Source organism: Strongylocentrotus purpuratus, unplaced genomic scaffold (assembly GCF_000002235.5).
Source record: "Strongylocentrotus purpuratus isolate Spur 01 unplaced genomic scaffold, Spur_5.0 spur5_scaffold_4, whole genome shotgun sequence".
Taxonomy (NCBI): domain Eukaryota; kingdom Metazoa; phylum Echinodermata; class Echinoidea; order Camarodonta; family Strongylocentrotidae; genus Strongylocentrotus; species Strongylocentrotus purpuratus.
Window position 1 is genome coordinate 712,446 of NW_022145610.1, and position 144,179 is coordinate 856,624.

At 35.9% G+C, this 144,179-nt stretch overlaps 4 protein-coding genes and 1 long non-coding RNA gene across 7 annotated transcripts; 2 read left to right on the forward strand and 3 right to left on the reverse strand.

The window, feature by feature from the left end:
* Positions 1 to 12,107: 12,107 nt before the first annotated feature.
* LOC115929166 lies at positions 12,108 to 15,555 on the forward strand. Of its 2 annotated transcripts, XM_030997573.1 has the most exons (3): positions 12,108 to 12,314; positions 14,700 to 14,989; positions 15,238 to 15,555. In XM_030997573.1, the coding sequence occupies exons 2-3, from the start codon at positions 14,753 to 14,755 to the stop codon at positions 15,427 to 15,429; spliced, it is 429 nt and encodes a 142-aa protein (XP_030853433.1). In that variant the 5' UTR covers positions 12,108 to 12,314; positions 14,700 to 14,752; the 3' UTR covers positions 15,430 to 15,555. The 2 variants fall into 2 exon arrangements, with proteins under 2 accessions (XP_030853433.1, XP_030853434.1); XM_030997574.1 differs by lacking the exon at positions 12,108 to 12,314 and having other exon boundaries at positions 14,580 to 14,989.
* Positions 15,556 to 22,071: 6,516 nt separating this feature from the next.
* LOC115929260 (OTU domain-containing protein 3-like) lies at positions 22,072 to 100,948 on the reverse strand. The gene is made up of 2 exons (XM_030997935.1): positions 99,791 to 100,948; positions 22,072 to 22,173 (listed from the first exon to the last, which is right to left on the reverse strand). Exons 1-2 carry the CDS (start codon positions 100,946 to 100,948, stop codon positions 22,072 to 22,074), a joined length of 1,260 nt encoding a protein of 419 aa, XP_030853795.1.
* Positions 100,949 to 104,028: 3,080 nt separating this feature from the next.
* Positions 104,029 to 114,714, reverse strand: LOC105443394. 2 transcript variants are annotated; one of them, XR_004066404.1, is made up of 5 exons: positions 114,618 to 114,714; positions 107,990 to 108,152; positions 106,929 to 107,091; positions 105,934 to 106,038; positions 104,029 to 104,289 (listed from the first exon to the last, which is right to left on the reverse strand). It is a non-coding gene; the product is annotated as an uncharacterized LOC105443394 (long non-coding RNA). The 2 variants fall into 2 exon arrangements; XR_004066405.1 differs by having other exon boundaries at positions 105,929 to 106,038.
* Positions 114,715 to 128,891: 14,177 nt separating this feature from the next.
* Positions 128,892 to 133,952, forward strand: LOC105447097 (probable GPI-anchored adhesin-like protein PGA18). The gene is made up of 4 exons (XM_030998263.1): positions 128,892 to 129,255; positions 130,354 to 130,626; positions 132,525 to 132,680; positions 133,681 to 133,952. Exons 1-4 carry the CDS (start codon positions 128,910 to 128,912, stop codon positions 133,839 to 133,841), a joined length of 936 nt encoding a protein of 311 aa, XP_030854123.1. The 5' UTR covers positions 128,892 to 128,909; the 3' UTR covers positions 133,842 to 133,952.
* Positions 133,953 to 137,625: 3,673 nt separating this feature from the next.
* LOC115929261 lies at positions 137,626 to 138,516 on the reverse strand. The gene has a single exon (XM_030997937.1). It carries the CDS (start codon positions 138,514 to 138,516, stop codon positions 137,626 to 137,628), a length of 891 nt encoding a protein of 296 aa, XP_030853797.1.
* Between the last annotated feature and the right edge of the window lie 5,663 nt (positions 138,517 to 144,179).

Here is a 144,179-nt window from a genome sequence, read left to right on the forward strand (position 1 = left end):
ATCTACCAAAAGTATCAGAAAAGATCAGGGAAAGAAGACTACGTTTTGCAGGCCACAGCTGTAGGAACATCAATGAACCAATATATCAGCTTTTACTCTGGAAGCCTAAACACGGGAAGAAGAAACCTGGAAGACCTCATCTTACTTACACAGACCTACTCAAGAAGGATACGGGACTTGAACTGTCAGAGATAAAAGCAGCCATGCTGGACAGGCATGTGTGGATGGCCATCACAGCTCGGGCAGTTGACCCGACTTAAGCAAGTAAGCATATGACGTTGGGCCAACGTACCAGATACGACCTAGTACCTACATCTCTTTCAACATTATTTTGTGAGCATGTCGCGTTAAACTGATAAATTGTATATTGTGAGTACATCTCCGCCACAATGCGAGGGAAAGAGCATGAGAAATTGTTAAAGTATGGACCTATTAGACTAATTAAAGTAATCATTGATAATCCCCTGTCTGAATGAAAGTGAAAGTGAGTACGAGTGCACCGCTCGGCGTAGGCTTAGCATGCTCAACCGCTGCGTTCAATTGAAAGTGTGAGTGATGGCTATGATCAGCCTGCACACGTGCACACAGGGCAGTTAGCGCTCGCCTCCTTTAGTCTTTTTGAGAGGGGGCCGAAGTGTCGGCATCAAATGCATTGAGTGTTTACCGTGATGAAATAGATGTTAATATGTTCCTGACCTAGAGTTAGACCTAGATGATGCACTGATGCACCATGTTGACAGCGTCCGTGACAGTGATGATGTTCTTCACAATATGCAATATCGACCATGAATCAAATGATTGTGAATCTGTTGGTGTTACAAGTGTTGAAGGTGCTGATGCATTGTTCGAAAGACCAATTGAATTAAATACTGATCTTGATATATAGTGCTGAATGGGAACACGCATCAGTTTTGTTTATTCAGATCTAAATGGTATTATAGTCTCTATACTATAGTCTCTGATACTTTCAGATTTGGAAGTAGGCCTCCTATACTGTAGTTGATCAATACAGATGATGCTGAAGATGATTTAGTTTGAAAAGGAATAAATTACGAGATTGTGCTGTGAGTTCCAATATCCCGCTAGTACATGCATGTCCCTCTTGAAATCTTACAAGGGAGTGTGCCAAGTCTCCCAAAAGATGCAAGAACTTTGTATCAACAAATTTGGTGGATTCTGAGTGTGATGTGAAAGAGGTAGCTGGTGGGAATTACAATCATTTTGGCATTTGCAATCATTTAAAGTCGCAATTGGCCAAAAAACAAAATTTGATCAAATAATAAATAGGAAAAAACTATTGGGGGCGGGGGTAACACTGATTCCATAATTCTGGTATTTTCATTCACACATTTGATTATTGCTGCATTTGTATTCTCATTTTCAAATCAGTTGTTATTATCTATGCACAAGCATGTTAAATTGCTATGGTTTGAAAGAAAGGTAAATATTCTAATGATTTATATTTCAATTCTGACGTTCTTTATTAATACATTCAAATCTATATAGCTCTCCAAAATCCCAATACTTTTTTTCCTTATAATCCCTACAATTCTGAAATTAAATCCTGCATTTCATATCGTCAACTTCCAGGTTCCTCTACCCGTCCAGATCCAGCTACCCCTACCTACTCCAGAACAGCAATAAGCAGCACCTAGGACCCCTTCGATCTCGACCCCATCAACCTCCAGAACACTGTCGACCCCAACGACCCCATTGACCTCAACATTCAGAAATATGGGTATGTCGTTTTGCATATTATTCACTTTGTCTGTAGTTATATACATGTAGACAGGATAGCTAATGCATTTTTTGTATTCGTTATATTTGTGCCCTGCACAGAAAGTACATATGTACTGGATTGATGTATGTTTGTGTATGACATAGCTGCTAATAACGGATGCAAGTATCTTTTCCCTCATTATATTGAGAAACTGCATTGTGATCACTTACAAAACTATTCAACAACAACAAATCATGAAATACTGCTTAAAGCTGTATTTTTGGAAACAATTCTGAATGCAGGGTGACACAAGAAACAAAACACAGTCAATTGATTTAATTTTTGTATAAGCAACTAACGATATAGCTTTGTGTTTTTGTTTTAATTTGAAGCCTCTCTCAAGTATTGGGAGCTTCACATTTCACTTCAATTTTATAATGATATGAAAGAGGATGCCATTAAACACTGCACTCTTCTGCAAACATTTGCCCTAAAAAAAGAACGAATACAAACTTACTAACTTAGGGTTTTGTGATGTAAGCAGAAAACCCAAATTTGGAATTCTTTCATCCATATTCTACTTCAAACACATTTGTTAGGGAAATATTATATTTGCAGAAGTGCCCGGGTGTTAATGACATCCTCTTTCACCTCATACCATTTAGGTGAGATTGTGCCTTCTATTATTTGGCTAATTTGGGGATCCAACACTTAAGAGGGTCTTTAAAGTGTTATCATGAGCGTCCCTGGACGGTGTGCGCGCTCTATTATTGCAATGACGAATATCGTCATTGCCTTGTTTTCGTTCACGTTCTTCCAAATTAATTTCTTCTTCTTCTTCTTCTTCCCAGGAAATCACATTCGTTTTGCACGTAGTGTTTGTTATTCCTAGTTAGGTGCTTTCCTCATGTCCATTTCCGTTTAAATTTCATAGGCATAGTCTCTAGCATCTCATCAAGATCACCTATTTTTTCGATTTTCAAAATCACTCATGCATAACCATCAAGGCGCTATTTTGTCCGTTTCTGGTCCATTTTTAGGCCTTTCTTTCTTCCTTCCTATCTCCACTATCCTAGATCCTACAATCTTCTAATAAAGTCCTCTAGATAGTCTAAGAGATGTTCTTTCATCTGCGACAAATAGCCTGCCCTTCAAAATGCCATCTTTGTACTCAAAATTCAAATCCGAAACCGACTCCATCAAATATCTCTCAAATTCATGAAAAATTGACCCGTATAACTCTAAAACTGCATAACTTTATCATATAAATTCCGTTTTGTTTTTAAATCTCACCGTATCCTTATCTTACGATTGCGCATAGTCATGCTTAATTTCACGCTCCAATGAATATGCAAAACATAAATAACACCCTCTAAAGTTCTGGGACTTGGCTTTCTTTCTGTGGCCGTATCTCTATTGTGTCTTGGCAATCCCGTACCCTTTTTTGCATTTAGATACTTGAACATATGCCCTTTCCAGCCATATACAAAATTATATACCCTTATATTGACCAAGTTTGAGAAAATTGCCCTCCAAATTCGCCATTTTCAAGAAAATTGCGAAAAAAACTTCAACTTGCTCTAAAATTGCGATCATTATACCTACAACAAGAAACTTGTCAGACACATGTATCAATATACATGACAACTGTCCGCTAAGTTTGGTAAATTTTAATGACGTCAGCGCAAAGTTATCGCTAAAAATGATCAATTTACTATGCATTACGTAATAGCGTGTTAAATGCGTGCAGTACATTGCGCGCAGATGACAATGGTGTCAAACTGACCGCAATGAAGTGCCCTTTCGGATGATACCAAGTATGATATATGTTCACACACAAATTGTGAGTTAATTCCATTTTAGACACATATATTATACTGTGATAATTATGTTAGTATAGACGACCGTTAGTGCCAGATCGCCCGTCATTGCACGCATATCGTTGTGCCACGATTGCAGGTCTAGTTATTATTATTATTATTATTATTATTATTTAATTATATTATTATTATTATTATTATTATCAATCAAACATCTCTACACTGAGCAAGCAGAAACTATAATTTGGTTCTTTCTATTGAAGAATACTGCCATTTTACTTAAAGTGTATATTTCCTTTGTTAAGAACAGTGTTTGATGCTATTCGAATTAAACAATACTAAAATAAAAGAAATCCATTCCTTTCTAATTTCCATACTACTAGGTCGTTCGCCCTAAAATTTAAATGAAGTTATTTTTCATGACAAAGTACGTCTATCCATGAAATTTCATCAAAATTAGGGATGATGTGCCACTCAGAACTACTTTCCTTGAATGCCGTACTATTTGATTAATATCCGTACTATTTCAAGGTGATGTTTCCATGATCTGCTTTTAAATTTTGTTTGGTTTCTTTCTTCTTCTTTTTTGCCGCAGATGCCGAAGATGTACCACCACAAGCTAGTCAAGATTTTGAGTCCGACTAACCAATTCTTTAAAGGTCCACTGACTTAGGAAATTTAAAGCTAATATTTTTTGTATCGAGACCCATTTTTAAGCAACATAAACAATTGAGTCATAAATAAACGCCTCCTCATATTTTTTTACACATTTTTGAAAACATCTCCAAGTTGCTCGTTTAATGGGGAACCCCGCCCCTTAAAATTCTCAGAGTTTCTCGGAATGATTGACCAAAGGATTTGTGATGTTATATCAAGAACGATCTCGGCTTAGGCGAGCTACAGTGCTTGCTAGCCAGCTCTGCAAGCATATGTTTTGTACACAAACATAAACAATTTTTTTTTTTGAAATTAGATATTAAATAAGAGAGCCATACCATCTAAGTGACTGAATCTGTTTTTGTACAACCTTCTTCTCAATTTTAAAGAAATATTGAAAGTGGTATATACAGTGAAGAAACTTGTGTTTTTCCCTTTACAAGCTCTGCTCTTTCTTATTTTCTCTTTCAAATTATCTCTCTTGTTATATAAACATTTAGCGATTGCTTTATTTCACACATTCAAGCAATGTAGCCTATCCCTCCTGACATAAAAAAGTTGGTAGATGTGTTTATAACAATAGATATGGCGACGAAATTTATCAGCATCTCTAAAATGCTTAAGCAACAAAATGTTGGCAATTTCTCTGAATTTTATTTTTTTATGGAAACGCAAATGGTGGACACTTTATTCATTTCTTTATATTTTTGTGCTGTACAATTATGTAGAGGAACCCTCCTGAAACAAGGACATTAGAACGACCCAGCAGTGTAGAATCTTGTCATAAGCAATCGTGTTCGTCTGCCAGAAAGCTTGTTTTGTTTTAGTCGGGAAGTTGTGAGGATTGTTTATTATATTCGTACAATGAATGTCAGCATGTTATGTTGTGTTAAGTGTAAGCGAGACTTCATTTTATAACAGCTCCTATCGTCCTAGCATTCATTGACAGTATATTGTGACACAGTGAAATTCCTTGAACTTGAAACTATGTTTACATCTTTTTTTAATTCAAACGAAAGTACCAAAGAAAATGTACAAGAATTGTACTTACATTTACAACAGTTTGTTTATACACATAAAATAAAGCATGTGTTATTACAAAATCAGTTTATTTCCTTGTTCTTTTTTGTGGAGAAATTGATGTATTCAGAGCAAATTCTAAGAAGCAAGATGGTGAACTTGTCATTAAAATTGGACACAAAAGTTGTTATTAAGTTTAGATAGTGATTAAAATGTACCAGAAAATAGACATGACGAAATTAAAATAACATGACCCTCTTGCTGCAATATTTTTTATTATACATATGTTCCAGAGGGATGTAAATCGAGTTCTATAATAAACTTTTCTGAATTACAGTCTGATTTTGATGAAATTGTTACTATTTCATTTTGTTGATTTTGCTCTGTTAATTTATGTAATCCAATCTTAAATTTCCTGGCTCTTCATTGGCACGTTGTGATGCATGTGTTTGAATGATTGTACATGTCCAATGTAGTATGATCTTGACGATGTTATTATGAACGGACGACTGATGTTGGTGTGAATGTGTTATCGAGTTGGTGTTGGTAATGTCAGAATGATGTTGGCGTGAACTGGAAAGGGGAGGTACGACGTCGGCACATGGTGGGATAGGGGTTGGCATTATGTTAGGACAATGTCGGGGAGACGTCGGCACATGGTGGAAAAGGGGTTGTCATTACGTTTGTCCTACGTCGGCACATGGTGGGATAGGGGTTGGCATTATGTTAGGACAACGTCGGGGAGATGTCGGCACATGGTGGAAAAGGGGTTGACGTGACGTTGGTCATCCATCGGGGAGGGGACGTTGGCATTACGTTGGTCCGCTGTTAGCTTAATGATATTTCGTCGCTGTCTAGCCAACGTTGGTCCGCCGGCAAGAAAGCCGTTGAAGCAATTTAAAATAAACTGTCGGAAGTAGTTGGTATTTTATACAAATTAAAACATTTCCCTTATAAGATTTTATTAATGATATACAATGCATTGTTTTTATCACAAATAAATTATTGCAATATTGTTTGGGCAAATTCAAATGATTATTTTATGAATAGATTATATAAATTAGAAAAGAATGCAATACGTATTATCTCAGGATCCCATTATCTTGCCCATACAAAACCTATTTTTGTCCGTTTTAAATTTCCTAATGTATTTGAATTGAATGACTATAACATTGTTATATTTATGTTTTTATGTCATAAAGGTATTATTCCTCCTAGTCTATCAAACAAATTTATTTTGAATTCTGAAATACTTTCATATACAACTAGAAAATCATCTTATTTTCATACACCACCTCCTAATGTTAAAGCAAGCCCAACTATGAATACATTTAAACAGAGATACAAACAATTACGTTTTTGTGAATAGTATTTTATTGGTTTTTATATATATGCAATCAGGTGTTAGATATTAGGTGTTAGTTGTTAGGTGTCAGGTGTTAAATGTTGTAGGTTAAAATTATTTATTATGTCGCAAGGGACCAGCACCACACAACGACTTAATCGTTCTTTCTTGCTGGTTCCTCATTCGTATATATATTTGTATTTTATGTTTATCTTTTTTTATGTTATTTGTATGTTCATTACTTATCTGTAAATATCAACGTTATAATCATGTTTGTTTTTATATGACGAATGAAATAAAAGGAAATTAAATGAAATAAAGACGACTTTGAAAGGTCAGTCAAGGGTGAAGTTAGCAGACAATACAGGTCTGGAGTTAACATGACTGTTCACGACAATAAATCAGTTGTTGGTTGTCTTGAGAAGAGATCATGGTCGTTTGAACGTATAATTTGTAGAGTTGATAACTAAATAAGCGTACAATACTGGTCTGTTTGTTGATGTTAAGGTAATGTTTCTCAAGAACGAAATGTGTATGAGATAATTGATATAAGTTACAGATAAGTTATATATTTAGACAAATCAAGTCTGCTTATATTGAACATTATTGGTGTAGATTTCATATATAACACATTATAGAAAGATATGATACATGTTACAAAGGTGTTGATCATTTATATTTGATTAGACAAGGTTGATTTTATTTGGCTGGGACCGAGTGTTTTTGGAAAGATATTGTAAGAGTGTATTTATATCGTTCGTACCATTCTCTTTTTTCAGAGACTGGTACTCTTCTTTGCTTTACAATAAAGCTTGATTATAATTACGAGTATCGTAAATGGCACGTGTTTATGTTTCTTTATTTCAGTGTACCATGTGGCGATGGCAATAACGCACTGGGGTTTTATAACCATTGAGCCTGAACGTGATTGTACATGCTTTAGGAGCACGTTTGAACGCACTAAGAACGAAATGAGGACGAGCTGAACTGTCTCTGAACTAGTAAGAATGGGTTTAGTCGTATTCGGAATGAGGTAGAACTAGTTTTTTTTAAGGGTTTAGATTGACTACGGACTGCCCTTGGGCTTCCTGGAAATGGTAAATTTACTGGATCTGATGTTGCTATAAACTGACTGTGGACGGGGTACAGACGAGATGAACGTATCGAGGACTGTTAATGAACGAACTAGTATCGTATTATTGAAATTATTTACACATTGTACCCCGACCATTTCCTGTTTTGCAATTTTCTAGAACAGTTCCAGATCTTAGTGAGAACTAGTTTGGTGTGATGTGGGCTTTATATGACAAACATGGGAGAACACGGTCATAATAAAAAAGAGTAGTCCATGCCAAAAAAGACGTGAGAGATCGGGGGTACAGAAAACAATACAAAATGATGAGCTGAATGTGGGTTTGAGAAGAAGATGAGGAAAGAGAAATGCGCATTATCAAGGACATAAGCAAGAGAAGGCACAAAATGAGGATGAGGTATAATCTCGGTGGTGTTAATACGCGCCCGAAATTGAGGGGTTGATAGAAGGGCCGGTATGAACACCACCTTGGGAATGATGATTACCACCATCATCCTCATGACCGGTCATTAGTAAAATCATGTTATAAAAAATCATGTTATAAACAAAATAATACACAGAATTTTGTTAGAGCATAATTAGTGAAATTACCCACACTAAATACCTTCGAAACCGTCCAAACACCCTCGGCTGTCGCCTTGAGCGTGTAAAACTGTTCCAAAGGTACCTTTGTGCGGGTAATTGTTATGAATGCCCCACTGCTGTGTATTATGTGTATAATGTTGCCCCTCGAAATGGATTGAATTGAAATGGACTCTTGTCATGAACTGATTTTGACAATATGATTTAGTCTTGACAAATAAAGTTTTTCTTTTTAGAGCTTTAATATTCCAAAATGAAGGGTCATACATCAGTTTGTCAAAATCATTTCCTTCTGAAAAGAGAAAAGTTACTCCAACTTAAGGTGCAACAGTTTACAGTAATTGTACGGGCTTTGCTAAAGAGTAATATGTCCCATTTGCAAGCCAAACAAATTTAAAGGTTAAATCCCAACGGCATTTGAAGGACAATACTAATTTAGACTCTTCTCTCAATATGAAAGGGCTTGAAAGTAGCTTTTAGTGGGAAGATAACATCAATTGGTTGTCGAATCGACTTAAGTGATTGCAATCTACTAAGTAATAGTCTGATTTTCAGACCCTTCTACCGAATGATCGTATGTTTTGTGCTGCACAAAGATTCAATCAATTTAATTTTGGCCATTACAAGAAGTGGGTTATTGATGTAGACAAATGTTCATATACCTGTTACAGCTCATCTTATGTATGCAATTACCAAAGAAAAAATACGTCAGTCACTCACTCATTAGTGTCTGACAGTGAAATCTAGACGGTAAACGGGTTTTCTTGCATAATTTGTATACTAGGACACTGTTAATGTTTACATTTCACAGATAGGACATACATTACATATTCATAATTCCTCCAAAGTTCTACAGAATTTGATGTTGGCTGCAAAAGGGACATAGTATCTTTAAATGAGATCATATCGCCATTTTTTGAGTATTTGTTCCTTTATAGTGAAGTCGTGTGTTATCTTACCAAGGTGGCCTCTTTTTTAAGGTACAAGCACCTTGTCAAATCCGATGTCATTTTGAGTCTAAACGTGTTAAAAGTACATGTTGAAAGATTTGATATAAGGCATGTATGCAAAGGTGATTGGAAAAAATGGTCTTTAACCACCCAAAAAGTATAGCTTACATAAAAAAAACGTGCAGTTGATAGCAGAAGTTTAGTTCAATGTAAATAATGGTGATATTGAACTATCAAAATGGCGTGTGACGTCAAATGTGGGTCAACATGTTTGCGTTAGCGAATGAAAGCCTTTTGACATTTTTTTAGCATTTATTTTTCTTCCTTTCAACGGGAACAAAATGTGGTTGCCCTTACAAAAAAAATCTATGATATTCCTATGTTACGGCTCTATGGTGAATGGTATTTCTATGATATATTATATGGTAGAATATATTTATATGGTATACCACACAATTGCTGAATGGTGGAGTTCTATGGTCAATGGTATATGATTGATGCCGTCCTATGGTGTATGGTATTTCTATGATATATTATATGGTAGACTATATTTCTATGGTATTTCTGTTGAATGGTTTCCCTATGGTGGAGGATATTTCAGTGGTAGCTCTATGGTGGATGATGACTTTATGGTATATCAATGGTGGTTATGTGACTCTATGGTGGCTCTAAAGTGAATGGTAGATCTATGGTAGCTCTATGGTGGCTGTATGGTGTATGGTATTTCTACGGTATGTTATATGGTAGAATATATTTCTATGGTATTTCTATTGAATGGTATCCCTATGGTGGAGGATATTTCAGTGGTAGCTCTATGGTGGATGATGACTTTATGGTATATTTATGGTGGTTATGTGACTCTATGGTGGCTCTAAAGTGAATGGTAGATCTATGGTAGCTCTATGGAGGCTGTATGGTGTATGGTATTTCTACGGTATGTTATATGGTAGAATATATTTCTATGGTATTTCTGTTGAATGGTATCCCTATGGTGGAGGATATTTCAGTGGTAGTTCTATGGTGGATGATGACTTTATGGTATATTAATGGTGGTTAGTGACTCTATGGTGGCTCTAAAGTGAATGGTAGATCTATGGTGGCTCTATGGTGTATGGTATTTCTACGGTATGATGTATGGTAGAGTATATTATATGGTATTTCCGTTGAATGGTATATCCCTGTGGTGTAAGATATTTTAGCAGTAGCTCTATGGTGGATGATGACTTTATGATATATTACTAGTGGTTAGTGACTCTATGGTGGCTCTAACGTGGCACTTTTTTACATAAAAAGGGCCCCTTTACTTTAAAAAGTGCCCCAATTATTTTTTTAAAGTGCCCCTTCCCCTTTCCATCTCTGATAAGTGCCCTTTTTTTATACGTACCCCTTTTCCTTCGATAAGTTCCGGTTTTCCTTTGCAATAAGTGTCCATTTTCCATTCTCATAAGTGCCCTTTTTTCATCTCTAGTAAGTGCCCCTTTTCAGATACGAGTGCCCCTTTTCACTTTTGATAAGTGCCCCATTCACCTGATAATTTCCCTATTCAAATCTGAGAGGGGCCTTTCCCCTTTTAATAACTACCCCTTGTTTAACTTGGATAAGCGCACCTTATATTTTCACATGTGCCCCCTTTCCTTTCTAACAAGTGCCCCCATTTAAAAGAGAGCCCCTTCCTTTCATCATAAATGCCCCCTTTTCATCTATGAAAACAGTTACTTTTCATTCTCATAGTCCTTCTTCATTCTCATAGTCCCGTTCCATCTCTAGTAAATGACCCTATTAAATTCCGAGAGGTACTCGTTTTATTTTGACAAGTATCCCTTTTCCTCCTGATAAGTGCTCTTTTCATCTTCAATAACTGCCCCTTTTAGTTTGATACGTCCCCCCTTCCTAATAAATGCTCTTTTTCCTTCTTTTAAGTGCCCCATCCCCTTCCTATAATTACCCCTTTTCATCTCTCATAAGTGCCCCGTTTATCTTGACATGTGCCTCTTTTCTTTTTAATAATAGCCACTTCCCCCTTCTCATAAATCCCCCCTTCCACCTTGTATTAAATGCACCTATTAAAAACTGATCGGTGCCCCTTTTCGTACAACAAATGAACATTTCCTCTTATTATTAGTGCCCCTTTTTCATTCTCATAAGTGCCCCTTTTCTTTTCAGATAATTACCCTTTAACAATGATACGTGCCCCATTTTCACCTTCTGATAATTACCCGTTGTAATTTGACATGTGCTCCTTTTCTTTTCTAATAAGTGTCACCCTTTTCGATAAGTGTCCCCTTTTCCTCTCATCACGTGCTCCTAATTTCCAGCTACTAAGAGTAATATCACCCAAAGCACACTCGCATTTATAGATGTTATAATTATAGTACTTATCAAAGGTCTTTTCAGTCTTCTGTTATGATAATTTAATAAACCCATAAAGATTGGGTTTTTCTTCTTTATAATTGATGTAATTTTTCGCACTGCGACCTCACAAATCTTATTTATAAAGATTTAAAAAAAATTGAAATCATCCCTGATAATGTAATTACAATATAGGGGGTATATACAAATGCTTTTTTTTTTTTTTTATATATATTTTCGCTTTGAGATTTCCCTTTGTAGGTGCCCTATTTTTTTTCTCCAGAAAGTGCCCTTTTTTGTTGGTGCCCCCCCCCCCCCCACTTTGGAAGTCGCTGCCTCTGTTTGCACTCAATTAGTCTCAATCTATTAAAGAAATCATTAAATAAAAAATTCTAAACCAAATTGTAACAAGTAATGTATATGAGCAGAAAGTAGATAACAAGGGCTGTTTGCTGCCACCTTGTGCCCACGATTTGAACAACTCTTCTAGCCGTTGGTTTCCAATTTCTACTCACTAAAAATGCTTCGCAAAATTCCAAAATATGTGAGGAAGAGGAAGGTTTTCAAAGGAGATCGATACCAGGTATTACAAAAGAGTAACATGAATGCTGGAGAGGTGCCAGAAGAACTAACAGCTAATTCAGAGATCGAGGAAGCTTTCCATGAATAAGTGTTTGGACAGCCCTATTTTTGGCGCTGGTCCCACATGTGAAGATCCGCGTCATTAGTGGCCCACAACTTGCAGCTGCTTTGCAAAAGGCTCACGTGTGTCTGGAAGGTATGTACTTACTATCAAACAATATTTTTAGTTTGCAAACTGTAACTTTGAGATTGTATTGCATGCTCAAGGGGTGAATGGCTCAAAAAGCCAAATCAAATGATTAAGAATAGAGTAAAGGAGGGGGTAACCGACCATCACCAGTTTTCGGCCGATCCGTTGGATGCATGGTAAAATCCCTTTAAAATACATTGCATGACAGCATATCATATATCCCACACATACCATACCATGCCAGAGTCACTGAAGAACCACATTTGCAATGGAAAATATATCTTAAAATATCACATTTTAGCGATGTAATCGGCGGTCCCGCTCCCCGAATCTGACAAATTAAGTATCTTACGCGTGTAAGGTATATGGGTACCATAAAATGAGCTTTAATTCAAGTATTTTTCAGATTTAGAGTCCGATTTTGTGTGAGTCGCAAGCTCAAAAGTATCTCATCGCATGTTTTTAATCAATGCAGCCGGATACCGCAGCGCACACACGATATCTCTGTTCAGTTCAGTTCAGTTCATTTATTTCAATCATAAAACCATAACATAATATATATACAAAAGTAACATGAAACAATCATAATCTTATAATATTGGAATTAAGAAATTGGAGACTAAAAAGGAAGTTTGAAAAACTTGTAAGTAAAATAGTCCCCTGACATAAATAATAAATAACGAGATTACATGGTTGTATACGTTACGACAATAATAACAATATATAAATAATATACTACACATTATAGATACACACACACACACACACGCGCACACATGCATGGTACATTGCAAGAAAAAGAAAGAGTTAAGGGAAATAAGAAGAGACCAACTGTCTCTTCAATAGAACTTTAAAGGATGATATAGTTGTGCATAATGTTAGCTTATCAGTTAAATCATTCCAAATCCGGGGACCATTATGTCTAAAAGAGTAAAGCATTAACTGGGTAGAGACCTTTGGATAATGATATTTGATACAGGAACGAGTATTATACGAATGAACAGATTTATTAAGGATAAACATTTGACAAACTCTTTTAGGTACATAATTATTATAAACATTATACATCATAATAGCACTTTGAATTTTATGTATATCATAAATATTGAGTGTTCTAGACTCTATGTCTAATTCAGATTCCAATTTCTGATCACCGCGGAGGTAGTTTTCGGCACGGGAAGCTCTGGCTTGGGATACCTGCTACGGCCGCTAGGGCTATAGATCAGTGGGGAAACGCATGGCGCGCTTGCTTGCTTCCTATTGACTTTGTACATGCGGCCGAAAACTGCCTCGCTAGGCCGAAAACTACCTCCGAAACAGTGAAAATGGAAATGAATGTTGTCATGGCATTTCATGATTTTTTTTCAGGGATTCTTTCTTTGTTTAAATAATAAAAGTATTTGCTTAATGATTTGAACAAGAAATGATAATAAATAGGAAGTAAAGAGTCCAAAAAATAGGATTTTGTCTTAAGTGGCCGAAAAACCCCTCCTTTACTCTAGACTCTATGGTGAATTGAAGTGGGGGCATCGGAATGTATAAACATAAGGATGGGGTCTAAAGACTACTCCAGCAAAGCATAGAGAATAAGAGAGTCAATGCTATTGCGTATTGACCTTAAGCACTGCACTACGCGTTAATAGGTAGCATTTGCTCACATAAAGAGTCAATACACTCTCAATACACAAATGCACGCAATCATGCCGATGTGACTAATCGGCATGATTGTGTGACTTTTGTGTATTGACTATTTATGTCGATGTGGCTGATCGGCAAGTTTGACAGTAGACTTACAATTTGAATTTTTAAATTATTCTTTCTCATATTGGTACGTTAAAAAATTGTATTTTACTGCTATTTAGGTGTCATCAATTGTCCCTAAAGTACTGATTTTGAGTGAAATTAGTTGAGTTTTGGGCGCTAGTTCAGAAGCCTACCCAAAATTTGACCCGTAACTCCGGCGTGGATACCCAAAGTCAAATAAATGTTCAATAAATGTCCAAATAAAGATCATGAATTACACGATGTTATGTTCATTACCCGTTTCGTGTCAATTTTCTTGTTATTTTTGGAGAATTTTGTGGAAAAACATTGATATTAGTACACTTTTTCACAGGTTTCACGTCAAACTGCTGCACAATACAAGTGCATACCGATGGTGGGTTGCGGGCGGGCGCACGCCTGTGTGAAGTTATCTACCGTAATGAGGATCCGAGACCCACCATCGGTATGCACTTGTATTGTGCAGCGGTTTGTCGTGAAATCTGTGAAAATGTGTATTTGTGTAATATACTACATGTATGTCATAACTAGCACTTTGTTATTATTTGGGGATTGTGCTTTTCAAAATATTTTCCCTGTTCCATAAAGTGTTTTGGATATCTTTTACAGGGCATCTCATTCCTCTGGAGAATTTGTCAAAGAGGAATGGATTGAACTGCGCCATGGTCCTTGGTTGCTTCATTTGCAAGAAGGAGAGGACATTCTCTTCATCAGAAAAAGAATGCGAAGGACGTGGAAAGTCTGCAGAAATAAACCGCAGAGCTACTCTGGCAGCAACGGAGGTTGGTTTGGCACGGGATAGCTTTTGCGACTTGCTGACCATCCTCGGAACAGCCCCACTAGTCGAAGCCCCTAGCTACAACAGGCACATAGCCACTTTATCTTCCTTATCCCAAGAGGTTAGTCACCAGCCTTGTGTTTTCTTCATTACATTATCTAAGCTGTACGTACATTTAATCAAAACATATTTTTATTTCTTAGTTATTGTCGATAGACAGTATAATACATGTACATCAATATCCCTTCTTGTCAAATCAAGGGATGCAAATTAATCAAATCTAAATATTTGTAATAGGGTCTAATAAGTAAGGGGCCTGAGGGAACTTGAAATTTACTTGTTATTTATTACAAACTCTTTTTTTTGCAGACCAGTAAGGATCAGAAGAAGAAGGTGGCAGCATGCCTACGTCAAAGGGCCATGGACAAGGATCTGACCATCGGGGAAAATGATTATGTGGACGTGGCAGTGCCCTACCATGGAACATGGCATAGACGAGGTTACACATCGAATCATGGGGTGGGGGTAGTGATACCGATCGATACAGGGGAGATTGTTTGACACAGACGGTCTATCAAAATCATGTAAACAGTTTGAGTATAGAAAGAGTTGGGTCTTCAGTGTTCTCAGCCAGAGGGACCTTGATCGCCTTCAGAGACTCCAAAACTGAGTAGCAAGGCTTGTCTTTTCTGCTCCTCTCCGAACTCACATGCAACCTCTTTGACTTGAACTTCAGTGTACTTGTTTATACAATGTTTTAGAACATTTCTGTGCTGCAACTCAGTTCCTTAGTTTTTATTGTACATGTTTATATATTTTTAACTTGCCTTTCATTTTAGTCATGTTTACATACACACTATATATGACATTTTAGTTATTTAGAGGAACTAGGGTGATATATATGTGGATATTTATTACACCTTAAGTAGTAGAATAAGTCCAAGTAATATGTGTTGCAATTATGAACTTGCCTTTCATTTGAGTTTTTATTGTACATGTTTATACAATGGTTTAGAACAATCCTGTTCTGCAACTCAGTGCCTTAGTTTTTATTGTACATGTTTATATATTTTTAACTTGCCTTTCATTTTAGTCATGTTTACGTACACTGTATATGACATTTTAGTTATTTCTTTTTAACTTGCCGATTATTTAGAGGAACTAGGGTGATATATATGTGGGTATTTATTACATCTTAGTAGAATAAGTCCAAGTAATATGTGTTGCAATTACGAACTTGCCTTTCATTTTAGTTTGTAGTGTACATGTTTATGTGATATATTTTTTACTTGCCTTTTATTTTAGTTTTTAGCATATGTACATGCATACAACTTTTGATATAAACCAAATACATCCTGCCACTTTCATTCAATTAATTTTTTTAATAAGCGTCATGTTTGTATTGTAAGTTAACATTTAAGTTTAGATTTCTTAAAAATTCAATATATTATAGTCACCATTCTGTGTACTATAGAACACACTACAGCAACCATTCTGCTAACCATAGATCAAGACCCAAACTACCATTCTGAATATAATGCTATCAAAATGCTACAATTAAGCGTAACATTTTGTTGCATATTTTGAATGGTAGTGAATGGTAGATGAATGGTGGCTCTATGGTAAATGAATGGTGGCTCTATGGTAGATGAATGGTGGCTCTATGGTAGATGAATGGTGGCTCTATGGTATATGAATGGTGGCTCTATGGTAGATGAATGGTGGTTATATGGTAGATGAATGGTGGCTCTATGGTAGATGAATGGTGGCTCTATGGTAGATGAATGGTGGCTCTACGGTAGATGAATGGTGGCTCTATGGTAGATGAATGGTGGCTCTATGGTAGATGAATGGTGGCACTATGGTAGATGAATGGTGGCTCTATGGTAGATGAATGGTGGCTCTATGGTAGATGAATGGTGGCTCTATGGTAGATGAATGGTGGTTCTATGGTAGATGAATGGTGGCTCTATGGTAGATGAATGATGGCTCTATGGTAGATGAACGATGACTCTATGGTGGCTCTATGGTATATGAATGGTGGCTCTATGGTAGAATATGTAGGTGTGGCCTAATTTGAATAAATGAATAAATTTGTCCCAATTATTTTAATTAGTTCTATGGTAAATGAATGGTAGACCTGTGGTAGATTTGCTATGGTGTTTGTATGGTAATCTATGGTAGATTTGCTATGGTGTTTGTATGGTGTACCATAGAGATTTTTTTTTGTAAGGGTGGTCGTTGTGCGTTTGGGGTTTACAGTTCATGAAAATAAAGGTTTATTTTTAGGGTTTTGGTATTTTTTTTGTATTATCCTCTATTCATCTAATCTCCGGAATGCTTCGTGCAGGCCAAATAATTCACATCTGAAACATAACAACCTTGAACATGTTTACACAAGACGGAGCTATTCATTCCGAATCCAATCCGACTAATTCATGGCCATGCGGGGGTAATGTAATTAATTTTCAATGCTTGTTGTTGGTTTAGTGTCAGTCAAGTATAGAAGCATTACTCTTTGTATCGCATCTCTGCTATTCAATCATCTACCCGAGTTCACCTGAAAAAAATCTCAGCTTCCAAACTTTATTAAGGTGATCGATGGTATCTCGCCCCCAAGTTTTGATTGTTATTGTCTTTCTTTGTCTCTTTATCTTTTTTTTCTCTCTCTCTCCTTCTCTCTCTCTTTATCTTTCATTCAATCTACCTATCATGATTCGTTATATTATAAGATGCTGCTTGAGATTTGACATAATTGTATTTGTTTCTTTCTTTTTCCTAATCTTTGATGTTTAAGTGTCATTGCTATTAAAAGTTATTTACAAATTTGTATTATGAACTGTTTTTTGATTTCTTGTATATACATTGTCTAAATGCTTTAACAGACCTGCTGAAAAATAGCCTTATGGCTGATAGCGGGTGTTTTAACCGTGTTTAAAAAAATAAAACAAACACACAAAACAAGTCTCGGATCTGTCTCTTTGATGGGACTGGACTGTTAGAACTATTTACCTATGTCAGTCGTTAGACGTACGTACCAAATGCCAAAATTAATTCCACATCGCGTAGTACGTGTAATAGTGTACTGTATGGTTCAAAACCAAGTCAATGCGCTATTGTCCTTTTTAAGAAATTCATCCTCATTACCAAGTCCTTCGGAGAGGACTTAAAGCCGTAGGTTACCTTTGCACTTACTTACAAGAATACACAAGCTTTCTTAACAGTCGGGTTAAACAAGTAAACCAAACAACCTTCTACATCGTACTTTTTACAACAAAATGTTTTCTGATGTTATATTGAATTAATAAAGTATGTGATGAAAATATACAGTATTTCCTTTTCGTCCAGATTACTGGTCTTAAATAACACAGCCTGCGCATAAGTTTATTACCCACTTTCGGGTTGATTGGTCGGTAGCTTCGCCAAATCAACGTTCATCAAATCAACGTTCGTCTGATGTGGAAGCCCCGCCCAACGATGAGTGTTCGTTGAGTAAAGGTAGACTGCATAGGTTTTCATTATCAGTTTCAAGGCTGCATTCGTCGGGCTTGGACTTATGTTTTTTGCATCTCTTCCTTATTCTCAATTTTGTGACGAACTGGAAATTTTCATCAGCTTTACTAATATACAAGGTAAGACACCTAACCTGCTTGATAAACGTCGCCGTACGTTTAGAGTACAGCGGCCCTTTTTTATTTCAGTAAGTAAAGAGTATATCTGTCTATTGTGATATATGTTTTCCATAAGTCTTATCTAGTCAGGTTAGCCTTCTGGTGCAAGACAATTCTCCTTCAACAACCTCATCATATAAATACAAAAAGTGCAAGGTATACTATGTTTATGTAATAATATATAATAGTAAACCAACTCTTAAACAATCAGTTCATAATTCGATACTAAATTACCTTTATTTGATTTCATGACACAAGGTTTTGATGAATCTCGTTTATATACGTCCATTACCATATTCTGAACTCTAAAATAAACCACTGTTTGAGTGTAACCCCCCAATTAGCCCTTCAAACCTGCCTTTTATGAATCAGTCACCAGTGCAGTCTGGTTTAACATCGACTCTTAGTCAAAGTCGGGTTTTAACTTTCTACACCATTTAGACTGCACCTAGTTAAAGTTTAAGCCTGGTCTGACTTTTGTTCAAAAATTGTTGGCGATGGCGATAGTGAAAATCTGCTGGCACCAGATTTAGAGAGACCTAAATTAGCCTCATGAAGAGGAAAATTCGGCAGTGAATGAAGGGGGAGGGACATTTTTCTACATATAGTTTCAATTCAAATAACAGTGAAGTTTCACAAACTTCACATGTTCTTAAAGAGAGTTCGGAAATTAGATTTCATTTAAATGAAAATAATTCCTGATTTGTATGTGTCTTTTGGAATAAACAACGTTACACTGACTATTTCTTGTAATGCTAATGAAAAGGACTTTTGACGCACTAGAAACAAAAATTGGTTATCCAATGATTTACATGATTGATGAATACGCCTTTTCCACTGAAGTCTGCTCTTCCCGACATGTGTCCTTGGGAATGAGTAATCGATAAATCGTGCAATAATATCTGTTAAAATCTTTGCCAATCAGTATTACCATTTTCAAATAAATGTTGCATTAGAGTGAAACATACCAGAATCCTTGACTTCAAATTCATGTATTTAAATCAAACTCTTTCCCTAAACTATAAGTATGCATTTTTTTTTTGTATCTAGTAAAATCGAAGATGAGAGATTACTTGTTAAAAACCCATTTTTAGATATTACACTGATATATTTCTTGGTATTTTAAAATGTGTATTTCTGTATCCTAAGTTCTTGAACCGAACAAAAAGAAATGTTTCCCGTTTTACCTTGATGTAAAGAGAAGTGACTATCAAACTTGCAACTCTTAAGTCATTGAAACAAAAGCATTGAAATATTAGCATGTAAAGTGACTCACACACTCTGCCGTGTAGGCCTACCGTGTGCCACCGTGCGCAAAAATGTCTGCGGACGGTGGAGAACGGCAAGGGCACACAGTGGTTCGTTATCAAAGCGGGCAACACGTTAATAGGGCGTTGGCGCTTATTTACACCCGGTGGGACCCGGCGAAAGTTTTGGGCATGTTCAAAACTTTGGCCGGCTGGCACCGGCCGCAAGTAAGCGGCAAGAGGACGGTGTTGAACGGTATGAGGACGGTATGAATACGTTATGAAAACGGTCACACTGTATGAACACGTTCACAACACGCTCATAACCCGTTACATAACGGTGATGAAAAATGGAGAGCGGACTGACCGTTGCCGTTCAAATCGGGGTATTTATGGCAGTCGTGTCATGACGTCAGCAGTCCGGGGACTCGCTCACAGGACGCTCCGAGCGGTGAGGGGACGCTAAGTGACCGGTAGGTGGCTGCTACAAACCCGGTGCACACGTTCGAGACCCGGTATGGGCCCGGTATGGAAACGGCCAAAATTTTCAACAAAAGTCAATCTGGGCGGTGAAGATGGTAGAAGCACGTTCAACACCCGGTATGCGCCCGGTGAGAACGGTCAGAAGATGGCAACGAAACGGTGAAAATAATAATTTTATGAATTTTTTTTTGCGGCCGGGGACAAGTTCGCTCAAAACCCAACGTTCTGGACTCTGTTGTTTTTTTAATAGCGCGGCAGGTGGACGGTAGGCCTACACGGCAGAGTGTAAGAGCTCCATAAGAGACATGTTGATAATTGTTCACTGGAAGCCTTTCTTCAATCAATTTTGAAAGACACTATCGTCCGCATAGAGAAGTAAATTTGATGTAGAATCACACAAATAGGCATGTCCGTGATGTAGCTCATGCCACGAGTGTGGTGTAAAACAATCCACTAAGCATAAGTTAGAAGGCAGATGCTTATCACGCTTTCAAGTTGAATAAGCAATTAACATAGAATATCAACTCCGCTGTGTTTACTACACATCTGATCAGTTTGATTTATTTTGAGATTCAAGCTTCTTATTGACGTATCTTACACGATTAAGTTTTGTTAAGTAGTATGTTATTATATTCTATATGCATGTGTTGATGCATTTTTGTATTCAATTTTATATTTATTCTTGCATTAACTGTTTAAATTGTATTTAATTAGTTTTGTGTTTGCTTTAGTTATTATCAAGTTATTTGAATTATTTCAATAGGTTAATGGTAAACCTGTTCTATTGTGTTAGTTGCTTTTAAACTGTAACAAAATAACCAAAGGGCATTACCATGTACAAATTGCAACAAATGTGTCCACATAAGTTGTACTGATATCGGTATTAAATCGTATGATGATCCAGCCCAACATTTCTTTAATTGACAATGTTCAAAATGTATTTTAAGATACTTACTCTTTTCCTGATCTTAACTATGATTTCATAATTGATGTTCAAGGTGATACAAATGGCTGTAATCTCATACGTTTCATGGAAACAACAAATATGTCATGTATTGATTGTTTGAAAAGCAAAGGTCTTAAATTTGCACACTAAATATTCGTAGCCTTCTCCGTAATATAGATGAAATCAATCATTTTTTACAGAGTAATAAAAATCATATTCTAGCATTAAATGAAACTCTTTTGGATGAATCGGTTTTCGACAGTGAACTTGATATCGATCATTTTAAGCTTGTTCGTATAGATAGACACAGACACGGTGGTGGAGTGGCCGTGTATATTCATAGTTCGTTGTCTTTTGAAGTTATCAAACATGACATATCAAATTCCTTAAAAATTATAGCACTTCTGATTTTACCGAAATATTCAAATCCAATGATATATTTATTTGGTATAGACCGCAAAATAGCAATGTTCAATTATTTCAACAGTATGCACATTCATTATCAATCCTTGATAGTTTTAATTACTCTATTTATTGTTATCTGGGACACAAATTGTGATTTATAAAAATAACAGGGTCCTCTGATTTAAAAGGTCTGGATGAAACACATAACTTTTATCCACTGCAAGATATTAACAAAACATATTATACTAGGATTACAGCCAACTCAATGACACTCATCGATCATATGTTAACATACTCAACTGAGAAAATAAAAACAAACGGTGTTATACATGTTGGAATGAGTGATCATTCTTTAAGTTATTTAATATGAAAGTCGAAAAATAAAAACTCCTCCCGAGTAATTAATTATCAAAAATTATCTGGTATTAATACAGAATCTTATTAAGAAGATTTAGGTCATCAGCCATGGCATGAAATCCTTGATTGTACCTGTGTCAGTGAAGCAGTCAAAAAGTGATAAAGTTTTCTTATGGATGTTGTTATCACCATATGCCTATCAGAAGCAAGACAATTAGGAAAAAGAAATCCCCATGGATGAATTCAGATATTTTTAAATTGATCAGAGAAAGGGATAAATTAAAATAAAAAACTTGGAAAAATAAAGATGAGAAAAAGATGAAAGATTACAGAAAAATTAAGAAACAAAGTTATTTTTGAGATTAGGAAAGGAAAGAAGAAATATTACTCTAAACAATTATTAAAATTGAAAGTAAATGCTGAATGCACCTGGAAGGTGTTAAAATCTTTATCACCTTAAAATAATAGTGACACAAATATTTTCAAATCGATACCAAAAAAATTGTTCGAACAAAGTGAACATTTTAATGAATACTTTCCGAACGTTGGAATACTTTCAGCATCTAAAATTACAATCACACATAGATCTGTTTTTGATCAAGAGTGTCATAGAGTATTTGCATTTAATTTTGGAGTAATATCAGAACAAAATTTTTGAAAGAATTTAAACCATTGAAAATAAATCTTCATGTGGAATTGACGGAATCTCTGCACAGCTTTTAAAGTTGTCGACTCCTGTTATAATTCCATCTTTTACATATTAAAGAAAGCGAGTGGTGGAGATGACTGGAAAAGAGATAAAAAACAGTAGTTATGTACGAAAGAGTCATGAACTGCACAGGCTGACAGCAAGAAGTAAGACATTAAAGAGACTTTATTTTTAAAGGAAATAAACACTTAACTTGTATAATTATTAGGCTCTCATGCTTATAGAAAAGTGATCCATCATGGGAGGGGTACCATGATGCATTTTGACCTGGAATCGAAGTTGTATTGTTTGTTTTGTGTAAGCAAACAAAATCCCTCCAAAATATTTATGTACTTCATTTTTCTCTGCAGTGTTATCATCTTCGGAAGTATGAATAATTTTGTAACGAACAATGTTTTCATTTGTTATGAATAGTAAAGATATTACAATATTATCATTAAACTGCCGTGGACTTGGAGAACGTTGTAAAAGAAAGGATCTATTTAATTTTTTGAAAAAGAAAGATGCAAATATATATTGTCTACAAGACACTCATTTTGTTTTTGAATGGGAAGAAAAAATATTAAAAGAGTGGGATGGAAGAGTTTCTTTCCATATAAAGCATCTAATGCAAAAGGAGTTGCAATATTATTTGACAAAAACACAAATTTTGTTATAAAAAGAGTAAAGAGTGATATTGATGAAAACTATGTAGCCCTTAGTATCCAGTTTGGTTTTCTAGAATTTTCACTGATTGTATTATATGGGCCAAATAGTGACTTCCCAGAATTGTTTAGTTGTATAGAAAACATACTAGAGTATGATGGTCCTCACAAAATTATTTGTGGTGATTGGAACCTGGTACAGAGTATGGAGTTAGACACTTTTAATTACCTTCGACTTAGTAACAAAAAAGCAAGGGAAAAGGTACTTGAGATAAAAAAAAAAAAAAAAATGACTTTAATTTGGTTGATCCATGGCGTCAACTTCATCCTGATACAAAATCCTATACCTGGCGACAGCTTACACCATTGAAGCAAAGTAGGTTGGATTACTTTTTAATGTCTTCAGATATATTTTCCTTGGTTAGAAAATGTGAAATTGGTTTTGGCCATCGCACTGGTCATTCAGTGATCAGTTTAGACATTGTGTTAGATAAATGTCATAAGAGATTTACCTATTGGAAGTTTAATAACTCATTTTTAAAAAAAGTCTGAATTTGTTAATCTTATTAAGGCGAAGGTAAATAAAGTTTCCCTACAGTACCTTAATGTTGACTGTCTTGATGGTAAACAATTTGAACATGTTAGTAAAGAAGATCTGAAATGTAGAATTAATGACCAATTGTTTTTTGAAACTTTGTTCATGGAGTTGCGGGCAGTTACAATTATGTATGCAATTCGACAGAAAAAGATGGAAGAAAGTGTAGGAAAGGACCTTGAGACTGGGATAGTTAATTTAGAAAGATTGTTGAAACATAATACAAATACCAGAGCAAACTAGGAAAACAATAAACTATTAAGAGATGAATAGAAGCAATTCAGACATCAGAAGCTTGACATGGCAGCCAAAAGACTACGGCTTCAAACAATGCAATATGGGGAAAAAAACATCAAAATATTTGTTTAGATCTAGAAAAACAAAGGATAGTGAAAAAAACGTTTGTAAAATTGATTGACGACAATGGTACAGTGTTGCAACAAGAAGAGGATATCTTGAAAGAGGTTGGGTTATATTATGAACGTGTGTATAAATATCACAGTCTCACAGAAGAAGAGAGTATTTCCTTAGAGAGAGAAATTTCTCATAGTGAAATTGAATATGCATTAAAGAATATGAAAAATAATAAAGCTCCTGGTAAGGATGGATTTACTGTGGAATTTTTCAAAGTTTTCTTTGAAGAATTAGGCATTTATATGATGCGTAGTATGAATTGTGCTTACACTTCTGGAAAATTATTTATCTCGCAAAATATTGGTTTAATAACATTACTTCCTAAAGGTGACAAAGTGAGACACATCAAAAATTGGAGACCAATTTCTTTGTTGAATGTTGTTTATAAAATACTATCTAGCTGTATGGCTAATAGACTAAAAAAAAAGGGTATTACCTCGCATTATACATGCTAATCAAACACGTTTTATGTCTGGACGATTTATTGGTGAAAATATTAGAATTTTATATAACATTATTGCTTATACTGAGAGAGAAAATGTTCCTGGAATGATCTTGTTAGTTGATTTTTGAAAAAGCATTCGATACTGTTTCTCACCACTTTTTGTATAAAACACTTTCCCTTTTTAAGTTTGGTGGTTCTTTTATAAAGTGGATAAAGATAATGCATAGTGATGCATACTCTAGTGTTATGGTTAATGGGCAAATAACATCGAAATTTCTTGTAGGAAGGGGATGTAGGCAAGGGGATCCGAATTCTCCATACTTGTTTTTGTTGTACGCCGAAATTCTAGGGATGTTAATTCGAAATTAACACTCTGTGAAATGAATTTCTGTCGGTTCAAAGGAATTTAAGATCCTTCAGTTTGCAGATGACACAATATTGTTTCTTGATGGCACAGCTGCTAGTTTCTGTAATGCACTACATATTTTGGACCTATTTGGAAATTGTAGTGGGCTGAAGATCAATATCCAAAAAACAAACGCAATTTGGATTGGGGCTTCAAAATGTAATGAAGATATAGAATTAGAAGGAATACAAGTGAATTTTGTATATAATGATTTTTTTTTTCGTTATCTTGGTGCTGACTCTCATGTTGTTATTGACAAAATACCAGATTATAACTATGATAGAATTTTTGACAAAGTAAAACGCCAGATGATTTCTTGGATTAAAAGGAACATTAAGGTTCTTGGAAGAGTTACAGTTGCTAAATCATTACTGTTACCACAGTTTAATCATCTTTTTATGGCAATCCCAGATCCTTCAGCTAAGTTAATGAAAACCATAAAAGTTAAGTTCTTTAACTTTATATGGAACAATAAGCCAGATAAAATTAGTAGGAAACAGGTTGTTGGTACATATGAAGAAGGGGGACTTAAAATGACAGATATTGAGTTTTTTAACATGTCACTAAAGTTAACATGGCTTCGAAGAATGGTTTTAGGAACATCTAATGATGTTAGTCATTTAATGCAATCGTTTTTAACAAAACCATTTATAGTAGGGTTTGGTGATGAATATTTTTCGGCATTGTCTCATGAAGTTAAATCTTGGTATGAAAAAGGCATCAGATGTATAAATAATTTGATTGATGATAAGGGAAAACTTCTGACTCGTGAGCAATGTGAACAAAAATTCTGCTTGAAACTAAATTATTTGTCTTATTATTCGGTAACTCAAGCTATAAAGTGTCGATATCAAATGCATATTGAAAAATGTGAAAAAAAATGTAGTAGATCCTCTAATGCCGTCTCATATCAAAATATTAGTACATGACATAAAAGGTTGTCAATATATTTACAAAACTTTTCTCGGAAAAACAAACTGTGTTAACTCAATATGTCTGAAATGGGAACGACATTTAGATTATACCCCTGAATGTATAAGAATGCAGAAATATCATAGAATGATATTTCGTTTTACTCCAGATATTGGTTTAAGATATTTTCAGTTTAAGATAGTAAATAGGATTCTGTATTTGAACAAGTAACTGTATAAGATGAAAATAGTGAGTAACGATAAATGTTCGTTTTGTAAAAAAAGAGCTGGAAGATATTGTACATTTCTTTTACAATTGTAAAATCAGTAAATCAATCTGGAATGAAACGGTGAAATGGATAAATGAAGGTTCTCGATTACAGATAGAGTTTAATTTAGAAAATGTAATTTTTGGTTTTGAAGACAAAAGAAACGATGCTTTACATTGCATGGTGACTTTGATTAGGCATAAACTATTTGTTCAAAAGCTTAATAACAAAATTCCAAATTTTAGTTCCTTGAAGAAGAAAATTATTCAATATTATGAAGACGAGAGATATATCCATTCTATATCTGGTATGTATAACAATTTTTTTTACTAAATGGCAGGCACTTCAACATTTGTTTGTATGAACAACAAGGAGAACCACTACTAGATTGTGTTTATACTAACCAATTTAACACGGATAAAGTGATACCATTATTTAAATTAGGAAACGAAGACGATCCTTCTAATTTTAGACCCATATTCATTTTGCCATCCGTCTCAAAAATTCTGGAAAGACTAGTATGCAATCAACTGAAATTATATATGAAAGAAAACAATATACTACGCGCCGAGCAACCAGGTTTTCAGGCAAAAGCATTCGACTCTAACATCTTTATTGAAAGTCACCGATGATTGGTTGCAAGCATTGGATGAAGGCCTTTATATATTGGTGCTTTGTATTTCGATCTGAAAAAGGAGTTTGACACTGTGGACGTTCAACTACTTGTTAACAAACTGCAGTGGTTTCGCTGATTTTGGGCAACTAATTTGATCTAAAGGGGGCGCTAGAGCCCTAGAAGGGCCGGACTGGGTTGATTAATTGGACGATTAATAGTTTGACTTGGTATACACCAAAGTTAAATAGCATTAATTATGTGTCCAATAGTATGCCGGGAACGGGTAAACAACCCCTAGTTTTGAATTCTTGCATTAGATTAAAGTGTTCATTTCGATAAGTACTCTGGATATGAATTCCTGCATCAAGATGTACAGGTGTTCATTTCCGATACCACGTTAGACAATAGACTGTTTTTTTTCCGGGGACGCTACATTCTCGCGAAGAGATAGACTCCTCCAATTTTTGTCGGTGACTAGTTCAAATCACTCTTATCTATTATGCTTTGTCATTGGTTATAATTAATTAAAGGTATAACTCCTGTCTTAATTGGTCGGATGACCTAAGGGTAATTTTATATATCCCTTCTTGTAATTGGTTGGCTTCGTAAGGGTCCTCCTGGTTGGCTGGGTATATCGTGTGATATCTAAGCCTCTTCGGGTGCCGGAGTATTTAAATGCCATGTGCGGGATTTGTGGTAAATTTATTTCATTCCGTTAGCATGTTTAGGATGTGCTGCTAGTTTACTGTCGATAGGGCCGCCCAGCCTGTGAGAGAAGCAGCTTATAATTAAAATGTTTCTAAACAAATTACTCTTCGTTTGTAACGATTGGAGCTTCGGCTGAGTTATATAATTAATAAAGTGGACTTCAACTGTATATCCAAGCTTCTTTTGTTTTCATTTATATTTGAACTTGTCGTCTCCAACCCATTAACTGTCCAGCATTGATGTTTCGAGGGAGACATTACCTTGGTTCGAAAGTTACTTGTATAACCGTAAAATGTGTACCTGTATTGATACTGATACATCAAATATTTTATATATAGATTATGGAATTCCTCAAGGGTACATACTTGGCCTTATTTGATTTACTTTTTATATATAGGATTTGGTGAAACAAGTACAAATTTGTAAATTGCATCTATATGCAGATAATACTGTGCTATATTTTTCTCATAAAAGTGTTGATATTGCTGAAAAATATTAACTTGGATTTACGTAAAATACATAGCTGGCTTTGTCGTAATAAGCTCAGTCTTAACGTTGACACAACCTTTTGTATGTTATTTTGAACTGGTGCAATGTTATCGAAATATAATATCGTAAATGTAAATATATGTGGTTAACGTATTTTTCAAAGTAATACTGTGAAATATCTTGGAATGCATCTTGATACCAAGTTTACCCAAAAAAAAAATACAAACATTTGTAATTTTTCAGCTCATCTTCGACATTTTATATCGGAATCCAATCTTAAGATGATATATATTTAAATTATTCTTCCACTTTTTCATTATGCAGATATTGCTTATGATTCAGCAAGCAAGAAACACACTGACCGCCTCAAAAACTTACCAAACAGGGCCGGTCGTATCATTTTGAAAATTAGTCCTCCAACCATGTTTCAAATAACGATATTCGTGTTTAATTACGGTGGGAAATCTTTCCATTTAAGACGACAATTGCATTTAAATATAATGGTCTATAACTTCCTGAACAATTTGGCTCCTCCTCATTTAGAGGAGTCTTTCAAAAACTGTAACTATCCATATTCTCTACGATCACAAGGAAATATTAAAATCCCAAAACCAAAGAGTAGATGCCGCCATAAAAATGTTGTGCATAAAGGCTCACGTGAGTACAATGACCTACCGTTAACTATTGAGCTATTCAACCGCATAAAAAGGGCAAAAATCTAAATTTAGGTAATCAGTTTTGCTCTGATCTGTAATGTCTTCTTATGAATGTTTATACTTTTGTCTGCCTTTAACCTGGTGGACCATGCGACTCTCTCACGCTGTTTAATCGCCTTTTCTACTAGATAACCTCTTCTCCTGGTTACAGTCGGACCTGAGCAATAGGTCGTCGATCGAGTAAGGTCCGCGTTGAGGGATTATTTTTACCAGACTTCCCGCATTTATGGGATTGTCCCGTATCTCGACCATTTGTCCACTTCCCGTATTGAACCTCCACGGGACTCAGTTCGTACCGAATTTGCTTAATAATTCTTGAACATGGAGTTATAAGCTGCAGACCTACAACACTGCACGAACAAGCAGAAAAGATTCTAATTTTGTGCTCTCTCACTTCGCTCGTTTGCTATTGTTTCAGAAAATGGAAATGAATATGGAATCATTTAACAGAGAATATTATTCTTAATCATGAAATAGATTAGAAGGTTACATTGATCATGACATTTTTATCGTCAGCTACCAAATTAAGGTACCCTTTTTTACACTATCAAGAGTAGGGTCGTTTTTGTTAACCCATGACTGATTACTGCAACGCTTTACAACTATTAAACTGGTGTCAACTTTAATGCTGATGCCTAATCTTAAGTTTAATATACAATTATTGCAGTTTCTCAAATCTGATGATGAATAAAATGTGAGAAACCTAAAAAAAAATCAGTTCATAGATGCTGTAATCATATATGCCAGTCTCTCCTTACCCCCATAAAGCTATGACACCTTGTAACTTACATCGATTACACCATTTTCTGTTCATGTAGGATCTGTGGAATTGCCTCTGGTGAAGGAAAGACGCCCTCAAGCATGGGGCCCATACGAAAGCTAGTTGCAGCAATCGCTGTGATAGTGATTAGTGTTCGAACAGTCAGAGCAGGTAAGACCACCAAACCGTTTCCCCCTACTTACTGATAGCCACAATTAGCAAGACTTGGAATCATGGATCACGCCATCTTCGGCCTGCAGTACGTAGGAAATTTAGATCACGATATTTGATTAACAAAAAAGGCCGTTTTGTGGGCGGGTTGGGGGCATAAGTTACGCACTTAGCCTTTTTTAAAGGCTGACATTTCTACAGTTTACATACATAATATATAAATACCTATAGGGGGCAAAACCCCAATTTTGGGGGGTTTTGAGACATGGCGTGTTGTAAAAGGTTGGTTGGTCTCAACCTGTTCGGGGGACATCCGTGCACAATCTCTAAGTGGAAAACCTTTGCAATATGCTACTGGAAAAAATGGCCGCCATGTATAACTACTGTTGTACATTCTGGGGATTACCTTTTAACAGTACCTCATTTCCCCAGGTTTAAGGAGTCATATGAAAGACTGTTACATTTCCTACAAGATGATACCCCATTCAATAGGTTACGGAATGGTTTGCATAAAAAAATTGAGCCCAAAATATATATTTCTCCATATTTATTTGATTATGATGCGAACTCTCTTGAAACCTGCTGTGAAACTGTTCAACATCCTGGTTAATATCATATCCAAATTTCAAGTCTATTACTTTTCTAACTAAAAAGTAATAGCGCCCTAAAGTTGACACTTTGTTATGAGCCAAAATGGCAAATTTGGTTGCTAAGGACTATCTTCTCCTTAGCTACGATAACATAGTGACATGAAAACTAGAATATATCACGAAAAATCGCTATCACCAAGCAGATGACTACTTTGATAGGAAGTATGATGTCAAATGATGCATTTTCATCATATTTTAATGATAAATATCGCTTAGTTCCCGTTGCTATAGTAATATTATTCCTAGCAACCAATATATAATGTGTTTTCAGAGTCAAAATAGGATATGGGTCAAATAATACGTAAAATTAGACCTGTTCCAAGTGACAGACATAATTTGCCGTCTTAAACATGTTCACAGTGCATGGTGTAGTTTAGAACTTGCACCCTACCCCTCTCTCCACTGAAATGCTCCCCCTATCAACAATAATGTTGGGGTGGGGGCAGAATGTTTTTAAGGATATGATATGTGTTCAGAAATGATGCAGGCTATCTGTCAAGTAAAAGTGAGTACTAGGTCTGAATCATAAAGACAACGGATGGAGGGGTTCAGAATTTTCACCCTTTCCCCTTCTGTGACCTCTCCCCTCTCCTAGATCAAAAGTAGAGCAATTAGTGCGAAGATATATTAATAAAGTAAGTTGTAAACAAAAAAAGATTTTAAATAATCTTCACACAGCATTTTTAATCTCGTGGTAGACTAAAATGAAATTATCGGTAAGTGGTTTATACTTCTTGCCGCCCCGCCCCCCTCCATATTTTTCATCTCAAAACTTTGGCACAATCCAACAGCTACGAAGCTATTAGTAAAAAAAGAAAGACAGAAAATTGTGATACTGGAAAGTTTAGTTCAAAACTTGTACGCCTGTTATATTTGTTTTGCTAGCTTGAAAGTCATTAGAACCCGCAATTCAAATGCCACTTCCGTTTCTGTGACACGCCAATCCCCCTCATGATCCCATCCGATACGTTTACACACTCTCAAAATTAATGGGAGATACTGATGCAAAGCATCATTTATTCCAAAAGTACACTTAATTCAAAAATAGATCATGAAGAATCAAATGATACAGGGAGAATTTTGACATCACCCGCTCTTCCCCTCTAAATGTCGAAATCAATCCAGATAATTTAGTCATAAATCAAGATCTATAATTTACAGTTTTGTGACAGAAACCGATTATCAAGACAGAATAATGAGAATTATATTAAAATAATAGACAGGATTTACACTGTGAAACATTTCAATGTACACACTTGGTAATGGGGTCATAACGTGCCCCCCTTCAGTGTGGCATGCCCATCCACCCTCCCCTAGTTGAAAATAATATGTAGATAAACTAGATATTAGTGCCAAGTACAAAGTAATTTTGAGAAATCAGTGTTAATCAATTTTGCCTAGATTGTTATGGGCAAGTATAATAATAAACTAGACTTTAATTCGTCACTTTGACGAATTAGGTGATACGTATGCTAATGGTTTACATAATAAAGAATGCATTACACGATATCATATTATTTCATGAAATGCTTCATCCATTAAGATCTATCCATATGTCAAGTTTAAATTGTGTCCCCTTGATCATTATGGATCTAGGGAAGATAGATTGAAAAAATATGACCATTGACCCTGCGCAGTAACCAGTTACACCTTTGACTCTAATTTACATCATGAAGATAACATTTTGACGATTTTATCTTATTCAAAGAAATGAAAATGTAATTGATAAATGATTATCATCATTATGATAATGATGATCATGATGATCATGATGAAGATCATAATCATGAGCGGGATCCTGACATCTTATTGACAAAATGAGGGGTGATTTAGATAGCACATAGTCTTAGCTACAGCATACTCATAAATCAACAAAATCCAAACAGAAATAACGGCGATATTGCTCGCAAAAGACAGGAATGTAGAATCCAGATTTGAGAAAAAATTATCTCCCACAGGGATTACACGCAAAAAGTAATGGATTAAGTGAAAATAGGGAAACAATAAAGTAAATAGGGTTGTTTATTACATTATTTGCGATTCTACGTGTTCGAATAATTAAAGGAGATGGTACAGTGAAAGGTCAACAAGAAAAAAGGTCAGAATTTTTTTTTGGGAGACACCCGGACTCGAACCCGGGATCTCAAGGTCGGAAGTCAAGTGCGTTACCGATATACCAAAGCATTTCCCATAGCGATTACACGTAAACGAAAATGGAATTCTAAAATCCCACTTTGCAAGTAAAATATGAGCATGATCCCGGCATATGATAGAAAAATGAAGTACACATTGGAGATAGCTCATTGTCTGAGCTACAACATACTCGAAGCTCACCGAAAAAAAAGTCAAAACAACGGAGATGTTGCCGCGAAAGACGGAAATGTAGAATGCAGTTTTGAGAAATAGTCATGTCCCTTAGACAATACACGCAAAATGTGAAAAATTGACATGCCTCCTTTAATTGCAAAAATACGCCATGATACCTTTGTCAACAGGAAAATTGTGTACACTATATTTGTAGGAAATTATCTCAGCTACAACATATCAAAATTTTTAAGAAAAACAATCGATATTTTCAGAGATACAATTTTCCAAAAATATGCAAACGTCATAATATGCAAATTTAAATTTTGAGTTCGGAGGCCATTATGATGACATCATGAGTTAATTGAGGATCAAATGAGACATGAAATCATATCTCCAACTCATGATATATCAACATATGAAAACATATTGGGAGTTCATATCTATTCTGAAGAGTTACAATGAATTTTGTATATGTATGTTTTTGCCCATATATTGTGGATAAAGATAACGCAGATCCGCGCGCGCTGTCAACTTTGACGGACGCTCATTGCGTTATTAAAAGGTGAACAAATTATCAAAATGCTTGTAAAAATGTGCCAAATACGCTGAAATAGAAAATTTGGCAATTCTATGTTACAAAATGCTAGTGCGCACAAAAAAACGCGCGCGCATGCGCGTGTGCATGATTGTTTTGTCAAATGCTCCATATGGCCTGAAACGTATGCAAAAAAAAATTGAGATGATTTAGAGTATTTTTAATTTTTGCGCGCGCGTAAACGCGCGGACGAACGCGCCCGCGCGCATTTGCGCACGTTTATTGACCTGAAATTGACTGGACGAATATTGATCTTATTCATGATAAATATGAATGAAAAATTACTTTCCGTTATGAAGATATGATCATAAGTTGATTTTCACAAAATGGCGCCTAGATGACGTCATAATGACTTTGAGTCTTTGAAAAGTCACGCAGTTCTAAGTTAGACTAAGATCTATCATCATGGCAAGTTTCATGATAATGGCTTTATTCAGTCTTGAGATATCCTGCGAACAAATTCGAGGAAGAATAATAATAAATAACTAGACTTTAATTCGTCACTTAGACGAATTAGGTGATACGTATGATAGTGGTTTACATAGCGAATAATGCATTACACGATATATTATTTTGTAAAATGCTTCTCCCATTTATATGCTTCTCCCATTATGATCTATTCATATCTCAAGATTAAATTGTGTCTCCATGATCATCATGGATCTAGGGAAGATAGATTGAAACAATATATGACCTTTGACCCTGTGCAGTAACCAGTTACACATTTGACTCTAATTTACATCATGAAGAACACCTTTTGACGATTTTTATCTTATTCAAAGAAATGAAAATGTAATTGATAAATGATTATCATCATTATGATAATGATGATCATGATGATCATGATCATGATCATAAGCGCGATTTTGACATTTTATTGAAAAAAAAGAGGGTTGATTTAGATAGCATATAGTCTCAGCTACAACATACTCAAAAATCAACAAAATCCCAGCCGAAATAACGGCGATATTGCTCGCAAAAGACAGGAATGTAGAATCCAGATTTGAAAAAAAAAGTCATCTCCCATAGGGATTACACGCAAAAAGTAATGGATTAAGTGAAAATAGGGTAATAATAAAGTAAAAAGGGTTATTTATGACATTATTTGCGAATCTACGTGTTTAAATAATCAAAGGAGATGGTACAGTGAAGGTCAAAAGGAAAAAAAAAGTGAAAAAAAAAGTGTTGGAGACACCCGGAATCGAACCAGGGATCTCGAGGTTGGAAGTCAAGTGCGTTACCGATATAACAAAACATCTCCCATAGCGATTAATTACACGTAAACGGGAAATGGAATTCAGAAATCCTACTTTGCAAGTGAAATATGAGCATAATCCCGGCATCTGATCGAAATATAAAAGGCACACGTGTGATAGCTTATTGTCTCAGCTACAACATATTCGAAGCTCAGCGAAAACAAAGCTAAAATATGGGAGATTTCGCTCGCAAAAGACAGGAGTGTAGAATCCAGTTTTGAGAAAAAGTCATGTCCCATAGAGAATACACGCAAAATGTGAAAAATTGACATGCCTCCTTTAATCACAAAAGTACGCCTTGATGCCTTAGTCAAAATGAAAAATTGTGGCAACTATACTTGTAGCAATTGTCTCAGCTAGAACATATCAAAATTTAAAAGAAAATTGATCCATATTTACAGAGATACAATTAATTTTCCAAAAATATGCTGACGTCATAATATGCAAATTGAAATTTTGAGTTTGGAGGCCATTATGATGACATCATGAGTTAATTGAGGGTCAAATGAGACATGAAATCATATCTCCAACTCATAATCTATCTAAATATGAAAACATATTGGGAGTTCCCATCCATTCTGAACAGTTACAATGAATTTTGTATAGGCATGTTTTTGCCAATGTATGGTGGATAAAGATAACGCAGATCTGCGCGTGCTGTCAACTTTGACGGACGCTCATTGCGTTATTAAAAGGTGAACAAGTTATCAAAATGCTTGGAAAAATGTATCAAATATAATGACAGAAAAAATTCGGCGATTCTATATTGCAAAATGCCAGTACGCGCGAAAATGCGCGCGCATGCGCGTGTGCGTAATTTTTTTTATCAAATGCTCCATATGGCCTGAAACGGATGTAAAAAAAAATTGGGATGATTTGGAGCATTTTAATTTTTTTCGCGCGCGTAAACGCGCGGACATAAGCGTACGCGCATTTTTGCGCGCATTTATTGACTTGAAATTGACCGGACGGATATTGAGTTTAATCATGATAAATATGAATGAAAAATGGCTTTCCTTTATGAAGATATGATCATAAGTTGATTTTCACAAAATGGCGCCTGGATGACGTCACGATAACCTTGACTGTCTGAAAAGTCACACAGCTCTAAGTTAGACTAAGATCTATCATCATTGAAAGTTTCATGATAATGGCTTTATTCAGTCTTGAGATATCCTGCGAACAAATTCGAGGAAGAATAATAAAAATAAATAATAATAATAATAATAAAGAAAAATCTTGACGAAATCAAAAGGTGATACGTTGACTTCGTTACGTATCACCTAACTAGACTTTAATTCGTCACTTAGACGAATTAGGTGATACGTATGATAATTAATGGTCTACATAACGAATAATGCATTACACGATATATTATTTTGTAAAATGCTTCTCCAATTCATATGCTTCTCCCATTATGATCTAGTCATATGTCAAGATTAAATTGTGTCTCCTTGATCATCATGGATCTAGGGAAGATAGACTGAAACAATATATGACCTTTGACCCTGTGCAGTAACCAGTTACACATTTGACTCTAATTTACATCATGAAGAACACCTTTTGACGATTTTTATCTTATTCAAAGAAATGAAAATGTAACTGATAAATGATTATCACCATTATGATAATGATGATCATGATGATCATGATCATGAGCGCGATCATGACATCTTATTTAAAAAATGAGGGTTGATTTAGATAGCATATAGTCTCAGCTACAACATACTCAAAAATCAACAAAATCCCAGCCGAAATAACGGCGATATTGCTCGCAAAAGACAGGAATGTAGACTCCAGATTTTAGAAAAAGTCATCTCCCATAGGGATTACACGCAAAAAGTAATGGATTAAGTAAAAATAGGGTAATAATAAAGTAAAAAGCGTTATTTATGACATTATTTGCGAATCTACGTGTTTAAATAATCAAAGGAGATGGTACAGTGAAGGTCAAAAGGAAAAAAAAGTGAGAAAAAAAAGTGTGGGAGACACCCGGACTCGAACCAGGGATCTCGAGGTTGGAAGTCAAGTGCGTTACCGATATACCAAAACATCTCCCATAGCGATTACACGTAAACGGGAAATGGAATTCAGAAATCCTACTTTGCAAGTGAAATATGAGCATAATTCTGGCATCTAATCGAAAAATAAAGGACACACTTTTGATAGCTCATTGTCTCAGCTACAACATATCCAAAGCTCAGCGAAAACAAAGCTAAAACAACGGAGATTTTGCTCGCGAAAGACAGGAGTGTAGAATCCAGTTTTGAGAAAAAGTCATGTCCCTTAGAGAATACACGCAAAATGCGAAAAATTGACATGCCTCATTTAATCGCAAAAATACACCATGATACTTTTGTCAAAAATAAAAATTGTGAATACTACATTTGTAGAAAATTGTCTCAGCTAGAACATATCAAAATTAAAAAGAAAATTGATCCATATTTACAGAGATACAATCAATTTTCCAAAAATATGCTGACGTCATAATATGCAAATTAAAATTTTGAGTTTGGAGGCCATTATGATGACGTCATGAGTTAATTGAGGATAAAATGAGACATGAAATCATATCTCCGACTCATAATCTATATAAATATGAAAAAATATTAGGAGTTTCTATCTATTCTAAAGAGTTACAATGAATTTTATCTAGGCATGTTTTTGCCCATGTATTGTGGATAAAGATAACGCAAATCCGCGCGTGCTGTCAACTTTGACGGACGCTCATTGCGTTAATAAAAGGTGAACAAATTATCAAAATGCTTGGAAAAATGTACCGAATATGATGACAGAAAAAAATCGGCGATTCTATGTTGCAAAATGCCAGTACGCGCGAAAACGCGCGCGCATGCGCGTGTGCGTAATTTTTTTATCAAATGCTCCATATGGCCTGAAACGTATGCAAAAAAAATTTGGGATGATTTGGAGCATTTTAATTTTTTGCGCGCGCGTAAACGCGCGGACGAACGCGCACGCGCGCATTTGCGCACTTTTATTGGCCTCAACTTGACCGGACGGATATTTATCTTAATCGTGATAATTATGAATGAGAAATACTTTTCCGTTATGAAGATATGATCATTAGTTGATTTTCACAAAATGGCGTCTGGATGACGTCACGATAATTTTGACTCTCTAAAAAGTCACGCAGTTCTAAGTTAGACTAAGATCTATCATCATGGCAAGTTTCATGATAATGGCTTTATTCAGTCTTGAGATATCCTGCGAACAAATTCGAGGAAGAATAATAATAAATAATAAATAAATAAATAAATAATAAAAATCTTGACGAAATCAAAAGGTGATACGTCTACGTACGTATCACCTAACTAAATAAATAATAACTAGACTTTAATTCGTCACTTTGACGAATTAGGTGATACGTGCTATTTTGTTATCATGAAAGTGTGCCGATGACGATCTAATGATAATGATCATAAATACGATAAAGATCATGATTAAGAGTGGTATAGCGCCCCCTTCAGGTATTCGATAGAGATTTGTAGAATCAGGATTTCAGAAAAAGTCGCCTAACACGCTAACTAAGAAAATTCTGACATGTCGCCTTTAATTGAATTTTTCACTAAGATGATGTCATCGAAATGATTTTGATATTGAATTGATATTGATATTAATACACGGTTAAAGAAGCCCAAACAGTTACAAGACTGATTTCCATTAGAGCCGTGTGAAACAATGTAAATACATCGAATTAACATAAAAATGATAATGGTACATCAAATGACATATTTAAAACAAACAATAAATAATCAAGATAAATATCTAAAAATATAACGATAGAATAGTACTGCCGAAAAAGTATATTTATATGAATAACAATAATCATGAGTGTCCAAACAAGAGTACTGTAAATATACTTCAAATTAAAATAGGTAACACAAATTGTAACTAGTGCATATAAACTGCCAGAAATGATATATTAACGTAAATGATGTACGTCAATATTGTAGATAATTTATTAGCTACACCGAATCAAAATTTGGGAGAACATAGAGTACTCATAAGCTAGATAGTGCTCAAAGATCAATGTCATGAAGATTCATGATGTGAACGAAATTCACCTTCCTTAGGCATAACACGCAAATTAAGAAAATTCTGAAATGTGGCCTTTGATTGAATTTTGTACTATGATGACGTCAATGAAATAAAAAGTAGTGTGTATTTATCTTAAAGGCAATTGCCTTAACTACAAGATACCGAAATTTGGAAGAAAATCAGTCAATATTATGAGAAATACACTAAATTTTCCATAAATATAATGACGTCATAATATGCAAATTTTTATTTGGCTTTCAAGCCATTATGATGACGTCAAGATGCATTTATGGCAGTCCTTATTCATCCCGATGTACTTTTTATAGGCATGTTTTTGCCCATATATGCTATGTAATACATGACCTCGCGCGCGCGGATATTTATCTTGGACGGACGCTCATTCCGTTATTTATAGTGATAAAGAGATGAACATGGTATCAATTTGTTCGGAAAAATATGAGGAACATTCTGTCAATGATTATTGCAGAGGAATTATTTTTCGTTCGGCCGTGACGAACGAAAACGCGCAAAAATGCGTGTTTTGCGTGATTTTTTATGAAATGCTTATAATGGCCTAAAACGTATGCAAACAAAATTTGGAATGATTTTGAGCATTTTAAAAAAATTCGCGCGCGTTAACGCGCGCACGTAAGCGTACGCGCATTTTTGCGCGCATTTATTGACCTGAAATTGACCGGACGGATATTGATCTTAATCCTGATAATTATACATGAGAATTGTCTTTTCGTTATGAAGATATGATCATAAGTTGATTTTCACAAAATGGCGCCTAGATGACGTCATGATGACTTTGAGTTTTTGAAAAGTCACGCAGGTCTAAGTTAGACTAAGATCTATCATCAGTAAAAGATTCATGTCAATGGCTTTATTCAGTCTTGAGATATCCTGCGAACAAATTCGAGGAAGAATAATAATAAAAACTAGACTTTAATTCGTCACTTAGACGAATTAGGTGATACGTATAATAATGGTTTACATAACGAATAATGCATTACACGATATATTATTTTGTAAAATGCTTCTCCCATCCATATGCTTCTCCCATTATGATCTATTCATATGTCAAGATTAAATTGTGTCTCCTTGATCATCATGGATCTAGGGAAGATAGATTGAAACAATATATGACCTTTGAACCTGTGCAGTAACCAGTTACACATTTGACTCTAATTTACATCATGAAGAACACCTTTTGACGATTTTATCTTATTCAAAGAAATGAAAATGTAATTGATAAATGATTATCATCATTATGATAATGATGATCATGATGATCATGATCATGATCATAAGCGCGATTTTGACATCTTATTGAAAAAAAAGAGGGTTGATTTAGATAGCATATAGTCTCAGCTACAACATACTCAAAAATCAACAAAATCCAAGCCGAAATAACGGCGATATTGCCAGCAAAAGACAGGAATGTAGACTCCAGATTTTAGAAAAAGTCATCTCCCATAGGGATTACACGCAAAAAGTAATGGATTAAGTGAAAAAAAGGGTAATAATAATAAAGTAAAAAGGGTTACTTATGACATTATTTGCGAATCTACGTGTTTAAATAATCAAAGGAGATGGTACAGTGAAGGTCAAAAGGAAAAAAAAGTGGGGAAAAAAAGTGTTGGAGACACCCGGACTCGAACCAGGGATCTCGAGGTTGGAAGTCAAGTGCGTTACCGATATACCAAAACATCTCCCATAGCGATTACACGTAAACGGGAAATGGAATTCAGAAATCCTACTTTGCAAGTGAAATATGAGCATGATCCCGGCATCTAATCGAAAAATAAAAGGCACACTTTTGATAGCTCATTGTCTCAGCTACAACATATCCGAAGCTCAGCGAAAACGAAGCTAAAACAACGGAGATTTTGCTCGCGAAAGACAGGAGTGTAGAATCCAGTTTTGAGAAAAAGTCATGTCCCATTAGAGAATACACGCAAAATGCGAAAAATTGACATGCCTCCTTTAATCGCAAAAATACACCATGATACTTTTGTCAAAAATAAAAATTGTGAATACTACATTTGTAGAAAATTGTCTCAGCTAGAACATATCAAAATTAAAAAGAAAATTGATCCATATTTACAGAGATACAATCAATTTTCCAAAAATATGCTGACGTCATAATATGCAAATTGAAATTTTGAGTTTGGAGGCCATTATGATGACGTCATGAGTTAATTGAGGATAAAATGAGACATGAAATCATATTTCCAACTCATAATCTATCCAAATATGAACAAATATTAGGAGTTTCTATCTATTCTAAAGAGTTACAATGAATTTTATATAGGCATGTTTTTGCCCATGTATTGTGGATAAAGATAACGCAAATCCGCGCGTGCTGTCAACTTTGACGGACGCTCATTGCGTTAATAAAAGGTGAACAAATTATCAAAATGCTTGGAAAAATGTACCGAATATGATGACAGAAAAAAAATCGGCGATTCTATGTTGCAAAATGCCAGTACGCGCGAAAACGCGCGCGCATGCGCGTGTGCGTAATTTTTTTATCAAATGCTCCATATGGCCTGAAACGTATGCAAAAAAAATTTGGGATGATTTGGAGCATTTTAAATTTTTGCGCGCGCGTAAACGCGCGGACGAACGCGCACGCGCGCATTTACGCACTTTTATTGACCTCAACTTGACCGGACCAATATTTATCTTAATCGTGATAATTATGAATGAGAAATACTTTTCCGTTATGAAGATATGATCATTAGTTGATTTTCACAAAATGGCGCCTGGATGACGTCACGATAATTTTGACTCTCTAAAAAGTCACGCAGTTCTAAGTTAGACTAAGATCTATCATCATGGCAAGTTTCATGATAATGGCTTTATTCAGTCTTGAGATATCCTGCGAACAAATTCGAGGAAGAATAATAATAAATAAACTAGAATTTAATTCGTCACGAAGACGAATAAGGTGGTCTGTCTAAGTCTTATGATAGATTTGAGAATGGGACAAGTTATATAGACATGTAAACAATGATGATCATGATGAACATGTTGATGATCATGATAGTAAAGGTGATGATGATGATAATGATAATGTTATATGACGATAAAAACGTTAAAGTTAATGATGATGAGCAAAAGCATGATTCTGACAACTGATTAAAAAAATTGAGGAAATATTTAGATAGCAAATAGTCTCAGCTACAACATACTAAAATTTGGAAGAAAACTATTGAATAACAATCGAGATCCTGGTCAAAACACCTTGTCATGCAGATTCATGTTTTGAAAAAAGTGACCTCCCGTAGACATAACACGTAAATATGACAAATTATGCATAGTCACCTTTAATCGAATATTTAACTATGATGACGTCATCTAAATGAAAAATAAATGATATATTTTGATAGAGAAATATCTCAGCTACAACATTTAGAAATCTGGGAGAAGATCAATCACCGATAAGTGAGATAATCTTAAATAAACAAAGACAAAAATGACGTCATCAACAAAATACATTTGTTTGAGTTTGGATGCCAATATGATGACTTTATTTCACTTTGTACGAGTCAGGGTGGTATGAAATCATATCTCCAACTCATGCTTTCTCCAACCATGATATAAAAATTGGGGGTCAATGGACTATCTGAAGAGCTATTTCGATTTATAAAGTAGCATGTTTTTGATCAAATTTACATTATATTGCCCATAGCAGCACGCGCGGAATTTGAACTTTGACGCGTGCTCACGGTTTTATGAAAGGTCAAGAGTGACTGAAATTAATGTACATTGTCATTTACGGTAAGAGGAATCTAAATCATGTACACAAATTAAATTTGACCTTTTCCGCGCGTTGTGAGCGCGCGCACCGCGCGCGGGGACAAGTACGGACGGAGAATTTTGAAATGCTTAAAATGACCTAATTCGTACTCTCGTTTAATAGTTAAGTGATTTTGAGCATTTTAAAATTTTGACGCGCGCGTACGTGCGCGTCATGACCTTTATGTGACCTTTGATGACATGACTTGTTGACCCTTGACCTGAAGTATATGTGATATGAATATGAATGACCTTTGCTTATGCATCATGAAGATATGATGGATAACGTGATTTCACAAAATGGCGCCTGGATGACGTCACGATGACCTGATGACCTTGAAAAGGTTACTGTCACGTCTCATGACAATGACCTATGACTGTGTCAAAATTGAAAGAAATTAACACAACCGATCTTGAGTTAACCGATGAACAAAAAACGGGGAGAAATAAAAATAAATAATAATAATAATAATAATAAACTAGAAATTTAATTCGTCATGGGGACGAATTAGGTGGTCTGTCTTCAAGTCTTATGAGAGATTATAATATTTACTATATTGAGAAAGGGAGAAGTTATATAGACATGTAAACAATGATGATCATCATGATGATCATGATGATGATGATCTTGATAGTAATGGGGATGACGATGATGATGATCATGATGATCATGATGATGTTGATGATTATCATCAACAGACCACGATGACATCAGACTGAACAAAATTAGAGAACATTTAGATAGCGTATAGTCTCAGCTACAACATACTCAAAAATCAACAAAAACCAAGCAGCAATAACAGCGATATTGCTCGCAAAAGACAAGAATGTAGAATCCAGATTTGAGAAAAAGTCATCTCCCATAAGGATTACACGCCAAAAGTAATGGATCTAGTGATAATAGGGTAATAATAAAGTAAATATGGTTGTTTATTACATTATTTGCAATTGTACGTGTTTTAATATTCAAAGGAGATGGTAGAGTGAAAGGTCAAAAAGAAAAAAAAGTGAAGAAAAAAAATTGTTGGAGACGCCCGGACTCGAACCAGGGACCTCGAGGTCGGAAGTCAAGTGCGTTACCGATATACCAAAACATTTCCCATAGAGATTACACGTAAACGGAAAATGGAATTATCAAATCCCACTTTGTATGTGAGATATGAGCATGATCCCGGCATCTGATCGAGAAATAAAGGGCACACTTGTGATAGCTTATTGTCTCAGCTACAACATACTCAAAGCTCAGCGTAAACAAAGATAAAACGACGGAGATATGGCTCGCGAAAGACGAGAATGTAGAATCCAGTTTTGAGAAAAAGTCATGTCCCATAGAGAATACACGCAAAATGTGAAAAATTGACATGCCTCCTTTAATCGCAAAAATACGCCATGATACCATTGTCAAAATGAAATATCGTGGTGACTGCTTTTGTAGAGAATATTCTCAGGTAGAACATATCAAAATTTGAAAGAAAATTGATCAATATTTACAGAGATACAATCAATTTTCCAAAAATCTGCTGACGTCATAATATGCAAATTAAAATTTTGAGTTCGGAGGCCATTATGATGACGTCATGAGTTAATTGAGGGTCAAATTACACATGAAATCATATCTCCAACTCATGCTTTTTCCAACCATGATATAAAAGTTGGGATCAATTGATTATCTGAAGAGCTATTTTGATTCTTAAAATGTCATGTTTTTGATCAAATTTGCATTATATTTCCCATAGCAGCACGCGCGGATTTTGATTTTTGACGCGCGCTCACGGCCTTATGAAAGGTCAAGGGTGACTGAAATTAATGTCAATTGTCATTTACGGTAAGAGGAATCTAAATCATGTAAAAAAAATGAATTTGACCTTTTCCGCGCGTCGTGAGCGCGCGCAACGCGCGCGGGGACACTTACGGACGGAAAATTTTGAAATGCTTAAAATGACCTGATTCGTACTCTCCTTTAATAGTAAAGTGATTTTGAGCATTTTTAATTTTTGACGCGCGCGTACGTGCGCGTCATGACCTTTTTGTGACCTTTGATGACATGACTTGTTGACCCTTGACCTGAAGTATATGTGATATGAATATGAATGACCTTTGCTTATGCATCATGAAGATATGATGGATAACGTGATTTCACAAAATGGCGCCTGGATGACGTCACGATGACCTGATGACCTTGAAAAGGTTACTGTCACGTCTCATGACAATGACCTATGACTGTGTCAAAATTGAAAGAAATTAACACAACCGATCTTGAGTTAACCGATGAACAAAAAACGGGGAGAAATAAAAATAAACTAGAAATTTAATTCGTCGTGGGGACGAATTAGGTGGTCTGTTTTCAATTTTATGATCATTGAAAAGTCAAAAAAGAAAAAAAAAAAAAAAAATTGTTGGAGACTCCCGGACTCGAACCAGGGACCTCCAGGTCGGAAGTCAAGTGCGTTACCGATATGCCAAAACATTTCCCATAGAGATTACACGTAAACGGAAAATAGAATTCACAAATCCCACTTTATAAGTGAAATATGAGCATGATCCCGGCATCTGATCGAAAAATAAAAGGCACACTTGTGATAGCTTATTCTCTCAGCTACATCATACTCAAAGCTCAGCATAAACAAAGATAAAACGATGGAGATATTGCTCCCGAAAGACGAGAATGTAGAATCCAGTTTTGAGAAAAAGTCATGTCCCATAGAGAATACACGCAAAATGTGAAAAATTGACATGCCTCCTTTAATCGCAAAAATACGCCATGATGCCCTTGTCAAAATGAAATATCGTGAAAACTGCATTTGTAGACAATATTCTCAGGTAGAACATATCAAAATTTGGAAGAAAATTAATTAATATTTACAGAGATACAATCAATTTTTCAAAAATCTTCTGACGTCATAATATGCAAATTGAAATTATGAGTTCGGTGGCCATTATGATGACGTCATGAGTTAATTGAGGGTCAAATGACACATGAAATCATATCTCCAACTCATGTTTTTTCCGACCATGATATAAAAGTTGGGGTCAATTGACTATCTGAAGAGCTATTTTGATTTTTAAAATGGGATGTTTTTGATCAAATTTGCATTATATTGCCCATAGCAGCACGCGCAGATTTTTAACTTTGACGCGCGCTCACGGCCTTATGAAAGGTCAAGAGTGACTGAAATTAATGTAAATTGTCATTTACGGTAAGAGGAATCTAAATCATGTAAACAATTTGAATTTGACCTTTTCCGCGCATTATGAGCGCGCGCAACGCGCGCGGTGACACTTACGGACGGAAAATTTTGAAATGCTTAAAATGACCTGATTCGTACTCTCGTTTAATAGTTAAGTGATTTTGAGCATTTTTAAATTTTGACGCGCGCGTACGTGCGCGTCATGACCTTTATGTGACCTTTGATGACATGACTTGTTGACCCTTGACCTGAAGTATATGTGATATGAATATGAATGACCTTTGCTTATGCATCATGAAGATATGATGGATAACGTGATTTCACAAAATGGCGCCTGGATGACGTCACGATGACCTGATGACCTTGAAAATGTTCCTGTCACGTCTCATGACAATGACCTATGACTGTGCCAAAATTAAAAGAAATTGATTTAACTGATCTTCAGTTATCCTCTGAACAAAAAAGGGGGAGAAATAAAAATAAAGAATAAATAAATAATAATAAAGAAGAAAGAAAATTCTGACGAAAACAATAGGTGATCTGTTTTCAACAGACCACCTAATAATAATAATAATAATAATAAACTAGAAATTTAATTCGTCATGGGGACGAATTAGGTGGTCTGTCTTTAATTCCTATGTTCATGCTCATCTTTAATTCAATATTTACTATATTGAAAAAGGGAGAAGTTATATAGACATGTAAAGAATGATGATCATGATGATGATCTTGATAGTAATGGTGATGACGATGATGATGATGATGGTGATGTTGATGATCATCAACAGACCATGATGACATCTGATTAAAAAATGAGGGAACGTTGAGATAGCGTATAGTCTCAGCTACAACATACTCAAAAATCAACAAAAATCAAGCCGAAATAATGGCGATATTGCTATCAAAAGACAAGAATGTAGACTCCAGATTTGAGAAAAAGTCATCTCCCCTAAGGATTACATGCAAAAAGTAATGGATCAAGTGATAATAGGGTAATAATAAAGTAAATATGGTTGTCTATTACATTATTTGCGATTGTACGTGTTTTAATATTTAAAGGAGATGGTACAGTAAAAGGTCAAAAAGAAAAAAAAGTGAAAAAAAAATTTGTTGGAGACCCCCGGACTCGAACCAGGGACCTCGAGGTCGGAAGTCAAGTGCGTTACCGATATACCAAAACATTTCCAATAGAGATTACACGTAAACGGAAAATGGAATGATCAAATCCCACTTTGCAAGTGAGATATGAGCATGATCCCGGCATCTGATCGAAAAATAAAGGGCACACTTGTGATAGCTTATTGTCTCAGCTACATCATACTCGAAGCTCAGCGAAAACAAAGCTAAAACGACGGAGATATTGCTCGCAAAAGACAGGATGTAGAATCCAGTTTTGAGAAAAAGTCATGTCCTATAGAGAATACACGCAAAACGTGAAAAATTGACATGCCACCTTTAATCACAAAAATACGCCATGATACCTTTGTCAAAATGAAAACGTGGGGCAACTGCATTTGTAGAGAATTGTCTCAGCTAGATCATATCGAAATTTAAAAGAAAATCGATCAATATTTACAGAGATACAATCAATTTTCCAGAAATCTGCTGACGTCATAATATGCAAATTGAAATTTTGAGTTGGGAGGCCATTAGGATGACGTCATGAATTAATTGAGGGTCAAATGAGACATGAAATCATATCTCCAACTCATGTTTTTTCTAACCATGATATAAAAGTTGGGGTCATTGGACTATCTGAAGAGCTATTTTGATTTTTAAAATGGCATGTTTTTGATCAAATTTGCATTATATTGCCCATAGCAGCACGCGCGGATTTTGAACTTTGACGCGCGCTCACGGCCTTATTAAAGGTCAAGGGTGACTGAAATTAATGTAAATTGTCATTTACGGTAAGAGGAATCTAAATCATGTAAACATTTTGAATTTGACCTTTTTCCGCGCGTTGTGAGCGCGCGCAACGCGCGCGGGGACACGTACGGACGGAAAATTTTGAAATGCTTAAAATTGCCTGATTCGTACTCTCGTTTAATAGTTAGGTGATTTTGAGCATTTTAAAATTTTGACGCACGCGTACGCGCGCGTCATGACCTTTATGTGACCTTTGATGACATGACCTGTTGACCCTTGACCTGAAGTATATGTGATATAAATATGAATGACCTTTGCTTATGCATCATGAAGATATGATGGATAACGTGATTTCACAAAATGGCGTCTGGATGACGTCACGATAACCTAATGACCTTGAAAATGTTCCCGTCACGTCTCATGACAATGACCTATAACTGTGCTAAAATTAAAAGAAATTGATTAAACTGATCTTCAGTTATCCTCTGAACAAAAAAGGGGGAGAAATAAAAATAAAGAATAAATAAATAATAATAAAGAAGAAAGAAAATTCTGACGAAAACAATAGGTGATCTGTTTTCAACAGACCACCTAATAAATAAATAAATAAAGAAAGAAAATTCTGACGAAAACAATAGGTGATCTGTCGAACGACAGACCACCTAATAAATAAATAAATAAAGAAAGAAAATTCTGACGAAAACAATAGGTGATCTGTTTTCAACAGACCACCTAACTAGACTTTAAATCGTCAGACGAATTAGGTGATACGTATGATAATGGTTTACATAACGAATAATGCATTACACGATATATTATTTTGCTTCTCCCATTCATATGCTTCTCCCATTATGATCTATTCATATGTCAAGATTAAATTGTGTCTCCTTGATCATCATGGATCTAGGGAAGATAGATTGAAACAATATATGACCTTTGACCCTGTGCAGTAACCAGTTACACATTTGACTCTAATTTACATCATGAAGAACACCTTTTGACGATTTTATCTTATTCAAAGAAATGAAAATGTAATTGATAAATGATTAGCATCATTATGATAATGATGATCTTGATGATAATGATCATGAGCGCGATCATGACATCTTATTGAAAAAATGAGGGTTGATTTAGATAGCATATAGTCTCAGCTACAACATACTCAAAAATCAACAAAATCCAAGCCGAAATAACGGCGATATTGCTCGCAAAAGACAGGAATGTAGACTCCAGATTTGAGAAAAAGTCATCTCCCATAGGGATTACACGCAAAAAGTAATGGATTAAGTGAAAATAGGGTAATAATAAAGTAAAAAGGGTTATTTATGACATTATTTGCGAATCTACGTGTTTAAATAATCAAAGGAGATGGTACAGTGAAGGTCAAAATGAAAAAAAAAGTGAAAAAAAAGTGTTGGAGACACCCGGACTCGAACCAGGGATCTCGAGGTTAGAAGTAAAGTGCGTTACCGATATACCAAAACATCTCCCATAGCGATTACACGTAAACGGGAAATGGAATTCAGAAATCCTACTTTGCAAGTGAAATATGAGCATGATCCCGGCATCTAATCGAAAAATAAAGGGGGCACTTTTGATAGCTCATTGTCTCAGCTACAACATATCCAAAGCTCAGCGAAAACAAAGCTAAAATATGGGAGATTTTGCTCGCGAAAGACAGGAGTGTAGAATCCACTTTTGAGAAAAAGTCATGTCCCATAGAGAATACACGCAAAATGCGAAAAATTGACATGCCTCCTTAAATCGCAAAAATACACCATGATACTTTTGTCAAAAATAAAAATTGTGAATATTACATTTGTAGAAAATTGTCTCAGCTAGAACATATCAAAATTAAAAAGAAAATTGATCCATATTTACAGAGATACAATCAATTTTCCAAAAATATGCTGACGTCATAATATGCAAATTAAAATTTTGAGTTTGGAGGCCATTATGATGACGTCATGAGTTAATTGAGGATCAAATGAGACATGAAATCATATCTCCGACTCATAATCTATCCAAATATGACAAAATATTAGGAGTTTCTATCTATTCTAAAGAGTTACAATGAATTTTATATAGGCATGTTTTTGCCCATGTATTGTGGATAAAGATAACACAAATCCGCGCGTGCTGTCAACTTTGACGGACGCTCATTGCGTTAATAAAAGGTGAACAAATTATCAAAATGCTTGGAAAAATGTACCGAATATGATGACAGAAAAAAATCGGCGATTCTATGTTGCAAAATGCCAGTACGCGCGAAAACTCGCGCGCATGCGCGTGTGCGTAATTTTTTTATCAAATGCTTTATATGGCCTGAAACGTATGCAAAAAAAATTTGGGATGATTTAGAGTATTTTTAATTTTTGCGCGCGCGTAAACGCGCGGACGAGCGCGCACGCGCGCATTTACGCACGTTTATTGACCTCAACTTGACTGGACGTATATTGATCTTAATCATGATAAATATGAATGAACAATTACTATTCGTTATAAAGATATGATCATTAGTTGATTTTCACAAAATGGCGCCTGGATGACGTCACGATGACTTTGAGTCTTTGAAAATTCACGCAGTTCTAAGTTAGACTAAGATATATCATCATTGAAAGATTCAGAACAATGGCTTCATTCAGTCTTGAGATATCCTGCGAACAAATTCGAGGAAGAATAATAATAAATAAATAAATAATAAAAATCTTGACGAAATCAAAAGGTGATACGTCTACGTACGTATCACCTAATAAACTAGATTTGTAATACTTGTTTGGAACAAGTATAGGTGGGCTGGTTCAACTAAAATTTGAGACAAAATGAAGGGCGCATTTGAGATAGCTAATCGTCTCAGCTACAACATACTCATGGTTCATTTTTAACGAAGCTAAAACGACGGAGATATTGCTCGCGAAAGACGGGAATGTAGAATCCAGTTTTGAGAAAAAGTCATGTCCCGTAGAGAATACACACAAAAAGTGAAAAATTGACATGCCTCCTTTAATCGCAACAATACGCCATGATTCCTTTGTCGAATTGAATGTTTTTGTAGTAAATTGTCTCAGCTAGAACCTATTATAATTTGAAAGAAAATTGATCAATATTTACAGAGATACAATCAATTTTCCAAATATATGATGACGTCATAATATGCAAATTGAAATTTTGAGTTCGGAGGCCATTATGATGAGGTCATGAGTTAATTGAGGGTCAAATGAGACATGAAATCATATCTCCGACTCATACTTTATCAAGATATGAAAACAAATTGAGGTCATCTTGCATCCTAAAGAGCTACAATGGATTTTGTATAGGCATATTTTTGCCCATATATGCTATGTATTACAAGAGCTCGCGCGCACGGAAATTTATGTTTAACGGTCGATCATACCGTCATTAATAGTCATAAAGAGATAAACATGGTATCAATTTGTTTGTAAAAATATGTGGAATATTATGAAAGAAAAAAATGGCGATTCTATGTTGCGTAAAAGTTTTACGCGCGAAAACGCACGCGCATGTGCGTGTGCGCGATTTTTTATAAAATGCTTAGAATGGCCTAAAACGTATGCAAAATGATTTTGAGACGATTTTGAGCATTTTAAAATTTTGCGCGCGCATTGACGCGCGGACGTACGCGCACGCGCGCGTTTTTTGACCTGAAATTGACCGGACGGATATTGACCTCGATCATGATAAATATGAACGAGAAATAGCTTTTGGTTATGAAGATATGATCATGAGTTGATTTTTACAAAATGGCGCCTAGATGACGTCATCAGTGAAGGTCAATGTTAAAAACGTTATTGTGCTTTGTACATATGCCTATACATATGTGTGCCAAATTTCAAGGCATTTAATCGAACCATTTTCAAGTTATCTTGCTAACAAAAAAGTGGTTAGAAATAAGAAAAATATTTAATAACTAGACATTTAATTCGTCATGGGGACGAATTAGGTGGTCTGTCTTCAAGTCTTATGATAGATTATAATATTTACTATATTGAGAAAGGGAGAAGTTATATAGACATGTAAACAATGATGATCATGATGATGATGATGATCTTGATAGTAATGGTGATGACGATGATGATGATGATGATCATGATGATGTTGATGATTATCATCAACAGACCACGATGACATCAGACTGAAAAAAATGAGAGAACATTTAGATAGTATATAGTCTCAGCTACAACATACTAAAAAATCAACAAAAATCAAGCCGAAATAACGGCGATATTGCTCGCAAAAGACAAGAATGTAGAATCCAGATTTGAGAAAAAGTCATCTCCAATAAGGATTACACGCAAAAAGTAATGGATCTATTGATAATAGGGTAATAATAAAGTAAATATGGTTGTTTATTACATTATTTGCGATGGTACGTGTTTTAATATTCAAAGGAGATGGTAGAGTGAATGGTCAAAAAGAAAAAAAAGTGAAGAAAAAAAATTGTTGGAGACGCCCGGACTCGAACCAGGGACCTCGAGGTCGGAAGTCAAGTGCGTTACCGATATACCAAAACATTTCCCATAGAGATTACACGTAAACGGAAAATGGAATGCACAAATCCCACTTTGTAATTGAAATATGAGGATGATCCCGGCATCTGATCGAAAAATAAAGGGCACACTTGTGATAGCTTATTGTCTCAGCTACAACATACTCAAAGTTCAGCGTAAACAAAGCTAAAACGACGGAGATATTGCTCGCAAAAGACAGGATGTAGAATCCAGTTTTGAGAAAAAGTCATGTCCCATAGAGAATACACGCAAAATGTAAACAATTGACATGCCTCCTTTAATCGCAAAAATACGCCATGATGCTTTCGTCAAAATGAAAATTCGTGTCTACTGCATCTGTAGGGAATTGTCTCAGCTAAAACATATAAAAATTTGGATGAAAATTGATCAATATTTACAGAGATGCAATCAATTTTCAAGAAATCTGCTGACGTCATAATATGCAAATTGAAATTTTGAGTTGGGAGGCCATTATGATGACGTCATGAGTTAATTGAGGGTCAAATGAGACATGAAATCATATCTCCAATTCATACTCTATCAAAATATGAAAACAAAATTGGGTTCATCTTCCATCCTAAAGCGCTACAATGGATTTTGTATAGGCATGTTTTTGCCCATGTATGCTATGTATTACAAGAGCTCGCACGCACGGAAATTATCTTAAACGGACGCTCATTCCGTTATTAATGGTCAGAAAAAGGTGAACAAGGTATCAAAATGCTTGAAAAAATGTGCCAAATATGATGACATAAAAAATTTGGCGATTTTTTGTTGCAAAATGCCATTACGCGCGAAAACGCGCGCGCATGTGCGTGCGCGCGTTTTTTGCAAAATGCTTAAAATGGCCTGAAACGTATGCAAAAAAAATTTGAGACGATTTGGAGCATTTTTATTTTTTGCGCGCGCGATGACGCGCGGACGTACGCATGCGCGCACGTTTTCTGACCTGAAATTGACCGGACGGATATTGACCTTAATCGTGATAAATATGAATGAGAAATGCCTTTCCGTTATGAAGATATGATCATGAGTAAAAAGTACCAAAAAAAACACAAAATGGCGCCTGGATGACGTCATGAAAACTTGATGACCTTGAAAATGTTACTCTAACGTCTCATGACAATGACCTATGACTGTGCCAAAATTGAACGAAATTGACTAAACTGATCTTGAGTTATCCTGTTAACAAAAAAGTGTGAAAATAAATAAAAATAAATAATAATAATAATAATAATAACTAGAAATTTAATTCGTCATATAGACGAATTAGGTGGTCTGTCTTCAAGTCTTATGAGAGATTATAATATTTACTATATTGAGAAAGGGAGAAGTTATATATACATGTAAACAATGATGATCATCATGATGATCATGATGATGATGATCTTGATAGTAATGGTGATGACGATGATGATGATGATGATGATGTTGATGATTATCATCAACAGACCACGATGACATCAGACTGAACAAAATTAGAGAATATTTAGATAGCGTATAGTCTCAGCTACAACATACTCAAAAATCAACAAAAACCAAGCCGAAATAACGGCGATATTGCTCGCAAAAGACAAGAATGTAGAATCCAGATTTGAGAAAAAGTCATCTCCCATAAGGATTACACGCCAAAAGTAATGGATCTAGTGATAATAGGGTAATAATAAAGTAAATATGGTTGTTTATTACATTATTTGCGATTGTACGTGTTTTAATATTCAAAGGAGATGGTACAGTGAAAGGTCAAAAAGAAAAAAAAGTGAAGAAAAAAAATTGTTGGAGACGCCCGGACTCGAACCAGGGACCTTGAGGTCGGAAGTCAAGTGCGTTACCGATATACCAAAACATTTCCCATAGAGATTACACGTAAACGGAAAATGGAATTATCAAATCCCACTTTGTAAGTGAAATATGAGCATGATCCCGGCATCTGATCGAAAAATAAAGGACACACTTACGATAGCTTATTTTCTCAGCTACAACATACTCAAAGCTCAGCGTAAACAAAGATAAAACGACGGAGATATTGCTCGCGAAAGACGAGAATGTAGAATCAAGTTTTGAGAAAAAGTCATGTCCCATAGAGAATACACGCAAAATGTGAAAAATTGACATGCCTCCTTTAATCGCAAAAAACGCCATGATACCTTTGTCAAAATGAAATCTTGTGACAACTGTATTTGTAGAGAATATTCTCAGGTAGAACATATCAAAATTTGAAAGAAAATTGATCAATATTTACAGAGATACAATCAATTTTCCAAAAATCTGCTGACGTCATAATATGAAAATTGAAATTTTGAGTTCGGAGGCCATTATGATGACGTCATGAGTCAATTGAGGGTCAAATGAGACATGAAATCATATCTCCAATTCATACTCTATCAACATATGAAAACAAAATTTGGTTCATCTTCCATCCTAAAGCGCTACAATGGATTTTGTATAGGCATGTTTTTGCCCATGTATGCTATGTATTACAAGAGCTCGCACGCACGGACATTATCTTAAACGGACGCTCATTCCGTTATTAATGGGCAGAAAAAGGTGAACAAGGTATCAAAATGCTTGGAAAAATGTGCTAAATATGATGACAGAGAAAATTTTGCGATTTTATGTTGGCAAATACCAATACGCGCGAAAACGCGCGCGCACGCGCGTGCGAGCTTTTTTTGCAAAACGCTTAAAATGGCCTGAAACGTATGCAAAATTAATTTTTAACGATTTGAAGCATTTTTTTTTTTGCGCGCGCGCTGACGCGCGGACGTACGCGTGCGCGCGCGTTTTTTGACCTGAAGTTGACCGGACGGATATTGACCTTAATCATGATAAATATGAATTAGAAATGTTTCTCCGTTAAGAAGATATGATCATGAGTAAAAAGTACCAAAAAAACACAAAATGGCGCCTGGATGACGTCATGAAAACTTGATGACCTCGAAAATGTTACTCTAACGTCTCATGACAATGACCTATGACTGTGCCAAAATTGAACGAAATTGACTAAACTGATCTTGAGTTATCCTGTTAACAAAAAAGTGTGAAAATAAATAAAAACTAGACATTTAATTCGTCATGGGGACGAATTAGGTGGTCTGTCTTCAAGTCTTATGATAGATTATAATATTTACTATATTGAGAAAGGGAGAAGTTATATAGACATGTAAACAATGATGATCATCATGATGATCATGATGATGATGATCTTGATAGTAATGGTGATGACGATGATGATGATGATGATGATGTTGATGATTATCATCAACAGACCACGATGACATCAGACTGAACAAAATTAGAGAATATTTAGATAGCGTATAGTCTCAGCTACAACATACTCAAAAATCAACAAAAACCAAGCCGAAATAACGGCGATATTGCTCGCAAAAGACAAGAATGTAGAATCCAGATTTGAGAAAAAGTCATCTCCCATAAGGATTACACGCCAAAAGTAATGGATCTAGTGATAATAGGGTAATAATAAAGTAAATATGGTTGTTTATTACATTATTTGCGATTGTACGTGTTTTAATATTCAAAGGAGATGGTACAGTGAAAGGTCAAAAAGAAAAAAAAGTGAAGAAAAAAAATTGTTGGAGACGCCCGGACTCGAACCAGGGACCTTGAGGTCGGAAGTCAAGTGCGTTACCGATATACCAAAACATTTCCCATAGAGATTACACGTAAACGGAAAATGGAATTATCAAATCCCACTTTGTAAGTGAAATATGAGCATGATCCCGGCATCTGATCGAAAAATAAAGGACACACTTACGATAGCTTATTTTCTCAGCTACAACATACTCAAAGCTCAGCGTAAACAAAGATAAAACGACGGAGATATTGCTCGCGAAAGACGAGAATGTAGAATCAAGTTTTGAGAAAAAGTCATGTCCCATAGAGAATACACGCAAAATGTGAAAAATTGACATGCCTCCTTTAATCGCAAAAAACGCCATGATACCTTTGTCAAAATGAAATCTTGTGACAACTGTATTTGTAGAGAATATTCTCAGGTAGAACATATCAAAATTTGAAAGAAAATTGATCAATATTTACAGAGATACAATCAATTTTCCAAAAATCTGCTGACGTCATAATATGAAAATTGAAATTTTGAGTTCGGAGGCCATTATGATGACGTCATGAGTCAATTGAGGGTCAAATGAGACATGAAATCATATCTCCAATTCATACTCTATCAACATATGAAAACAAAATTTGGTTCATCTTCCATCCTAAAGCGCTACAATGGATTTTGTATAGGCATGTTTTTGCCCATGTATGCTATGTATTACAAGAGCTCGCACGCACGGACATTATCTTAAACGGACGCTCATTCCGTTATTAATGGGCAGAAAAAGGTGAACAAGGTATCAAAATGCTTGGAAAAATGTGCTAAATATGATGACAGAGAAAATTTTGCGATTTTATGTTGGCAAATACCAATACGCGCGAAAACGCGCGCGCACGCGCGTGCGAGCTTTTTTTGCAAAACGCTTAAAATGGCCTGAAACGTATGCAAAATTAATTTTTAACGATTTGAAGCATTTTTTTTTTTGCGCGCGCGCTGACGCGCGGACGTACGCGTGCGCGCGCGTTTTTTGACCTGAAGTTGACCGGACGGATATTGACCTTAATCATGATAAATATGAATTAGAAATGTTTCTCCGTTAAGAAGATATGATCATGAGTAAAAAGTACCAAAAAAACACAAAATGGCGCCTGGATGACGTCATGAAAACTTGATGACCTCGAAAATGTTACTCTAACGTCTCATGACAATGACCTATGACTGTGCCAAAATTGAACGAAATTGACTAAACTGATCTTGAGTTATCCTGTTAACAAAAAAGTGTGAAAATAAATAAAAACTAGACATTTAATTCGTCATGGGGACGAATTAGGTGGTCTGTCTTCAAGTCTTATGATAGATTATAATATTTACTATATTGAGAAAGGGAGAAGTTATATAGACATGTAAACAATGATGATCATCATGATGATGATGATGATCTTGATAGTAATGGTGATGACGATGATGATGATGATGATGATCATGATGATGTTGATGATTATCATCAACAGACCACGATGACATCAGACTGAAAAAAATGAGAGAACATTAAGATAGTATATAGTCTCAGCTACAACATACTCAAAAATCAACAAAAATCAAGCCGAAATAACGGCGATATTGCTCGCAAAAGACAAGAATGTAGAATCCAGATTTGAGAAAAAGTCATCTCCCATAAGGATTACACGCAAAAAGTAATGGATCTATTGATAATAGGGTAATAATAAAGTAAATATGGTTGTTTATTACATTATTTGCGATTGTACGTGTTTTAATATTCAAAGGAGATGGTAGAGTGAATGGTCAAAAAGAAAAAAAAGTGAAGAAAAAAAATTGTTGGAGACGCCCGGACTCGAACCAGGGACCTCGAGGTCGGAAGTCAAGTGCGTTACCGATATACCAAAACATTTCCATTAGAGTTACACGTAAACGGAAAATGGAATGCACAAATCCCACTTTGTAATTGAAATATGAGCATGATCCCAGCATCTGATCGAAAAATAAAGGACACACTTGTGATAGCTTATTGTCTCAGCTACAACATACTCAAAGTTCAGCGTAAACAAAGCTAAAACGACGGAGATATTGCTCGCAAAAGACAGGATGTAGAATCCAGTTTTGAGAAAAAGTCATGTCCCATAGAGAATACACGCAAAATGTAAAAAATTGACATGCCTCCTTTAATCGCAAAAATACGCCGTGATGCTTTCGTCAAAATGAAAATTTGTGTCAACTGCATCTGTAGGGAATTGTCTTAGCTAAAACATATCAAAATTTGGATGAAAATTGATCAATATTTACAGAGATACAATCAATTTTCAAGAAATCTGCTGACGTCATAATATGCAAATTGAAATTTTGAGTTGGGAGGCCATTATGATGACGTCATGAGTTAATTGAGGGTCAAATGAGACATGAAATCATATTTCCAATTCATACTCTATCAAAATATGAAAACAAAATTGGGTTCATCTTGCATCCGAAAGCGCTACAATGGATTTTGTATAGGCATGTTTTTGCCCATGTATGCTATGTATTACAAGAGCTCGCACGCACGGAAATTATCTTAAACGGACGCTCATTCCGTTATTAATGGTCAGAAAAAGGTGAACAAGGTATCAAAATGCTTGAAAAAATGTGCAAAATATGATGACAGAAAAAAATTGGCGATTCTATTTAGGAAAAAGCAATTACGCGCGAAAACGCGCGCGCATGTGCGTGCGCGCGTTTTTTGCAAAATGCCTAAAATGGCCTGAAACGTATGCAAAAAAAATTTGAGACGATTTGGAGCATTTTTATTTTTTGCACGCGCGGTGACGCGCGGACGTACGCATGCTCGCGCGTTTTCTGACCTGAAATTGACCGGACGGATATTGACCTTAATCGTGATAAATATGAATGAGAAATGCCTTTCCGTTATGAAGATATGATCATGAGTAAAAAGTACCAAAAAAAACACAAAATGGCGCCTGGATGACGTCATGAAAATTTGATGACCTTGAAAATGTTACTCTAACGTCTCATGACAATGACCTATGACTGTGCCAAAATTGAACGAAATTGACTAAACTGATCTTGAGTTATCCTGTTAACAAAAAAGTGTGAAAATAAATAAAAATAAATAATAATAATAATAATAATAATAATAATAAAGAAAGAAAATTCTGACGAAAACAATAGGTGATCTGTCGTTGACAGACCACCTAATAAAGAAAGAAAATTCTGACGAAAACAATAGGTGATCTGTCGTTGACAGACCACCTAATAACTAGACATTTAATTCGTCATGGGGACGAATTAGGTGGTCTGTCTTCAAGTCTTATGATAGATTATAATATTTACTATATTGAGAAAGGGAGAAGTTATATAGACATGTAAACAATGATGATCATCATGATGATGATGATGATGATCTTGATAGTAATGGTGATGACGATGATGATGATGATCATGATCATGATGATGTTGATGATTATCATCAACAGACCACGATGACATCAGACTGAAAAAAATGAGAGAACATTTAGATAGTATATAGTCTCAGCTACAACATACTCAAAAATCAACAAAAATCAAGCCGAAATAACGGCGATATTGCTCGCAAAAGACAAGAATGTAGAATCCAGATTTGAGAAAAAGTCATCTCCCATAAGGATTACACGCAAAAAGTAATGGATCTATTGATAATAGGGTAATAATAAAGATATGGTTGTTTATTACATTATTTGCGATTGTACGTGTTTTAATATTCAAAGGAGATGGTAGAGTGAATGGTCAAAAAGAAAAAAAAGTGAAGAAAAAAAATTGTTGGAGACGCCCGGACTCGAACCAGGGACCTCGAGGTCGGAAGTCAAGTGCGTTACCGATATACCAAAACATTTCCATTAGAGTTACACGTAAACGGAAAATGGAATGCACAAATCCCACTTTGTAATTGAAATATGAGCATGATCCCGGCATCTGATCGAAAAATAAAGGACACACTTGTGATAGCTTATTGTCTCAGCTACAACATACTCAAAGTTCAGCGTAAACAAAGCTAAAACGACGGAGATATTGCTCGCAAAAGACAGGATGTAGAATCCAGTTTTGAGAAAAAGTCATGTCCCATAGAGAATACACGCAAAATGTAAAAAATTGACATGCCTCCTTTAATCGCAAAAATACGCCGTGATGCTTTCGTCAAAATGAAAATTTGTGTTAACTGCATCTGTAGGGAATTGTCTCAGCTAAAACATATCAAAATTTGGATGAAAATTGATCAATATTTACAGAGATACAATCAATTTTCAAGAAATCTGCTGACGTCATAATATGCAAATTGAAATTTTGAGTTGGGAGGCCATTATGATGACGTCATGAGTTAATTGAGGGTCAAATGAGACATGAAATCATATTTCCAATTCATACTCTATCAAAATATGAAAAAAAAATTGGGTTCATCTTGCATCCGAAAGCGCTACAATGGATTTTGTATAGGCATGTTTTTGCCCATGTATGCTATGTATTACAAGAGCTCGCACGCACGGAAATTATCTTAAACGGACGCTCATTCCGTTATTAATGGTCAGAAAAAGGTGAACAAGGTATCAAAATGCTTGAAAAAATGTGCAAAATATGATGACAGAAAAAAATTGGCGATTCTATGTAGGAAAAAGCAATTACGCGCGAAAACGCGCGCGCATGTGCGTGCGCGCGTTTTTTGCAAAATGCCTAAAATGGCCTGAAACGTATGCAAAAAAAATTTGAGACGATTTGGAGCATTTTTATTTTTTGCACGCGCGGTGACGCGCGGACGTACGCATGCGCGCGCGTTTTCTGACCTGAAATTGACCGGACGGATATTGACCTTAATCGTGATAAATATGAATGAGAAATGCCTTTCCGTTATGAAGATATGATCATGAGTAAAAAGTACCAAAAAAAACACAAAATGGCGCCTGGATGACGTCATGAAAACTTGATGACCTTGAAAATGTTACTCTAACGTCTCATGACAATGACCTATGACTGTGCCAAAATTGAACGAAATTGACTAAACTGATCTTGAGTTATCCTGTTAACAAAAAAGTGTGAAAATAAATAAAAATAAATAATAATAATAATAATAATAATAACTAGAAATTTAATTCGTCACGAAGACGAATAAGGTGGTCTGTCTTCAAGTCTTATGATAGATTAAAATAGTTACTGTATTGAGAAAGGGAGAAGTTATAAAGACATGTAAACAATGATCATGATGATGATGATGATCTTGATAGTAATGGTGATGACGATAATGATGATGATGATGATCATGATGATGTTGATGATTATCATCAACAGACCATGATGACATCAGACTGAACAAAATGAGAGAACATTTAGATAGTATAAAGTCTCAGCTACAACACACTCAAAAATCAACAAAAATCAAGCTGAAATAACGGCGATATTGCTCGCAAAAGACAAGAATGTAGAATCCAGATTTGAGAAAAAGTCATCTCCCATAAGGATTACACGCAAAAAGTAATGGATCAAGTGATAATAGGGTAATAATAAAGTAAATATGGTTGTTTATTACATTATTTGCGATTGTACGTGTTTTAATATTCAAAGGAGATGGTACAGTGAAAGGTCAAAAAGAAAAAAAAGTTTAAAAAAAAAATTGTTGGAGACGCCCGGACTCGAACCAGGGACCTCGAGGTCGGAAGTCAAGTGCGTTACCGATATACCAAAACATTTCCCATAGAGATTACACGTAAACGGAAAATGGAATTATCAAATCCCACTTTGTAAGTGAAATATGAGCATGATCCCGGCATCTGATCGAAAAATAAAGGGCACACTTGTGATAGCTTATTGTCTCAGCTACAACATACTCAAAGCTCAGCGTAAACAAAGATAAAACAACGGAGATATGGCTCGCGAAAGACCAGAATGTAGAATCCAGTTTTGAGAAAAAGTCATGTCCCATAGAGAATACACGCAAAATGTGAAAAATTGACATGCCTCCTTTAATCGCAAAAATACGCCATGATACCATTGTCAAAATGAAATAGCGTGTTGACTGCATTTGTAGAAAATATTCTCAGGTAGAACATATCCAAATTTGAAAGAAAATTGATCAATATTTACAGAGATACAATCAATTTTCCAAAAATCTGCTGACGTCATAATATGCAAATTGAAATTTTGAGTTTGGAGGCCATTATGATGACGTCATGAGTTAATTGAGGGTCAAATGACACATGAAATCATATCTCCAACTCATGCTTCTTCCAACCATGATATAAAAAATGGGAACAATTGATTATCTGAAGAGCTATTTTGATTTTTAAAATGTCATGTTTTTGATCAAATTTGCATTATATTGCCCATAGCAGCACGCGCGGATTTTGAACTTTGACGCGCGATCACGGCCTTTTGAAAGGTCAAGGGTGACTGAAATTAATGTAAATTGTCATTTACGGTAAGAGGAATCTAAATCATGTAAACAATTTGAATTTGACCTTTTCCGCGCGTTGTGAGCGCGCGCAACGCGCGCGGTGACACTTACGGACGGAAAATTTTGAAATGCTTAAAATGACCTGATTCGTACTCTCCTTTAATAGTTAAGTGATTTTGAGCATTTTAAAATTTTGACGCGCACGTACGCGCGCGTCATGACCTTTATGTGACCTTTGATGACATGACCTTTTGACCCTTGACCTGAAATATATGTGATATGGATATGAATGACCTTTGCTTATGCATTATGAAGATATGATGGATAACGTGATTTCACAAAATGGCGCCTGGATGACGTCACGATGACGTGATGACCTTGAAAAGGTTCCTGTCACGTCTCATGACAATGACCTATGACTGTGCCAAAATTGAATGAAATTGACGAAACCGAACTTGAGTTATCCTAGGCACAAAAAAGTGTAGGAAATAAATAAAAATAAAGAATAATAATAATAATAAAGAAAATTCTGACGAAAACAATAGGTGATCTGTCGTTGACAGACCACCTAATAATAAAGAAAGAAAATTCTGACGAAAACAATAGGTGATCTGTCGTTGACAGACCACCTAATAAATAAATAAAGGCAATTCTAACGAAATTATAAGGTGGTCTGTACGTTATACAGCCCACCTGAAAATAATAAAGAAAAATCTTGACGAAATCAAAAGGTGATACGTATATTTCATACGTATCACCTAATAATATTTAATAATATTCTATTTTTATATAGCGCTTAATACAAATGTCTCTAAGCGCTTTACAAATATCCTTCTTGCTTAATTCCTTTCCCTCTTTCTCCATAAAGTTTGACAACATTCAATTTATATATATATATATTTATCTTTCCTTGTCATGATTGATTGATTGCTTGATTTGTTGAGGGACAAGAAACAAGTTAAAGTCATTAGTGAAATAACATGAGATTTGGATTCATGAGACAGATAGGGTCTAAACGATTTAAGAGATTTGTTATAATCAGGGGCTCAATCGTATGAAACCTAATATAAATGACGATGAAGTTGAAGATTTATATTTCACCGAAGACCCTATAAAATGTCTTGGTATTTATGTAGGTAAAACTTCTTTTGACGTTCAAAATATGGGAAAGTAAAGTAGAGAAAATAAAGAATACCTTGGATTTATAAATCGATAAACTGGCTTACACATTTGTATGGAATTCTAAAACAGAAAAGGTGAAATGAAACATCTGTCACAATCCTGATATAGAAGGGGGTTGGGAATGATTGACTTAGAGTCAAAATGCAGGTCACTGAGATGAACAAAGTGCTTGGAAAACTTTGTGTAAATATTGGATCAAGAAAGTTGCGGATTTGCCAATTTGTTTGCATTTTAATTGCAAAAAGAGTGATAAGTATCGTATTTGTAGAAAAAAACAGTTGCCTAACTTTTATGTTGAGATGTTTTGTTCTTGGGCTGAATTATAATATATTGATATGTTTAAAGTAACAGATATTGAAAATGAAATGATTTGGTATGATAGCAATATTAAAGATTTGAATGAGTTATTGTATTTTCTAAATTGGATGAGAAACAATATTCTTAAAGTGAAACAAGTTTTAATAAACGGTATCTGGAAAGAAGTTGATTATACTTGTATTAATTTTCAAGAAAATTAATTACTTTCCGCCCTCAAATTGGCAAATTGAAAAAGTGCATTTCCGAATTTTTGGTTGCAGAAGTTACGTAATAAGTTACAATATGTAAATAGTCCACCGTCTGCAGTGGAATCCAGTACAATAAAAATAGTAACAGGTGACTCCATTGATGTAGCGGTCATGAAAGCCAAACACTATTATAATTTGATGTCAGAACAAAATAGACAGGATCTGCCGTTCATTTATTTTTGAAACGCCTATTTTGATTTACCTAATGAGTTTAACTGGAAGACGGTGCTCCATTATAAATTTTACTTTTATGAATGACAACAGAATTAAGGAGTTTAATTTTAAATAATATATTCATAGAATATTGCCCAGTAAAGACAATTTATGTAAATGGAAGATTAAAAATAATAATCTATGTGATATATGTAAAAAGCCAGATACAACAAACCACCTTCTTCTGGCTTGCAAGAAGGTTTCGCTTTTTGGAAGATTGTATCCAAATTAATCCATACTTTGTTTAATTTTAACATCTTTTTGAACGAACAAATTATTTGATAGGTCATAAAATAGAGAGAAGAGAAATGAATCTTGTCAATCTTATTTTAAACTTTGCTCAGTTTATTATCTATAAAAAACTATATAAGATAATGTTTAGGAAGTGAAAAGCACAGGATACATGCTGTATATTCGATAAAAGAATTGAAGGTATAAATTGAAATGTAATCAAAAGAATACAAACGAAGTTACAAAAATGTTTTCATTATTTTACTTAGTGATTATATCACATTAGTTTCATGTTCTGTACTATGTATGATATGTTACAACTGCATGAATTCTGTATTTAAACACTGTTGTAAATAGTTGTTATTTTATGATATGAACAAATATAGTCCCTCCAAAGAGGATAAATAGAGAAAAAAATAATCAGGGTGGCAAATTTAGTACTAAAATCAAGAGCAGAAATTGCTAAACACTCACCAAACAATTCTGCAAACGGGAAGAGCTCTCGGGTGACGTTACAATGCAATTCTTTTCACGTTTGCAATATCTCGTTGAAAATCTCGCAGTTCACGTGAGCCTAATTTGGGGGAGTTAAGATCAACGAAAATCTGAATGAAACTAACCGATGTGCCTTATTATCGCGCGCGCTGCGGTCTTACTGATTAAGATTTGCGATTAAATTATCCTTTTTCCAAAAAATAATTTTTTCAAAGACCATGTTTTGGAAAAGATTTGAACTTTGAAAGTGATATTCAGTCCATTTACTCGGTTGGATTTATTGACTTATAGTTTCACAAATGAGGTAACTCTTTCTCTCACTGTCGTTAATCGAATTGAAGATTTTTCCAGATACAGTTCGAGGATGTTTCGCATTCTTGTTAGGAATTGACAGAAACTACCCTCCTTTTGATTTCGTGTAGACACTTGAAGCATGGAAGTGCATGGTCATCTAAAAAACAACAGATTTGATCTAGTGATTTCAACAACGATCTCCATTGATAAAGATTCTGTTTAACGATACGTTGAAACTAACATAATTATGTCATTGTGATCATAACGATTCCACTTTGGGCGATAACATGTCTTGCAACGCATCCAATGTATAAGTAATTTTTGCGTCAATTTTCACATTAATTTCAACCCAAAATGAAGAAATCACTTGCGGCCTGTTATTTTTGATCAATCAGGAGCACATTCATTAAGATTTACGATTAAATTATCATTTTTTCCAAAATTTCAAAGGCCATATTTTGGACAAGAATTGAACTCTGAAAGAGATATTCATTCCATTTTCTTTTATTCACAAATGAGGTAACTCTTTCTCTGACTGTCGTTTAATAATCGAGTCGCATCATATGACGCACATAAACCTAGGTTTGTCGACAAACCTCCTTTATGAATTCAGGCCATAATGTTTGTAATTCCGAAAATGAAATAGGGTTCGTAATTCCAAAAATGGAATAGGGTTTGTAAATCCGAAAATAAAATAGTGTTCATAATTCCGCTCATGAAATAGGGTTCATCTTTCCGAAAGTAAAAAAAAAAGGATTTATAATTCCTAAAATGAAATAGGGTTCATAATTCCTAAAATTCGTATTTCCGAAAATGAAAAAGGGTTCATAATTGTAGACGTGTCGTGGACGAGTGGATATGTCACAGGAGTGTAAATCACAAAGTCGGCGGTTCCATGTGTACCATGATTGATTAATAAGGTGATAAGAGGAGGTCATTTCACCAAGTTCGTTTTATTTTCTGATTTATTTATTTATATGTTCGGGTGTTTGGTTGTTGCTTTATATACAGTGCGTCCCAGAGAAAACGAAACCGAGAAGTATCGATGTTCTATCATAACTTAATCACAACTATAAATAATGAATGATACATATGTGGAAAGCTTAGAGACTCCTCTTTCATGTGATGCTACTCATATAGTGCATATTTTACGCATGAGTGATTAAAAGCAATTTGAAGGAAGGAAACCAAAAAGACATTTGGCGGGCGGTATCTGAATTTCGAAGAAAAGTTCACATTTCTAAAATGTTGAGTTTCTGCCCTTTCATATGACACCTCAATCAGGAAAAATGAGCGAGGAATGACAAAGTTCTGTTTGTTTAAAGTAGTGCTTGCATTTCCATAATTTTATTAAACGAATAAAGGGTTCATAATTCCGAAGATTCGTAATTCCGAAAATGAAAAAGGGTTCATAATTGTAGACGTGTCGTGGACGAGTGGATATGTCACAGGAGTGTAAATCACAAGGTCCGCGGTTCAAGTCCCACCGCGGCACTAATGTCCTTTGACAAGACATTAATCTACATTTCTCACTCTCCACCCATGTATTAAATGGGTACCCGGTACGATGCAGAAGCTAATGTGCTTCGATAAGCAAGTGTGCGCTAGTAAAAAAAAAAAAGACGCCTAGATGGAATGCTCCCCAAGGAGTGGAGAATGTGCATACATTGCGTGCGGGTAAGCTTGAATCCGATGACCGGGGTAATACTATATAAATATATATAGATATATATCTGTAAAGAGATTTGAGAGAGCCTTCAGTCCTGAAAAGCGCTATATAAGAACTAGGCCTAGCTATTATTACTATTATTATAATTCCGAAAATAAAAAAAAACCTAGGGTTCATAATTCCGAAGGTTCATATTTCCGAAAATGAAAGAGGGTTCATAATTTAGAACATGAAATAGGGTTCATAATTCCGAAAATGAAAAAGGGTCCGTAATTCCAAAAATGGAAAAAAAGGTTCGTAATTCAGATTGAAATCTGTGATAGAGAGTGAAAGATAGAATGGGAGTTTACCATGATTGATTAATAAAGTGATAAGAGGAGGTCATTTCACCGAGTTTGTTTTATTTTCTGATTTATTTATTTATATGTTCGGGCGTTTGGTTGTTGCTTTATATACAGTGCGTCCCAGAAAAAACGAAACCGAGAAGTATCGATGTTCTATCATAACTTAATCACAACTATAATTAATGAATGATACATATTTGGAAAGCTTAGAGTCTCCTCTTTCACGCGATGCTACTCATATAGTGCATATTTTACGCATGAGTGATTAAAAGCAATTTGAAAGAAGGAAACCAAAAAGACATTTGGCGGGCGGTATCTGAATTTCAAAGAAAAATTAACATTTCTAGAAAGTTGGTTATTGGTTATTGGCTCCCCCTTTTTTGATATGTCATGACTGTCATGACACTTATTTTCTTCCTTTTTTCAATTTTAAAACCTTGATGAATATAATATCAAACTTAACATGACTATATATGTCATCAATTGTCACATAAAGGTCATGACACGCACGTACGCGCGTCAAAATTTTATAATGCTCGAAATCACTTAACTATATCGGTAACGCACTTGACTTTCGACCTCGAGGTCCATGGTTCGAGTCCGGGCGTCTCCAACAATTTTTTTTTTCACTTTTTTTTCTTTTTGACCTTTCACTATACCATCTCCTTTGAATATTAAAACACGTAGAATCGCAAATAATGTAATAAACAACCATATTTACTTTATTATTACCCTATTATCACTTGATCCATTACTTTTTGCGTGTAATCCTTATGGGAGATGACTTTTTCTCAAATCTGGATTCTACATTCATGTCTTTTGGGAGCAATATCGCCGTTATTTCAGCTTGATTTTTGTTGATTTTTGAGTATGTTGTAGCTGAGACTATACGCTATCTAAACGTCCCCTCATTTTTTAATCAGATGTCATCATGGTCTGTTGATGATGATCATCAACATCACCATGATCACCATCATCGTCATCACCATTACTATCAAGATCATCATCATGATCATCATCATGATCATCATTCTTTACATGTCTATATCACTTCTCCCTTTTTCAATATAGTAAATATTGAATTAAAGATGAGCATGAACATAGGAATTGAAGACAGACCACCTAATTCGTCCCAATGACGAATTAAATTTCTAGTTTATTTTTATTTCTCCCCGTTTTTTGTTCATCGGTTAACTCAAGATCGGTTTTGTTAATTTCTTTCAATTTTGACACAGTCATAGGTCATTGTCATGAGACGTGACAGTAACCTTTTCAAGGTCATCAGGTTATCGTGACGTCATCCAGGCGCCATTTTGTGAATTCACGTTATCCATCATATCTTCATGATGCATAAACAAAGGTCATTCATATTCATATCACATATACTTCAGATCAAGGGTCAACAAGTCATGTCATGAAAGGTCACATAAAGGTCATGACGCGCACGTACGCGCGCGTCAAAATTTTAAAATGCTCAAAATCACTTAACTATTAAACGAGAGTATGAATCAGGTCATTTTAAGCATTTCAAAAATTTCCGTTCGTACGTGTCCCCGCGCGCGTTGTGCGCGCTCACAACGCGCGGAAAAAGTCAAATTCAAAATGTTTACATGATTTAGATTCCTCTTACCGTAAATGACAATTTACATTAATTTCAGTCACCCTTGACCTTTCACAAGGCCGTGAGCGCGCGTCAAATTTCAAAATCCGCGCTTGCTGCTATGGACAATATAATGCAAATTTGATCAAAAACATGCCATTTTAAAAATCAAAATAGCTCTTCAGATAGTCCATTGACCCCTAACTTTTTTATCATGGTTAGAAAAAAACATGAGTTGGAGATATGATTTCATTTCTCATTTGACCCTCAATTAACTCATGACGTCATCATAATGGCCTCCGAACTCAAAATATAAATTTGCATATTATGAAGTCAGCAGGATTTTTGAAAATTGATTGTATCTCTGTAAATATTAATCAATTTTCTTTCAAATTTTGATATGTTCTACCTTAGAATATTCTCTTCAAATGCAATGAACACAATAATTCATTTTGACAATGGTATCATGGCGTATTTTTGCGATTAAAGGAGGCATGTCAATTTTTCACATTTTGCGTGTGTTCTCTTTGGGACATGATTTTTTCTCAAAACTGGATTCTACATTCCCGTCTTTCGCGAGCAATATCTCTGTCATTTTATCTTTGTTTACGCTGAACTTTGAGTATGTTGTAGCTGAGACAATAAACTATCACAAGTGTGCCCTTTATTTTTCGATCAGATGCCGGGATCATGCTCACGTTTCACTTACAAAGTGGGATTTGAGAATTCCATTTTCCGTTTACGTGTAATCTCTATGGGAAATGTTTTGGTATATCGGTAACGCACTTGACTTCCGACCTCGAGGGCCCTGGTTCGAGTCTGGGCGTCTCCAACAATTTTTTTTCTTCACTTTTTTTTCTTTGTGACCTTTCACTGTACCGTCTCCTGTGAATATTGAATCACGTAGAATCGCAAATAATGTAATAAACAACCCTATTTACTTTATTATTACCCTATTATCACTTGATCCATTACTTTTTGCGTGTAATCCTTATGGGAGATGACTTTTTCTCAAATCTGGATTCTACATTCTTGTCTTTTGCGAGCAATATCGCCGTTATTTCGGCTTGATTTTTGTTGATTTTGGAGTATGTCGTAGCTGAGACTATATACTATCTAAATGTTCTCTCATTTGTTTTCAGTCTGATGTCATCATGGTCTGTTAATAATCATCAACATCATCATGATCATGATCATCATCATCATCGTCATTACCATTACTATCAAGATCATCATCATGATGATCATCATTGTTTACATGTTTATATAACTTGAAGGCAGACCACCTTATTCGTCCTCGTGACGAATTAAATTCTAGTTTATTTTTATTTCTTCCGTACACTTTTTTGTGCACACGTTTACTCGAAATTGACATGGTCAATTTCCTTAAAATTTTTGTCAGTCATCAAGCCCTATGATTTCAAGTCTAATTTACTTTTTCAAGGTCATTAGGTCATCGTGACGTCATCCAGGCGCCATTTTGTAAAAATCAGGTCATTATCATATCTCAATAACGAGTCATCAAAAATCAACCATATTTGGTATACATCAACTTCAGGTCAAAGGTCAACTTAAAATGTCAACAAATTTTGCGCGCGCACCTCGACGCGCACGTGCGCCCGCATCAAAATTTTATAATGCTCCGTTTCGCTTAAAATAAATTTTGCATACGTTTTAGGCCATTTGAAGCATTTTGCATAAAAACGCGCACACACGCATGCGTGCGCGTTTTCGCGCTTGCTTGCATTTAGCAACGTAAAATCGCCAAATTTTCTCTGTCATCATATTTGGCACATTTTTTCAAGCATTTTGATACCTTGTTCACCTTTTTCTGACCATTAATAACGGAATGAGCGTCCGTTAAGATACGCATCCGTGCGTGCGAGCTCTTGTAATACATAACATACATGCGCAAAAACATGCCTATACAAAATTCATTGTAACTCTTCAGAATGGATAGATACCTCCAATTTTCTTTCATATTTAGATAGATTATGAGTCGGAGATATGATTTCATGTCTCATTTGACCCTCAATTAACTCATGACGTCATCATAATGGCCTCCGAACTCAAAATTTCAATTTGCATATTATGACGTCAGCAGATTTTTAGAAAATTGATTGTATCTCTGTAAATATTGATTAATTTTCTTTTAAATTTTGATATGTTCTACCTGAGAATATTCTCTACAAATGCAGTAATCACGATATTTCATTTTGAAAATGGCATCATGGCGTATTTTTGCGATTAAAGGAGGCATGTCAATTTTTCACATTTTGCGTGTATTCTCTATAGGACATGACTTTTTCTCAAAACTGGATTCTACATTCTTGTCTTTCGCGAGCAATATCTCAGTCGTTTTATCTTTGTTTACGCTGAGCTATGAGTATGTTGTAGCTGAGACAATATGCTATCATGAGTGTGCCATTTATTTTTTGATCAGATGCCGGGATCATGCTCATATTTCACTTGCAAAGTGGGATTTGAGATTTCCATTTTTCGTTTACGTGTAATCGGTATGGGAAATGATTTGGTATATCGGTAACGCACTTGACTTCCGACCTTGAGACCCCTGGTTCGAGTCCGGCGTCTTTACCAATATTTTTCTTCACTTTTTTTTCATTTTGACCTTTCACTGTACAATCTCCTTTGAATTTTAAAACACGTAGTGTCGTATCTTATATGTCCATAAATACGAAAGTAATACTGCTAGAAGTATACGCCATTATGCTCGTTGCTAAGCTTACTGTATTCTTCCGGAGAGGGCAGTATTTCACTGTTTTATACAGACAAGTTTCTGATGGATATACATAGCAAATATTACATTACTACACGTAGAATCGCAAATAATGTAATAAACAACCATATATACTTTATTATTACCCTATTATCACTTGATCCATTACTTTTCGCCAGTAAACCCCATGGGAGATGACTTTTTCTCAAATCTGGATTCTACATTCCTGTCTTTTGCGAGCAATGTCGCTGTTATTTCCGCCTGGTTTTTGTTGATTTTGGAGTATGTTGTATCTGAGACTATATGCTATCTAAATGTCCCCTCATTTTTTTCAATCAGATGTCAGAATCACGCTCATGATCAGCATCATGATCCTTATGGGAGATGACTTTTTCTCAAATCTGGATTGTACATTCTTGTCTTTTGCGAGCAATATCGCCGTTATTTCGGCTTGATTTTTGTTGATTTTTGAGTATGTTGTAGCTGAGACTATATACTATCTAATTGTTCTCTCATTTTTTCAGTCTGATGTCATCAAGGTCTGTTGATGATAATCATCAACATCATCATGATCATCATGATCATCATCATCATCGTCATCACCATTACTATCAAGATCATCATCATCATGATGATAATCATTGTTTACATGTCTGTATAACTTCTCCCTTTCTCAAGATAGTAAATATTATTATCTATCATAAGACTTGAAGACAGACCACCTTATTCGTCCTCGTGACGAATTAAATTCTAGTTTATTAGTATTATTATTATTATTAAATATTTTTCTTATTTCTAACCACTTTTTTGTTGGCAAGATAACTTGAAAATGGCTCGATCAAATGCCTTGAAATTTGACACACATATGTATAGACATATGTACAAAACACAGAAATTGTTTCAACCTTGACCTTGACTGATGACGTCATCTAGGCGCCATTTTGTAAAATTTTACGAAAATCAACTCATGATCATATCTTCATAACCAAAAGCTATTTCTCATTCATATTTATCATGATCAAGGTCAATATCCGTCCGGTCAATTTCAGGTCAAATAACGCGCGCGTGCGCGTACGTCCGCGCGTTAATGCGCGCGCACAATTTTAAAATGCTCAAAATCGTCTCAAAATCATTTTGCATACGTTTTAGGCCATTCTAAGCATTTTATAAAAAAAATCGCGCACACGCGCATGCGCGCGCGTTTTCGCTCGTAAAACTATTACACAACATAGATTCACCATTTTTTTTCTTTTATAATATTCCACAAATATATACAAACAAATTGATAATATGTTTGTCTGTTTATGACTATTAATAACGGAATGATCGACCATTTAACATAAATCTCCGTGCGCGCGAGTTTTGTAATACATAGCATATATGGGCAAAAACATACCTATACAAAATCCATTGAAGCTCTTTAGGATGCAAGGTGACCCCAATTTTTTTTCATATTTTGATAGAGTATGATTCGGAGATATTGTTTCATGTCACATTTGACCTTCAATTAACTCATGACTTCATCATAATGGCCTCCGAACTCAAAATTCCAATTTGCATATTATGACGTCAGCATATTTATGGAAAATTGATTGTTTCTCTGTAAATAGTGATTAATTTTCTTCCAAATTTTGAAATGTTCTAGCTGAGACAATTTTCTACAAATGATGTCTTCACAATTGTTAATTTTGACAAAAGCATCATGGCGTATTTTTGTGATTAAAGAAGGCATGTCAATTTTCACATTTTGCGTGTATTCTCTATGGGACATGATTTTTTTCTCAAAACTCGATTCTACATTCCCGTCTTTCGCGAGCAATATCTACGTTGTTTTTGCTTCATTTACGCTGAACTTCGAGTATGTTGTAGCTGAGACAAAAAGCTATCTCAAATGTACCCTTTATTTTGTCTCAATTTTTTGTTGGATCAGCCCACCTATACTTGTTCCAAACAAGTATTACAAATCTAGTTTTTATTTATTGTTCCCACTTTTTTTTGTTAACAGGATAACTCAAGATCGGGTTAATCAATTTCATTCAATTTTAGCACAGTCATAGGTCATTGTCATGAAACGTAACAGTAACATTTTCAAGGTCATCAAATCTTCATGACGTCATCCAGGCGCCATTTTGTGTTTTTTTTGGTACGTTTTACTCATGATCATATCTTCATAACGAAAAAGCATTTCTCATTCATATTTATCATGATTAAGGTCAATATCCGTCCGATCAATTTCAGGTCAAAAAACGCACGCGCATGCGTACGTCCGCGTGTCAGCTTGCGCGCAAAATTTAAAAATGCTCAAAATCATATCAAATTAATTTTGCATACGTTTTAGGCCATTTTAAGCATTTTGCAAAAAAAACGCGCACACGCGAATGCGCGCGCGTTTTCGCGCGTACTGGTATTTTCCAACATGAAATCGCCAATTTTTCTCTGTCATCATATTTGGTATATTTTTTCAAGCATTTTGATACCTTGTTCACCTTTTTCTGACCATTAATAACGGAATGACCGTCCGTTTAAGATAATTTCCGTGCGTGCGAGCTCTTGTAATACATGGGCAAAAACATGCCTATACAAAATCCACTGTAGCGCTTTAGGATGGAAGGTGAACCCAATTTTTTTCCATATTTTGATAGAGTATGAATTGGAAATATGATTTCATGTCTCATTTGACCCTCAATTAACTCATGACGTCATCCTAATGGCCTCCCAACTCAAAATTTCAATTTGCATATTATGACGTCAGCTTATTTCTGGAAAATTGACTGTATCTCTGTAAATATTGATCAATTTTCTTTCAATTTTTGATATGATCTAGCTGAGACAATTCTCTACAAATGTATTTCCACAATTTTTCATTTTGACAAAGGTATCATGGCGTATTTTTGCGATTAAAGGTGGCATGTCAATTTTTCACATTTTGCGTGGAATTGTCTAAAGGACATGACTATTTTTCAAAACTGCATTCTACATTTCCGTCTTTCGCGAGCAATATCTCCGTTGTTTTAACTTTGTTTTCGCTGAGCTTCAGCTATGTTGTAGCTGAGACAATTACCTATCTCCAATGTGCACTTTATTTTTCGATCATATGCCGGGATCTTGCTTATATTTCACTTGCAAAGTAGGACTTAAGAATTCCATTTCCCGTTTACGTGTAATCGCTATGGGAGATGTTTTGGTATATCAGTAACGCACTTGGCTTTCAACCTCGAGATCCCTGGTTCGAGTCCGGGTGTCTCCAACAATTTTTTCTCCACTTTTTTTTTCCTTTTGACCTTTTACTGTACCATCTCCTTTGATTATTTAAACACGTAGAATCGCAAATAATGTCATAAACAACCCCTTTTACTTTATTATTACTCTATTTTCACTTAATCCATTACTTTTTGCGTGTAATCCCTACGGGAGATGACTTTTTCTCAAATCTGGATTCTACATTCCTGTCTTTTGCGAGCAATATCGCCGTTATTTCTGCTTGGATTTTGGTGATTTTTAAGTATGTTGTAGCTGAGACTATATGCTATCAAAATCAACCCTCATTTTTTCAATAAGATGTCAGGATCGCGCTCATGATCATGATCATTATCATCATGATCATCATTATCATGATGATAATCATTTATCAATTAATTTTCATTTCTTTGAATAAGATAAAATCGTCAAAAGGTGTTCTTCATGATGTAAATTAGAGTCAAATGTGTAACTGGTTACTGCACAGGGTCAAAGGTCATATATTGTTTCAATCTATCTTCCCTAGATCCATGATGATCAAGGAGACACAATTTAATCTTGACATATGGATATATCATAATGGGAGAAGCATTTTATAAAATAAAATATCGTGTAATGCATTATTCGTTATGTAAACCATTATCATACGTATCACCTAATTCGTCTAAGTGACGAATTAAAGTCTAGTTAGGTGATACGTAACGAAGTCTACGTATCACCTTTTGATTTCGTCAAGATTTTTCTTTATTATTATTTATTAGGTGATACGTACGTAGACGTATCACCTTTTGATTTCGTCAAGATTTTTATTATTTATTTATTTATTTATTTATTTATTATTATTCTTCCTCGAATTTGTTCGCAGGATATCTCAAGACTGAATAAAGCCATTATCATGAAACTTGCCATGATGATAGATCTTAGTCTAACTTAGAACTGCGTGACTTTTCAAAGACTCAAAATTATCGTGACGTCATCCAGGCGCCATTTTGTGAAAATAAACTTATGATCATATCTTCATAACGGAAAGGAATTTTTCATTCATATTTATCAGGAAGAAGATCAATATCCATCCGGTCAATTTCAGATCAATAAACGTGCGCAAATGCGCGCGTGCGCGTTCGTACGCGCGTTTACGCGCGCGAAAAAAATTAAAATGCTCCAAATCATCCCAAATTTTTTTTGCATACGTTTCAGGCCATATGGAGCATTTGACAAAAAATCACGCAAACGCGCATGCGCGCGCGTTTTTTGCGCGTACTAGCATTTTGCAACATAGAATCGCCGAATGTTCTCTATCATCATATTTGGTACATCTTTCCAAGCATTTTGATAACTTGTTCACCTTTTAATAACGCAATGAGCGTCCGTCAAAGTTGACAGCGCGCGCGGACCTGCGTTATCTTTATCCACAATACATGAGCAAAAACATGTCTATACAAAATTCTTTGTAACTCTTCAGAATAGATAGAAACTCCCAATATTTTTTCATATTTAGATAGGTTATAAGTTGGAGATATGATTTAATGTCTCATTTGACCCTCAATTAACTCATAACGTCATCATAATGGCCTCCAAACTCAAAATTTCAATTTGCATATTATGACGTCAGCATAATTTTGGAAAATTGATTGTATCTCTGTAAATATTTATTGATTTTCTTTTAAATTTTGATATGTTCTACCTGAGACAATTTTCTACAAATAAATAATCCACAATTTTCCATTTTGACAAAGGCATCATGGCGTATTTTTGCAATTAAAGAAGGCATGTCAATTTTTCACATTTTACGTGTATTCTCTATGGGACATGACTTTTTCTCAAAACTGGATTCTACACTCCTGTCTTTCGCGAGCAAAATCTCTGTTGTTTTAGCTTCGTTTTCGCTGAACTTCGGATATGTTGTAGCTGAGACAATGAGCTATCACAAGTGCGCCCTTTATTTTTCGATTAGATGCCGGGATCATGCTCATATTTCACTTGCAAAGTAGGATTTCAGAATTCCATTTCCCGTTTACGTGTAATCGCTATGGGAAATGTTTTGGTATATCGGTAACGCACTTGACTTCCAATCTCGAGATCCCTGGTTCGAGTCCGGGTGTCTCCAACAATTTTTTTCTTCACTTTTTTTTCCTTTTGACCTTCACTGTACCATCTCCTTTGATTATTAAAACACGTAGAATCGCAAATAATGTCACAAACAACCCTTTTTACTTTATTATTACCCTATTTTCACTTAATCCATTACTTTTTGCGTGTAATCTCTATGGGAGATGACTTTTTCTCAAATCTGGAGTCTACATTCCTGTCTTTTGCGAGCAATATCGCCGTTATTTCTGCTTGGATTTTGTTGACTTTTGAGTAAGTTGTAGCTGAGACTATATGCTATCTAAATCAACCCTCATTTTTTCAATAAGATGTCATGATCGCGCTCATGATCATGATCATTATCATCATGATCATCATTATCATAATGATGATAATCATTTATCAATTACATTTTCATTTCTTTGAATAAGATAAAATCGTCAAAAGGTGTTCTTCATGATGTAAATTAGAGTCAAATGTGTAACTGGTTACTGCACAGGGTCAAAGGTCATATATTGTTTCAATCTATCTTCCCTAGATCCATGATGATCAAGGAGACACAATTTAATCTTGACATATGAATAGATCATAATGGGAGAAGCATATAAATGGGAGAAGCATTTTACAAAATAATATATCGTGTAATGCATTATTCGTTATGTAAACCATTATCATACGTATCACCTAATTCGTCTAAGTGACGAATTAAAGTCTAGTTTATTTTTTTTATTATTATTCTTCCTCGAATTTGTTCGCAGGATATCTCAAGACTGAATAAAGCCATTATCATGAAACTTGCCATGATGATAGATCTTAGTCTAACTTAGAACTGCGTGACTTTTTAGAGAGTCAAAGTTATCGTGACGTCATCCAGGCGCCATTTTGTGAAAATCAACTTATGATCATATCTTCATAACGGAAAGGAATTTCTCATTTATAATTATCAGGATTAAGATCAATATCTGTCCGGTCAATTTCAGGTCAATAAATGCGTGCAAAACTGCGCGTACGCGTACGTGCGCGCGTTAACGCGCGCGTAAAATTTTAAATTGCTCAAAATCGTTTAAATTTTTTTTTGCATACGTTTTAGGCCATTATAAGCATTTCATAAAAAATCGCGCAAAACACGCATTTTTGCACGTTTTCGTTTGTCACCGCCGAACGAAAAATAATTCCTTGTATATTTGTTTTGACAAGATCTTCCTCATATTTTTCTGAACAATTTGATACCATGTTTAGCTCTTTATCACTATTAATAACGGAATGAGCGTCCGTTCAAGAAAAATATCCGTGCGCGCGAGCTCATGTATTACATAGCATATATGGGCAAAAACATGCCTATAAAAAGTGCATCGGGGTGAATAAGGACTGCCATTTTTTTCATATTTAGATAGAGTATGAGTCAGAGATATAATTTCATATCTCATTTGGCCATTCAATACATCTTGACGTCATCATAATGGCCTTGGAAGTCAAAATACAAAATTGCATATTATGACGTCATTATATTCATGGAAAATTTAGTGTATTTCTCATAATATTGACTGATTTCCTTCCAAATTTCGGTATCTTGTAGTTGAGGCAATTGCCTTCAAGATAAATACACACTACTTTTTATTTCATTGACGTCATCATAGTACAAAATTCAATTAAAGGCCACATTTCAGAATTTTCTTAATTTGCGTGTTATGCCTAAGGAAGGTGAATTTCGTTCACATCATGAATCTTCATGACATTGATCTTTAAGCACTATCTAGCTTATGAGTACTCTATGTTCTTCCAAATTTTGATACGGTGTAGCTAATAAATTATCTACAATATTGACGTACATCATCTATCATTTCGATGACATCATCTTAGTGAAAATTTCAATTAAAGGCGACATGTCAGAATTTTCTTAGTTAGCGTGTTAGGCGACTTTTTCTGAAATCCTGATTCTTCAAATCTCTATCGAATACCTGAAGGGGGCGCTATACCACTCTTAATCATGGTCTTTATCGTATTTATGATCATTATCATTAGATCATCATCGGCACACTTTCATGATAATAAAATAGCACGTATCACCTAATTCGTCAAAGTGACGAATTAAAGTCTAGTTTTATTTTTATTATTCTTCCTCGATTTTGTTCGCAGGATATCTCAAGACTGAATAAAGCCATTATCATGAAACTTTTACTGATGATAGATCTTAGTCTAACTTAGACCTGCGTGACTTTTCAAAGACTCAAAGTCATCATGACGTCATCTAGGCGCCATTTTGTAAAAATCAACTTATGATCATATCTTCATATTAACGGAAAGGCAATTCTCATTTATAATTATCAGGATTAAGATCAATGTCCGTCCGGTCAATTTCAGGTCAATAAATGCGCGCAAACATGCGCGTACGCTGACGTGCGCGCGTTAACGCGCGCAATTTTTTTTAAAATGCTCAAAATCATCCCAAATTTGTTTTGCATATGTTTCAGGCCATTATAAGCATTTTATTAAAAATCGCGCAAAACGCGCATATTTGCGCGTTTTCGTTCGTCACGGCCGAACGAAAAATACTTCCTCTGCAATAATCATTGACAGAATATTCCTCATATTTGTCTGAACAATTTGATACCATGTTCATCTCTTTATCACTATTAATAATGGAATGAGCGTCCGTCCAAGATAAATATATGCGCGCGAGGTCATGTATTACATAGCATATATGGGCAAAAACATGCCTGTAAAAGTACATCAGGATGAATAAGGACTGCCATTCTTTTTTCATATTTAGATAGAGTAAGAGTCGGAGATATGATTTCATATCTCATGTGGCCATTAAATACATCTTGACGTCATCATAATGACCTTGGAAGTAAACATACAAAATTGCATATTATGACGTCATCATATTTATGGAAAATTTAGTGTATTTCTCATAATATTGACTGATTTTCTTCCAATTCTCGGTATCTTTTAGTTGAGGCAATTGCCTCATTAACGTCATTTTTATTTCATTGACGTCATCATTGTACAAAATTCAATTAAAGGCCACATGACAGAATTTTCATAATTTGCGTGTTATGCCTATGGAAGGTGAATTTCGTTCACATCATGATGACATTGATCTTTGAGCACTATCTAGCTTATTTGTACTCTATGTTTTCCCAAATTTTGATACGGTGTAGCTAATAAATTATCTACAATATTGACGTACATCATTTATCATTTCGATGACATCATCATAGTAATAATTTCAATTAAAGGCGACATGTCAGCATTTTCTTAGTTTGCGTGTAAGGCGACTTTTTCTGAAATCCTGATTCTACAAATCTCTATCGAATACCTGAAGGGGGCGCTATACCACTCTTAATCATGGTCTTTATCATTTAAAACAATTTTTTTTTTTCGTAGTTATGAACATTATCATTAGATCATCATCGGCACACTTACATGATAAAAAAATAGCATACGTATCACCTAATTCGTCAAAGTGACGAATTAAAGTCTAGTTAGGTGATACGTAACGAAGTCTACGTATCACCTATTGATTTCGTCAAGATTTTCTTTATTATTTCTTTTTATTCTTCCTCGAATTTGTTCGCAGAATATCTCAAGACTGAATAAAGCCATTATCATGAAACTTTCAATGATGATAGATCTTAGTCTAACTTAGAACTGTGTGACTTTCCAGAGAGTCAAGGTCATCGTGACGTCATGCAGGCGCCATTTTGTGAAAATCAACTTATGATCATATCTTCATAACGGAAATTAGTTTTTCATTCATATTTATCATGAATAAGATCAATATCCGTCAGGTCAATTTCAGGTCAATAAACACGCGTTTGTCCGCGCGTTTACATAGCATATATGGGCAAAAACATGCCTATACAAAATCCATTATAGCTATTTGGAATGAACCGTGAGGCGCCTTGGATTAATTCGAGTGGCAGTAAACACGCGGCTTATTAACCTGAGAGCGCATGCATCAAAGCTGTCGGAGTTAATCCCGGATGCACGATTTGCCCACGAAAAGCCGCATTGTGTGTGTGCGAAGACCGTGACGTCTTTTTTAAGCCAGAAAAACCACAATTAATTTTCAACCCATTGAAAGATTCGTCATACTTGTTTAGCTCCCTCTGCGGCTAAACGAAGTTATTTAGCTTAGCTTGAGTTCGTGTCCAATTAGCACTGTACTCTGTATGTTTGGAATGGATCATTATGCACAATAAAAACACGGTAAACACCGTTTAAAAGAGTTGTTTACAAGTAATAAGACCTGTTTAAAAATTCAACAAGCTGTTGTATTGTAATGAACTGTTAGCATTTTAAACAATTACGTTTTATCTGTGTATATATAACCGAATGAATTTTTAAAGTAGATTTTTTTCGGGGAGGTAACTTGGAGGTGTCAATCTAAACACATTATGGGAGCCCCATTCAAATTTAATTCTCCAGCATTTAATGGAAATAAAGACTAGTGTTTTTTTTTTCTCTCTCGCCGGTATAAACAATTGCGTGCTCGCCATAACGCCAAGTGTTGATTCATGAATTCTTGTTTGGAGACTATGCTATTCCACTGTCATGTAACTCATAGAGGCAAAACACATTTTACGAAAGTTTTTAAATATTATTTTTTTCTTTGAACTTGGTATAAAGCCCTCTCCAAAGAAAATATTTTCTCTTGTTCCTGTTCATCTCTTTTCCTCCCTCTCTTCTCTATCTCTCTCTTTTCTCCCCACTCTCTCTTTTGTTTCTTCACTGGCCACCCATTATGGGTGCAGTCTGGCTCCCTATCCGCATTCTGCCCCGTGCCCCCCCCCCCCTCCCCCCGTACGATAGTGTTTCTCCGGCTTATTATTATCATTATAATCATCATCATATTATTATTATTATCATTATTTAGATGGGGAGGGTGATGAATAATGAAAGGAAAGCAATTAATAATTATAAAAATTCGTTTATAATCGTTTAAAAATTTGGGTTGATTTTACTCTTCCATTCAATAAATCTCATTAAAATGTGAAAACTGCACTCATTATACATTTTTTGTCTTCCTCCCTCCCCCAAGTATACTAATGTGTCTCCTGCTTTTTGTTTGTTTGTTAGGTGGGGGTAATGGAAGGAAGGTAACAAATCATTGATTGACATTCGTTTAGAAATTAGCGTTAATTTTGCTCACATCACAACACAAAAATCTTATTAGGATAAATCAATACTCTTGCACAAGATTCAAGATTACGATTCAAGATACTTTATTTCTCCAATCGTGCAACATGTAAACTAACATTATCAATTGCTCCTGTGTGTTCTACTTTCATATTCTTCGTTATAATCGTTTTTTGTTTTCATAAGCATGTCCATTTTTCTTTCACATGAAATTCGGATACTGCTGGTACTTCGTTGGGAGCAGCGTAATCCGCGCTCGCCCTGAAGAAATCTCATGACGGCAAGCACCCTAGTACCTCATAATCCGCCCTTCTATTGTTCGAGTTTATAACCATGAAAACGAACTCTACCTTTGGCCACGTTCATTGTTCCTCTTACGTAACATAGATGTAGATAGGCCTCAGACATAACTCTTTTCGTATAATCATTCTATATACCGGTAGTTCTAAAATGCTTTCAAATATTTTGTGTCGTTTTTGTTTGTATATACTTTGTCAATTTACTTACAAACTATTATTGTCAAAATTTGCCAATACTACCAAACTATTACGTTTTCCCTATCATCTTCCGCTCTAGAATCCTATTATTTATTTATTTGTATTTGTTGGGTCCTTTTCACATTTTTCTTGTCTCTCTCTCTTCAAGATTTCTTCTGTTTTTGTAAGAGTATTTATGCTGTTAATTGTTGTATAAATAAAAGAGAAATCGTTACTTTTTCTCTTATAATGTTGTCCACCTTCTTCTATAGATAACCCTTTTGTGCTTTGGTATAATGTCCGATGTATATTACTTCTGTCAATAACATACAATGTACGTATAATTTTATTTTGATGCAACAGAGATTTTTATTTTTATTTAGGAGTACGTCGAATCGTGATCTCATTTAAAACCTTTGTACACGGCACGCGCGGGTACACCGTACGATGCATGAGCCTTGACCTTAAATGGTCATTGACGCCTATTCATGGAACGGGCCTATTATTGAAAAGCTTATATAGTAAAGTCTCGCTCGACCTAGCGCTCTCAGCTCAGGTCACTCATGCGTACGTATACAGGGTACCAGGTCGGCCTATTATTGAGGAGATTAGCTAGTCTCGATATAGTCCATCCCATTGTTTCAATTCAAGATTGTCGGCTTTATTTACTTATCGTGCTATAAAGTGTCGGAGTTTTGCTATTGAGTACAGCTTTTTGATTTTCATGATAGTTGGTTGCACAAATTAGTTCTCAATTCTTTGCTTATAACTGCTCTTTATCTATGTAAGATAGTATCCCCCCCCCCCCCAGCTCTGATTCTTTCTTTAGTTTGTCTCTTTTTTGTTTGATTATATCTTTTTGCTAAAGTATAACGTCAAGTTTATGTTATAATAATTAATCTCAAGGAAGGGATGGTGTCGGCATACAAACAAATGGCGGAATAGACAACATTATGAAAGATGAAGATGGAAAACGACATTGCCAGATAGACAGAGTGACAGAGATAGAGAGAGAGAGAGAGAGAGAGGGAAAGAGAGAGAGAAAGAGAGAAAGAAGGAGAGAGAAAGAGAGAGAGAGAATGATGGGGGGGGGGGGGCGGGAGAGATAGAAAGTTGGACGTAGTCCGTCCTATATTTATTTATATATTTGTCTCTCCGATCACCCCCCCCCCCCCAGCTCTGACTCCCCCCTTTAGTCTGTCCTTTTTTAAATAGATATCTTTTCGCTGAATTATAATGTCCGACATATAATAGCATTGTCAATATAGCATAATAAACATTTTTTATATCAATTTGATGCAACAGAGATTTTCATTAAAAAGTTTTACTTTGTAAATATAATGATTGTACAGTATAAATATTCTTCGCATTTCGACATTGTCAGCCGCTCGTTTTCTATTTCGCTCCCTATAATAAATATAAGGTTTAATAAATTGTGTACATCATCATTATGTTATGATAATTTATCTCAAAGAAGGAATGGTGCCGGCAAACAAGCAAATGGTGGAACAACATTGGAAGATAGACAGAGAGACAGACATACAGAGAAAGCAACCGAGCGAGAGGTAGAGGGAGAGGGAGAGAGAGAGAGACACACACACACATAAATAGAGAGAAAAATCATTTCTTATAATTATCTATTTGTCTGTGAAATTCTATCTTATTACATATTCTTGTCCATTCCTTTATCGTGCATGATTGTTGTCTTTGAATGATTGTTTCAGATATTTATGAGTATGTCGGAACGTGATCCCATTAACAAATTTAAAAAATAGCAACGACAACTGCAAAAACAACAAGATCCCCTACCCCCCCCCCCCCAAAAAAAAAAAAGAAAACAGGGTCATACATGTAGTACATACAAGGATCAGTTCATTGTCATTCAATTATACCCTTACCTTACTTCCGCTCTTCTATTGTAGGAGTTGATAACGACCATGACAACGACCTACCTCCACAACTTTAATTATTCCTCTTACGTAACTAAGCTGTGGGATCATGGGCCGAAGACAAAGACATAGCTCTTTTCGCATATTCTATATAGGTCCCAAATACTTGCAGACATTTCTGTGTCGGTTTTATTTGTATGTACTTTGTCAATACATATACTTAAAAACTATAATTGTCAAAACTTGGCAATATATTCAAATAGCACCTTTACATAAGCATGCTCAAAACGCTTTTTACATTAGTAAATTAAAAAAAAAAAAAAATTTTGCTCTCCAAGCAATACTTACAAACTATTTTGTTTTCCCTATATCATCTTTTTAGAGAGCGAAATAGAGAGAAAGAGAGAGAAAGACAGAGAAAGACAGACAGATAGACATATATATATATATATAGATAGAGAGAGAGAAAGTTGGGTGCATCGTATAGTCTGTACAGTATTATGCTATTTTGTCTCTCCTTTCACCCCCCCCCCCCTCCGTTCTGGATTCTTCTTTAGTTTCATTTTATCATGTTTATATCTTTTCGATAAAGTATAATGTCCGACATATATTATAACCGTCAATTTAGGCTGATAAACTATTTCATATTAATTTGATGCAACAGAGATTTACATACAAATCTTTTACATTTTATATATTGTGTATTTTTCTCATAAAATTGAGTATCTAAATAAAAAGAGATAAAGAAGAAGAAGAGGGAGAAGACGAAGAAGAACAGCAAGAAGAAGAACAAGAAGAAGAAGAAAAAGAAGGGGGAATAAGAGTGAGAAGAAGAAAGAAAAGATGCGGAGGAGAAAGAAGAACAAAACAAGAGAGAGACAGAGAGAGAAAGACAGACAGACAGAGAGACAGAGAGAGAGAGGGAGGGAAAGTTGGGCGCATCGGTATATAGTCTGTACTGTATTTATTTATTATTATGCTATGTTGTCTCTCCTTTAACGGTGAGTTTGATAGAGAGGGAAAGGGAAGGGAGGGGGGGGGGGGTCTAGGAACAAAAGGGAAGCGTAAACCCGTGTATTGTTCGTGACATCCGATCAATAAACTACTGTTTAATGCGCGGAGTTGGGCAAAGGCAACGTTGAATGTCCATGATAAAGTCATTAGGAGCCAGAGCAAATAACACTGAGTTCCTATAGGAAATATATTTATTCAGATGGTCATATCTTAGCCAATACTTCACATATTCAATTGTTATCAATATTAGGACATTATTTTTTATGCTCCTTCGAAAAATAAAGAAAAAATTGAGAAATTCAAAACATAGATTATTGACGACGTCACACTTCACCACTTATTTTTAATTTGTTTATTACCCGTGTAACTGTGTTAGATTTTTTTCATTTCATATACCTGGGGACAAACCTTTGATAGACTTTTGGTCTTTTTTTGTTCCTCACATTTTTATATAACTTCAAGTTGATTGTGTTACTGAATTCTCTCCCACGATTTTTTTTCTATTGTTTTGTCTTAATTCATCTCCTCAGTACCTCTCTTTTTCCTTCCTCTCGATCACTCCTATTGTTTCATTTCATATTGTTTATTTTTGAACTCTAAATGTAATATCCATTTTCTTCGTTGATAAAATGTTACGTTAAAACGATTGTCTAGTCTGGGTCGTTGGTAAGATTTTTTTTAGGCATGATTGTGCAATCAAAGAAAATAATACTAAGCTGGTAGAATTGTTGTATATACTTTAATGTTTATGTTATTTTTCACTCGTTTCACTCAATCATTGAGTTAACAATGTAAATATGTATTGAAATGATGAAAACCTCGCTTGAGGATAAAAGAAAAAATGAAGGCTGCTGCTGTTGTTGTTGTTACTTTTTTTTTACGGCGCTTTCATTTTGCGCCATTCATTTATAACTATTAAACAATCTTTTCATGATTAGTCAAGCGTATTGCCCATAAGTTTATAAATGTTCCAATAGTCAAATATTGTTTAAGATAACCCAACACAGATTAATGAAGTTTGGAAACGAAAACGAGACAAATGAAGCTACAACAAAGCGAAACATATTAAAGGAAGAAAAAGCATTAATGTATGACTTGTATAAATGTGTGATAAATAATTTTTCTTAATAAGTTATCCCTTTGAGGAAGGGAATCTGAATTCTAACCCTAAATAGCAGGGACCGCGGAGCGTTTTTGAGAGTAGGGGGGGGGGGGGAGGTCTGAGCATGCGAACAATCTATAAACCCCTTTTTTGGAGCTTTTATGAAACGTGTCTACTAAAAAAAAAACCCTAGCCACCCGCCTTCGCGGCCCCTGCATAGTTTGAGAGTTACATGGCCTATAGAGGGCAGTCAACTGGTATCAGTTGAATGCAATATGAGAAAGTCGTGCACTGTTCTAAAGTCGTTGGAGCGTACGGTCTTTTGGGCGGGTTTTCGCATGGCGTCTTCTCAATAGAGGGTTTCGGACGATTGTGGCTTTCACGCAAACTAGGCCGCGTTGCATAAAGCCGCGTGATTACTGCCACTCGAATTGATCCAAGGCGCCTGACCTTCAATGTTTTTTCATTTTTAAATAGAGTATGAGTCGGAAATATGATTCCATGTCTCATTTGGCCATTAAGTGTATCGTGTCAACATCATAATGGCATTGGAACTCAAAATACGAATTTGCATTTAATGACATCAGCATATTTATGGGAAATTGATTGTATCTCTGTAAATATTGATCGATTTTCTTCCAAATTTCGATATGTTGTAGCTAAGACAATTCTCTACAAGCTCAATTACACCATTTTTAATTTTGATTACGTCATCATAGTGAAAATTACGATTAAAGGGCACATTTCAGAAATTACGTAAGTTGCGTTTACAATTTGATACCATGTTATTTCTTTATGACCATTAATAAGAAGATGAGCGTCCATTACAGATAAATGTCCGTGCGCGCGAGCTCTTTAATACATAGCATAATGGGCATGCCTATACAAAATCCATTATAGTTCTTTGGAATGCACCGGGACCCTCAATGTTTTTCATATTTGGATAGAGTATGAGTCGAAAATATGATTCCATGTCATATTTGGCCATTAAGTGTATCGTGACATCATCATAATGGCCTTGGAACTCAAAATACGAATTTGCATATAATGACGTCAGCATATTTATGTAACATTGATTGTATCTCTGTAAATATTGATCGATTTTCTTCCAAATTTCGATATGATGTAGCTAAGACAATTCTCTACAAGCTCAGTCGACACCATTTTTCATTTTGATCAGTTCATCATAGTGAAAATTACGATTAAAGGGCACATATCAGAAATTTCTGAAGTTGCATGTTATGCCTATGGAAGGTGAATTTCGTTTACATTATTACATCAATGACATTGTTTTTTAGCAGTATCTCGCTCATTTTTGCTCTATTTTGTCTCAAATTTTAGTTGAGCAGCCCACCTATACTTGTTCCAAACAAGTATTATGTCTAGTCAGGTGGGCTGTATCTAATACAGACCACCTTATATTTTTGTTAAAATTGCCTTCATTATTTATTTATTTATTATTATTTATCAGGTGGGCTGTATCTAATACAGACCACCTTATATTTTTGTTAAAATCGCCTTTATTAGGTGGTCTGTCAACGACAGATCACCTATTGTTTTCGTCAGAATTTTCTTTCTTTATTATTATTATTATTATTATTATTATTATTTATTTTTATTTATTTTCACACTTTTTTGTTAACAGGATAACTCAAGATCAGTTTAGTCAATTTCATTCAATTTTGGCACAGTCATAGGTCATTGTCATGAGACGTTAGAGTAACATTTTCAAGGTCATCAAGTTTTCATGACGTCATCCAGGCGCCATTTTGTGTTTTTTTTGGTACTTTTTACTCATGATCATATCTTCATAACGGAAAGGCATTTCTCATTCATATTTATCACGATTAAGGTCAATATCCGTCCGGTCAATTTCAGGTCAGAAAACGCGCGCGCATGCGTACGTCCGCGCGTCACCGCGCGCGCAAAAAATAAAAATGCTCCAAATCGTCTCAAATTTTTTTTTGCATACGTTTCAGGCCATTTTAAGCATTTTGCAAAAAACGCGCACACGCTCATGCGCGCGCGTTTTCGCGCGTAATTGCTTTTTCCTACATAGAATCGCCATTTTTTTTCTGTCATCATATTTGACACATTTTTCCAAGCATTTTGATACCTTGTTCACCTTTTTCTGACCATTAATAACGGAATGAGCGTCCGTTTAAGATAATTTCCGTGCGTGCGAGCTCTTGTAATACATAGCATACATGGGCAAAAACATGCCTATACAAAATCCATTGTAGCGCTTTAGGATGCAAAGTGAACCCAATTTTTTTCTCCATATTTTGATAGAGTATGAATTGGAAATATGATTTCATGTCTCATTTGACCCTCAATTAACTCATGACGTCCTCATAATGGCCTCCCAACTCAAAATTTCAATTTGCATATTATGACGTCAGTATTTTTCTGGAAAATTGACTGTATCTCTGTAAATATTGATTGATTTTCTTCCAAATTTTGATATGATCTAGCTGAGACAATTTTCTACAAATGCAGTTGCCACAATATTTCATTTTGACAAAGGTATCATGGCGTATTTTTGCGATTAAAGGTGGCATGTCAATTTTTCACATTTTGCGTGTATTCTCTATGGGACATGACTTTTTCTCAAAACTGGATTCTACATCCTGTCTTTTGCGAGCAATATCTCCGTTTTTTTTAGCTTTGTTTTCGCTGAGCTTTGAGTATGTTGTAGCTGAGACAATAAGCTATCATAAGTGTGCCCTTTATTTTTCGATCAGATGCCGGGATCATGCTCATATCTCACTTGCAACGTGGGATTTGATAATTCCATTTTCCGTTTACGTGTAATCGCTATGGGAAATATTTTGGTATATCGGTAACGCACTTGACTTCCGACCTCGAGGTCCCTGGTTCGAGTCCGGGCGTCTCCAACAATTTTTTTTTTCAATTTTTTTTCTTTTTGACCTTTCACTGTACCATCTCCTTTAAATATTAAAATACGTACAATCGCAAATAATGTAATAGACAACCATATTCACTTTATTATTACCCTATTATCACTTGATCCATTACTTTTTGCGTGTAATCCTTATGGGAGATGACTTTTTCTCAAATCTGGATTCTACATTCTTGTCTTTTGCGAGCAATATCGCCATCATTTCGGCTTGATTTTTGTTGATTTTTGAGTATGTTGTAGCTGAGACTATACGCTATCTAAACGTTCCCTCATTTTTTAATCAGATGTCATCATGGTCTGTTGATGATCATCATCAACATCACCATGATCATCATCATCATCGTCATCACCATTACTGTCAAGATCATCATCATGATCATCATCATGATCATCTTTGTTTACATGTCTATATAACTTCTCCCTTTTTCAATATAGTAAATATTGAATTAAAGATGAGCATGAACATAGGAATTGAAGACAGACCACCTAATTCGTCCCCATGACGAATTAAATTTCTAGTTTATTTATTTATTTATTTTTCTTATTTCGACCCACTTTTTGTTAGCAAGATAACTTAAAAAAAACTTAATCAAATAACTTGAAATTTGGCACACATATGTATAGGCATATGGAGAAAACACAGTAAGGTTTTCAACCTTGACCTTGACTGATGACGTCATCTAGACGCCATTTTGTGAAATTTTCTGAAAATAAACTCATGATCATATCTTCATAACCAAAAGGTATTTCTCATTCATATTTATTATGCTCAAGGTCAATATCAGTCCAGTCAATTTCAGGTCAAAAAACGCGCGCGTGCGCGTACGTCCGCGCGTCAATGCGCGCGCAAAATTTTTAAATGCTCAAAATCGTCTCAAATTTATTTTGCATACGTTTCAGGTCATTTTAAGCATTTTATAAAAAATCGCGCGTACGAGCATGCGCGCGCGTTTTCGCGCGTAACACCATTAAAAAACATAGAATCGCCATTTTTTTTTCTTTCATGATATTTCTCATATTTTTTCAAGGAATTTGATTCCATGTTTATCTCTTTATGACCATTATTAACAAGATGAGCGTAAATTCAAGATAAATGTCAGTGCGCGCGAGGTCTTTTAATACATAGCATATATGGGTAAAAACATGCCTATACAAAATCCGTTATAGCTCTTTGGAATGCACCGGGATCCTCAATTTTTTTTCATATTAAGATAGAATATGAGTCGGAAATATGATTCCATGTCTCATTTGGCCATTAAGTGTATCGTGACATCATCACAATGGCCTTGGAACTCAAAATACGAATTTGCATATTATGACGTCAGCATATTTATGTAAAATTGATTGTATCTCTGTAAATATTGATCAATTTTCTTCCAATTTTCGATATATTATAGCTAAGACAATTCTCTACAAGCTCAGACATCACAATTAACATGGCTATACAAAATCCATAATAGATCTTTGTGATGCACCGGGACCCTCAATGTTTTTCATATTTGGATAGTCAGAGTCTGAGTCGGAGACTAAAATCAGTCTCATATTTTGTTGCTTTGTATGAAAGCAGAAAAATTAAAAATGCAGATATAAGTGAAAATTTGAAAAAAGTCGTAGGCCTACACATAATAAAAGAGTTATATCTTGTGAAAGTTTAGAGTGTAAAACAAATTGGCAACTGTGAGTGAAGTCACTGATAAGCAGCTCTCCATTTGTTTGTACACAACATTTCTGTATCTTAAATTTTCTCCCCATAAATGTTTTCAGACATATTGTGATGCATGTGTGTTGGCTCAGTCAGTCAGTAGAGCGTCCGCCTCACAACCGGGAGGCCGTGGATTCGAACCCCGGCCGCGTCATACCAAAAGACGTTAAAAGACAAGAGTTGCTGCTACTTTGTTTGGCGTTCAACAATAAGGGATAGAGCAACGTCGATCTGGCGCTGCTCAGTGGCACGCGGGCTGCGTATTTTTTATTTACACGGCAGCGAGGGGAATTTCTCGATTAATTCCAATGAAACCGCTCGCGAAGAGTCTAGACTAGACCGAATCGGAGTACGAGTACCTAGCAGTGCAGTGTACTTAACATGATGTAGATCTAGAGAAGGAAATGGAGAAAGACATCACAAGGAAAACAAGAAAACAAAATAGATAGATCTCTTATGCAACAAACAGAGTTCAGAGACGGTAGAATGATATTATATGCGATATGGCACAGAGGGCGTGAAGATGTACATGCCCTCGGTCACGTAACGACAAGTACATCGACAACACAAGTCATATTCAGTCATAGAGCTATCTCTATGTATTTAGTACATCATCACTGCATGCACACACACTCCAGACTAGACTCACCGCGAGCGGTTTCATTGGAATTAATCAAGCTTTTCCCCTCCCTGCCGTGTAAATAAAAAATACGCTGCCGGGCTCACGACCAATTGGGCAAAAAGAATTTCCATTTTCGGTTTAACTTAATACAATTTGGAGTGGACTTTAAAAGATTATTATTATTATTATTGTTATTATTATGTCATGAGATATGTACGTGTGATAATTATTGCACTCTTCATCAGCAGCCAGGGTGCAATAATTCAACTAAACAAATAAAATACCCATGTTTTTTATTTAGGCAATTCTTATCGGGCATAATACCGTTTTAAAGCTGTCACCATCTAATGAAGACAAAATAATCCGTTTCTGAACCAGACACACAATGCATGTCTGGTCCTGGCTGTACGGATTTTTTTTTTATTACAAAAAAAAAAATCCTATTTCAAAATATTTATATCCATGATTTATCCGCGATGAATTACAGATTTTTGTAAAAAAAAAGTAGTGGTAGGCTTAATTGACAGAATTGCGATTGCATGTACAATAAAACAATATCAAGATGGTGAAAAACACACAATACACCAATTTGTTAACTTTTTTCCCGCAAATTAAACTTGGGTGGGTACATTTTGAATGGCAGGAACTAAGCAATCATTTACTGTGTTATATATATTAATTTTGTTGTATTAATGATTTGTAATGTGTAACTAAGGGAAAAAACATTTTGGGGGGCTTCTGCCATTTTTGTTTTCCATTGGCTGTTCTTTTATATTATCAATAAACTGAGTAAACAAAAAAATGATCAAGGTCTTATATCTGCACATTACATTTACAGTGTAATCCTAATAGCTTCGTGGTAACTGTAATAAATAGGAATCACGTCTGCGTCTAATATATCTAGTCCTTTGCTGTAAACATGATCGATCAATGTACCGTTCTCTGTCGTGGGTTTTGAAACATATTGTTTGTAACCATTATCACACATTATTCTGTTTACCTGCGAATTGTGTTTCATTAAATCTTCGTTAAAATCACCCATCACTATGCATCTGGTACTTATTTTGTGCAATTCATTGAGATAATTGAGTAAGCATTCACAAAACTGTTTTATGTTGTAGGATGGAGGTCGATATATAACTGAAATAACGAAAGAGACGGGATTGGTTATGATAATTGCAATAGATTCTAGGTTGTCGACAGCTATGTTCAATCTACTTGAAAATTTGATTTTAGTGTATATTGCAACACCCCCGTGTGACTGCTCTCTAAGTTGATTGGTAGCACAATATGAAAGATATCTCGGCTGATGGTAGAATTTAAAATCATCTAAAAGTGTATCAATTATGTCATCTTCGTTATTAAGCCATGTCTCTGTCAGACATATCAAATCTGCATTGGAGAAGTCAGTATTGCATTTCAAATCCCTATAATGTTGTTTTAATCCTTGTACATTGTGAAGAATTATGGAAATGTTGTGATCACTAACATCAGTAGTTGTAGGTGGCTGTATGAATGAATGCATATTTTCAAGGCTTTGTTTTATTTCAGGGTTACAGTATATACGATCTTCATGAAAGTCTTGAACAACAAGTCCAGATAATGATGTAACACGACTAAGACCGACATAAGCTTGGCCATATTCAAACATGTTTTTCAACGAGACAACAGCTTCGTCTAATGACATACCTTGTACTTTGTGAATTGTGCATGCGTATGCAAGTTTCAGTGGGAATTGTTGCCTAACATATTTTTTAACCGATTCTTGATGCTTTTCAATAGCGTAAATACCAATATCAGATTTGTCAAATTCCACTTTGATACACACTGGTTTAGAGTTCGTGCTGTCCATCACTATTTCGTCCACATTACCAAAACATCCGTTGGTTAAGCCTTTTTCAACGTCAATGTTCTTCGTCAACATAACCCTTGCTTTAACTGCAATCCATAAGTAAGGTGCTAATGAACTTTTCAAATTTGCTAATGGCTTGTCACGTACTTTAGTCCTATCCTTTGACGTATTTTGGGTGTCTTCAGCCAGAATACAAACGATACCTGTGCATTTCTTATGTAATACCTGTTTGTTCCAGTCTTGTACATGTTTGTTAGTGGAATAGATGTGGAGAACATTTTCACAATCTTCGCCTGTTTCACGGGATTGAAGTGTTTCTATATCTTCATCACACAGTTTATCCTCTTTGGATTTTACACGTAATTTATTTAGAAGGAGTGCAAATTTTGAATCATCTTTCTGCCTCATTATATCGTCGAGCTCCACCTTTTTGAAATGATCTATCCATATTGCACCTTCAAGAGTGTCTTTATATAAGGGCGTACCAAAAACAGGAGGAAGTTGATAAAAGTCGCCAACAGCTATAACAGAGATACCACCAAAAGGCATTTGGTTTCGTGATTGTTTGATTTGTCTTAGGCGACCATGGATATAACACATTAACTTTTGATGTACCATTGATATTTCGTCTATGATTATAACTTGTATGTGCGCCAGTTTATTTCGAAGGGCACTTATTTTGTCTTCACTTAACGGCTGGTAAGGTAATTGTATTTGAAGCGGAATAGAGAGTGCACTGTGTATGGTAGAACCGTTAATATTGAATGCAGCTACACCAGTTGGAGCAATCTTAAGTATCGGTATATCATCTGGGTTATGCAACATTCGGCCTAGAATTCGTGTTCCTTCATAATAGATGCATTTTACTAAATGACTCTTTCCAGTCCCAGCACCACCAGTAACAAAAATATGAAATGGTTCACTCTTTCCTCCATTTACTTTGTTAAGACACCATTGTCTTATGTTGTAGAAAACTATTTTTTGCTTTTCATTCAAGGTTCTGATCAAAGAATGACCTTCATGTCTAGAAATTTTTGAAGATCGAAGTTCAACACTTTGGTCATCTTTTGTTTTGGTAGATTTTAAATCAGGAATATCACGATCAGCCTCAAAATCTTCAATATCTACATCTTCTTTGGGATATTCAAGTCTTTCCGCTTCAGTTTCAGGACATAAAAGAGCCCAAGCATTTTCTTGTGGTCCAAATTTGCATAAAAACTCTTTTGCTTCGTCAATGGCATCGGCATTCTTTTCAAATTTGTCACGGTTTTTTATCACAATCGAGCTCACTTTTTCCAGTTTTTCCCCAGATATGTTAACATAACCTCTCTGAATAAAATGTTCATAGGTCTCGAATCCTGGAGGTTTTAATTGCTCTTGTGTGCGATACGGCAGAAACAGTTGTAATAGGCTTAAATTATAATTTTCAGGCGATATTTTAGGATTGAACCGGGCATATCGTATAACTGCATCATCTGAACGTGTTCTTTTCTGAATGTATCCTAGATTTTGTTTTAATTCAAATACATTTTTGTTTCTTTTACAACGTGAAGCGTCCATTTGAGAAGTTGTTAAAATTCTGTATTCAGAACAAAAGGAAGCAAGGCACATATTGTCAAATTTGGAACCATTTGGTCGAGCTTTATATCTGTCAACCTTGCTTGTCATCCAAATATTCTCCTCGTTATCATCTGTTCGGTTTTGTATTACTTTAAGAGGTAAAGAAATTCGGATAGGGTCAGGTCCAACAGGTATATATTCAACTTTCCTTGAACATTCTTTTAGTCTCAGAGAGCAAACACGATAAACACTTTCCTGTGCTGATACTTCACGGTTATGCATATACGCTTGACCAAGTTTTTTCATGCTTTGCTTTGCATCATTATTTCCTTCTTTTATTTCCGATAGTGTATGGCTCAATAACATTCCCACCTCTCTTTCAGCTTTTGACAAGTAAGATACAACATAAGAAACACAGGCAAATACATTTGAAACATATTGCAAATCCATGTTAGCATTCCAGCATCTAAGTAAGTGTGGATTAAATTGATTTATCCAGACATCTTGTGGTTTTCTTTTGAGGATTATACTTTCTTGGGATGCTAATTCAGCATATGCCTTCTCAAATTGTTCTTGGGTAATACCAAGTTTTCCAAAAAGGTCAGTTGTACTTTCATAGTTGGTATGGTTTGCTAATTCATTTTTTACAGATTCCAACAATTCTTTGGCATTCTTTTGATCGGTTTTCATATCTTTACCTTCACCAACATCGACTGGTTTCGTGATAAATGTTTTTTGGGATATTGGTCTAGGAAAATTAAATCTACACGTCGTTCCCTTTTTTTTGCATGATTTAGAATGTTTCTTACTGTGGCTCTGGACGTGTGAAACAATTTCATGTAGTTCTGGATCTTCCTTTTCTGTAGGCTTTTCGCATGAAATGTACTTATCAATGAACTGTACAACATTTTTATCTTTATCAACTCCTAATATCGGTGCATTTTCAATCCATATCAAAATATGAACATGAGGTGATCCCCTTTGTTGAAATTCAATACGATAAAAGTAATCTATGACGTTACCAATGGGTTTAGATGGTGATAATATAACTTTTTTCAAAAAAGTGTGAAATCGTTTATCAAACATTCTAGCAACAGTAACTGGATTTGATTTTAGAAGATTGCATTTGTCTGCCCAATCTAAATCGTCTATCTTTCTTGCATCGCCCGTTTGTCTGAGTAGTGTATTCATTATTTCAGGCCATCTCAAATCAGCTGAAGAAAATGATCCGAACCAGGTTGGTTTACCAAGTTGTCTCACCATTGCCAGAACATTTTTCTGTGCATTTTGCCAGTATGGTGGTGTGCCACGAATTTGTTTCAAGAATCTGTACCCCTTGTCCGCTTTTAGTATTTCACAAACTTTATCCACATTTTTGAAATCGGATGCAGTGATACAAGAGAAATCATCCTTCCTGTTTGAACTTTGTCTTAATGCAATAGAAACCTGTGACAAAACTTGCTGCATTTCATAGATATACTGGGCATAAAAAATATAATCAGTGTTTTGAGCAAATCTGTTATCCACATGCATCAATCTATTTTGCAAATAACGACCCAAGGTTATGTTTTCACTTCTAACATCATGGAATGTTGGCTGACCCTTTGGAAATAATGACGGAAAGCATTTTGCTTCATTGCTTTCATCTTTCAGTATTGATACAGGACTGTTTCCTTCACAAGGAGCACAACAAAGTATTTCATCAAAACATTGATCTAAAATGTCCTGCCCAATATTTGCTGGTTGTAAACATGTATCTAACTGAATCCCACATAACCGCTCTTCCGAATCATCTTCAACATCGTTTTTGTGCAATGGTTGATCATGTAAACTGTCGATAGGATTGTTTTCTTCAGGGTTTGGGTCTTTTGGCAACATGTGTTCATCAATTGCTGAGTCTTCTATTTCAACATCGTCTTCGTGTATGTCATTATTCTGTGAAAAGGAATTTTCCCACTCGTTATCAATGGCGACATCAAAATACCACTTATTGTTTTCTTGCAAGTACTGTAGTGCATTCAACACTTTAGATTTATTCACATACTTGTATTTGTAATAGCTTTTGTATGACAATTTCCTTTTCAATTTAACACGAATCGTTTGGTCTTCGGTCTCTGGTCTAGGCAACATTTCCACTGTTTCATTTGTGTTTGAAGGTACACACACAACTGGACCATGAACTCCGTTTTGAGCACCTTTGGGCAAGGCCATTAATTTCATGAAAGGGATATGCAATCCAATTAAATGCTGTTCTAAATTGTTTAACTGTGCAATTTCTTCCGGAATATCATGTAGTTGTAGATTGTTTATATTTGCTTCTGCAGGTAGTTTTCCAGCTCGTAATTTGTTGTGACAGGTGAAACAAATCCATAAAAATGATCTATCAGATTTTGCTATGTCACATATTAAATTGCATTGTGAATTACAGACATGCAGATATTTTTCACTGATACATGAAGTGTCCACATATTTGCTTTTAATACATTTCATTACCTGGCTTTTGAAAAGAAGTTTGAAACACACAGAGCACACATATTCTGGTCCACCACAAGTAATTTGTCGAAAGTGCTTTATTACATTATGTAAATCGGTCATTTTCAGTTTATTAAGTTCAGCTCTTTTCAAGTTACGTTTGAGTACATTTTGCCTGAATTTAGCGATTCTTCGGTATTTCATTTTTAAAGACATTGACCTTTTTTGTTTGAATTCTGTATTGCTATAGTTGTTTTTCGAAACACTCTTCATTAATGCCTTGTGCTGCTGTCTGAAATGAGGATTGGCATATTTCCTACTCATGACATTTCCCATTGTTGCCTTGTGCTGTTGTCTGAAATGGGGATTGGCATATCTCCTTCGCATGACATTTCCCATTGTTGCATTGTGCTGTTGTCTGAAATGAGGATTGGCATATATTTTTCTCATGACATTTCCCATTGTTGCCTTGTGCTGTTGTCTGAAATGAGGATTGGCATATTTTTTTTTCATACTATTTTTCATGTTTGCTTTATGTTCACCTTTAAATTGTGGATTCTTGTACCGAATTCTTGATGTTGACTTAACTTTTTCCCTGAACCTTTCATTTGACAAATATTTTTCTTTTACGATTTTGATTTTTCTGGTTCTATACTCTAAGTCAGAGTGATATTTTTCTTTCATTGCATTAAGATGCCTGTTCCTAAAAGTTTCACCACATATATGAATTTTATTTCCATTGTTGTCTTTGTTTATTTCAAAGAAATGTCTGTCGTAATACTTTTGGTTTTGTGCAATCTTTGCGCTCAGAATTTGTTGTGTTTTGTAAGCTTTATCATTCGCATATCTAACCTTCATTGCATTTGATTTCCTTGCTTTGCGAGCTATTGTACTTTGTAAACGTATTTCTTCCTTCATGATACTAGTTTCTTTGTTTGCTGTAGCTCGTTTTTCCCTCATGATCTCTCTGCTCTGTTTGTTCCTTTGACCATAACTCTTTTTTTTTTTTCGTTTCTTTTTTGTTCCTTCAGGATTCATGTTAATCTCTTTTTCTTTTCTAGCACTGGCTCTTGTGGTGACCTTCGGTTCATTCAATTTTGAATCAGTCATATCCCGATTGGATTCTGCTTGGTAATCATGCTTTCTAGAATTGTTCCTTTGTGACGTTCGTCTGAGTTTTTTGCGGTCAGAACTAAGTTGAGCTCCATTTTCAAGTTTACTCCATTTTCGTTTTCCATTCGATTTCTTGGAAACGCTTTCAATTGATTTGGCTTTTGCATCTTTTTCCAAACTAGTGATCCTTTTTTTGGTTTTTCCATCTTCTACTTTAGAGTGTTTTAAGTTTTCAACTACAGAGCTGTCTATTGTCACAGTCGCTTCCGTTTTATTGGCAAAACAATGGTCTCCAAATTCCGTTTCTTGTAATTTTCTCAATTCAACCCTTACATTCTTTAATGACAATAGTTGGCCATTGTAGTCATGTGCATCGGGAAGTTTAGGTTTACTCGTTTTGTGCAAATCATCAGTCGTTTCATGAGTAAGCTCAATAATGTGTTCCTTTTTTGAATTTAGACTTGGTGCTTCATATTGCCGTTTCTTTTCATCAGAATGTGTTGGGCATTGAGACGTTGTGCTGTATTGCGTAGTTGAGGATATATTCTGACAAGTAGGGATGCCTTGTAATATAGGAAATCCGGTTAATGTCTCATTCTTACCGGATATTGCTTGTACTGATATACCAGTTACTTCAAAATAATGGTTCATATGACAACTCAATGTCTTTGCTAATGTCATACAATGTTTGTAAACCCCTTGCCAGCTTGGTGTATAAAGTAAGATGCTGTACCCATTTCCACTTAAAAAGCCTCGATTGCTTCTAGAATGCGAATCAAATATAAAATACCCCTCATGTCCTGTTATAACTACAAATGTGTTGTTGGCGAAAGTCACAAAATGGGCATCACGAGTCTTACACAGTTGTTGTTCGAATGCCTGTTCTAATGTCACAAAACCAAGTTCTTTATTATGCGATTCAACTTCCAATAACTGTCCTAGAATTGTTTCGTGGTATACAATCGTAAAATAGTCATTCCAGTCATCGTATCCATCCAATTCCGTTGGTAATTGATTCATGGCTAAGTAATCCGTTGTGACTGAAGTGCTTTTCCTTATATTGGTATACAAATTATCACCTATTGTCAAAATTCGATCTAGATCACAACTCTTCCATTGGTTGGCTTTCTTAGACTTGCTGTTTAACACTGCAATTAAAGAATTACAAACACATTGTTTTCCGCTTGAATTGCCAAATCTTGGATGGCCCTGATTGAACGTTCCCTGAGCAATAATCGTTTTTTGTAAATTTACCTTCGTACCCGTTTTGTTATGTTCGTTTGACTGGGTTTTATCCGTAGGACTGGCATTCTCATAGGATATAGGATTGAAGTGGTATTCTGTGCGTATTTTTTTCTGAAACTGGGATGGGTCATTTGTTGTACGACTTTCATGACACTTTTGCTTATAGGCTTTGTCCACCTTGTTTGTTTTACTCGTTTGTTTCATGCCTTTTCTTTCAGAAGTCTCACAAACATTCGATGTCTTTTGTCTAATTAACATAGATACTTTTGGAGCAACAGACGATCCAATTTTCTTTTCACTTTCATCGGTCACTGAAATTACATGGATGCTTTTTTGGGGAGCCTCAACTGTTTGCAAACCATTGATGGGAATGTTTATATTATCACTATCATTTGTGCATTTCTCTTGATATTGTGGAGCATCAGTTGCAAGTGTGTTTTCGTTTTCATTTCCAATGTACTGTTCGTTGGAATTATCGCAGTGAAATGATTGTACTGACAAAACAACATCGTAATGTATACGTTGAGTATGTCTCAAGTAAATTCCTTTGTCAGAGGTAACCACTCCAAGTTGTACATCCTTGCCCGAAAATATACTCCATTTAGCGTTCTGCTCGTCATATATGTATATATCAGTTTCAATCAAATTCGCCAAAACCATAATCTCCATTTCGGTAGCCCAGGTACCCTTTTGAAATACTTTGCTCTTTGTCACGTAATCTGAAACGTTGGCAAAACCATCTCTCACACGTGTCCCAAATCTGTTCTTGTTTTTCAAAAGATGAACAACAATAGCTTTTCTCACAAGTAAGTGGTTGTTCTCGTTTCCTGATACACAAAATGATATGGCACGAAAGAAGCAATTTCCATCACCCGTTACATGTTTGATTGTACATGGATGTTCAATAGGTTGACATGTTTGACCTTCATTATCAGAAGTGGGTGTGATCTGTTGAATGTTTAACTTTGTGCAATATTCTTTCTTCTTCATTTCATTCACAGGTGAAAAGTGCAAGACAGACTTTTGTATTTCTCCTAGTATTATCAAATCATCAGGGTCTTCATCAAATATGCTTGAAGTCATACTTGTTACATCCTCTTCTATTTTCGTAGTGCTCATTCCCGTCACGTTTGGTTCATCCAACTTTAAATCGAGCGATAAATCCTGAGAGGATTCTGCTTTATTCTTACGAGTTCCAGAAATGCTTGTATGTGACATATGTGTGATTTTCATGCTGTCTGAAATCAAATCGGTCTCATTCTCAAGGATATTCCATTTCCGTCTCCCATTCGATTTGTTGGAAGTGCTTTCAAATGCTTTGTCTTCGGATTGTTCATTGAAAGTATTGATTTCACTCTTTTCTTTTCCCTCTTCTAGCTGTTGCGGGTGGTTTGATTTATCATCTGCAAATACCTGTTCTTCATCGATGCTTTCTGTGGGGATTTTAATCTTTGGAGAATCACCGATGGGGCGGTTTTCATTTGTATTTGATGTCACTGTGGATAATTGTTTGGGACATTGTGGTGCGTTGTTGGTTTTGCCTTCTTCAATTAGATTACTTGTAGATGCAAGTGTGTTCTTTTGTACAGTTTTACTCTCGTCATCTTTGTTTGTGTCTTTCGGACATTGCGATATATTGTCCTGTTGAGGGTCATGTACTTTCACTTGGATGAGTCTGTATGCTACACTATTTGGGAGATTCGTTATATGTGCCAATTGTAAACAAAATGCGTAAGCACCTGTCCATGTGTTCGTGTGCATCAACATGTGTCGTCCACCTATTTCTTTTTGTGCATGTGTGTCAAAGATATAATATCCAGTGGTATGAGGCATTATAACAAAAGTATGTTCGTTAAATTCGACTAGGCATCCATCTGACTTTCGTTGTGTATCTAGTGCATCTTGTAGGGCATTGATCAAAGGAACTTTACCAGAGGGTACATTTGTTTCAGTGTGTTCTTGTATAAGAGGACCGGTGTGAGATTCACAAATTTCTAACTCAAAACATTTGTCAAAGGCATGAATTATCTTTCCACTAGGATTGTTGGCCGATTCACGTGGATCATCCAGTATATCAGCGTCTTTAGCACATGTCACGATAGTATCAAGATTTGAAGAGGTCCATTTGCTCATGTCGTTGTTCTTAGAAAAAAGTGTAGCCATCACACCAATTTGATAACTATGGTCGGACGATATTTGACTTTCTTGTTCATTCTCTTTTACAGGAGTGCTCAAACTCTTTACAAAAACTCTATTACTATTGTTATCTTCGTTTTCTTTGGTGGAGTGTTTTCCTGTTTTGTCGTTGGCAAGGTCGTTCTCATTGGTGGTGATGTTCTTTTCTGTTGAGTCGTTGGCAAGGTCTTTATTATTTCCATTTTGAGATTGCTTCAAATGTGATTTTTGTTTTCTTCTTGTTGACCTTGTGTACAAGTATGCCATTGCTTTCCCAATGTACGTGACACCTTTCTCTCGACCTTTGCCTTTGTCCATGCTAGAATATGGGTCATTATTCGCATTCGTTGCTTTACGGGACACACCTCTTTCATTAAGCGGCTTAGTTCTCCTCGTCTTTACCGTTCTCCAAATTTCGGCATTATCATCAGCAGTTACATCAGTTCGATCATAATTGGTTCTCTTCCTAACTGTAGTTCTTGTGAATGTCGTTTTAATGTCACTTGTACACGATTGGCAATCATTATCTTCGATTCTGTTACTATTCTGACATTCATCAGATTTCCTTTTCTTTGTGGTTGATTGGTTTGGCGAAAGTAGTCTTTTCTTGCCCCGAGGAATATGCTTTTTCCCGCTTGATGAAGATTTGTTTCTCTTGTCTTGTGCACCAGTTATAGGACTTGGCTGTGCTGCGTGGTCATTATCATTATTGTCTTTCGTTAGATGTTCGTACATGTTTACGTCAATAGGGATACCAAATTGGTCATATAAGCGCTTAGACAAATTGTTGTTACCACAATAGCAACATATCCATACTACTTGAGCATTAGTCAACTCTTCTGCAGAAGGTAATCCCATACATGGCACATGGTAATGGTTCAAGCATGTTTCACAGGTTGTTTTGTTCTCATTCTTTTGAATATCTAGGCCACAGACGCAACAATCCCCATTGCCTTTCATGATGTACGTGTTACTGACGCAACAATCCCCATTGCCTTTCATGATGTACGTGTTACTATCCGGTCCAAGTGATGTGTCCGTTTCCAACATGGTTTTAATGATTAGCCGTACAAATTGATACGATTTGGCTCAGAACTTCACGTATATAATTTAGACGGAAAAAATGCAATCTCTTGGCTTATATCTATATGATGTATAGTTCTTCAATATATAATGCGTTTTCTTTTTGTTTTAATGATTATACCATAGGCATAAAAACATACGTGCATATACTCGGAACTTTAGTAATCAGGTTTATCTCACCGTCACTCTTTTTTATATGTACTTAGCACACTTTGCTTATTTTGATCTTCACGTTCTCACAAAACCCCTCGTTTTACTCGATTATAAACAAATTTTACGTCACTCTTGGTTTCACGTTCTTGAAATTTCTTTCCTTAACAATCAATCACACTGTGCCTCTTCTATCAAACAACTCTGCTAAATTATTTGCGTTCCTGTAAGTTACACAAAGACTATCTTGCCGTTATTCAATGAATCGGACTCACTCCTTTATTTAGTCTCTTACAATCTCGAATATACCACTATGCTCAATTATCTGTTCCTTGACAGTCAGTTTCGCTTTTCCTATAGTCTCTTATGCAATCTCCCGTTTTCTTTGTGCAATATTTGTATTGTCTTTAACGTTCTATATATATAAACACACACAACCTTGTCACCAATCTTTTTAAATTCCACCAGTTTATAATTCAAAGCAACTCACCACAGCCCAAAGTTGTTTTTTTAATATCAGAAAATTCACTCTTTATCATTAATTTATTTACAATAAGCTTAACAACTCGTATACCAAAATATCATTCACTTTTACACCAAGAATTAAAGAAATTCACACGTTTACACTTTTTAAGGAATTGTAATCAGTTATTTAATATTCGTTCAAAGTCTTTTCCAATTCGTTTCAAGTCTTTTCCAATTCGTTCAAAGTCTTTTCCAATTCGTTTCAAGTCTTTTCCAATTCGTTTCAGATCTTATTTCAAGCGTTATTGGGATGAATCGTTCATGAAAAAATGAGGTGAAATGGATGAAATGAGCTCACAGCTGTGATAAATTCTTATGAAAAATGAACATGTAATGATTTTTTTGCTTATGGGAAATGTCTTCTTAGAGGGGTGGTGAAATGAGTGGAGGTGAAAAATATTTCAGTCCAACAAGACGTCTGAAAATGGAAGGAGTGTATAGAAGTCTTTTATACAAAGAACGCAAAACATATACCGTTGAAAATCCAGGACCTGCAGACAGAGAAAAGAAAAGAAAAGAAAAAGATATGCATGAGACATAAAAAATGAGATGGAATGCTTTTTAAACCATCAGTATTGTTTGGATAGATATCAATTTATGTTAATATTTTGTTTTGATATTGAATATAAAAAAGGCCATTCAATTATGATTCATTCACATAATGTGCTATAAGATGCTTAGAAGAATCCCTGCAATCTGATCGGTCAATTACTGTGTAATTATTTTTACTGGATGCACGCAATATCAACACGATATATGCAATATTGGAATCGATAACACTGATATCCCGAACAAAATGGCGAAATCGCGGTGGCGATTTGATTTTCCAGCTTCTATAAGAAGAAGAATTATCTAAATTGTTGGATGATTCAGGTGTGACTAGCATGAAAATTTCAATTAAAGTATGGATTCTCAAAGTTGGAAAAGTTTGCACAAATCAAGAACGTCAATTTAGGAGACATTTTTACGCCAGAAATGGACAAACTGTTATAGTTCTAAACTAAGTTCTATGCTTCTGTACATAGACCAACGGTGAGTTGTAAACCTAGACTTTAGTACCTTCGCTGTGGCATACAACCCCACTTTTTTGGATCACTGTACTTTAGATATCTGTAACAAATTTCAATTTCTCGAGGCTGTGTTGGTGAAACTGAAGCGAGAGGGGCCAGGAAGCACCACACATAAAGCCTCAATTTTTGTACTTGATATGGACAAGATCCAGACCTCTTCTAATTTAGATTGCACCTCCCCAACACTAAAAAAAGCTTGCAAAATAAGTTTTATTGATTTAATGACTTTCTTTTGTTAAGGTTTCATGTAAAGGTCAGTTAGGCCTGACTTTATTTTGTTAAGGTTTAGGCTTAAGTCATTCTCCATTTGTTTAAATCCATTGCACTAAGTAACAACAAACAAATTATGCAATTTTAAAAATCATGCGTCCGCTAATTATAATTACCAGATGCATGATTTTGCCATGCATCCAATAAATCTGGAAAATAACAAAATGTTGTATTTTTGACAATTTTGGGGGCCCCATCTTATAAAACAGATGATGCACAGGTTTAATTTGTGGGTCGGTGCAATTGTGTGCACGTGCTACCTTTGAATTTGGTCTAAAACCATTCAAAGGTACCTTGTGCACACAATCCCTACCGACGCACTCAAACCTGTGCATCATTTGTATAATGACCAATGACTACTTGTGTATTAATTACAATTTTCTCAAAACTTGCTATCAAACTCTATAGAAAACATATTGAAAGGCTTTACGCAATCTTGAAATCGATATGTGTATTACAAGATAGCTTTGGTGTTGAGCCTCCTTGTCACCCATAGAATTGAGGATGCAACAAAACCTCTCCAACCTAAAAAAAAGGTAATCTCTTTTTTTCCCTCTGCTATGATTTCCATCATCTTCTAATCTGACGACAAAACCTATAATTAATCGCAAAATATAAAGGGTGACATTTACACCTACAGTGTACATGTAATTTCCATATAATTATAAACATTATTTTGGGTGTGTGATTTTGTACATGTGCAGAACTGTATGTATTTTTATTTATTTTTTTAAATAAAGAAATGATTTACAATCCAAAATATATGCATTTCATATTACTAATGTATTACTTTACTTTTTTTTTTTTACACCTGGAAGATTCTGGTTGAAAGCTGTCTGGTTTGATGACAAGTGTGATGGGAACTTCCAACCGTCAATCAACTGTTGATATGTACAGTATCTGTAATACAAAATATAAATATATAATAAAATTTAAATCATTAACATTCATATTATTTTGCATGAGTGAATATTTTATGAAGTGAACAATTTTTGTTTCGGACACAAGTTTTCAAGGTATGTACAACTGGTATGAATTGAATGATCCCAACACAAAATTGTGGAAAGTTATTGTTCACTACTTGTGTATAAATTGCAATTTTCTCAAAACTTGCTATCAAACTCTATAAATAACATATTAGAAGGCTATACACAATCTTAAAATTGATATGTGTTTTACAAAATAGCTTTGGTGTTGAGCTCCCCTATCACATACAATTGAAGATGCAACAAAACATATCCAACCTTCAAAATGATATCTTCTTTTCTTAAGTACACACACATGAAGTATATCTATGGGATTGTGCTTTCATGAAGGAGGTACAAAATCATGTCAAAGTTTTATCTGATCATTTTAATTTAATGAGAGTTAATGTAGGGCCTAATTTTTTTATCCTAGCGCAAACTTCATCAGAGGCTAACTGACGAGGAAACATAAAAAACATAATACTATATACTAAACATAATACAAACATATGCATACAGCTAAGGAAGAGGGTGTAAACATAGAGCAATAAAGAGGCTGTGACTCCCAATCAAACTTGGCTGGGAATGGAGAGGAAACACACACGGAATATATATATATATATAAGTTATATATCATGGGACAAGGGAGAGGGTAAAGGAAAATGTAAATAAGAATAGGGGATGCCTAATGAAAACAGTGATAAAAACCTTGAATGGGAAGGCATTTGGGTGGGAAAAGAGAGGAAAGCATAAGAACAAAGGGATCAGAGAGATATAGTAAGGGAGGCCAAATTGAAAGGGGGAGGTAAACAAAGGGATGCTTACGTGAATGATGGAGACAGTCAAAAGTGTGGAGAATGTGGTGATTACCACGGAGGATGGTACTGAGGTGAAGTAAGATGGGATGAAAGTGGTGGTCACGAGACTCCCAACAGGTAATCTGTCAATGGTGGTCTGGTTTGGAGTCTTCCGTTTCACGACCTTGAATCTGAGGAGAGAGCAAACTTTGTTAATGGCATGTGTAGCTGTCCAATTCTAATTTAAAGTAGAACCAAATTTTGCAATTAAAAAAAACAAACTAGATAGATCTCTGACTGCATATGGCATAACATGCACTAAGTTTATTTGTCAACTCAATTTTGATAGTAATCTGCCTATCAGATCTGATATCACAAATATGAGCTATTTATGCATATATTGTACATACAAGGTCATTATTTAAAAAATCATCTATAAACAATAAATTATTATACATCTTATGAAAGAGTATTTTAACCTGAATCATTTAATATCATTTTGTGTGGTATGTGTTCACGCTTGGATGAACAGGAGGCATTGTTTGCGAGAGTGCAGAAATCGACTTGTGCCAAAGTTGCTTATGTGATGTTTGAATAAAAAAATTGGGATTTGGGTATTAATTCAGTCTTTGAGGATTCAAATAACATCCCTTACAAAATTAGTCATGCCACACATATCAAATATCAAAAAATAGAATATAAACAAACATTTGTGAGCGCATGTGTGTGTGTGTGACTTTGCTTCTGCAAAAGGCATATGCAATGTTCATTTTGATACATTCAATTCATTCTTTTACTCTGCTAATCCCAACATAATACATACTGTAGGCATCACTTGGGCGCAAGTCGATTTTTGCACACTCGCAAACAATGCCTCCTGTTCATCCAAGCGTAAACACACATACCACACAAAAATTATACCAAATTATTTTGGATAAAACACTCTTTCATAACATGTAAAATAATTTACTGTTCAAAAATGATTTTTAAAATAATTAGCAATTTTCTAGGTGTCAATTTTTTGTTGACTTACATGGTAGTAAACAAAACCAAATTGAGGGGGGAGGGGGTAAACAAAGGGATGCTTACGTGAATGATGAAGACAGTCAAAAGTGTGGAGAATGTGGTGATTACCACGGAGGATGGTACTGAGGTGAAGTAAGATGGGATGAAAGTGGTGGTCACGAGACTCCCAACAGGTAATCTGTCAATGGTGGTCTGGTTTGGAGTCTTTTGTTTCACGACCTTGAATCTGAGGAGAGAACAAACTTTGTTAATGGCCTGTGTAGCTGTCCAAATTTCAATTTAAAGTAGAAACAAATTTTGCATTTTAAAAAAACATCTCATCCAATATTTCTCCCTGCTGCAACCAGGAAACTGTAATGAATGGAGAGGGTCTCGAAAGAATATTCTGAGGGAAAAATATACAAGATTAACCTGGCTTAACAAAAAGAAATTTAACAATCTCCAGCCATCATTTCCATCAACAGCTGTCCATATCAATGCACAGTACCTCTCTGGCATTCCAAATATTACAAAATGTTACGCAACGCCATCTGCTTCCCTAAGTTCTTTATTCACTCTTTTGCAAAAATATGCAAGCATCGAGCTTTGAAGCCATGCATGGCACCAAAAAATTAAGTCATGTTCAGTGAAGATGTATTTACATTTTCCCTGACATCCGCACCCCGGTGACTTAAGCTCACGCACGCCAGCTATTCTCCATTCCTGACGACGATAGTCAACCTGTTCGAAACGTCGAGCCACTCATCCTCTCCAACCTCTCTCTCTCTCTCTCTCACACATGGTGCAACCGCAAACCTACTGTAGGCCTATAGATAATTAGGATGTTTCAGATTAGTTTGGCATTGTTTTATCGTAAATAATTTTGAATATACTCGTGCTCGTATTTTAAGATGATAAGTACAATGTTTCAGATATTTTCGGCATCATTTTCTTGAAGCGCATATATCGTTCCTTCTTTTGGTCAATTTTAGAAGATAATTACGATGTTTCAGATATTTTAGGCATCATTTTCTCGAAGCACATATCGTAACTTCATTCGCTAATTTTGAGACGATAATACGGATGTTTCAGATTAATTTGGCATTGTTTTATCGTAAATAATTTTGAACATACTCTTGCTCGTACTTTGAGATGATAATTACGATGTTTCAGATATTTTAGGCATCATTTTCTTGAAGCGCATATATCGTTTCTTCGTTCGGTCAATTTTAGAAGATCATTTAACAAAATTAACAAAATTAACAAAACTAAGTAACAAAATTAACAAAACTAACGGGTAACGCTAACAAGTAACGGGTAACGCCTACACCAGTTAAATATATAATTAACGTATTGAAAACGTTACACGCGTTAGGGGGGTAGTTTATTTTGACTCATACTGTAGCTATAACATATAGAATACAGAATTCACAACAACATATGACCAATGCAATTTTCTATTACATGTAGTCATCAAATGCATTTTCCATTCTCATATAGCTCTACTGAAGATATGGCCATTTCAACCAGCGAAATCGATCAAGGAACTCATGAGTTAGAGCGAATGAAAGGTTTTCATCATCATGATTTTCTCATCTAATTATTGACATTTTCCGAAAATTTCAGAAATTTTTACATAGCTAGGAAGGTACTCCAAATGTTTATCTTCATAAAGAACTGAATGAAATTGTGTTAATATGTTTGCGCATTTATTGATTCAGGGCTAGAAGTTGTCAAGTTATCACCACTATTCCCCCATTAAGTACAAGCCGGGAAAGCAAAAGCCGCCATGCTCGCTGGGCTGGGCTGTGTGTGGAAAGGGAGGACCTAGTGCTAGGAGCTCTACAATTTTGGAGGGGGATTAAGGGGAATACGGTAGGGGAAACAAAAGACACGCGGTGCCACAGATGACTTCAAAGGAGCCTCTTGGGTGGGGTCTCCACTCATTACAGCTTCCTGCTGCAACATACCATAGTACCGGTAAATCAAGGCAATATGCCATTTTCCTAATGTAAGCAAATGTAATGCATAAGTGTTTGTGAAGTGCCTCAATACAAATTATTTTGTTTACCTGTTAAGAATAATAGTATTTCAATAGTCAAAATACAACTGCATATATAAGTGTCGCTAGGTAGGTCAAGCCATAATGTTTGTCCAACCTGACAACAACTTTTGTATGCAGTTCTGATTCTGTCTATTGAAATATTTATCAGGTGAATGAAATAATTTCTATTGAGGCACTGCACCAAGACTTCTGCATTAAATTTGGTGTACATTACGAAAATGGCCTATTAATAGAGATTCTATGCCCTATAGAATCAAGTCAGAGATTGGTTGGGTAAATTAAAATGATGGCCAACTGAAATGTCAAGCTAGCATGTGTTGGCAGTAGATCTGTGTCCATAAAAGCGTTTCTTGAGAGCGCTGTTGGTTTCACCTACATATTAAATGCTGCACACTCTGCAAGTTTTCAGAAAAACAACGTTGGTGGTGGTAAAATGCACCATACATACCATACAGAGATAGATCGTGAGTGGTGTGAACTAGCGGGCATCCACATTGGACAATCGGGTGCGTGACCAATGTTCTATCACTGACACCAGCAAGTACCAACGAGCAGAACATGAAAGAATGAAAGGTGATGGACATTTCTAGAATAACTGTCTAGAATAACACATGTCTTACCGCAATTATGTGTTATATTTTTTAAATGAAGGGCAAAGTTTTGTTAATCTCGTAAATAAAATTCATAACTTATCAGCCAAACTCTACTGGTAGATCTAGATTTAAGTTTTTGCCATAGTTAAGCAACCTCAATCCAGTCTCAGCTCACGCGAGCAAAGCTATGGCGCAATACACAAGAGAAAGCATCAGAGTCGGGATAGCCAAGCGGACTTCGTATCCCGCAAGAGTTTGTATCCCGCCTTCGACAAAAGTTTTTTTTTTTTTTTTTTTTTTTAAATGTCAAAATCAGGAGTGCAACCTATGTGGCGCTGCAGCCTTATCGCTGGCAAATACGGTTATCATAATTTGCAAGGCAAGATATATATATGTTTTTTTTTCTTCAAATGTCAAAATCAGGAGTGCGGCCTATGTGGCGCTGCGGCCTTATCCCCGGCAAATACGGTTATCATAATTGGTACAAATACAATCAGTTGGTACCACCTTTTACTTAAAATTTTGAGAAAATCAGATCTCAAAATAAAGATTTTTAGACCCATATCGGTAATAATCTTTCAAAACGGACACAAATGATTGCAAAATTTGCCAATCTTTTGTCGATATTTTCACAATTTCGTACCCAATTTCAAAGAAAATTTCATCTCTGGGTAAATCCATGTTCCTCTTTCTATTTGTGATATCTGATTTTCGAAATCTTACTGTTTTTTTAGATAGCAATTTATTATTTTACATGTAGGTCACGCGTGAACTTTGGTCAAAACACCATACATGTATGTAGATCTATACTACCGTGTGAGTCAAAAAAAAGTTTACACCAAGAAAATTGCTAATTTTTTTTAAAATCATCTGTGTACAGTAAATTATTTTACATCTTATGAAAAAGTGTTTTATCCCAAATCATTTGGTACCATTTTTGTGTGGTATGTGTTCACGTTTGGATGAACAGGAGGTATTGTTTGCGAGAGTGCAAAAATCGACTTGTGCCAAAGTGAAGCCTACAGTATGTATTATGTAAGGATTAGCGGAGTGAGAGAATGAATTGAATGTATCTAATGAAATGCATTGCATGTATTTTTGCAGAAGCAAAGACGCACACACACGCACAATTGTTCGTTGATATTTGATATGTGTGGCATGATTAATTTTGTTGGGGATGTTATTTGGATCTGCAAAGACCGAATTAACACCCAAATCCCAATTGTTATTAATACAAATATAACATTGCAACTTTGGTGCAAGTCGATTTTTGCACTCTCCCAAACAATGCCTCCTGGTCATCCAAGCGTGAACACATACCACACAAAAATGATACCAAATGATTTGGGATAAAACACTCTTTCATAAGATGTATAATAATTTAATGTTCATTGATGATTTAAAAAATAATAAGCAATTTTCTAAGTGTAAACTTTTTTTTGACTCACTCTGTATAGACACTAGGGCTATCCTATGCATATCCATTATCCAGAACACACCTTAATTACCCAGATTAAGCTCACAAAAAAAACGTGCACATGCGCACGCCACGGTTGGGCAGTAAATACCGGTTAATAAGATGGGCGTCCGGTAAATATGTAAAAAACAGGAAATATGATTTTAATTCCCTATTTAACGGGTATTAATAATTTTACTTGTTTTTAGCTTCAACAACTAAAAATATTGTTCTAAAATAATTCGCAGCACAACACTCATAGTAGCAACACTCATAGTAACAACACACAAACAGATTTATAAAATCCACACTGCATACATGTACACACCCAAACATACATGTACATTCATGTACAACACACATAATACAGTTATTGACTGGCAGGGGGTGTAATAAAACATTATTTGGACCGCTGGAGGGAGTTATATTTCACAAGTGGTTATATTTTCCAGAAGCTCACAGCACTGAGGGTAAATATAACTCCCTTCAGGTCCAAAGAATGTTATATACCGGTACCCCCTGCCAGTCAATAACTGTTTATTAGATAACCTTTGTTTGATATTGTTGTTTTTTTTTTTTGGGGGGGGGGGAGGGTTCAGGGACAATCTACATTTTAGAAAAAGAAGTGCAAAAAAAATTGGGGGAAAAATAATATTTTTGAGATAATTCAAGAAAGAAAAAAAAAACTTGAAAAAAAAGAATTCTTACCGGTAAATAAAAAAAAATTATGATTTTTTTTTTTTGAATTTCAAGGGAGAGAAGGAATAAAAAAAAAAAATATTAAAACAAAATTTCCTCCAAAAAGCATTTTTGGGGAAGCAAAAAATGTGGAAAAAAAAATTTCAAGAGGAAAAAAAATTGCCCTCAATAATGGTGTAATGTGTGTAATTGGTGACATACATTCCCCAAGAGGGCGACATGCATTGATTAAAAATATATTCATTTCACCAGCTGGTTAATATCACACCGAAAAGTGACCAGCCAGGAAAATATAACAATTTGAATCCTCACAATTGATATCATGTGATGAGCTGTGGACCAATCACATCTCGGTATCTGTTTAATTGGCTATCTAATATACACAAATAATATACACCAGAGCAACCATACTCACCACCATTGTTATTATGTTCAAAATTGGACAATCCCTATGAACAAATGAGTGGAAAAATATATTTCCCGGTATTTCCCAGTAAAAAGCGGTAAATACCGCTTATTTCCCGGCGTCCGGGAAATAAGCCCCCGAAGCAGGAAATATGCCAACCCTGGCGCACTCGCGAGGGAAACCAGCGCATGCGAACTTGGAATCCTATAAGGTTGTTAATAGGGTGATAGTAATTGTAAAAATCAACCTGTCATTAACTCGTTACTCAATCGGTAAGGACAGCGTATTACTAATAGAACTTTGGAGTTGACTTGAGTCGAGGGTAGGGTGTCTGAACAATATTTCAATTTTCCCTCTTAGATTATTTTTCACCATTATGGATGGATAATCGAAAAAAATCAACTACTCAGAAAAACACATTTCAAATTTCAACACTCACCGATGTCTCTATCAAAAGATTAGTCACTCAAAATCTAGAGTCTAGGCAATATTCATCCAATTTTTGGCCCAGAGTGGACAAAAAAGTGGTAGGCCTACACGCCAAGTTATCATTTTTGCTCAACAGCTGCATTATAGAAAAGCATTAATATTAGGCGATATGCAAAAAGTGGGGGTCAAGTATTTTCAAACTTAAATCGTAAGTGATCCCTTGGGGCTAGCAAAAAATAAGCACATCAACATATTCCTTACGAATTGAACTTATTATCCTCGGAGGGACAATTCTCAAAAATGGGAAATCTCAGAGTTACCATGAACAGATGAATAAAACATTTAAATCTCTGTTTTGACACGATATTTTTAGAAATCCGAAATTACACCCCTTTGGAAATATGAAGATTAATCTGCTCTTTCATATGATATGACACTTCATTTATTGAGTATCACCTTCAGGATCACAACAGATAAAGGTTTGAATCTAAATTTATTTTTAAAAACGTTGACCGATTTTGCATGGTCACGCAATGCACATAGACTGCATAGATTATCTAGGGATATTTTATGTGTGCAATGTGTCTATGGAAAGGACTTTAGCACACAAAACCAGGTGCGCGCGATCAGACACCCTATCGACACATGATTGAGCTGAGTGAGGGTTACAATCTCACTCAGTATTTCTTCAGTTTTTTTACCTTTATAATCTAGATCTAGTGAGGCAAAGCAATAAATAATCAAAGTTTAATAGTTTGTGACCTCTTTGCAAGCTTTCGTAGCTTGTTATTATATGAATGAAAATAAAATACGTACATAGATCTACTGCAATCTGGGCTCGCTGGAGTAGGCCTACGAAAAAATAAAACGCATCCAGATCCACACATTGAGCTACTACACGTGCACTGCATGCACTGCATCAAAATATGATCACCATTTTGTGCACACACTTTTAATGTTGTGATTTAGACGAACCCGTGACTTATACACAAGCATGAGTAATTGCTTTTATGACACAGTTATTCAACTATTGAATACAAAAAATAAATGGAATATCTACTAACCTGTTCATCAGAAAAACAAAAACTTGGCAGCTGGAGACGGGTTCTTCCAAAAGCTTTGGTATATTTTAAGGTATTCAAGGTATAACACAACACGATTGATGAAAATAACACGTAACTACTGGCCTGGATGAACGATGTAATCCAGATACGGGAAATAACTCGGCCCAAAGACACTCGACCCAGCTGCCAAAACCAGTCACTTTTTGTCATTTTTCCCTTACCCTTACTCTTACCATTGTCTGAAAATCGTTCGTACGGCGTTCGTAGCAATTCGTAATGGCATTTGTGACCGAGGCTTTAATCACAACCCTAAACCTAATTTACATTATTAGACGTCAGCATATTTATGGAAAATTGGTTGTAGACTAGACCTATCTCTGTAAATATTGAGTGATTTTCTTCCAAATTTCGATATATTGTAACTAAGACAATACAAAGTACAAGCTCAATTTTCACCATTTTTCATTTTGATGACGTCACCAAAGTGAAAATTTCGATTAAAGGCCACATGTCAGAAATTTCATAATTTGCGTGTTATTGCCTGATAATACGGACGGTGGATTTCGTTCACATCATGAATCTACATTGCATTGTTTTTTTTTAGCAGTATCTCGCATATTTTTGTTCTATTTTGTCTCAAATTTTAGTTGACCAGCCCACCTATACTTGTTCCAAACAAGTATTACATGTCTAGTTTATTTTTCTTATTTTGACCCACTTTTTTGTTAGCAAGATGACTTTGAAATGGTTCAATCAAATGCTTTGATGTTTGACACACATATGTTTAGGCATATGGACAAGACACGGTAAGGTTTTCAACCTTGACCTTGACTGATGACGTCATCTAGGCGCCATTTTGTGAAATTTTCTGAAAATCATCTCATGATCATATCTTCATAACCAAAAGGTATTTCTCATTCATATTTATCATGATCAAGGTCAATATCAGTCCGGTTAATTTCAGGTCAAAAAACGCGCGCGTGCGCGTACGTCCGCGCGTCAGTGCGCGCGCAAAAATTTTAAATGCTCAAAATCGTCTCAAATTTATTTTGCATACGTTTCAGGTCATTTTAAGCATTTTATAAAAAATCGCGCACACGCGTATGCGCGCGCGTTATCGCGCGTAACACCATTACAAAACATCGAATCGCCATTTTTTTTCTTTCATGATATTTCTCATATTTTTTCGAGGAATTTGACACCATGTTTATCTCTTTATGACCATTAATAACAAGATGAGCGTCAATTTAAGATAAATGTCCGTGCGCGAGCTCTTTTATTACATAGCATATATGGGCAAAAACATGCCTATACAAAATCCATTATAGCTCTTTGGAATGAACCGTGACCTTCAATGTTTTTTCATATTTAGATAGAGTATGAGTCAGAAATATGATTCCATTTCTCATTTGGCCATTAAGTGTATCGTGACATCATCATAATGGCCTTGGAACTCAAAATACGAATTTGCACATAATGACGTCAGCATATTAATAGTCAACAGTCAACACCATTTTTTATTTTGATGCTTCCTCATAGTGAAAATTACGATTAAAGGGCACATATCAAAAATTTCTTACGTTGCGTGTTATGCCTATGGAAGGGGAATTTCGTTTTCATCATTACATCAATGACGTTGTTTTTTAGCAGTATCTCGCTTATTTTTGCTCTATTTTGTCTCAAATTTTAGTTGACCAGCCCACCTATACTTGTTCCAAACAAGTATTATGTCTAGTTTATTTTTCTTATTTTGACCCACTTTTTTGTTAGCAAGATAACTTTCACAAAGACTGTTGAACTTGTGTAAATTGTATTTTAGGAAGATAATTCATGCTAACTTTCCCCCCAAATATTGCTCTGTCATGATAAAAGAACATACAATTGTATCTAACGTGTTTAATGGATGAGAAAATTGACTTTAAAATCTGTTCTCTTAATGTAAGAGGACTTGGGAACTCTTTTAAAAGACGTTGTATTTTTAATTGGATAAGAAACACAGATTTTCACGTTATTTTTTTACAAGAAACGCACTCCACAGCAAATTCAGAAAAAATATGGAGTCATGAGTGGGGTTATAAAATCATTTTTAACCACGGTCGATCTGATAGTGCAGGAGTGTGTATGTTATTAAAACCTTCAGCTACCTTTGATGTTTTGAATACTGTTAGAGATGACAAAGGTCGAATATTATTGGTCACTTTAAAAGTCAATGAAACCATGATAACTCTCGCAAATATATACGGCCCAAACAATGACGATGGCAGCTTTTTCATTGATTTACATAACCTATTATCAGAACACGGGGAAGAACCGTATATAATTGGTGGAGATTTTAACACAGTTATGGAGGCCAAATTAGACAAATTTCCCAAATTGTTACAAAATCACCCTAAGTGCTTTAAAGCCATTACTGATATAATAAACGACTTTGAATTGATTGATATATGGAGATCCTGTCATTCCACACAGTTGAAATATACATGGATGTCCCATGACTTTAAAATTGGAAGCCGCATAGATTACTTTTTAATTTCACAAAGTTTGATAACATCAGTTTTGAAATGTGACATTGACTTTGGTTACAAAACAGACCACTCACTGATCTCTCTGTTTTTAATAAAATCAGTAGCTAAACGGGGACCGGGATTTTGGAAATTGAATACTTCTTTATTAGCAAATTCAGATAATATGGAGAAGATCAGGAGTGAAATTAACACAGTTTTATTAGAAAACAAAGATCAGGAGCCAAAAAAGACCTGGGAGTTTTTAAAGTTCAAAGTAAGACAAAAGTTTACACAAATTGCAAAAGAAAAGAAAAACAATCGCCAGACAAAATTAAAGCAATTAGAAAAAGAAATAAATAAGTTGAATGATGCAAACAATGTTGTCAATGACCAGCAACTTCTAAACGAACTAAAAAGTAAAAAGAGTGAATTTGAAGAATTACAAGAAGAAGTTGTGCGTGGTACCATTGTGCGTACCAAGGCTAAGTGGATTGCTGAGGGTGAACACAACACTAAGTATTTTTTCAATCTAGAAAAAAGAAACTTTCAGAAAAAATGTATCTCAAGACTACGGACTGAGAACGGCGTTGTAACTGATGCAAAAGGTATTCTTGAGGAAGAAAGGTCTTTTTATAATCGTTTGTATTCATCGAATATCACAGGTGCTAGATCTTTTGCGCCTGTAGACGAGTTGAACTTGCCTGTATTAGATTTGAGAGACAAAAGTTGTTTGGGTGAAAAGATATGGGAAAAGGAATGTTTTGAATCTATTTTAACTTTTTCTAACGATAAGTCACCAGGCTCTGACGGTCTCCCTATTGAATTTTACAAAGCCTTTTGGCCCGAAATAAAGGAACTGTTATGTTCCGTTTATAATAGTTCTTTTTCGGAAAAGTCTCTCCCTAATTCAATGCGACGAAGTGTTATTACGTTGCTTCCAAAAAAGGGTAAGGACCTGTTATCTCTTAAGAACTGGCGTCCAATATCGCTCCTGAACAGTGACTATAAAATTTTAGCGAAGCTTCTTTCTTTACGTATTCAAAAGGTTTTACCAAAACTGATAAGCAATGACCAGTATGGTTTCCTCAAAGGCCGTTTCATTGGAGAAAACATACGTCTATTCATTGACATTCAAAATTTCTGTAGAGCACATCATATCGAAGGCGTGGCTTTGAGTATTGACTTCGAAAAGGCGTTCGATATGATTGACTGGGAATTTTTATATTACGCTTTGAACATTTTTGGTTTTGATCAAGCCTTTATCCAATGGGTTCAACTGTTATATTTTAATATTGATGGGTGTGTAATAAACAATGGATTTTCTTCAAACCCCTTCGAAATACAGCGAGGAGTAAGACAAGGGTGCCCATTATCTCCATATTTGTTCATCGTAGCGGTCGAGCTCCTCGGCTCTTTAATTCGACAAAATAAATACATTATAGGTTTGAAAGTTCACGATATGGAGATCAAAATCAGTCAATATGCAGACGACACAACTATTTTTCTTGAGCCAAATGAACTAAATATTAAACGTTGTATGAAAGTCTTGGATGTTTTTAGAGATATGTCTGGGTTGAAAATTAACATTGAAAAGTGTAATATAATAAGATTGGGGGATTTTAAACAAATATTGTGTCGTGATATCCCATTTACATGGCCGTCGGATAATTTCATGTACTTAGGAGTTAATATCCCTATCAACAATTGCCTGAATTTTTATGAACTCAACTTCAAACCCAAACTTAAGGATATTAAAACAACCTTAAATATTTGGAACTGCAGAACCCTTACGCTTTATGGAAAAATTGTTATTATAAAATCCCTTATCATTCCAAAACTGACCTATCTCTTGAGCACTATACCCAACCCTCCTCCGTCCTTTATTGTGGAAATTCAGCAATTATTATTCAAATTTTTATGGAGTAACAAAAATGACAAGATCAAACGTTCCCTACTTTACAATGAATATAACGAAGGGGGTCTAAAAATGCTCCATTTGTCATCTTTTAATGATGCAATGAAAATTACATGGGTTAAAAGATACCTTGATTATCAAAATGAAAGTAAATGGAAAATCTTTTTGAAATCATCTCTCAAAAAGTTTGGCGGAGACCACTTCTTTAAGTGGAATATTTGTTCAAAGCACATGGTTTTTAATGAAAACATAGATCCATTTTGGAAGGATGTTCTTACTGCGTGGTGTCATTACAAGTACTATAATCCAGTTAAGTTTAAGGAAATCATTTCACAACCCTTATGGTTTAACTCTCACATTTTGATTGATGGTAAACCGATTTTTGTTGAAAGGTGGTTTAAAGAAAATATGATATATATAAAAGATATATTAAACCATGATGGGTCCTTTATACCGTTTGATCAAGTGTTACAGAAGTATGGTTCAGATTCATTTCTAACCTATTTTTCAATATTAGCTGCCATTCCTAAGAATTGGAAAGATACTATAAAGCATGGTGACTGTAAACATGATATTTTATTGTTGTTGAATGCAAGCGATATTCTTTTGAATGACTTCCTAAGACTGAAAAAAGTTTCAAAATTATGTTACCTTCTTTTTTTGAAAAAACATACAATTTCAATATCAGAAACAGATCACCAAAATAAATGGCAATCTGATTTATCAGTTGATTTGAACAGCTCGTTAATATGGAAAAATCGTTTCTCTTTGATTTACAAATCTTCAAATGAAAATAAAATGAGAAATTTCCAATTTAAGTTCATTCACAGGAAAATTGCGACTGAATATTTGCTATGTAAAATGGGGATTCATGAATCTCCTGATTGTAATTTCTGTGAAACCTATCCACAAACCTTATTACATCTCTTTTTAAAGTGTGAGATTGTGTGTAAATTCTGGAACGAAATATTTTCTTGGCTTAAAGATAAACAATTTCGACAAAACATGTTCTCTGAGGAAGAAATTTGCTTTGGGACTTTAATGATTAATAATTTTTATTTAGTAAACACAGTTATACTCCATGCTAAATATTTCATTTTCTCTTGTAAGATACAGAACACGATTCCCAAGTTTCAGCCTTTCCTAGTTTCTGTTAGACATTTAGAAAGAACAGAACGTATTATTGCTTTCAAAAAGAATCGTCTCGAATTCCATGAGAAAAAATGGCAAGTGTTTAGAGACTGAAAAAGTAGGTGTTCATTTTTTTTTTAATCTCTCCTGTACTGAATGTTTGTTTTCTATATTTGCATATTTTATGATTGATTTAATTTTGATGTTTCATGCATGTAATTATTTTCTTGACATGTAAAACTTGTGAATTGTGAAATAAAGATGGAAAAAAAAAAGAAAAAAAAAAAAAAGATAACTTTGAAATGGTTCAATCAAATGCTTTGATATTTGGCACACATATGTATAGGCATATGGACAAGACACGGTAAGTTTTTCAACCTTGACCTTGACTGATGACGTCATCTAGGCGCCATTTTGTGAAATTTTCTGAAAATCATCTCATGATCATATCTTCATAACCAAAAGGTATTTATCATTCATATTTATCATGATCAAGGTCAATATCAGTCCAGTCAATTTCAGGTCAAAAAACGCGCGCGTGCGCGTACGTCCGCGCGTCAGTGCGTGCGCAAAAATTTTAAATGCTCAAAATCGTCTCAAATTTATTTTGCATACGTTTCAGGTCATTTAAAGCATTTTATAAAAAATCGCGCGTACGAGCATGCGCGCGCGTTTTCGCGCGTTACACCATCACACAACATAGAATCGCCATTTTTTTTCTTTCATGATATTTCTCAGATGTTTTCAAGGAATTTGATACCATGTTTATCTCTTTATGACCATTAATAACAAGATGAGCGTCAATTCAAGATAAATGTCCGTGCGCGCGAGCTCTTTTATTACATAGCATATATGGTCAAAAACATGCCTATGCAAAATCCATTATAGCTCTTTGGAATGAACCGTGACCTTCAATGTTTTTTTTCATATTTAGATAGAGTATGCGTCGGAAATATGATTCCATGTCTCATTTGGCCCTTAAGTGTATCGTGACATCATCATAATGGCCTTGGGACTCAAAATACGAATTTGCATATAATGACGTCAGCATATTTATGTAACATTGATTGTATCTCTGTAAATATTGATCGATTTTCTTCCAAATTTCGATATGATGTAGCTGAGACAATTCTCTACAAGCTAAGTCAGCACCATTTTTCATTTTGATGATGTCATCAGAGTGAAAATTTCGATTAAAGGCCTCATGTCAGAAATTTCACAATTTGCGTGTTATGACTATAGAAGGTGAATTGCGTTGACGTAATGAATCAACATGATATTGTTATTAAGAATTTTAAAGCAGTTTCTCGCTTATTTTTGCTCTATTTTGTTTTCAAATTTTAGTTTACCAGCCCACCTATACTTGTTCCAAACAAGTATTATATGTCTAGTTTTTCTTATTTTGACCCACTTTTTTGTTAGCAAGATAACTTTGAAATGGTTCAAACAAATGCTTTGATATTTGGCACACATATGTAAAGGCATATGGACAAGACACGGTAAGGTTTTCAACCTTGACCTTGACTGATGACGTCATCTAGGCGCCATTTTGTAAAATTTTCTGAAAATCATCTCATGATCATATCTTCATAACCAAAAGTTATTTCTGATTCATATTTATCATGATCAAGGTCAATATTAGTCCGGTTAATTTCAGGTCAAAAAACGCGCGCATGCGCGTACGTCCGCGCGTCAGTGCGCGCGCAAAAATTTTAAATGCTCAAAACCATCTCAATTTTTTTTTGCATACGTTTCAGGTCTTTTTAAGCTTTTTTTAAAAAATCGCGCACACGCGCATGCGCGCGCGTTTTCGCGCGTAACACCATTACACAACATAGATTCGCCATTTTTTTTTCTTTCATGATATTTCTCATATTTTTTCGAGGAATATGATACCCTGTTTATCTCTTCATGACCATTAATAACAAGATGAGCGTCGATTCAAGATAAATGTCCGTGCGCGCGAGCTCTTTTATTACATAGCATATATGGGCAAAAACATGACTATACAAAATCCATTATAGCTCTTTGAAATGAACGGTGACCTTCATTTTTTTTTTCATATTTAGATAGAGTATGAGTCGGAAATATGATATCATGTCTCATTTAGCCATTAAGTGAATCGTGACATCATCATAATGGCCTTGGAACTCAAAATACGAATTTGCATATTATGACGTCAGCATATTTATGTAACATTGATTGTATCTCTGTAAATATTGATCGATTTTCTTCCAAATTTCGATATGATGTAGCTGAGACAATTCTCTACAAGGTCAGTTGTCACCATTATTCATTTTGATTTCGTCATCATAGTGAAAATTACGATTAAAGGGCACGTATCAGAATTTTTTTACGTTGCGTGTTATGCCTAAGGAAGGTGAATTTCGTTTACATCATTACGTCAATGACATTGTTTTTTAGCAGTATCTCGTTTATTTTTGCTCTATTTTGTCTCAAATTTTAGTTGACCAGCCCACCTATACTTGTTCCAAACAAGTATTATGTCTATTTTCTGCATGGATTTAGTAGATTTTTGAGTATGTTGTAGCTGAGACTATATGCTATCTTAATCATTCCTCATTTTTTTTAAATTAGATATCAGGATCACGCTCATGATCATGATCATCTTTATCATAATGATGATAATCATTTATCAATTACATTTTTATTTCTTTTAATAAGATAAAATCGTCAAAATGTGTTCTTCATGATGTAAATTAGAGTCAAAGGTGTAACTGGTTACTGTACAGGGTCAACGGTCATATATTGTTTCAATCTATCTTCCCGAGATCCATGATGATCAAGGGGACACAATTTTAACTTGACATATAGATAGATCATAATGGGAGAAGCATTTTATAAAATAATATATCGTGTAATACATTATTCGTTATTTAAACCATTATCATACGTATCACCTAATTCGTCTAAGTGACGAATTAAAGTCTAGTATTTATTTTGTGTCTGTATGGAAGAATTTATTATTATTCTTCCATAAACTTGTTCGCAGGATATCTCAATAATGGAACAAGCCATTGTCATGACACTTGGCCTGAAATTAGATCTTAGTCCAACTTAGAACTGCCTGACTTTACAGCGACATTTTTACCTCTGACATTTTTTCCTCCGACCTTTTTTCCTCCGACATTTTTACCTCTGACATTTTTACCTCTGACATTTTTACCTCTGACATTTGTACCTCTGACATTTTTTCCACTGACGTTTAAACCTCTTACATTTTTACCTCTGACATTTTTTCCTCTGACATTTTTTCCTCTGACTTTTTTACCTCTGACATTTTTACCTCTGACATTTTTACCTCTGACATTTTTTCCTCTGACATTTTTAACTGGCACCAATGACGTCACTATATGGGCCAATACTGCCCAAGCAGACGACATCCCATAAAGAATGAACATAATTGCAAAGCTATTTTTTTTTACAAATTATAATGAGTTTAGTGTATATAAATGTAATGGCATGTCAAATCATTCAAAAGGGATATGACCCGATTCTGATAACTAAAATCTTTTGCTCTATGTTGTAGTGACTCTTTACTGAAAAGAGCAAGCGGAATATTCATTTTTGTAGCACTGATCTATTTCTTTACCTCTTAATCTTGTAAACATACAGTGTAAACTGTGCTTACGTAATACCAACTGAAAACAGATTTCCTACAATATTGACTTGTTCATTTTTTATGGGGGCAAAACGCAGTTTAACCCCCCTCCTAAAACAAAAATTAAAAAAAACGTAAAGGAGTAAAGATGGTTTGTATTTTTTAACAAAAAACAACATACAAATAATAAAACTTGAATTGAATCACTAACAAATTATATTCCATTCAAAGAAAAGAAAAGTTAACAGGAATTAAATTTTCCTAAACATTCCGCATGCCGTATATCTATCAATGGTGTATTTTATATAGCGATACGCGCATATCGTGGAACTATTGTGAGAGGATAGGAAAGCGTGTGTGTTTTTTATTATAGAAGTGAGAAGACATGAGCCCCTGAACACTGGCATACTGATGGGGGTATTACTAATTCCATACCAGTGATTTACAAATATTGCTTGAAATAACATTTTCCGGTATTTTTTCTCTATTTTTTGTTGTTGTAAATCGTACCTTTTTATGCGTTTCTTGGAAAATAACACATTCCCAAATTTACAGTCCGGCCAAAAAATGTGCTTATTTAGAAACCTTCATGTCAGGCCTGCAGAACGTCGGGACTCGGGGGCTTCAGCGCAACCCCTTCCCTTTTTTTTGAAAAAGGATGTTAAAGAGCAAAAGAAAAAAAAAGGAAGAAATGTCACAAATGTCAAAATGTCACAAATGAGGTAACAAAATATACTCATCTGGCCGGGGGTGCACCCCCTTTATCCCAACAAGGGCCTTAAAGAGAGCCCCTGGATGCTTTTCTGACCGTAAATAAATATCTAAAACCCCTGAGCTTAGGGGGTCTGCCCCCTTAACACTAACATGGGCCCTAAAAAGAGCCCCTGGATGGTTATCTGACCATAATTGAATACCTATAACCTCCGGGCTTCTCAACAAGGGCCTTAAAGAGGGACCTTGGCTCCTTATCTGACCGTAATTAAATACCTAAAACCCCTGAACTTTCAGGGGCTCTGTCCCTTGAACCCCACCAATGGCCCTACGGCGGGCCCCTGGATGCTCATCTGACCGTTACCGTTATTAAATACCTAAAAATCCCTGAGCTTCCGGGGGCTCTGCCCCCTGAACCCCCTGCAAATTTGTGACCTGCCAGTTCACAATTAAGGTATCTAAATATGCTCATCTGACCGTTATTTAATGCCTAAAAACCCTGAGCTCCCGGGGGCTCAGCCCCTGGACCCAACCGGAATTTACGCTTGCTACGCTCAACCTGATCGTTATTAGGAACTTTTAGATTCTGCACGACGAGAACGTAGACTGCCCTTTTAAGGCGATGTGACATCCTTTTAAGGCACTGGCAGTGACGTCACATTGCCTTTAAAAGGCAGTTCGCGTTCTCGTCGTGCAGAATCTAAAAACTATGAGTCCCTACACCCACAACAAAAAGTGAGTCACCCTTACTCAAATTGATGAGTCACTGGTTTGTCCGTACAGCGAAACACTTGAAGGATCATGTGAGTCACTATGACTCGATACAAATGAGTCTTATTTATCTAAGAGACTATTTGTATCGAGTCATAGTGACTCACATGATCCTTCAAGTGTTTCACTGTACGGACAAACCAGTGACTCATCAATTTGAGTAAGGGTGACTCTTTTTTTGTTGTGGGTGCATCATGACATAGACCCCCCCCCCCCCTACTCCCTAGGCCTATCACACACATACCATATACCATGCCAGAGTCACTGTCCACATTTGCAATGGAAAATATATCCTAAAATATCACATTTTAGCGATGTAATCGGTGGTCCCGCTACCCGAATCTGAAAAATCTACTTTGTACGCACTAAATTAAGCCTTAACTTGAGATTTATTTGTCACCCATACTGTCACGAAACAATCTTGAATTGATTCGTTTTACATCAAATAACAAGGATCTAGGAGTTTCGTTGTATAAAACAATGATGCAAGATCATGCATGTTTTCATTCGACACGGCTTCGTGCGATACAGTAGAATCTATACACTATGAACATGACTGACAATGAGAGCGGACAAAATATACAGTTCCTCAGGTAGACAAAGGAACATCCCTTCACAGCTATTATGTAAAAAGGTGAATATGCATGTGACACCTGTTCTACACATTTTTACATAATAGCAGTAAGGGATGTTCCTTTGTCTACCTGAGGAACTGTATATTTTGTCCGCTCTCATTGTCAGTCATGTTCATAGTGATAGTTAAGTTACACACAGCCTCATCAACTCGAGTGCGGATATCGTAAAATGAACGCATGCATCATTTGTATAATAATCAGAAGATTCAGCCCACGAATCCAGTTATAAAAATCATCGTTTAAAACCATATGAATAATTATGCGTACCAATTTTTCACTACAGCCACAACAAAAAGTGAGTCATTTGACACATTTAAGCATAATTTTCGTGAGTCAGGTGTAAATTGACTCATTAGTAACAACCAATGAGTCTCTATTGACTCATTTATATTTCACCAGTGTGTCAATCATGAGCTGACGCATTTGCAAAATGCTTCGACTGACTCACATGGTCGTCAAAAATGAGTCAAGATCGACATAAGAGCATTTTAGAAGAAAAAAGTGAGTCAACTTGTAAGTGAGGCTGTATGCATGCGCGCGCATGCTTTCGTTACGTCATCCAAAATGCGCATTCTCGAGCCATATTTGAATTCCCGATCGACGACGCGACGTCGCCATCTTATATCTTGGATTCAGAAGAGTTTTGACTGCAGCTAGTGAAAAATTGGTACGCATAATTATTCAAATGGTTTTAAACGATGCTTTTTATGACTGGATTCGTGGGCTCATTATACAAATGATGCATGCGTTCATTTTACGATATCCGCACTCGAGTTGATGAGGCTGTGTGTAACTTAACTATCACTATGAACATGACTGACAATGAGAGCGGACAAAATATACAGTTCCTCAGGTAGACAAAGGAACATCCCTTCACTGCTATTATGTAAAAATGTGTAGAACAGGTGTCACATGCATATTCACCTTTTTAAATAATAGCTGTGAAGGGATGTTCCTTTGTCTACCTGAGGAACTGTATATTTGGTCCGCTCTCATTGTCAGTCATGTTCATAGTGTATAGATTCTACTGTATCGCACGAAGCCGTGTCGAATGAAAACATGCATGATCTTGCATCATTGTTTTATACAACGAAACTCCTAGATCCTTGTTATTTGATGTAAAACGAATCAATTCAAGATTGTTTCGTGACAGTATGGGTGACAAATAAATCTCAAGTTAAGGCTTAATTTAGTGCGTACAAAGTAGATTTTTCAGATTCGGGTAGCGGGACCACCGATTACATCGCTAAAATGTGATATTTTAGGATATATTTTCCATTGCAAATGTGGACAGTGACTCTGGCATGGTATGGTATGTGTGTAATAGGCCTAGGGAGTAGGGGGGTCTATGTCATGATGCACCCACAACAAAAAGTGAGTCACCCTTACTCAAATTGATGAGTCACTGGTTTGTCCGTACAGCGAAACACTTGAAGGATCGTATCGAGTCATAGTGACTCACACGATCCTTCAAGTGTTTCACTGTACGGACAAACCAGTGACTCATCAATTTGAGTAAGGGTGACTCACTTTTTGTTGTGGGTGTAGCTGCAGTCAAAACTCTTCTGAATCCAAGATATAAGATGGCGACGTCGCGTCGTCGATCGGGAATTCAAATATGGCTCGAGAATGCGCATTTTGGATGACGTCACGAAAGCATGCGCGCGCATGCATACAGCCTCACTTTCAAGTTGACTCACTTTTTTCTTCTAAAATGCTCTTATGTCGATCTTGACTCATTTTTGACGACCATGTGAGTCAGTCGAAGCATTTTGCAAATGCGTCAGCTCATGATTGACACACTGGTGAAATATAAATGAGTCAATAGAGACTCATTGGTTGTTACTAATGAGTCAATTTACACCTGACTCACGAAAATTATGCTTAAATGTGTCAAATGACTCACTTTTTGTTGTGGGTGTATTACTCCACTTCGAAAAACGTTCCGGGGAGCCATGTAAAAGCGGTGGTCAATAAAGAATTTTCTTCTGCCCCCCCCCCCACCCGATTTTTTATTTTTTGTTGTGCTCATTACGTCATTGCCCCTGGAAGGTATTCAGACCGGGCATATTGAGGACAATAAAAAGAAATCCCTGTTTTTTTTTCTTCTTCTGTACTTGTATTGAGTGGGAGTACGGCATGTAATAAGTTTGTCAGAATAATTATCCATGGTCTTTTGATTCACCTGATTTGTTCGCGTTCTTTTTTTAAATTGTAATTATTATCTGAGGTATCTTATCCTCATTATTTTGTTCCTAATATAATATATTATTATATCCAGATTGCTAGGAAATTAAGTGGAAGGTGTGCTCCTGAATGATTCATACCAATGGAGTCGTTCAAATCAATGGCGATCCTTAGCGTTCTAGCAATCTTGTCTAAAGGAATTAGATATTGCATATTACAAATCAGTTCTTTCCATCTTTTAAAGAAGATTTATTATATAGTAAAAGTATTGTCGCACTTTCTAAATATTTTCATTTCCATGTGGAAGAATATCATATGCATGACGCCCCATGAATAAGTAAGACTGAGTAAAGGGCTCTAAAATTTCAAATACATTTAAAAATTGTATTGAGTTGAATTGAATCGACAACGTCATATCATTACAAAATAAAAGTCACGGGTAAAAGCTGATATTTCTCAAATTTGCCAATATGAAATACATTCAAATAGTCCAATGTAAAATAGGCAAATATAAAATTGAGACATTTATTAGTGACATTGATAGAATGATGAAAGGAATAAAGCGAAGAAAAATAAATAGGAGAGAAAAAGTAAGAAAGAGGAGGGGGAAAAGGGAAACAAAAAAAGAGGGCAAATGAAATCCATTTACAAAATTCAGTTTGTATCAACAATAGTTTACGTCATTACGTCATTGCCCCTGAAAGGTGAGCTCCATGGAATTTTAGCCCCACCCCCCCCCCCCCCCCATCCCAAACTGCTTCCGGCGCGCCTGCACGCGAAGGTTAGTTTTTGATTACATGAAAAGCGATTGTAAATATGGGAAACAGACTTGTTTCTGTGATACACAGTTTTATTGCTGACACGGTCTGTTCTTTTTCACTTATTCCACTTCCAGGCCCTTGTACGTTTGACATGGATCCACCAAATGTGACATGTTCAAATGTAACGACACTATTTTTCTTACCAAATTCCTTTCTCGGACTGAATGTTGGAAGCGGATACACCTACGTGGATGATAACGTTGACCCAAGTGGTGTCTCGTACAACGTCACAAAGGGTCAGGACGGAGACTTGTTCCCTCCAGGACACACACCTGTTACACTGTTCGCAGAAGATACTTGTCAGAATGTAGCTACTTGTCTCTTCTATGTAGAGAACACACGTAAGTATGAACATGTAATGCTAGTTCCCGGCCATTTTTAGTTGGCCGTTGAATAAAGTACTATCATATTTAATTTACCACATACATCGTGTATTATCAGTCCAAATCAGAGCCTTATTTAGTCACTCAATTCAGCGTTTCGAAATTGTTTGTAATGGTTGATTGCCAAAATTTAGTTACTTGACCATTCGACATAGAGAACTCACGTACGCCTTTTATCATGCCCTAGTAGTAAAATATATGTATTTTCATCATAATAGTTTTGTGTCATATAATTGTTCCACAAGTCACAACTTTCCTCCAAAACAGTTGCAAAATTATGGATAAGGCAAGAAATGCACAGTTTGTGGCATATCGTGAAGGCATCCCATCCAGCAAAAATATGATTGTTTATAGTTGCATTGAGATTCAATTTAGGATATCATTTATTATACACATATACAAATAATTGTCAAAATTAAAGGGACTTTGTAACATTGTTCAGATGAGAGATAGTGGCGCTAAGGTAGTGACTTCAATCCTAGATGTACAATTAAAGATAATCTGAAAATTTGAGTGAGAAAAAACGAATCATTATTCATGGTACAAATTGGGAAAAACTGATCTGATCGATTCCTTAATTCTCCCAACTATATTATTCTACTTCTATTATGCTACTTGTCAAAGCATGTTCAGCATCACGACAAGGACAATTTAATTACATTTTAGGTCAATGTTAAATCGTCACAAAGCAATAAAATGGCTCTACATTCCATTCCCGACAGTTAAGTTTTGACAGATTTTTATAGCCTGTTTTATATATTTTTCTCATGAAAAAACGGTTGGGAAAATTCAAAAATGGTTGGAAGAATTTATTGTTAATCACTGTTAGAGGGTGCCTCACTTCGACGCCTTCATAGAAAACCATAGATATCTTTGTGGTTTGAGAATTTGTTCAGGATTTTTTGCATGTCAGAGGGTTAGTATAGTAAAAGGAATATAGTAAGTAACATTTTATACACAAATTAAGCAATTTTTTTCATCAACCTTCAACAATGTTACCGAGTCACTTTAACTAATTTTTGTCTTCATTTTTTTACATTTTGGATATTTTGGCAGTTACCGAGTTGCCTGTGAATTGTCCAGACTTGAATCGCAATGTAAGCACAGATGTGGACAAGGCAACGTATACCTTTAACCCAGATTTCGGAGCAGATGACGTCACCAAATCTGCAAGTGGTTACAGATATCACGGAGGTGGTGTCTCGGTTAATCTTACACTTGGAGGTTCCCCATTTGGAAGCAGTGTGTCCATAGGAACCCATGACGTGGTTGCCCTCATCTATGATGACGTATTGAATAAGACATGCACAGGAATCTATATTATTACAGGTAATCTTTGTGATACGATTTCCATCACGTTTTTGTGAGGAAGTATGATTCACCATACCATAAAGTTTCTTCTATTTAGTGTGAAAGATTGCTGTGGTAAAGGTATGGGCTTTTGCTGAGTATAATTGTGTACGTGCTCGGTGATAAACACCTTTAACATGCATTACTTCTAACTCCAACATATTTTGGATAGTCCCTTCTCACCGATAACGAGAACCAATTTTTTGATAGAAGATAACAAACGAAATAAGAAGAAAGAAAAAAAGACAGTCACGGTATAAGTGGGCATATTTTAGTTCACTGATTTACGGAACGCCGAGTGCAACTTTCTCATTCCATGAAGTTTACCACATTTTAACCAAATTAACGAATACAAATCATGCCCAGAAAAAAAAAAAAATTCCCTATTTTCAAAATCAATCAGGATAAACGTAGTCCAACTTCATGAGTACCGGTAATGATTTCTCTCTTTCTCTGATATTTTAAACATCCCTTTCCACAGTATACGTGTACAGATTGCATTAGGATAACGAAAAAGAAATAAACTTTATTACCCCCTCCTTTATAAGATGATAAGTTGGGATAAATTGTTTCAGATAGCTTTTATGTTGAGATTATTAGGGATAATTCAAATTTCCAACTTTTCACTAGAAACTGTAAAGAAGACCCAATTTGTTGAACCATGAACTTACCAAAGGTATGTAACCTTTATTAGCGAGATTGGGTTCGGCCTTCTATTCAAACCGGGCATATTGAGGACAATAAAAAGAAATCCCTGTTTTTTTTTCTTCTTCTGTATTTGTATTGAGTGGGAGTACGGCATGTAATAAGTTTGTCAGAATAATTATCCATGGTCTTTTGATTCACCTAATTTGTTCGCGTTCTTTTTTTAAATTGTAATTATTATCTGAGGTATCTTATCCTCATTATTTTGTTCCTAATATAATATATTATTATATCCAGATTGCTAGGAAATTAAGTGGAAGGTGTGCTCCTGAATGATTCATACCAATGGAGTCGTTCAAATCAATGGCGATCCTTAGCGTTCTAGCAATCTTGTCTAAAGGAATTAGATATTGCATATTACAAATCAGTTCTTTCCATCTTTTAAAGAAGATTTATTATATAGTAAAAGTATTGTCGCACTTTCTAAATATTTTCATTTCCATGTGGAAGAATATCATATGCATGACGCCCCATGAATAAGTAAGACTGAGTAAAGGGCTCTAAAATTTCAAATACATTTAAAAATTGTATTGAGTTGAATTGAATCGACAACGTCATATCATTACAAAATAAAAGTCACGGGTAAAAGCTGATATTTCTCAAATTTGCCAATATGAAATACATTCAAATAGTCCAATGTAAAATAGGCAAATATAAAATTGAGACATTTATTAGTGACATTGATATGATGATGAAAGGTACACCAGGTACTACACGAGGCAAAACACAAGGTTAGCTAGGTCAAGTTTTGTATAGGGTTTAAAGCTTATCTGCCATAGTTTACAGGAGGGATTAGAGCGCCCTGCAAGGTCACTGGACAGGTGGTTATCTCATCAAATCAGTTCTCAGTTAACATAAAGAAAAAGAGGATCATGGGGGACCAATGGTCACCGATTAGGCATTGTTCGTTATATAGAGGGCGCAAGTAGCTACTAGTAGTACAGTGGGCCTTTAAAGTTAGACACACTACTGTACTTTCAAGCAGTTGGGTTCTCTGAATGTCATGTGGCCATTGCATCGGTAAGAAGTTTAAACATTTGTCACACCTTATATATGTCTTTTTCAATGTCAAACAGCAATAATCAAATAAACTAAGCGCACAAATCTCAAAAATATTTAGTTCTATATTAAAACTTATAACTTTTGTTTTTTTCCCTCACGAACTACTCCAGGAACAACACGAGAAACCACTCTGGCTACAACACCTGCAACAAAACCTGCAACAACGCCAGGAACGACACCCGGAACATCACATGGACCAACACCTGTGACAACGCCAGCTACAACACCTGGAACAACACCTGAAACAACACCAGGCACAACACCAGGTACTACACCAGGCACAACACTAGGTTAGGTCAAGTTTTGTTTGAGGTTTAAAGGTAGACAAACTACTCTACTTAAAAGGAGTTGGGTTCTCTGAATGTCATGTGGTTATTGCATCTGTAAGAAGATTAACCATTTGTCACACCTAATATATGTCATTTCCAATGCAAAGCAGCAACTGATAATCAAGTAAACTAAGTACACAAATCTTAAATATGTTTAGTTCTATATTAATACATATAACTTTTGATCCTTTCCCTTGGGAACAATTCCAGGAACAACACCTGGAACCACTCCAGCTACAACACCTGCAACAACGCCAGGAACGACAACTGGAACAACACCTGCAACAACATCTGTGACAACACCTGGAACAACACCAGGCACAACACCAGGTACTACACCAGTCACAACACCAGGTTAGGTCAAGTTTTGTTTGAGGATTAAAGTTAGACAAACTACTCTACTTAATAGGAGTTGGGTTCTCTGAATGTCATGTGGTCATTGCATCTGTAAGAAGTTTAAACATTTGTCACACCTAATATATATCTTTTTCAATGTCAAACAGCAACAATCAAATAAACTAAGCGCACAAATCTTGAATATGTTTAGTTCTATATTAATACTTATAGCTTTTGATTTTTTCTCTCAGGAACAACTCCAGGAACAACACCAGGAACCACTCCGGCTACAACACCTGCAACAACACCTGGAAAATCGCCAGGAACGACACCCGGAACATCACCTGGAACAACACCTGTGACACCGCCAGCTACAACACCTGGAACAACACCTAGAACAACACCAGGCACAACACCAGGTTAGGTCAAGTTTTGTTTGGGGTTTAATGTTAGACACACTACTGTACTTTCAAGGAGTTGGGTTCTCTGAATGTCATTTCCAATGCTAAACAGCAACTGATAATCAAGTAAACTAAGCACACAAATCTTGAATATATTTAGTTCTTTATTAATACATATAACTTTTGATTCTTCCCCTCAGGAACAACTCCAGGAACAACACCAGAAACCACTCCGGCTACAACACCTGCAACAATACCTGCAACAACACCAGGAACGACACATGCAACAACACCTGTGACATCACCTGGAACAACACCAGGCACAACACCAGGTACTACACCAGTCACAACACCAGGTTAGGTCAAGTTTTGTTTGAGGTTTAAAGGTAGAAAAACTACTCTACTTTAAAGGAGTTGGGTTCTCTGAATGTCGTGTTGTTATTGCATCTGTAAGAAGATTTAACATTTCTCACACCTATAATATATGTCATTTCCAATACCAAACAGCAACTGATAAGCAAGTAAACTAAGCACACAAATCTTGAATATGTTAAGTTCTCTATTAATACATATAACTTTTGATTCTTTCCCTCGGGAACAACTTCAGGAACAACACCTGGAACCACTCCAGCTACAACACCTGCAACAACGCCAGGAACGACAACCGGAACAACACCTGCAACAACACCTGTGACAACACCTGGAACAATACCAGACACAACACCAGGCACAACACCAGGTTAGGTCAAGTTTTGTTTGATGTTTAAAGGTAGACAAACTACTCTACTTAAAAGGAGTTGGGTTCTCTGAATTTCATGTGGTTATTGCATCTGTAAGAAGTTTAAACATTTGTCACAACTAATATATGTCTTTTTCAATGTCAAACAGCACCAAATAAACTAAGCGCACAAATCGTGAATATGTTTAGTTCTATATTAATAATATTAATTTTTGGAAAATTGATTGTATCTCTGTAAATATTGATCAATTTTCATCCACATTTTGATATGTTTTAGCTGAGACAATTCTCTTTCGATGCAGTTGTCACAAATTTTCATTTTGACGAAAGCATCATGGCGTATTTTTGCGATTAAAAGAGGCATGTCAATTGTTTTCATTTTGCGTGTATTCTCAATGGGACATGACTTTTTCTGAAAACTGGATTCTACATTCCCGTCTTTCACGAGCAATATCTCCGTTGTCTCAGCTTCGTTTTCGCTAAGCATCGAGTATGTTGTAGCTGAAACAATAAGCTATCACATGAGTGTAATTTATTTCTCGATCAGATGCCGGGATCATGCTCATATTTCACTTGCAAAGTGGGATTTGAGAATTTCATTTTCCGTTTAAGTGTAATCGCTATGGGAAATGTTTTGGTATATCGGTAACGCACTTGACTTCGGACCTCGAGATCCCTGGTTCGAGTCCGGGAGTCTCCAACAATTTTTTTTCTTCTTTTTTTTTTTCTTTTTTGACTTTACAATGATCATAACATTGAAAACAGACCACCTAAATCGTCCCCATGACGAATTAAATTTCTAGTTATTATTTATTTTTTATTTCTTCCTGTTTTTTGTTTATCTGTTAACTCAAGATCAGTTGTGTTAATTTCTTTTAATTTTGACACAGTCATAAGTAATTGTCATGAGACGTGACAGGAACATTTTCAAGGTCATCAGGTCATCGTGACGTCTTCAAGGCGCCATTTTGTGAAATCACGTTATCCATCATATCTTCATGATGCATCAGCAAAGGTCATTCATATTCATATCACATATATTTCAGGTCAAGGGTCAACAGGTCATGTCATTAAAAGGTCACATAAAGGTCATGACGCGCACGTACGCGTGCGTCAAAATTTAAAAATGCTCAAAATCACTTATTTATTAAACGAGAGTAGGAATCAGGTCATTTTAAGCATTTCAAAATTTTCCGTCCGTACGTGTCCCCGCGCGCGTTGCGCGCGCTCACAACGCGCGTTAAAGGTCAAATTCAATTTGTTTGCATGATTTAGATTCCTCTTACCGTAAATGACAATTTGCATTAATTTCAGTCACTCTTGACCTTTCATAAGGCCGTGAGCGCGCGTCAAAGTTCAAAATCCGCGCGTGCTGCTATGGAAAATATAATGCAAATTTGATCAAAAACATGCCATTTTAAAAATCGAAATAGCTCTTCAGATAGTTAAATGACACCCAACTTTTATATCATGATTGGAAAAAGCATGAGTTGGAGATATGATTTCATGTGTCATTTGACCCTCAATTAACTCATGACGTCATCATAATGGCCTCCGAACTCAAAATTTCAATTTGCATATTATGACGTCAGCAGATTTTTGCAAAATTGATTGTATCTCTGTAAATAATGGTCAATTTTCTTTCAAATTTTGATATGTTCTACCTGAGAATATTCTCTACAAATGCAGTCCCACAAAATTTCATTTTGACAAAGGTATCATGGCGTTTTTTGCGATTAAAGGAGGCATGTCCATTTTTCACATTTTGCGTGTATTCTCTATGGGACATGACTTTTTCTCAAAACTGGATCTACATTATCGTCTTTCGCGAGCTATATCTCCGTCGTTTTATCTTTGTTTACGCTGAGCTTTGAGTATGTCGTAGCTGAGGCAATAAGCTATCCCTAATGTGGACTTTATTTTTCGATCAGATGCCGGGATCATGCTTATATTTCACTTACAAAGTGGGATTTGAGAATTCAATTTTCAGTTTACGTGTAATCTCTATTGGAAATGTTTTGGTATATCGGTAACGCACTTGACTTCCGACCTCGAGGTCCCTGGTTCGAGTCCGGGCGTTTCCAACAAATTGTTTTCTTCACTTTTTTTTTCTTTTTGACCTTTCACTGTACCATCTCCTTTGAATATTAAAACACGTACAATCGCAAATAATGTAATAAACAACCATATTTACTTTAATATTACCCTATTATCACTTGATCCATTACTTTTGGCGTGTAATCCTTATGGGAGATGACTTTTTCTCAAATCTGGATTCTACATTATTGTCTTTTGCGAGCAATATCGCCGTTATTTCGGCTTGATTTTTGTTGACAAGGCCGTCTTGACAAACTATCTGCATTGGCATGCGAGCGACCAGCTCGGTGTATGATTTCGATATCATACTCAGCTATCACTTGAAGCCAGCGGGCCATCTGCCCTTGCGGATCTTTGAAATTCAGAAGCCATCGCAATGCTCCGTGGTCCGTCCTGACCGTAGTCTTCTGCCCATACAAGTACTGTCGGAATTTCTTCAAAAATTCTACGACGGCGAGCAACTCCTTTCTGGTAACGCAATAGTTCTTCTCTGCTTTGTTCAGAGCTCTGCTAGCATATGATATGACTCGTTCCTTTCCATCTACCACTTGAGATAGGACAGCCCCTATCCCCTCATTACTAGCATCCGTATCCAGGATATAATCCTGTTCTGGGTCTGGGTATGCTAAGATAGGCGATTGGTACAGCCGCTTCTTGAGTTCCTGGAAGGCATCTTCACATTCCTCAGTCCATACGAAGGTGTGGGCTTTCTCGGTTAGCCGATGTAGTGGCCGGGCGATATTGGCAAATCCTTCAGTAAACCTCCTATAGTACGAGGCCAGTCCTAAGAAACTCTGGACGTCCTTTACACTAGTAGGGGTTGGCCACTCCTTGACAGCTCTTATCTTTTCTGGGTCTGTGGACACTCCTTCCCTGGACACTACATGTCCCAGATACAAGACACTCTCCCGAAATAGGTGACATTTCTTTGCTTTGAGCTTCAATCCTGCTTTCCGAAGACGTTGGAAGACCATCCCCAGTCTAGTCAGTTCTTCGTCGATTGTTTTGGCGAATACAATGACATCGTCCAAGTAAACCAAGAGTACTTCCCAATGCAGTCCGGACAGGACCTGCTCCATCAGCCTCTCAAAGGTGGATGGGGCGTTGCATAGCCCGAAGGGCATCACTTTCCAGCTGTATAGCCCTCCTCGAACAACGAAAGCTGTTTTCTTTTTGGCTTCTTCATCTAGCTCGACCTGCCAATATCCTGAGGCCAGGTCCAAAGTAGAAAACCATTTTGCACCTCCAAGTGCGTCCAGCGAATCATCAATGCGAGCTATTGGGTAGCTGTCCTTGATTGTCAAGTGATTCAGACGACGATAATCCACGCAAAACCTTTTTGACCCGTTTTTTTCTTTACGAGAACAACATTGGATGACCAAGGGCTGTCTGAGGGCTCTATTCTATCATGTTCAAGCATGTCTTGGATTTGACGATCAATCTCTTCCTGCTCCTTGGGTGGAAACCTACGGGGCCTTTGTCTGATTGGTAGACTATCCCCTGTGTTGATGTGATGTTTGACAAGGCCAGTCTTTCCAATGTCTGAGTCCGAAATTGCGAAAATGTCTTGGTTCTCGCACAGTAGCTTGGCAATTCTGTCATGGAAGACCTTGTCTATCCCTCTCTTGCTTCTTTCAAAGAGATCTACGAGATGGTCTGGGACTGTATGATTATCGGTTGTTGGTAAAGGTTGGCCTGGAATTTCTTCAATGTCCTCCCCGCTGATGGGTGTTAGATGGCCGGCAAGTGTACCTCTGCGAATTACGCATGCCTTCTTTCCTGGGTTGAAGACTCGAACAGGGAGGGTTGTTTCCGTCCTTTCTACAACTACCCGTGCAACGATGATGCCTTTGTTCAGGAGCTCGCTACTCTCCGCAGGTTCAATGAGACCTAGACCTGTCCCATCTTGCAGCCCTGTCGTGTAGCCTGGAACAATAACCTCATGACCTGGTTGCACCCTTGTAGTTGCCCCTATCAATACTCTGGAGCTAAATGAAACTCCTCGTGCATCCGTACATTTGATTCTCTCTCCCTTGAGCCGCAGTTCCTTTGTCTTCAGATCGATAATACACCCATTTGGTTCCATGAAGTCCAGCCCAAGTAGCCCGTCTACCTGGTCGGTATTGCCGAAGACTACTTCTAGTGGAAAGATGCATGTTCCTACACCAAGCTCCAACCATGCACTACCTAGCGTTTCCATGCTACTGCCATCTGCATTGCGAACTCCCACTTTTGTCAAGTCTGGCCTATTAGTTGAATGTATCCGATAGTACACGGATGAAGATAAAATGGTATCGGTGGCACCTGAATCTACCAACAACCTTGCTTTGATTCCCCTTATCTCCACTTCAACAAAAAGACCACGTCGTGCTTTATCAGATATGTAATTCCTTGAAGGATATTCTCGAGGAGATGGAGGTGTGTCAGTTACATGCCCTGGTGTCCGTCCAGCCTCCCCTCGGGCCTCTGGGTTGGCTGAGCCTCGTTTCCCGAAGGCCTCCTGTATTCTCTTGCGTGAGGGCAGTTACGCCTAAAATGCCCCTTCTCATGACACTCGTAGCATTCATCTGTGGCTGTTGGTGTTCTCCGCCTGTACGAGTTGGGTCTCTCTCGTCTGAATTCTTCTGACTTGATGGGTCGTTCCTGTTTGGCGATTCTCTCATCTATTCTCTTCAGCTCTCTCCAGATTTCATTGATCGTAGCTGCCGAATCAGTGTCAACGGCCCTTGCCTGCTTCTGCCTCCTGCCAGACCGTTGTTCCTCGAGTCTGAAAAAATTATCAGTTGCCAAGGCCGCCTGGATGGCTTCATCCATAGTTGTTGGCTTAGATCGAAAGACCCCTTCCCTGATGGATTGGTCCTCAATCGCCTCTGCAAAGTGTGTCCTTGCCAACCGATCCTGGGCTTCTTCAGTAAGTTCCGGGTATGCCAACATGGATAACTCCCGTATGGCCTGACCCAGTTCCTGGAGGGTCTCTCTGGGCCCTTGGCGTCTGTAACGCAGTTCAAGGAGGAAGTTCTCTGCCAACTGGCCTGGGCCAAATCTCTTCTCTAGAAGAACTACCAGGTCTTGGTATGCGATCCGAGAAGTGTCAGCTGCCTTGCTGCCCAAGATCTTCAGTGCTGATCCCCTCAGACTTGCTGCTAGGAAAACCTTTGCCTGGTCATCACCCCAGATATTGGCGACCTTGCAGGCTTCAAAATGGCTGAGGTAATCCCTCCAAGGTGTCCTCCCATCGAATTTGTCGGGCGATACATTTGGCTTAGACAGTGTAACAGGTGACCGTACCCCTGGAACTTCGCTCCTGTGTCGCTGGTAGTGAGGAATTGATGCAAGAACATCTGAAGCATCCAAATCTTGCCTATGTAAGAAGCCTGTTCGTAGCCCATCTGCCCGACGAACGGCTGTTGATGTTTTACTTGGAGACCACTGTGCAGCATGAAGTTCCTTCGCCTCAGCAGCTGCAGTCTGCTCGTGTGCCACCTTAACTTGCGTTTGATCCTCTAGGCATCCATGCATTGGTGATTCAGGTCCCTTGGGATTGACCAGCAAGTTATCATTCATTGTGGTCGCATGAGTCTCCGTTGACTCATGTTCCCGTCTACCAGCAGTGGGTGGTGTTCCACTCTGGGACTGGTAAGGGAAACTTACAGGAGACTGATCGATATGCAGCCTTCTTACCTGCAGTCTGAGAAGCTGATTCTGTTCTAATAATGACTGAATCTCTGTCTTGGACCGACGTAGATCTTCGTCGCCTCGCTGCACTTCTGCTGCATGGACTTCTACCTCGTCCTCTATAGTCAGTCTCTGAGTAGCCATACCACAATGTTTCTTCCAAACACTGATGCTTTCTGCGTCGTTGTTGTGTGGAGGCGCCACAGAGTGATGTGTTGAAGCGATGAGGCGCTATCAGCCCTATGTCGTAGCAGTGAGGTGCTATAGAGCGCTGTGTTGAAGCAGTGAGGTGCTATAGAACGCTGTGTTGTAGCGGTGAGGCGCTATAGACCACCGTGTTGAAGCAGTGAGGTGCTATAGAGCGCTGTGTTGAAGCAGTGAGGTGCTATAGAACGCTGTGTTGTAGCGGTGAGGCGCTATATACCGCCGTGTTGTAGCGGTGAGGTGCTATAGAGCGCTGTGTTGAAGCAGTGAGGTGCTATAGACTGCCGTGTTGTAGCGGTGAGGTGCTATAGAACGCTGTGTTGAAGCGGTGAGGCGCTATAGACCGCCGTGTTGTAGCGGTGAGGTGCTATAGAGCGCTGTGTTGAAGCGGTGAGGTGCTATAGACCACTGTGTTGAAGCAGGGAGGTGCTATAGACCACCGTGTTGAAGCCGGTGAGGAGTTGCCGTGTCGAGCTAATGCTCGATTAACCTTATTTTTGATAATCAGCTCTGCCGTATGCTGATCGAGTACCGTGTCTCGTGTCTGTTTTAATCCCACCGCTAGCCACCAATGTAACGAAAACGGGTCTCTCACTCTCTGGGTAGCGTCACTTCTTCAGTCAGAACCCGCTCTTTCTCTGTACTCGACGTTCTCACAAAAATATATTGTGCAACAGACACTCTCAGATCAGCTTACAATCACGTAACTAAATTAAGTTACCAACACAGGAAATAATATGCACTTACAGATCAAGTAATGTTTCCAAGAACTTTAATAATCTGAACTTCCAAACAAATTAAGGCACAACTTCCTTCTTCCGCAGCTCAACACAAACTGCCCACAAGATTAACCCCACGTACGCGCATCGCAGTGCGCGACATAACCATAGCGACATCTACAATAACAATAGACAATTACAATAACTAACGCCCTCTAAAGGCTAGGTAATGTAAATAACGATTTCGTTACAATACCATGTTAAACTCTTTATGACTATTAATAACAGAATGATCGACCGTTTAACATAAATTTCCGTGCGCGCGAGCTCTTGTATTACATAGCATATATGGGCAAGAACTTGCCTATACAAAATCCATTGTAGCTATTTAGGATGCAAGGTGACCCCAATTTTGTTTTCATTTTTTGATAGATAATGAATTGGAGATATGATTTCATGTCTCATTTGACCTTCAATTAACTCATGACGTCATCAAAATGGCCTCCGAACTCAAAATTCCAATTTGCATATTATGACGTCAGCATATTTATGGAAAATTGATTGTATCTCTGTAAATATTGATCGATTTTCTTCCAAATTTTGATATGATTTAGCTGAGACAATTTTCTACAAATTTAGTTACTATTATTCTTCATTTTGACGAAGGCATCATGGCGTATTTTTGCGATTAAAGGACGCATGTCAATTTTTACACATTTTGCGTGTATTTTCTATAGGACATGACTTTTTCTCAAAACTGGATTCTACATTTTAGTCTTTCGCGAGCAATATCTACGTCGTTTTAGCTTCGTTTACGCTGTGCTTCGAGTATGTTGTAGCTGAGACAATAAGATATCTCAAATGTGCCCTTTATTTTGTCTCAATTTTTTGTTGGATCAGCCCACCTATACTTGTTCCAAACAAGTATTACAAATCTAGTTATTCTTTATTTTTCTTATTTCGAACCACTTTTTTGTACGCACGATTACTTGAAAATGGCTCAATCAAATGCCTTCAAATTTGGCACACATATGTATAGGCATATGTACAAAGCATGAAAACGTTTTCAACATTGACTTGACTGAAGACGTCATCTAGGCGCCATTTTGTAAAATTTTACGAAAATCAACACATGATCATATCTTCATAACCAAAGGTTATTTCTCATTCATATTTATCATGATCAAGGTCAATATCCGTCCGGTCAATTGCAGGTCAAATAACACGCGCGTGCGCGTACGTCCGCGCGTCAATGCGCGCGCAAAATTTTAAAATGCTCAAAATCGTCTCAAAATCATTTTGCATACGTTTTAGGCCATTCAAAGCATTTTATAAAAAATCGCGCACACGCGCATGCGTGCGCGTTTTCGCGCGTAAAACTATTGCACAACATAGAATCGCCATTTTTTTCCTTCATAATATTCCACATATTTTTACAAAAAAAATGATACCATGTTTATCTCTTTATGACTATCAATGACGGAATGATCGACCGTTAAACATAAATTTCCGTGCGCGCGAGCTCTTGTAATACATAGCATATATGGGCAAAAACATGCCTATGCAAAATCCATTGTAGCTCTTTAGGATGCAAGGTGACCCCCCATTTTTGTTCATATTTTGATTGAGTATGAATCAGAGATATGATTTCATGTGTCATTTGACCCTCAATTAACTCATGACGTCATCATAATGGCCTCTGAACTCAAAATTTTAATTTGCCTATTATGACGTCAGCATATTTTTGGAAAATTGATTGTATCTTTCTAAAAATTAATTGATTTTCTTCAAAATTTTGATATGTTCTAGCTGAGACAATTTTCTACAAATCCAGTCTCACAAATTTTCATTTTGACAAAGGCATCATGGCGTATTTTTGCAATTAAAGGAGGCATGTCAATTTTTCACATTTTGCGTGTATTCTCTATGGGACATTACTTTTTCTCAAAACTTGATTCTACATCCCCGTCTTTCGCGAGCAATATCTACGTCGTTTTAGCTTTATTTACGCTAAACTTCGAGTATGTTGTAGCTGAGACAAAAAGCTATCTCGAATGTACCCTTCATTTTGTCTCAATTTTTTGTTGGATCAGCCCACCTATACTTGTTCCAAACAAGCGTCAAAATTTAAAAATGCTCAAAATCACTTAACTATTAAAGGAGAGTACGAATCAGGTCATTTTAAGCATTTCAAAATGTTCCGTCCGTACGTGTCAACGCGCGCGTTGTGCGCGCTCACAACGCGCGGAAAATGTCAAATTCATTTTTTTTTACATAATTTAGATTCCTCTTACCGTAAATGACAATTTACATTAATTTCAGTCACTCTTGACCTTTCATAAGGCTGTGAGCGCGCGTCAAAGTTCAAAATCCGCGCGTGCTGCTATGGAAAATATAATGCAAATTTGATCAAAAACATCCCATTTTAAACATGAAAATACCTCTTCAGATAGTCAATTGACGCCAACTTTTATATCATGGTTGGAAAAAGCAAGAGTTGGAGATAAGATTTCATTTGTCATTTGACCCTCAATTAACTCATGACGTTATTATAATTGCCTCCGAACTCAAAATATCAATTTGTATATTATGACGTCAGCAGATTTTTGCAAAATTGATTGTATCTCTGTAAATAATGGTCGATTTTCTTTCAAATTTTGATATGTTCTACCTTAGAATATTCTCTACAAATGCAGTCATCACAATAATTCATTTTGACAATGGTATCATTGCGTATTTTTGCGATTAAAGGAGGCATGTCAATTTTTCACATGTTGCGTGTATTCTCTATGGGACATGAATTTTTCTCAAAATCGGATTCCACATTCTCGTCTTTCGCGAGCAATATCTCCGTCGTTTTATCTTCGTTTACGCTGAGCTTTGAGTATGTTTTTGCTGAGACATTAAGCTATCACAATTGTGCCCTTTATTTTTCGATCAGATGCCGGGATCATACTCACATTTTACTTACAAAGTGGGATTTGAGAATTCCATTTTCCGTTTACGTGTAATCTCTAAGGGAAATGTTTTGGTATATCGGTAACGCACTTGAAGCGCGGAAATTTTGACGTTTCATTAAATTATTAGAGAAATAAGATGATTCGTTGTACCGTTTTGTACTCTTAATAAGTCCAAATTGTCTGAATTCAGTTTTCCCCATCCGCGCAAAGCGCGGATTTTTTTTGGGCATTTTATCACAATATAGAGAAAGGAAGACGATTCGTCGTACCGTTGTCGACTCTTAAACCTTGGTTGAATTTCGTTT

What these genes read in the sequence shown, in the direction of transcription:
- LOC115929260 (XM_030997935.1), bottom strand. Translation starts at nt 100,948, where the DNA reads ATGACTTCAAGCATATTTGATGAAGACCCTGATGATTTGATAATACTA. An exon ending in ATTCAAGCGGAAAACAATGT is followed by an intron (nt 22,174 to 99,790) that starts GTTTGTAATTCT and finishes TGCTTCTGATAG; the next exon opens with GCATATGGTGATAACAACAT.
- LOC105447097 (XM_030998263.1), top strand. Translation starts at nt 128,910, where the DNA reads ATGGGAAACAGACTTGTTTCTGTGATACACAGTTTTATTGCTGACACG. An exon ending in CTTCTATGTAGAGAACACAC is followed by an intron (nt 129,256 to 130,353) that starts GTAAGTATGAAC and finishes ATATTTTGGCAG; the next exon opens with TTACCGAGTTGCCTGTGAAT. An exon ending in AACACCAGGCACAACACCAG is followed by an intron (nt 132,681 to 133,680) that starts GTACTACACCAG and finishes TCTTCCCCTCAG; the next exon opens with GAACAACTCCAGGAACAACA.
- LOC115929261 (XM_030997937.1), bottom strand. Translation starts at nt 138,516, where the DNA reads ATGGAAACGCTAGGTAGTGCATGGTTGGAGCTTGGTGTAGGAACATGC.
- LOC115929166 (XM_030997573.1), top strand. Translation starts at nt 14,753, where the DNA reads ATGGTCCTTGGTTGCTTCATTTGCAAGAAGGAGAGGACATTCTCTTCA. An exon ending in TATCTTCCTTATCCCAAGAG is followed by an intron (nt 14,990 to 15,237) that starts GTTAGTCACCAG and finishes TTTTTTTTGCAG; the next exon opens with ACCAGTAAGGATCAGAAGAA.